At 38.7% G+C, this 121,896-nt stretch overlaps 5 protein-coding genes across 13 annotated transcripts; all 5 read left to right on the top strand.

Moving 5' to 3' along the window:
• The first annotated feature begins 1,311 nt into the window (after positions 1-1,311).
• LOC139982558 (uncharacterized) lies at positions 1,312-26,049 on the top strand. Of its 4 annotated transcripts, none has more exons than XM_071995454.1 (8): positions 1,312-1,878; positions 3,689-3,825; positions 9,000-9,111; positions 13,334-13,416; positions 14,972-15,076; positions 17,558-17,656; positions 21,942-22,003; positions 23,058-26,049. In XM_071995454.1, the coding sequence occupies exons 1-7, from the start codon at positions 1,613-1,615 to the stop codon at positions 21,962-21,964; spliced, it is 825 nt and encodes a 274-aa protein (XP_071851555.1). In that variant the 5' UTR covers positions 1,312-1,612; the 3' UTR covers positions 21,965-22,003; positions 23,058-26,049. The 4 variants fall into 4 exon arrangements, with proteins under 4 accessions (XP_071851555.1, XP_071851553.1, XP_071851554.1 ...); XM_071995452.1 differs by having other exon boundaries at positions 21,939-22,003; XM_071995453.1 differs by having other exon boundaries at positions 1,313-1,878; positions 21,942-22,008.
• Positions 26,050-28,505: 2,456 nt separating this feature from the next.
• LOC139983593 (uncharacterized) lies at positions 28,506-33,653 on the top strand. The gene is made up of 2 exons (XM_071997248.1): positions 28,506-29,531; positions 30,946-33,653. Exons 1-2 carry the CDS (start codon positions 29,291-29,293, stop codon positions 32,862-32,864), a joined length of 2,160 nt encoding a protein of 719 aa, XP_071853349.1. The 5' UTR covers positions 28,506-29,290; the 3' UTR covers positions 32,865-33,653.
• An 8,878-nt stretch (positions 33,654-42,531) lies between these two features.
• Positions 42,532-51,453, top strand: LOC139982593 (carbohydrate sulfotransferase 11-like). Of its 2 annotated transcripts, none has more exons than XM_071995517.1 (4): positions 42,532-42,775; positions 46,975-47,089; positions 48,066-48,178; positions 48,972-51,453. In XM_071995517.1, exons 1-4 carry the CDS (start codon positions 42,737-42,739, stop codon positions 50,001-50,003), a joined length of 1,299 nt encoding a protein of 432 aa, XP_071851618.1. In that variant the 5' UTR covers positions 42,532-42,736; the 3' UTR covers positions 50,004-51,453. The 2 variants fall into 2 exon arrangements, with proteins under 2 accessions (XP_071851618.1, XP_071851619.1); XM_071995518.1 differs by having other exon boundaries at positions 42,535-43,076; positions 48,972-51,451.
• A 3,085-nt stretch (positions 51,454-54,538) lies between these two features.
• LOC139982594 (uncharacterized) lies at positions 54,539-60,796 on the top strand. Of its 2 annotated transcripts, XM_071995520.1 has the most exons (3): positions 54,539-55,322; positions 57,047-57,200; positions 59,031-60,796. In XM_071995520.1, exons 2-3 carry the CDS (start codon positions 57,053-57,055, stop codon positions 59,939-59,941), a joined length of 1,059 nt encoding a protein of 352 aa, XP_071851621.1. In that variant the 5' UTR covers positions 54,539-55,322; positions 57,047-57,052; the 3' UTR covers positions 59,942-60,796. The 2 variants fall into 2 exon arrangements, with proteins under 2 accessions (XP_071851621.1, XP_071851620.1); XM_071995519.1 differs by lacking the exon at positions 54,539-55,322 and having other exon boundaries at positions 56,900-57,200.
• Positions 60,797-62,612: 1,816 nt separating this feature from the next.
• On the top strand, positions 62,613-90,752 carry LOC139982591 (uncharacterized). 4 transcript variants are annotated; one of them, XM_071995514.1, is made up of 3 exons: positions 80,323-80,497; positions 81,190-81,270; positions 82,428-90,752. In XM_071995514.1, the coding sequence occupies exon 3, from the start codon at positions 82,612-82,614 to the stop codon at positions 84,472-84,474; it is 1,863 nt and encodes a 620-aa protein (XP_071851615.1). In that variant the 5' UTR covers positions 80,323-80,497; positions 81,190-81,270; positions 82,428-82,611; the 3' UTR covers positions 84,475-90,752. The 4 variants fall into 4 exon arrangements, with proteins under 4 accessions (XP_071851616.1, XP_071851617.1, XP_071851615.1 ...); XM_071995515.1 differs by lacking the exons at positions 80,323-80,497; positions 81,190-81,270 and adding an exon at positions 62,613-62,832; XM_071995516.1 differs by lacking the exons at positions 80,323-80,497; positions 81,190-81,270; positions 82,428-90,752 and adding exons at positions 62,613-62,832; positions 65,497-67,540.
• Positions 90,753-121,896: the final 31,144 nt, after the last annotated feature.

The raw sequence follows: 121,896 nt of genomic DNA, 5'->3' as shown, positions 1-121,896 counted from the left end.
ATTGGGTGCAAATATGGTATTGACCTGAAAATGTTCAGTGTAAGTTGCATCACCATAGCTGGCATGAGTAGTAACAAGAAAACGTATAAATCCCAAGAATGGTACCCAACCACCACCCATCTGTGCAGGCAAATATACTGACCCAGTACCATAATGTCATATCTTCTTTCATTTTTTTCTTGTTTCGGGGGGGGGGGCGGGGTGTCAGACAACTGAAAATGAATGAAACATCCTCCTTGTTCTTGGAGCAATCGCGAGTGAAGGTTCGAAAAGGGATGCTAGATCAGTGAATGCAAAAGGGGGGGGGGGATGGTTGGTGGGGACTGTTGGGCATCTTCATTATAATCGATGGGTTTGGTTTCCTCAATACAATACTTGATGGGTGAGTGGCCCACAATAAGTAGTGCCCTGTTGACTTTGATGCAATTATATAACATATATGAGGTCAATCTGCTTTAAATCTTCATAATTGAAAGTGTGGTAACCATTTGTCAGAATTCTTAATAAAAAAAAAGTATTGCAAGTATTATTGATAATGTATATAGACTGAAATGCGGTTGTGTATTTAGCAATTTGACATGATGATGCACTTATGATAGACCATGTGACCATTACATTAAATAAATTGAAAGCGGGCGAATGTTGCAAGTGGGAGGGCAATTCTCCCCCGATGGCTTCCAAAGCAAAGCAATGTTTGACATAAATTTTTTAGATGACATTACTGCTGAATGAGTGTTTCTCATCCAATAATATAATGAAAAATATTAAGAATTGGAATTAACTCCATGTGATTTTTACTACTGTGGCGAAAAATAAACCGAAATCACAAATTGCTCACAAACTGACAATCACTTCTAGAAACGGTGACACTGGCCTGCTTTGTCAGTCAACCCTAGCTTAGGGTTGAATCTTATGCGCCGATGGTCAAACAATTTAGTTCAGTGAGACCTTCAAAAGTAAGTAGATTTCGCAATGTCAAATGTAAATTGTCAATACTTTAGAGTTAGCATCCCAGTCGCTTTCTGTAATATCCGACTATCAAAAGTCTCCTTGAATGGTTTGTAAGGGTCCACGATAGTTATCGTGAAATTCATAACATGTGTGATGAAGTTATAACACAGCACGATAACTATCGTGGGTCACCATTAGCAAGAACCACGTTATATCGTGACGACAAGGACAATCGGGTGCGACTGTGCATGTCGCTCGGCGAATAATGCATGACGTCACAACATTGCCTGTGTGCATCAAACCATTCCAATAGCCAAATAATGTCATACGTTGTACGACGGGTAGCTGCAGCTAACCGTGCTGTACTTGTAGAAAATTAGAAATACAATATGTATAATGTGGGCCTAACGTTAGTTGGAAGCCATGTACAGTAGCCTACAATCCACACCAATACTTGAAGTTGAAGGAATATTGCGGTTAAGTAACCTTTGTCCCAGTTATCAGACTGATATCCTTTGCCGTAAAATTAGTGTGACCAGCCATATTCGTACACCTGTGTATGGTACAAAGTTCTTCGGCGCTAGATTTAATTTCAACACAGTACGTACAGTAAATGTACATTTACGCAATAGAAAATCCGCGGTCAAGCTGAGGACTGAAAATGTCAGGAATGGTAGGAGAAAATTCAAGAAAGTCCGCTCCCCAGAAAGGTAGAACAACCAGCAAACGGGAGGGAGATTCAACGAGGATATCTCTGATGACTGCATATAGTGAGTGGACCGAACAGAAGAAGAAAATCGAGGCCTTCCTTTGCCATACAAGGATCGTTACTGGTGCAAATAAGAAAGACTTTAGAACAACGATGTCACATTCACAGTTTGCTTGGCATCTTCTGAGCAGCCATAAAGCCATGTGTGCTTCCTGCAGGTAGTAAAACATCGCCAATGTTATTACTCCTTAAATCGGGTTCATTCATTATTCAGGTGTATTTGTAAGTCAGGCCTACTGTAATTAATCCTTGTGCTACTACAGCTAGTCTCTAGCCTAGGTTGCTTTGTTTACAAGGGCTAGTCCTAGTCTACACACGGTGTGCGTACATACAGCTCATCATAACGGAAATCGCCGTACGCCTAAGCTGTGTGAAGTTTCGGCTGAAAGGGAATCCTGCATTACAGCGTACAACCACGACACAAAATGGATGGTATACGTTATAATTGGATATTCAGTGTTAAGGTCGACCTTATCGTTCCGCATCATTCACATGGCTAGTATGAGTCAGAAGGTAGGCTGCCTGTCCTAGGAACAGGCTTCACTTTCTGTGCCATTTGGCCATGCTAACCTGATGGCGGTAAAGCACTTTTGTATGGCGGTAAAGCACTTTTGTATGGCGGAAATAGTACATTATTGTGGGGGCAATGTAGGCATATATGCACTATAAATATTGCTTCGCTTCACACGTAGTATAGGCCTGCAAAATCCACAAAATCAGTCCATTAAATCGACAATCAGAATCGACCATTTAAATAAACAATCAACCTCAATTAATGTGATTTATTCAACCAACTATAATATATTTAGAAACAGTGTATCGACTCAAGATAAAGATTAATAACTTACAATTAAAAACTATTCAATCAACTTGTAAATTAAAGACTGTGTATCTATTCCCCAATCTTGTCTTAACTACAATTCAGTCGGTGTGCCTATCTCTCCATGTGAATCAAAGAAAGTTTCACCGATACATTACTACAGTAGGTTAAATCCATTCCTAAAATGTACCTTTCCGCAAAAGGTTTCGAGCCTTTCCGCCATGGCTGAAAGGTTCAAAACCTATGTCGAAAAGCTATGGCAGTATTTACTGTACTTATGGCTGAATTGCACTTGAACCACTTAAGCCTATTCCTTGCTATACTAAATATAGCCAATACTACAGTTTTGAACTGGCAAAGCAAAAGTCATTGTTTTCTACATGTATATCTTGCCATTGCAGTATGTTAACAACTTGCAAGTCTACAATTTTCATAAATGACAACATTTTGTTGTACTTCTCGCACACAGGCTACTTAAAAAGAGCGGAATGCGTCTGAAATGCTCATGAATTATGCATTTGATCTCGAAGAGATCTGGCTAATGAAAAAATCAAACAATACGGTCCCTGTTTGTGTACTATTTGAAACGTTCATTTGGCACATACTGTGCATAGGCAAACGTGTTGACCACAATATGTGTTATTCAAAAGTAATGTAGCCTACTGTACACAGTGAACAATTTAGCTAGCCTAGCTATGGTACCACACAAGCAACAAATGTCACAGGGGTTAGAATTACGACACTACTAACGGCTGTACACAAACATGCAACAGAGAATAAGCAATTCGGCTCTAGCACATGTGGTGATATACAAACAAATTGCAAACTTATTGTTGGAAAATTGCACACTTGTTGTCATGTAGAACAGATGATATATAATGTACTGTAAGTAAGTACTGTACTGCATATATCATTAAATGGCAAACCAATGCTACTATCTTCATACTGACATAAAACCGGCCAAATTTGATCAAAACTGCTAAAGCTGCACCAGAATTTAGAAACTGTATAGTTTACACCTGTAGCTTTCACCAATTAATATCTGTTACGCTTTATTGTAAGTTGTCTCATTGTGGAAGTCAAAGCAACATGAAGTTATAATTATAAATGTAGAAAAGAACAAATTTAAATCATTTTTTTACTCGCAGAAGTTTCGTCTATCATGGAGAAACTCTAAATCAAGAGACTGTGCTCGATACTTCCAGCTTTGTCGCGGTGAAAGCAGTCTGCAACGCATCTTGTCAAACCGAAGAATCTTCAACATCATTGAATATATCTTGGTCAGGTTAGTAGCAGACTGAGATAACAATAGGGAAGGGTAGGGAGTTGGTACTTGCTTTATTTCATACCAGTACTGTTATTTGATATATAATATACATAGTCAAGTGGGGTAAAAAAAAAACAATTTACCTAAAGTTTGCTCTAAAAATTGATGAGTAAGAGGTATTGTTTCGGTTCCAATGTTCAAATGTGTGGAGTGGGATTCTCTTAAAGAGAATCTAACAAAAATAACTCTTTTGTAAATGGAAAGTGGCGTTTTTTGCGGAAAATGTTTTATTTTTTTTACCCCCAAAATGTGCTTAATTCGGGGTAAAAAAAAAACAATGCCAGGGTAAAAAAAAACAATGCTAGAAAACAGCTATTTTCTTCATGAATGTATCTTAAAATCATTTTTGCATAGAATTACATCTAAGTATGAGCTACTACCTTTACATAAAAAAGGAAAAAATTGTGAAATTGTCTTAATTCGTAATTATGGATGGCTTGTGTCATATGTCATGCTCAGCCATATTCATACTGTACAGTGTGTATATGATGCTACACAAATGTGGTGTAATGTAGTAGAAACATTAGAGTTGAGCCAATTTCAGTTACTTCTGCCCAATTATTTAACATTTTTGACACATGACAGACATGAAAACTATTTGCCTAACCTCTAAAATCAACATTATGGAAAAATTTATCCATTCGGGCAAAATAGGGAACTTACATTGGAGCCAGAAAGTACTTGTTTTTTTTTACCCCATTGGCATAACTTTTTTGGGGTAAAAAAAAAACAAGGCCCCCTCATGAAGCGTGAATGAAGTTGGAGTAATTCTACCATGGGGGAGTGTAATATCACTAACTGCTATGCTGTAACTGCTGGAATAATCTCCACATCATATAAGCTGGGTATGCAGGAGAAAGTTTCGGATATGTGGTACAAACTTCAAATTTTGCTATTTTAGCATTCGCTTGATTCGATGAAGTGGTGATTGGCAGCGAAGTGACATAGAGTCCCAGAAATTATATAATAATAAACTAGACATATAGGACTATCACCCAAAATAAATTGGAACTTTGGCTAAATATTCCCCTTCTATAAAAAGGGGTTGTTTCTTTTTACCCCAACTACCCCCTTGTTTTTTGACTGACTAAATACAGTGGAAGGCATTTTGTGGTTTTATTGTGAATGAGTTTTTTTTTTTTTTGGGGGGGGGGGGCCATGGGTACTCTTCTCTTTTTCCTTTTTGGTTCCTTGCTTTAGCAAAAGGAACCTATGCAGTCAGGTTGGCGTGTGTGTGTATGTATGTATGTATGTATGTATGTATGTATGTATGTGTGTATGTGCGTGTGTGTGTCTGTGACACTTGCTTGGGTACGCTCTATCTCAATAAGGGAATGTTGGATTGAGGCCAAACTTGGACTATAGATCCGCCATATGGAGAAGGTGTGCCCTATTGTTTTTGGTGCCCACAAAGGTCACCAAAGGTCAGTTATGGTCCAAAAACCGAAAATATTAAAACTGCAATAACTCCCAGTGCCAATGTGCGACAAGATTGATATTTTGGGACAAGTTGTGAACTGGTTAGGGGAGCATTTTCAAACTTAACGGTCATGTGATCCGAGGTCACCAAAGGTCAATTAATGATAAAAAACTAGTATTTTTGCGATAACTTGAGAACGAAATGTCTGTTAGGGTTGGGAGTTGCCTCAATGTAATCCAATTGTCGACCCGCATCTGGGTGACCTTTGACCTCAATTTGACCTCTGGTGACCTTTTCGTGTTTTTGGGATTTTTACAGTTTCGATGCTATTTTCAGATGTCAAAGGTACCTTCTGATCATAAATGTCAATAGGTTGACCCCGTGTGACCTTTATGTGCGAAGTTATATGGGGTCAAAGTTTTTCGGTCGGAGTTAGGATGGTTGTACAGACTTTTCGTTTTGTTTTTTGGAATCAGGAGATTAAACTACATCTAAAACCAAGGTCAAAAGGTCAAAGGTCACATTAGAAAAAATGTGCTTATTTTGGGAGGAAACGAGCAAAAAAGAAAATGTTTGGTTTTGATGCTAGATTTGGATATCAAAGGTACCTTCCGATCAAAAATGTCAATTGGTTGACACCCGTGTGACCTTCGTGTGCGAAGTTATACGAGGTCAAAGTTAATTTTCACACATTTAATGCAACAACTCCCAGTTCCAAGGTGTGACATGGTTGATATTTTTGGACAAGTTGCAAATGGTATAGGGGAATATTTTCAAACTTACCGGTCATGTGATCCGAGGTCACCAAAGGTCAATTAATGTCAAAAAACTAGTATTTTGGGGGTAGAAAATGGGCAAAGAAAAAAATGTTTGAATTTTTATAGTTTGATGCTCTAATTTAGGTCTCATCAATCAAAAATGTCAATAAGTTGACCCAAGGTGACCTTTGTATGTTAAGTTATATGAGGTCAAAGTTAATTTTCAGACATTTAGTGGAGTAACTCCCAGTGCCAAGGTGTTACCCAGTTGATATTTTGAGACAAGTTGCAAATGGTATAGGGGAATATTTTCAAACTTAACGGTCATGTGATCCGAGGTCACCAAAGGTCAATTAATGATAAAAAACTAGTATTTTTTACGATAACTTGAGAACGAATTGTCCGTTAGGGTTGGGAGTTGCTTCAATGTAATCCAATTGTCGACCTGCATCTGGGTGACCCTTGACCTCAATTTGACCTCTGGTGACCTTTTTAGTGTTTTGTGGATTTTTACAGTTACGATGCTATTTTCAGATGTTAAAGGTAACTTCTGATCATAAATGTCAATAGGTTGACCCCCGTGTGACCTTCGTGTGCGAAGTTATATGAGGTCAAAGTTAATTTTCAGACATTTAATGCAATAACTCCCAGTTCCAAGGTGTGACAAGGTTGATATTTTTGGAGTAGTTGCAAATGGTATAGGGGGATATTTTCAAACTTAACGGTTATGTGATACGAGGTCACCAAAGGTCAATTAATGATAAAAAACTAGTATTTTGCGATAACTTGAGAACAAATTGTCCGTTAGAGTTGGGAGTTGCTTCAATGAAGTCCAATTGTCGACCCGCATCTGGGTGACCCTTGACCTCAATTTGACCTCTGGTGACCTTTTCGTGTTTTGTGGATTTTTTACAGTTTCGATGCTATTTTCAGATGTCAAAGGTACCTTCTGATCATAAATGTCAATGGGTTGACCCCCATTTGACCTTCGTGTGCGAAGTTATTTGAGGTCAAAGTTAATTTTCACACATTTAATGCAATAACTCCCAGTGCGAAGGTGTGACAAGGTTGATTTTTTTGGACAAGTTGCAAATGGTATAGGGGAATATTTTCAAACTTAACGGTCATGTGATCCAAGGTCACCAAAGGTCAGCTAATGTTAAAAAAGTAGTATTATGGGGGGAGAAAATGCGCAAAGAAAAAATGTTTGAATTTTTACAGTCATGCTCTATTTAGGTCTCACCGATCAAAAATGTCAATTGGTTGACCTCCGGGTGACCTTTGTGTGTGAAGTTACATACAAGTTCAAAAGTTAATTTTTTGACATTTAATGCAATTAAATCTCAATGCCAAGGTGTGACATGGTTGATATTTTGGGACAAGTTGTGAATGGGGTGGTGGAACATTTTGAAATTTCAAGGTCATGTCATCTGAGGTCACCATTGTTATCATATCTGTTGACACGCTTGTAGGTCTCTTATATTTCTTACATTTTCGACGCCATATTTAGATCTCAAAAGTGCCTTTTGATAAAAAATCCGATCACATTTTGTGATCACAAAAGTGTTGGCTATAGTGTTGGTTACTTTATGGGAACATGTAGGACAATTACTTGGACTATTTCAGCCCAATCTTGCTTGATAATATGATGTGTATTGTCATACTGTATACCCCAAGCAAGGAACCACAGTGCCCTTGGGCTCTTGTTTTTTTCTTTTGTTTCCCTTATTTTTTCTTTTTCCTTTTTTTTTTTTCCTATTTTTTTTTTAAGGATGACACTGAAATTATCCCATTAATGGCAAGGGTAACATGAATAGAAACTGATGGGCCGTTATACAAGGCAGAGGATGCAAGGGGTGTGTGTAGGGAAGATTGGTACATTGTAAAGCAACCATGTATAAGTGGAGGTTAAAAGTTATCTGCAGAAAGTGCACATCTTGCATCAATTGGGGAAAGGGGTGTTAAGGGGGGGGGGGGTGGATTCTGTTTGAAAGAAGTTACATTTAAGTGCATCTTCGTGTAAATATGTATACAGTAGTCTGGAGGTTATATAAAGAAAATGACATTGATTAAGGCCATCATGGGTAACTCATCCATATAAGAGGACACCCTACTGTAGGAATAGCTCCAATAGCCTTAGCATCCCCTTAATGGCACAGGTAGCATGTATTACATACATATATACCTAGAATTTTTAGGTTATACAAAGCCCTATGGGGTTGATTTGGGGGTGGGTAGGGGATTGGGGGAAACAAAAGGTGAACCAACTATGAATCAGTGGGGGGGGGGGAGCGGCAGGGTGGGTGGTATCTGGTAGTGATCCATTTAAGTATCAACATATATGTTTATGTATGGGTATACAGGTAGTCCATAGTTCTAATTCAGCTGGGCTGATCATAAGAAAACTGCCATGTACTGTAGCTGTCATAATCTTTACTAGATTAAACCAATTGTGTCAAAATGTTAAACTTGTTCATTATGTGTAGCATTCAGATTGATGCAGTATTAGTAAGCTGAAACTTTGCAGGCAAGACAGGAATGGGTTGGATTGAAAGTGATTAAGGTGGTTCATCAGTTCATATTTTTCATCCTTATTTTGTTTGTTTTTGAATTTTAATCCAGTTCAATGTTGTCTGCATTCACAAGTGAACAGAGAAGTTGCTCAGTGCAGGTGTTGGGAGCAGCTACATTAAAATTCACCTGACCAATTCATTACATGGTGTGCCATCCATGTTTCCTGCCAGGGGGTGGTGGAGGGAGTAGGATGCATTTTGTAATACAAAACAAAGGTCATGTTTCTTCTGGTGTTACTAAAGTAATTTTAGGGTTGCAAGTGTTGGGACAGTGGGGGGGGGGGGGGTTCAGAGAGGAAATCTGCATCCTCTTGGAGCTAGATATGAAGTGTGTTCCTTTTGCTTGTTTTGATTCAATGCTTCTCTTTTGATTTAACACAGTGCCATCTGATCCTGGAGCAAGACGTGTAGAGGCGCCAATGAAGGCCAGTCTGACAGAGGAGGACACTGGTTCATTACATTTATCAGCACACAATGACTGTACAGTACATTGGTTAGTATTATACACAGTAGGATGGGACACAATGACTAAATTGTGGATTGGTTGGTATGGGACACAATGTCCTGATTGTGGATTGGTGAGTATGTGACACAATGACTTAATTGTGGATTTGTTGGTATGGGACACAATGACTTAATAGAGGATCACTTAGTATGGGACACAATGACTTGATTGTGGATTGGTTACTATAGGACAAAATGACATGAGGGTGAATTGGTTAGTATGGTACACAATGACTTGATAATGAATTCGTCAGTATGGGACACAATGACATGAGGGTGAATCGGTTAGTATGGGACAAAATGACTTGATTGTGGATTAGAAACTATTGGATATGATTACTTGAGTTTGGATCAGTTAGTATGGGACAAAATGACTTGATTGTGGATTGCTTAACATGGGACACAATGACCTGTAGGTGAATTGGTTAGTTTGGGACAAAATGACTTGATTGTGAATTAGTAACTATGGGATATGATTTCTTGATTTCTTGATTTTTTTCTTGATCTTGATTTCATTGAGGATTGGTTAGTATGGGACACAGTAACTTTTAGGTGAATTGTTTACTATGGGATATAATTACTTGATTGTGGATTGGTAAGTATGGGACACAGTGAATTGATTGTGGATTGGTTAGTATGGGACAAAATTACTTGATTGAGGATCAGTTAGTATAGGACAAAATGACATGATTGTACATTGGTTAATATGGGACACAATGACTAGAGAGTGAATTTGCAAGTATGGGACAAAATTACTTCATTGAGGATTGGTTACTATGGGATGTAATTACTTGATTGTGGATTGGTTAGTATGTGGTCAAGTGGTTAAGGCAGTGGACTTGTGATGTAAGTATTACAGGTTCAAGCCCTGGCCAGATCATTGCATTGTGTCCTTGGGCAAGGGGCTTGATCTCCATCGCCTCTCTTCACCCAGGTGTATAAATGGGGACTTGCGCGGTAACTTGTAAATATAGTTGTTTGCGCCGGTTTGTGGTTGCACCCATATGATTACTTGAATGTGGATTAGTTAGTTTGGGACAAAATGACTTGATTGTGGATTGCTTAACATGGGACACAATAACTTGAGTGTGAATTGGTTAGTATGGGACAAAATGATTTCATTGAGCATTGGTTAGTATGGGACACAATGACATGATTGTGCATTGGTTAGTATGGGACACAGTGACTTGAAAAAGGATTGGTTAATATGTGACACAGTGACTTGATAGAGAATTGGTAAGTATGGGACAAAATGACTTGATTGTGGATTGCTTAACATGGCACACAATGGCCTGTAGGTGAATTGTTTACTATGGGATATAATTACTTTATTGTGAATTGGTTTGTATGGGACCAGGGAGTTGTTATGGAACATAACAACTCCCTGATGGGACACAGTGACTTGATAGTGAATTGACTAGTATGGGACAAAATGACTTGATTGTGGATTGCTTAACATGGCACACAATGGCCTGTAGGTGAATTGTTTACTATGGGATATAATTACTTTATTGTGAATTGGTTTGTATGGGACCAGGGAGTTGTTATGGAACATAACAACTCCCTGATGGGACACAGTGACTTGATAGTGAATTGACTAGTATGGGACAAAATGACTTGATTGTGGATTGCTTAACATGGGACACAATGACTTAGGTGTGAATTGGTTAGTATGGGACAAAATGATTTCATTGTGGATTGGTTAGTATGGGACACAATGACATGATTGTGCATTGGCTAGCATGGGACACAGTGACTTGAAAAAGGATTGGTTAATATGGGACACAGTGACTTGATAGAGAATTGGTAAGTATGGGACAAAATGACTTGATTGTGGATTGATTAATATGGGACACAATGACCTGTAGGTGAATTGTTTACTATGGGATATAATTACTTTATTGTGAATTGGTTTGTATGGGACCAGGGAGTTGTTATGGAACATAACAACTCCCTGATGGGACACAGTGACTTAATAGAGAATTGATTAGTATGGGACAAAATGGCTTGTTTGTGGAGTTGTGACTGGGAGTTTATTTAGTGAGTGTCAGACAGAGTGACTGAGCAATGTCTAGCAAGTGATGCTAAGAGAGGACAGTAAGGAAAGATTGTGAGGCAGATCAGGCAGTTGTTATGGAAACAACTCCCTGGGCAGATCAGTTAGTACTGACGCTGTAGTAATAGATGCAATGACTGTTCAGTGGATTGTGATTAGTGTTAGGAAACAACTAGGGAGTGAAATAGTTACTTTCTACATGAAGGACACAATCAAGTTTCTACATGAAGGGCGCAATCGACAATAGCTACTATGGGACACAATGGCAGGGTGGTGCAATGATTACTACTGGACACAAAGACTAGACAGGGCATTGTCTAGTAAGAATAAGAGTAAGAACTTGATTGATCCGTTAAAGGAAACTACAGTGCTTGTAAGGCAATAAAAAAGATAATAGAATTAGAATTAAACTAAAAAGAAAGAAAACATGCAAAAAGCTGCAGGCTGTACAGAGAGAAAATCTAATGTTTACAATTAATATTATGAATTTGAATAGCCTGGGGAATGAAAGATAAAGGATAGCGGGTTTGGGTAACAGAAGAAAGTTGCCTGAGCCTAACACTGGGGGGGGGGGGGTTGGGGATTATTTGTCTCATAAGCTGGACATGGAGGGGGTAATTACTGTCAGTCCAACAGGACTCCAGCTTGCTATGTACAAGGTGGTAAACACAGTGTACAGTATGTACACAGAAGTACTAGACACAATGACTGGGCAGTGAATTTGCTATTATGAGACACAACTAAGGATTGCATCAGAATGTTAGGGTGATCCTTTTCATCTCCTTTACTCGGGACACAATGGACACAATTGATAGGTAGTGCATTGATTAGTATAGGACACAGTGTCCCGACAGTGCTTCAGTTATTACTGTATGCAAAGATAGGGCTATGCTTGGTTAGTTGCATTGTAGTATTGGACACAATGACAGGTCAGTGGATTGGTTAGTGTGGGACACAATTGATAGGTAGTGCATTGATTAGTTTAGGACACAGTGTCCTGACATTGCTTCAGTTATTACTGTATGCAAAGATAGGGCTATGCTTGGTTATTTGCATTGTAGGACACAATAACAGGTCAGTGGATTGGTTAGTGTGGGACACAATTGATGTTTGGATTTGTTTACTTCATGAAGGACACAATTGACTTCTGTGGTGCATTGGTTAGTATGGGATGCAGTGTCTTGCTGGTCAGTGGATTGGTTTGTATGGGACACAATGATTACTGACCACAATTCCTGAGCAGTATTGAACCTTGAAGGGCAACTACATAGTAAAATACTGGTGGTCCTTACCATAGAAGTATGATAGCAGCTGGATGGGTTTTTTGCTTTATAGGTATTTATATTCCATGCACTATTTTTCTTTCTAGGACTACAAGATTCCATTTATGATCAGTTTTTGTAAACTGTTGACCATAACATGGAACAAGAAATGTTCCACTGTGAATATTTTATGTTATTTTGAGATATCAACACAAGTCTTACAATTTTGTGATTCTTTTATCATGTTTTGACCCAATTGCTCCATACTTCCAGAAATTGCCCAAAATATCAAGACATTTCAAATTGTAAACGTTTGATACATTCTATGTTTTAGGCTTGCATGACATGAGTGTGTACTTCTTGGAGGGAAGAAACAGGAATCAAAGCCATTTTAAGTCTTAAGAAAACAAAAAAGAAATTGACAAGCAATGGCCTTTAATGTCCTCTGTACAGTTCCTACCAAGGTTAAAAGTTGAATGTTTACAGTCTTGTGTGAGGCTAAGGCTCCTTCATACGACTTTACAACTTATCCCCTGATCATTGGTAACTTGTCACACCCACACACCAAAGTGTGTACAACTCAAACAATCCCTACAAGGGCACCACAGTGCACCACATCAACGTGTCACCTGGAGGACTTCCCATAGGGTGCATCCACAAATTGGGTGCACACAACTATATTCATAAGTTACCTCACAAGTCCCCATTTATACACCTGGGTGAAGAGAGGCAATAGAGATAAAGTGTCTTGCCCAGGGACACACCGCAATGATGCAGCCATGACTCAAACCTGTCATCCTTAGATCACAAGTCCATTGCTTTAGTCACTTTGACCGCAATGCTCTACAAAGGTTGTTAAGCTTAGTAACATTCTGCTGCTCTCTGTTTCACAGTATTGGAGGTTTAGAGGTAGAAGAGGATGACAGTGACTCTATACAGGTAGTTTCTGTTCAGAGAGGAAGTCAAATGGATCCAGGTTAGTTGTTATCTATGAAGAATGAAGATAAAACTTACCAAGTGATGTATATTGCAGTGAGAGATACCACAACCCTGCATTACCAGATTAGGCCGTCAAAGGGAAATTACCTAGAAAATTACCTAGCAGCACGAAATGTTACTTTCAGTTTATAACTAAAAACGCTTGATTAAATGGAGCTGTAAAAGCATTTATGGTATAAACTGGGAAAGTATTGAAGATTAACTCAACGATAAATCATTTCCCTTAAATTTGTGAGCCACAAAGTTCTTGGAATAAGTTTTTTTTTGTGGTTTCTTTTAAGGAAGTCTTAGAATTTTCAGGACTTGGTGGCTTACCCCTCAGAAGGTTATTTTCAGGAATGTGGACAATTAGGCAAATTATCATGAACCAGTATGATGCAGTAGTCTATGTAGTGTGGATTATGTATGTACATATATATGAGAAGGATCAGAAATACAAGGAACTGAGGAAGGTCTGGTTAAGATGTTTAATTAGTGATCTTGTTAATTGGTCACAGGTCCTTATATAGAGCTCTATCTGTGCACATATATCCTTACTATGCAATGCTTACTATATTGACAGCATAGTTATGAAGAGGCCGCAATCATCTGTCTGCATTCCGAGACATTTAAACTATTTCAAAGGGCATATGTGTTGGTGCAGTGGTTGGGGGAAAGGGGGTGGCAGCTTTTCATCACCAAAAAAAAAAAGGGAAGAATTATTTGAGATAACTGTTAGTGAGTTAATCACTCCCCTTAGAAACACTGATATTTGGAATTAGTGATAGTAAAACAAGATTAAAATATTTTCTTTTATTTAGAGCCTGTTATTAAATATATTGTTAACTAATTATTTACAAAACGCACCGGTTTTACACCGTCAGCCCAGCATGCGAAGGGTTACTGAATTTGTTAAAATAATTATTTTCATGATTGTGATTTTGGTATACCGTACATGCTTCCTTTTAACGGTCAGCCGTGCCTTACTGGTACCTCTTCATGAAAAACTAATCACCAACAGCACACTTCATTTCTAGTTGTGCTGAATGTCTTAGTCTCATATCTGTGATGCCAATCTCCAGTGGTGGATATTAAAGTACAGTGACTATCCTTCTGGGACCTGTAATGTAGATTGCTTAAAACCATGTCACAGAAATACAGCCTTCATCACTCGAAGTACCACAATCATCACTGGGCTGCCTTTTATTTTCAAAATTGTCAGTAGGTAGCTCTCTAGCAGATTCTGTTTGCAGCCATGAGCTTTTTTCCGTGAATTCGCGGAATATCCGTGATTTCTGTTCTACCTCGGGGACAAAAACTATTATCCTAACACACTGTAGCATACGCAAATTGGAGACTATACCGCAATTTTTGCAAAGTTCTGTAATATTTTGTTTACCCCAGGCTCATGTTTTTCATAACTACACAATTTCAAAAAACACCACTACAGCATGCTGTGTTTAATAATAGTGTATTGTCTCTACTTTGTTAAATATAATGTCTAGGTATTTTCAAGTTTTGGTTAGTGTTCTCCTTTTCTTTCATTTTTTAAGAGTTTGTTGCTCAGGATAATTCAATGCAAGAATCAAGGATAGAAGGAGTCACTGGTGTTGATCGTTGGATAAAGCAAGAGGAAGAGGATGACCCAGGGGAAGAAGGTAAAAGTTATATTGTATTCATGTAAGATGACTAGTAAACGGATGCTTGGTTTCATCCCTTGGTGCTCTGTTCCGGATGTTTATCTGAAACTGTATGCATCATGGACAAGTTATTACTTGGTTTCATTCCTTGGTGCTCTGTTTTCGATGTTAATCTGAACTGTATATGCATCATGGACAACTGGATACTTGGTTTCATCCTCAGTGCTCTGTTCCAAATGTTAATCTGAAACTGTATATGCATCATGGACAAGTGGATACTTGGTTTCATCCCTTGGTGCTCTGTTCTGGATGTTAATCTGAAATTGTATATATGCATCATGGACAAGCGGATACTTGGTTTCATCCTCGGTGCTCTGTTCTGGATGTTAATCTGAAAAAAGTATAAGCATCATGGACAAGTGGATGCTTGGTTTCATCCTCAGTGCTCTGTCCCAGATGTTAATCTGAAACTGTACATGCATCATGGACAAGTGGATACTTGGGTTCATGCCTTGGTGCTCTGTTCCGGATTTTAATCTGAAACTGTATATATGCATCTTGGACAAGTTGATACTTGGTTTAAGCCCTTGGTGCTCTGTTCTGAATGTTAATCTGAAACTGTATATGCATCATGGACAATTGGATTCTTGGGTTAATGCCTTGGTGCTCTGTTCCAAATGTTAATCTGAAACTGTATATGCATCATGGACAAGTGGATACTTGGTTTCATCCCTTGGTGCTCTGTTCTGGATGTTAATATGAAATTGTATATATTCATCATGGACAAGTTGATACTTGGTTTCATCCCTTTGTGCTCTGTTCCTGATATTTATCTGAAACTGTATATTCATCATGGACAAGTTGATACTTGGTTTCATCCTTTGGTGCTCTGTTATAGATTTTAATCTGAAACTGTATACGCATCATGGACAAGTGGATGCTTGGTTTCATCCCTTGGTACTCTGTTCCAGATATTAATCCGAGACTGTATATGCATCATGGACAAGTGGATACTTGGTTTCATCCCTTGGTGCTCTGTTCTGGATGTTAATCTGAAACTGTACAAGCATCATGGACAAATGGATACTTGGTTTCATCCACAATGCTCTGTTCCAGATGTTAATCTGAAACTGTATATGCATCATAGACAAGTGGATGCTTGGTTTCATCCCTTGGTGCTCTGTTCTGGATTTTAATCTGAGACTGTATATGCATCATGGACAAGTGGATACTTGGTTTCATCCCTTGGTGCTCTGTTCTGGATGTTAATCTGAAAGTGTATATATGCATCATGGACAAGTTGATACTTGGTTTCATCCCTTGGTGCTCTGTTATGAATTTTAATCTGAAATTGTATAAGCATCATGGACAAGTGGATACTTGGTTCATCCCTTGGTGCTCTGTTCCGGATGTTTATCTGAAACTGTATGCATCATGGACAAGTTCATACTTGGTTTCATTCATTGGTGCTCTGTTCCAGATGTTAATCTGAAACTGTTTATATGCATCATGGACAAATGGATGCTTGGTTTCATTCCTTGGTGCTCTGTTCCGGATGTTAATCTGAAACTGTATATGCATCATGGACAATTGCTGTTGGGTTTTATTCTGTGTTGTGTGCCATTCTGGATTAACCTGAAACAGTACAGCATATATCATTTGTGTGAAAATGGTGTTTGATTTCAATTTTTGTCACTCGGTCCCAGATATGAATCTGAATCATACATCATTGGTAATTGTTGCTGGCTTTATTCTGATTGCTCTGTTTTTGCTCTATGCTTGCAGATATTAATTCAAAACATAATCTGCGTCATTTGCAAATGTAGCCACCATAGATAGCCAATCATGTCAAAATATGAATAGAGAAAAGTATCGTAAAATAACTACTTAAAGTAGAATTTTAAAAGTTTACTAAACCATCTGTCAGAAAAGTTGTTTGTTAGCAGACGTCACACAGAGTATAAAGATCCACGATTTGTCACAAAGGTGAAAATGACCCTGACCAATAATAGAATCCTGCCACCTAGGTGTCTGCTAAAGGGTTAAAAGAATCTTGATACTGTATGGGTTTTTTGTCTTTTGGAGGGCACAATATATGTTTGCTAGCAAGCAATAATTCATGAAAATATTAATTACTAAATAATGAAAATATTTAATTGCTGCAACTGATAAAATTCTTCACTGTTTGTGAAAGATGCGTGGCAAGTTTTATGCCGTACAATTTGTAAAAAGACACCAAAAATGTTTTCTTGAGAATGCAAAAGCCTGGCGTATCAGAAATACCATCAGGTTCATAATAGTTCAGTCAATCTAAAGGTTCTAGAGGAAATAAGTAGGCTTACTTGTTTTGAAAACGGAAAGCCTTTTAAATTATTCCATCATATATAATTCTGAGAACCTCTACCCCCCCCTAATTCTCTCATGGAGTATAGGAATTAAAAAAAAAAACAATATGTGGAATCTCACATCAATTTATTTCTGATTCTTGTTTCTATAAAGTCTGTCAAGATGTATTAATAACACTTCAAGTGGAGAGTGTGGAAGGTGCCACGGCTGGAGAAATGATGGATGAAGAAGGCATCACAGATACAGAAATAGGTAAAGCACGGTTTGTGTCTACAATAGGCACAGGCTACAGTATTATTAAGAAATTACAATGAACACAGGCTACAGTATTATACTGAAATTATATTGGGCACAGGCTAGTAGGCTACAGTATTATACTGATATTACAATGAGCACGGGCTACAGTATTATACTGAAATTACAATGAACACAGGCTACAGTATCATACTGAAATTACAATAAGCACAGGCTACAGTGTTATACTGATATTACAATGAACACATGCTACATTATCAAATGAATTTCAACCAGTACATACATATGTATGTACAGTGTGTACAGAACATACACTGTACTGGGTGTATATGTACGGAGTACCATGAGTGCCAGAAGACTATGTTCAAACCTAACACTAATATACACCCTGTATATATACAATTGGTTGAATTAGAAGACTTTACTATCAAATGAATTTCAACCAGTACATACATGTATGTACAGTGTGTACAGTACATACACTGTACTGGGTGTATATGTACAGTGTGTATATTAGTGATAGGTTTAAACATAGTCTTCTGGCACTTATGGTAGTCAGTACTTGTACACACTGTACATACGTATGTATGTGCTGGTTGAAATTCATTTTAAAGTCTTCTAATTAAATGAATTCAACCAGGAGCAGATAAGTACAGTACAAATAGTATTTGTTTATATGAAATTAAAAATTGCACAGTACAATTGAATCACCTTGAAGTACAGTACAATACTCAGGCTCAAAACACATGGAACATCAAAACAGACAAAAACGTTTTTTTTTTGTAAAAATCCCAAACTTTTGGGATTTTTCATTTCAAAATAAGTCAAAACACCCTCCTGAAATTTTTTGTACAAACAGGGTGGTACTATATCTCTTCCAGAAAAAATTATCAGATTTTTTCAACGTGACGCATTTTGAGTTATTTGCCGTCAAAGACGACCTCTTTTGTACATCGGAGCAACTTAACAACTTCATAAATTAATATTGAGAAGAGCTAGGACCCTGAAATTTGTTAAGGTGTAAGAACTTTATACTTATAATTAAAGTATAAAACCCTGACAGCTCAACATGGTTACTTTGGTAAAAAATTGGCATCAAAACCCCTACCTCATGCTGAATCGCAGCATGAAATAGCAACTTTAGAGTTGCACAACTTGCAAACGTATTATAGGAAAGCAGTGTCATCATTATTTTGTAATGTTTGTACTAGAGATAATAACCTCTGAAAGAATCAAGTACCCTGAAGCAATGGTTTAGGAGCAATTCATCACTAAAAATAGCACATTTTTTAGTAAAAAGTACAAAAATGTAATATTTTGACACTTTTAAGATGACCTAACTCCACCAGACAATATTTTTGTAGCCTATTTTTTTCTTTCCCTGTTCTATGGGATAGACTCTATGGCATATGTGATAGAAAGGTAGTAGAATGTTTAATTGCTGAGAAATGAGACCTCAAAAGTCAAGAAAATGCCAAAATGCCATGGCGGCGACAAATTGTGGAATTTCAAAGTGTGATAAATCGGCCAATTATGAAGCAATGCAACTGAAATTTTCAGAATATGCTTATGTCATGGTGGTCCAATCATACAAAAAATTGGGGAATTTTTGGAGAGGGTGCAGCAACAGCCATCCGTGATTTGACACGGAATGACCCAATTACATTAATATCTTTCAACAGTTGGCAATACCACATTGTGGTAATATGAAGATACTTCTTTATAAATGATACACATGGTTTAGTTACATACAGCTGATGATGCACTAGCTCGTCTGTGACTGAGTTTGGTTACTTACCTTAGGCAGGCAAGTTACCTATGCTGTCAATGTGGCATGTGTGTGTATGGACGTACTGTATGTGTATGTGACTGCCCTTGATTGTAAACACCATATACTGTATATCCAGATAGGTTACCTCTGTAGTTCTATTTTTCATGTGCTTCTCTATAATTAGTACAAGAAACTTCCTGTTTTTGGTGAAGGTCAAAGGTCATTTGGGGTCATGAAAGGTTGCACCCAGTAAAGCCTTATAAACGCAAACCTTGTAAACATATGATAACCCAAAGATAGGTTACATCACATATTTGGCATGTGTCTATCCTATAGAAACCTATGAATTTGGATGGAGATCAAAGGTGTCATATTGGGTCAGCAGAGGTCCAAATTTCAAAATATCAAATTGATCTCATCTGGTTAACTATTACATATGCAAAGCCAGCTATTTGTTGTTAAAGTGAGGATGCAAAATAAATTACCAACAACAGTACCCCTCTCTTTCATGGTTGTGGTATTATGTCACATGATTCCATATCATCAACCATGTAAGCACTGACTCTGTTTAGATTTACACTGCTTTCCTACTGTATTATGAACTTCAGTCAGGGTTGGTTGGCAAACTACTCTTGTGTTGCATATGTTAAGTATTTGAAGACAAGTAAACACTGGGAAGGGTTTCTTTCTAATGGCATTACCTTTGGTTAGGTGATGTTTTACCAACAAGTCCTTGATAATGTTACTGTATGTGTCATGTGATTACCTTACCAGGGATGAAAGTATGTTGTTCATAAGGGCCACTATGCCTTGAATATTGGTTCCTGGTATACTGGTATATTTGTCCATTCCTGATCTGTCCTTTACTTTTCTCTTGATTTGGAAAACAAGTCACATGGTTGAACAACGATTTGAGCAAACTTGTGTAAACCTATACAAGATACGAAAAAGTCACAGGGTCTTGAATTCTACTTTATTATTATTATTATTATTATTATTATTATAATTATTATTATTATGATTATTATGATTATGATTATTATTATTAGTAGTAGTAGTAGTATTAGTATTAGTTTTATAAGTATTATTACTTTTATGATAAATATTGGTATTATACTGTAATTGTTATTATTACTACTATGTATACTAATTTTATTAATTTTTAGTATCAGTATTGTAATTTTGTTGTTGAAATGTTGTTAACTTTGTTTCTAGAGTTGCAATTCTGAAAAACAGTTGCTATAATATCAAAGGTTTAATTCTTGTCGTTTATTTACAGCGTAGTGTTTAAAATGAGAAAAACTAAATGATTAAAACTTAACAATTAACCTACCTTCAAAGTACATGAGCCTCATCTAGGATACTGCCAAATTGCTCAAAGAACCTTGGTTTCCTCTTCTTCCTCTTCTTGTTCGACACCCCTTTGTTTCCTATGATGTACTGTACCTACCACTGAATGTCATAGACGCAGTTCTGTTAGAAATTTGGGCTAAGGCTTCATCGATCTGGACATGACATCAAAAACAATATCGCTGCTGGCATATTTTATCAGGGATGAAAATTGTTTAATGTGATTGTGATTATAACTAAGTGTCAGATAATATTGGCACTTATGGGAATGACAAATTATTCTTAGTACTGTGCTTGTTGAATCCTTCTTCTCAATATCTGGGTCTAAACTCTTACGATTTGGTATTTTGAATGCCACATATTATATGTATATATATTGTTTTTTAGCTAAACTCTACCCAATGTATGCCATAGTTGGCTCTCTATGATATCATTGTAGCTGTGGCTCATTTAGGTCAACTGTGTTGTCAGTTAAACGTTAATAGTTTACCTCAGTTAGATATGAACTATTCCAACTACATCTTAACCTCTATGGTTCATCCAAAGTTCCACAAAAGTGAAACTTATAAGAAAAGAAGCTTTGTTTTGAATTTCTAAGGAAAGAAGCTTCAGCCTGTGGATCAGTCATTTTGCTGATTTTTTTTAAACATTTTTTAAATTTTGTGTGCTCTGTAGTTTTTTCATTTTAGTATTTTTTAATACTAGTTAATACTGATAAAGTATCCATATAAAACAAATGCCCAACACATTAAGACTGATTTTTTTTCTTTTGTTTGTATTTTATGTATCCTTTAGTTTTTTTTTATATTAGAAAATTGTTTATACTATTTAATACTAATCAAAGTTCCATATAAAACTAGCAAATGCCAAACACATTAAGACTGATTTTGTGTGTGTAGACACAATCAAATTCTGCCTGTGGACCTTAACTCTTGAAAGTTAAGGCTCCTCAAGACAGATTCAGTGATTCCAGGGAAGGGAATTTTTAACTTTCTAATTCTGTTTAATTGTTATTGACATTCAACGCAAGTGATCATTTGTTCCTCTGTTTTATTCCGTATGATTGGAACAATCTGCTAACTTCAATGGAAATCTGCCACAATCTTCTCCATCTAGGCCCTTTTTCCTTTGTACTTCACGTCTTACTTTTTACCCCAGCAGGTTATCGGAGCAAATTAAAATGACACTTGCCAGGTTCCAATTGCGTCCATGCTTCTCTATGTGTAAGGTCAGTAAAGATTTCTACACTATTAACACAAACATATCATTGGGTGAAAGTACTTCTGAAAGATATGTACTAATATTTACTTAACCTACTTTACCTACTATTATTATATTTCTATTGGTTTCACACATAGACACACTCAATGAAAGGTATGAATGACAGGTGACAGATATGTACTAATATTTTCTTAACACCTACTTTGATGTTTCTTTTCTATTGGTTTCACACATAGACACACTCAATGAATGATAAGAGTGGCAGGTTTAGGGCTAACAATGGTTTGCTTCTCAAAATAATGGGTCACAGCCTCAAAATAGGGTTGCAAAGCCTTTAACAGTCTGTTGCATTCCAGGTAGTGTAAAAACCAATTGACCTCACGAACAGAACAATGGTCGGTAAACAATGTTCCTTGTGGATTCTGACAGTAAATGTCTCCCCTGTGATGTGGTGATTTGTCTGTCAAGTTTTGATTCATTTAGCTGCTATTTAATTAATTAATTAATTGACAGTGAGTGTGTGTAAAACAAATAAGTCAATGTGTAGCTTAATAATCAATCACTGTTTAACAGATTGGATACCTTTGTGTCATTAGAAAGTAATTAGTAGCTAGCTAGCCTAGCAAATTCAGAATATCGGTCACCCAGGAAGATATTTTGGTGTAGAAGCCACAGCTCATGGTGAAATACATTACTGTTAATGTAGTTCAAAACATATATTTTACTCTGCTGCTCAATGATGTAATTAGCTATTGTTTTGATGATTAGTTATATAAATGTTTCTCTGCCCGCCAAGTGTTGTAATGTATTCTCCCCGTGCCTGTACAGGCTTATCATAGAGTAGTTATGGTACTTTAATCGCTAAAACTTGAATGCGCACCGTGAAACGCTTCGGCAGTATGCTCGTAAATAAACATGTGAGCAGGGTAGGCAGAGAACATCACCCAGCTTGAATTTTTTTGGGGGCGGGGGGGGGGGGGGATTATGTAAATGCTACAATGTGAAACGATTCACTCACCATTTCTATAAACTGGTACTTTGATTGTTTTAAATTAGGGATTTGAAACAGCAGTGCAGATGATGACCAATGTTGACAGGAAGTGAAACATACAACCAAACTGTTTACTCCATCTCTAACCCTGTGAGCTGAGTGTATCTAATGATCCCAGCAGTGCAGATGGTGACCAATGTTGACAGGAAGTGAAACATACAACCAAACTGTTTACTCCATCTCTAACCCTGTGAGCTGAGTGTATCTAATGATCCCAGCAGTGCAGATGGTGACCAATGTTGACAGGAAGAGAAACATACAACCAAGCTGTTTACTCCATCTCTAACCCTGTGAGCTGAGTGTATCTAATGATCCCAGCAGTGCGGATGGTGTCCAATATTGACAGGAAGAGCAATATAGAACCAAGCTCAAGCTGTTTACTCAATTCCTAACCATGTGCTCTGAGTGTATCTAATGATCCCAGCAGTGCAGATATTGTCCAATATTGACAGGAAGAGAAATATAGAACCAAGCTGTTTACGCCATCTCTAACCCTGTGAGCTGAGTGTATCTAATGATCCCAGCAGTGCAGATGGTGTCCAATGTTGACAGGAAGAGAAATATAGAACCAAGCTGTTTACGCCATCTCTAACCCTGTGAGCTGAGTGTATCTAATGATCCCAGCAGTGCAGATATTGTCCAATATTGACAGGAAGAGCAATATAGAACCAAGCTCAAGCTGTTTACTCAATTCCTAACCATGTGCTCTGAGTGTATCTAATGATCCCAGCAGTGCAGATATTGTCCAATATTGACAGGAAGAGAAATATAGAACCAAGCTGTTTACGCCATCTCTAACCCTGTGAGCTGAGTGTATCTAATGATCCCAGCAGTGCGGATGGTGTCCAATGTTGACAGGAAGAGAAATATAGAACCAAGCTGTTTACTCCATCTCTAAACATGTGAGCTGAGTGTAACTAATGATCCATGAAGGATGGCTGACCAAAGATATACATGAGATGAACACTGCTCCTGCTGTGAGTAGAGCAGGAAGAGAGACTAAAGCAGGATTGTTTTTCTGCTCCATAAGTATCCTTGGTGCAAATTAGACCATATTTGTCATACTGGCCATACAGTCTATGGCTATTGAGTACCGAGTTTGATAATGCTGCCTGTGAGAGTAGAGATATTACAGCAGAACTGTACTAATGTTCCACTGATGTCCAGGGAGCCAATTTGAGAGCTTTTTGTTAGACCACACTGGTGCAAAGTATATGGCTATTGAGTAAAGAGTTTGATAATGCTGCCTCATCTGTAACCAGTGAGTTAAGAGATATTTAAGCTGGACTGTACTAATGTTCCATCAGTGTCCATATAACAAATTTGAGAGCTTTGTGGTAGACCACACTGGTGCTCATTCCATTATTATAGAGTAAACAGTTTGCAGCCTCATCTGTTACCAGTGAGTTAAGAGATATTTAAGCTGGACTGTACTAATGTTCCATCAGTGTCCATATAACAAATTTGAGAGCTTTGTGGTAGACCACACTGGTGCTCATTCCATTATTATAGAGTAAACAGTTTGCAGCCTCATCTGTTACCAGTGAGTTAAGAGATATTTAAGCTGGACTGTACTAATGTTCCATCAGTGTCCATATAACAAATTTGAGAGCTTTGTGGTAGACCACACTGGTGCTCATTCCATTATTATAGAGTAAACAGTTTGCAGCCTCATCTGTTACCAGTGAGTTAAGAGATATTTAAGCAGGACTGTACTAATGTTCCACTGGTGTCCCGGGAGCCAATTTGAGAGCTTTGTGTTAGAACATACTGGTGCACAGTCTATGGCTATTGGGTAAACAGAACTTTATTAGTCTCATGTGTGACCAGTGACCCAAAGCCTTGGAGCAACTCCTTTAGTTTTGAGATATGTAGTGTGCTTCCTTATCTGTGACCAGTGAGAGGAGAGAGCATTGAATCGAACCATACCGCTACCACAATGGTATTAATGAGCAAGAAGGTATAGTGCTGCTGTACTCAGTTACCACTTACCTATGTATATATAGAGTTAGTATATGAAAAGTTAACTTCACCTCTGCTCTGTGACTGATGCACCCAAAAATTATGTCTCTTGTCCCTTCAGTATGATGCAATCTAGCTTGTCAGCAGCTCTTGATTTAGCATTGTCAAGCAAATGAGGCACACTATTGTGGGGGACAGTGGGGGAATAGTAGGAGTAATGGTGGGGTCAGTGTGCATTCAGGTATGTCACAGCATTCCATAAGATCATGGAGGGTGTTGTGGTCAAGTGGTTATGACAGTGGACTTGTGATCTTAGGATTACAGGTTCGAGCCCTGGCCAGATCATTGCGTTGTGTGATTATAATAGGCAAGGCACTTTATCTCCAATGCCTTTCTTCACCCAGGTGTATAAATGGGAATTGCGAGGTGACTTGTAATTATAGTTGCGTGCGCCGGTTTGTGGCTGCACCTATGGGACGTCCCCCAGGGGACACGTCGCTGTAGTGCACTGCAGTGCCCCAGGAGAGATTGTTTGAATTGTGCACACTTTGGTGTGTAGGTGTGACAAGTTACCAATGACCAGGGTTAAGTACAGCGCGGCGAGACTTTATTGTAAGTTGCGCTATATAAGAACTATTATTATTATTATTCTCTCTTTTCCTAACTATATGGTTTGCTGTTAAATTCACTTCTTCAAATGTCCATGGGATGAACATTTGTCTAAGTTTTGGTGGATACTGAGGGGGGGGGGGGGAATAATTATAGGGGTGCACTGGGAGTTGCTAGGCGGACATGGTAGCCTATGTAGGCTACCAGCACTACAGGAGACATATGATTTTGTCATGACTGGTATTGTATACCATTAAGCCATGCCATGTATAGTGGGCATAACTGCTGTACTTCAGTTAGTTGAATTATATCAAATTTCTAATCAACAAGAAATGCTGCTTTTAATGGAAAAAGTCGTGGTTGAAATGCATTTGAAAAACAATAAACCTGGACCTTTTCAAGAAATAAATACTGGTTACTAATGTGTATTTATGTTTTTCATTTATTAATGACCTTCTGTGAAGCTTGTAACCATGTATGTGGGATTGGTCAAATGTGTTGCCATAGCTCACCAAAACCAAAAAAAAGATATTTTAGATTAATTTCAGAGGAAATTTTGTTTTAATCTATAATGCAGGAAATTAAGAAAGAAATTTGTGCTATTTTGCCATGTTTCAGGCATTACCGGTTGAAGTTGTCACATTTTGTGCTAAAAGGGGAACTTCAAGGAAGTTGGTGTTGTGTCGCACATGCGCATTGAAGAAAATATGTTTCAGCAGAACTGCTTATTTTGAATAATTATTGGACCGTGATATTCCAATTTTCCTATCACTCCCTTGTTGGACACCAAAGTTATTCTAATGATGGGTCCCAAAAGACCAACAGGTTGCTTTCTGTGCCCTACCCCTCCCCCCCTCACCACTTCATTTGACCTTTACACATATTACACAAACTGTGACGTCACATACAGAGTCTCTGTAAATCTTCAGATGTTAGGTTGTCCCCACAACAAATTATCCACACCTTTGCTTTAATTATTCATAGGAAAAGTTATAGTTTGTGAATGATTTATGCATGGTAAGTGATTTGTTGTTGTTGTCCATGTTCACATTCATTTTGGGCGTTTAAATGTCACAGACCAGGAGCTTAGGGCGATTTATAGCCAGTAGGTTGTACAGAAGCACTCATAAATAGCCTACATAAATTGTTTGAGGTTTAACGTATGATAAAAAAATATATAAATACGTATTCAACTGAACTAGCAGTACGATACTCAAAAGGCTAAAGAAGATTTGTCGGTTCAATTTCGATAATAGTCATCTTAAAATTAAGAGTGACAAATTAAAGGCGTTCTTTTAAAAGTGGATATTAATCGCTAAACGATGACGTTTGAAAATAATTTCAATTAGTGATGGGTTAGCCTTAAAGCAGCTTTGTGCATCCTATTCTGTGATTTTCTCAACCCCATTCACCCACGATGCCATAGCGAAACTAGCTTATCTATTCACATCTAATTTCACATGGTGGAATAAAAGTCGAAAATTTTATAACTTTGAACGTTGTTTTTAGAACATAGATATTTTCCGTTAGAATCGAAATAAACCCTGCCCATAACATGAATGTTTGAATTCTATAAACGTCATTGAATAATGAGATCAATAATGTTCACTTTGTCGGCATTGTAAGCAGCCCAGCAAACCAATATGTACTACAACACCATGCTTTATTTGGGTACATTGTGTATGGCTGTGATACCGACGCAACTTTTTTTCGGATTTTGCTGTGAATGAATCTATTTTAAGCAACGGCTCATAAATAAACATGTTAGCTATTCACTGAAAGGATGAATTCAAACTAATAAATTTGTGGAACTGCATGCGATTAATGTTAAATGAGGAATTTGTCGGAAGACCCTCTACTCATCAGTATCAAATGTTAGGTTGTCCCCAAAACAAATTATCCACACACTTGCTTTAAATATTCATAGGAAAAGTTATAGTTTGTGAATGATTTATGCGTAGTAAGTGTCTTTGTTTTTCCATGTTCACATTTATTTTGCTGCGTGTAATGTCATAGACCAGGAGCTTAGGGCGATTTATAGCAAGTAGGTTGTACAGAAGCACTCATAAATAGCCTACATAAATTGTTTGAGGTTTAACGTATGATAAAAATATATATATAGGCTATGTTCAAAAGGTTTAACGTATGATAATATATATATATATATATATATACATACATATATATATATATATATACATACATATATATATATATATGTATATATATACATATATATTATATTTATATGTATATAATATATATATATATATATATATATATATATATATATGTTCAATTTCGATAATAGTCATCTTAAAATTAACAGTGACAAATTAACGCGTTCTTTTAAAAATGGATATGAATCGCTAAACGATGACGTTTGAAAATAATTTCAATTAGTGATGGGTTAGCCTTAAAGCAGCTTTGTGCATCCTATTCTGTGATTTTCTCAACCTCATTCACCCACGATGCCATAGCGACATATCAAACTATCAAACTTATCTAGTCACATCTAATTTCACATGGTGGAATAAAAGCCGAAAATTGTATAACTTTGAACGTTGTTTTTTTCCAAAGATGTTTTCGTTAAGATCGCAATGAATCCCGCACATAATATGAATATTTAAATGCTATGAACGTCATTGAATAATGAGATCAATAATGTTAACTTTGCTGGCGTCGTAAGCAGCCCAGCACACCAATATGTACTACAACACCATGCTTTATTTGTGTACACTATGTATGGCTGTGATACCGACGCACCTTTTTTTTTTGGGGGGGGGGGGATTTTGTTGTAAATGAAACTTTTAAGCAACGGCTCCTAAATAAACATGTTAGCTATTCACTGATAGGTTAATTTCAAACTAATAAGTTTATAGAACTGCATGCGATTAATTTTAAATGAGGAATTTGTCGGAAGACCCTCTTCTCATCATTATCTGCAGCAGTCCTTATTTACTCGCCAAGTAATGCTCTTTCAGGAAAGAAAAACACTTGTCTAACATCTTAGTTTGCTGTTTTGTGATGAATACATGTAAAACACTCGATGAACATGTCAAAAGGGTGGGAAAACTTTTACAGAACACAACAAAGGCTGCTTCATCGTCGTAGACCTTTATACGAGAATTTGAATACAAAATAGAAAAGATATCCTTTCTTCTGAGACTCGACCGCAACACTTCTACAATAATATTTAGACAAAGACAATAATACAGTATAAGGCTCGCTACGATCATTACCCTTTCGACCTTTATTTGTACAATTGAACAGCATCGCCTCAACTGAACCTCTTGTACCATTTCGAAAGAAGATTAACGTGACAAAATATCACATATTTGTATCTATTGATTAAAGACTGACCGCTATTGTGCACTCCACATCATCAATTAGAGTTGTTTCTTTTGAATCCTGCATAGATGACTGCACCCGTAACCCTAGAACGACCCATCGGTTGACTGCACACGAATTAACTAACGAAACAGATATACAGTAAATATATAGATATGACTCGAATGATACTACTGTGTGAGGTGTCATTTGTGTACCAGTGTTACCCTATAGCTTATACCCATAGTCTCGTCTTAACCGTCAACCCTATACTTTACAAGAAACAAAAATTACAAAAATAGTCATAATAAATAAATTAAACGTGGACGGGATTATTATGGCGATACGGAAGCAAGTATGTCATGGTCTCATCGATTTATTCAAACGGCACCGTTTAAATGTATTCATGTTATTGATGGAAAGCATTTTCACGAGCGGGATTATATTATTTCTGTTATACAAAGATGTCAGCGTAGTACGCAACTCTTCACCAGCTACATTTTGTAGTCGAAAAGTAGACGGAAACGGTTATTCTGTGAGTACTCGCATCATAGCATCCGAGGTTACTCAATCCGACAGTAAGTATCATAGTTACGTAACACTTCTAGATATTAGTCAGTGTTGCATTAGTCGACATTATAGCATGTTAAGATTTGGTTACGTAATATTGAGGGGAGCTGGGGATGGGGGGGGGGGGTTAACTGACAATGGTGAAGGTGACAGTTTTCTGTATGTTCCTTTTCACAATTATGTTGGACTAGTCAAAAAAGTTGAATACCAACGTCCTCAAAACAATGAGGGTACAATTTTTTTTATATTATTTTTATAAGGTAGAAATAATCGTCGATCTTGTGGAAAATTATAGATAATTGAATAGATCAGTATACTTTAAAACGAAAAGAGAAATATTTAGTGCTGAAATTACGCAACATATGGGACGAGAACTAACATACTATTTACTGAAACATTGGGACCATTCCCTCTTAAACTAAACTCTATTCTACACCCATCATATACCGTCATTCCATAGCCGAACCAATTTCCTTCCCACTACCCTACAACCCTCCCCCCTCCTCCCCCAAAACGTACCGCGATCGCATCTGCAGGCCTTCATTCCTCATAACCTATCCGATACCTACGGTATCCTCCATGAATTCCCATATCCAATAACCCCATTCCATAACCCCATCCAGTGGCGTTCTAATTAGAGCGGGGGTTGGGCGGTCTGTGCGTGGTACCAGCATGGGTACACCATGCCATAGTCCCGAATAATATAAGAGAAAAGAAGAAATGAGAATGAAAATTCCTAAACGTATAATCAGGTCAAAGCTTTGCCAAAGACAGTCCTCTTTGCACCCGGTCTAAGCCGCCTTACTTGAACAAAGTTCCCTCAAAGGGAAGGGAAACCACTACTCTTAGACCCCTCCCCCAGGACGGGTTACCATGCACTGGGTGGCAAAGGAAAGATTCGCCCCTGTTTGCCACCTACCACCACAGACCCCCTCCTATACCCCCAATTCGAAACCCTATTCCACTCCCATACAATCAAATTATACTCCATCCGACATACCTCACTTTTAATTTCATATTCATAAATATATATAGGCAAAGCATGATAAATAAAAAAGAGAATACCAGAAGATTGGTCGTGATATGAATATTAATTCGATGAGGAAGTTAAAGTATAGCAGTAGTAGCATATAGAAATGACTAGAAGTTACCAACAGTACATTCCTTGTAGTACTGATTCTGCCAATTATTACCGGACCCACATCCATCATATTAAAAAATTAAATACCCCTATTAGGAATGATAACCCCTGTCAAAAGTTAGAATAGTAAAAATACGTGTTGAAGTTTGAGAATGAGTGGCCATTATTAGACTTTGTAGCATATTTGTCGTTAATATTAAGTGAACTTTAATCGTGTAATATGTATACATACTATTGAAAACAGTCGTACCATTCTAGTTGTACTATTTTCATTTCTTCAGAAAACTTGCACGAATCTAGCAAACAAAACGATGATGTTGACTACATGAGCAACTGTCCAATTGGCTGGTTTTTAAGCGTTTCAAATCAAACTGCCGTCGGTAATCCACCCTCACAGAGATGCCAAAATGATAACGACGTAAATGATTGGATCTGTGCCCCCGGCTGGGTGAAGCTCCAACATGATCCATTTTGTCAGAGAGAGGAACAGCTCGCCGAATTAAGAAGAAATTTCGCCCCAGTTGGACCTGACTTTAGTCAAGTGTCTGAAAAATTCAAACTGTTATTTATCCATATTCCACAAACCGGTGGATTACTTATCGAACGTTCTTTTCTCTTCGACGATAAGAGGGAATTGTTAAATGGTCATTATCTTGGTGGTCATTACAGTATCAACGATTTCGACAGCGAACTGGGCAAATCTTACCATAAGTTCTGCGTAGTGCGTCATCCGTGCTCTAGACTCTTCTCTGTTTGGAAGTATCTGAGCCAACGTCAAGGGAATGAAAACGATGATCAATGGGTCGATGAACATTTCGACGAGACGACGAGTTTTTCATTCAACGCGTTTATAAAGAAGACGTTGCAACCCGAAGGCGACGTTGACGTAGAGACCGAGACGCATCTTAAATCTCAAATCAATTTGCTTTTCGACGACCAAAGTCATTTCGGACTCGATCAAGTGTTAGTTTTTGAACGATGGAACGAAAGTATGAATGCTCTTGGTGAACGTCTTAAGGTGGACACATCTATTTTGAAAGATGACACGTACATTCGTGAAGAGGATGTGAATTGTAAGGACGTGTACAATGAAGAGACCTGGGAGAAGATGACGAGGTTGTATGAGATGGATATATGCGTCCTAGGCTATTCAAATGATATCAATCATGCGAACGATGTGCCGTCTATAACAACGGCTGTTGAAAGTCTAACAGATCGTTATCAATCTTGTAAGAAACAGTTATCTTCGCATCATTCAAAAGAGGAAGTAGGTGATGCTCCTTTTGTTGAATTAGTTGATAGTGATCAGAACGTAGCAATGCCGATGAAAGTGCAAAATATGAAGGGAAAGATTGTGGAAAATGCAGAAGCAGAGATGGAGGATTTTAATACTTCATGCGTAGTGTACACGTACTTTCAACAGCTAGCAGATAAAGCCGAGGCATATGATACTGAAAACAACGAGATACTGATGGTGTGGAAAAAGGCCTGGGCTGAGGCTGGCTGGTTCCCTCAGATACTTACCGAAGAAGATGCAAAAGCACATCCCGAATATCAACAATTGCGAGAGAAGTTCATGTCCTTACCAACAGTCAACTCGAAAGATTACGAAGTATCGTGTTTCATGAGGTACGTCGCCATGGCAGCGGCCGGAGGTGGTTGGATGACGGACTACGATGTCCTGCCGATCCGGCTTCCAGGATGCACTGCGCCATTCAACGACGGCAAGCTTACCATACACGAACGGTTTGTACCTGCATTGGTGTCGGGTTCTCAGGCAGAGTACATCAGAATCGCAAGGGAGATGTCCGACATCGACTGGCGTGCCGACAGGGATATCTTTAACTACAATGGTGATATTCCGCATGTATCGGACATGTTGTGTCTCGTCAAGTTCGTTGACGATAAACGGGTAGAGAGCGAGTGGACGGTGAACAGTGCTAACGAGGTATTTGGGTCGCCGTTTAACTGCGACCAAAGTCGAGCGGAACCAAAATATAGAGAACGATTGGCCGCTCTTGGTCTGCCTCGTCTACCTGTTGCCGTCCACTATTCTCATAGCAGTCTGAGTAGTCTAAGAGTAAATGACTCTCCGTTAGCAGAAACTTGGGATGTCATTGTTACAAGGTCACAGTTCATGACCTCTAGGGCAAGTGTTATGAAAGCCGGAAATGATTTCTTTCGAAGACATTGTAAATGATGGATTTTGCTTGCAGTATAAATACCGTGGATGTGGCAGACAATATTGAAATTCGCTGTAGTGATGCAAAGCCCATCTATCGCAATTTGGCAAAGTCCGTTGATTATATATAGTTACAGCCGCCAAAATGATGTTCCTGGAATCAATTATGTCCTACGGTCAACTGTAGTTATCAGTCGTAGGAGTCAGTCTTCTGAGACCATCATAAGATTTCATAGCGAGGGAAGCCTGGAGGGGTTGGTGGGGTGGGGTGGGGGATGCGGTAACCGAAAACGGTCTAAAAATAGCTATTCGTAGCATATTCGTTTCAGGCGAAGTTAGTCATATTGAGATATGTCGAACGAGCACTTTCTGTACATACAAACAGCCCACTGTCCATCGCTTCTCTTGAGGTTGACCGGAAGTAAGAACATATATAGAAAAGGGATCCGGTCGGCTTTAACTGATTATTTATAGGAACGTTTATGAAAGGCTTCTGCGTCTTTCGGTCAAAACGATTCGCAAAGATAGAGACTAGGATATAGTTTGTTGTCAGTCTTTAAAATAATAATAATAATAATAATAACAACAATAATAAATAGTAATTTAATGTGTGATAGTTTATAAATAATGTATCTGGTAGCAGAACAATGACCGATTTCCATGTAGTGATTTTTTTTTTGCTGACACTTCATTGTAAGACAATGATTGAACATTCAGCTCAAGAGAGATAGCCTACTACTTTAGATTATTGGATGTATGACTGAGGAGCGTAAAGCATTGTAACAATATATATATATATATATATATATATATATATATATATATATATATATATATATATATAAATATATATATAAATATATATATATATATATATATATATGAATATATATATATATATATATATATATATATATTTATATCTATTTCTAACACTCTGTTTACACCTGACGAAGGACCAGGGTGTCCGAAAATGTGTGCGTGAAGTTATATCTATTATAGCGTGAAGTTATATCTATCATACATATTATCTTGGATTTATGTCGTAACCCTTTATCTATATTGTATCACCAACATCCCCCTTCAAAACCTTCGCACATCATGAATTAATGCGACAGAGGCCTTGGAATTTACCCCCCCCCCTCCCCTCTTCCCCAACCGCCCAACCCCACCTCCTTACCCTCTCTTAAAATTCCAAAGGCAATCACTTAGTATCACATAAAACTAGTTATTTGCCGAATGTTACACCCCAAAGAGCATTTTGAGAACAACTCCGTTTTGCAAACAAAATCGCTATTGTGTGTAAAAAATAGAAGACTTAAGGGGATCACGTAGATCAAGGTGACAAATTGAACCTTTATAGTGCATTCACTCACCTGTATCATGTGTATTCTGTCACGGCGGTGTTTTGTCCATTATTCAAGTAGCAATAGAAAAGTATGAAGTCATATGAGTTTTTTTTTCTTTTTTTTTCTTTTAGGACATTTTAGCTTCGTCTCCATATTTTATGCATAATGAGTAAACTCTAATTCACAATAATGAATGAATATGCATTAATATATCTGATAATATAACAATTGGAAAAGTACAAGTTATTGTTTGAATAGGATGCGATTCGAACCAGTGAACTCGAGGTTATAAACCCTGCGGTCTCGCAATTGGGTCATTCAGCTCTTATATAGTCGATTGCCATTTATTTGAGCTATTCATAAACCAGTATCTTAAATACCGAATTTGTAACCTTTTTGTCACGGGTTCGAATCTTGGTTAAGCCAAATATTGATTTGCTCGTTTCCGTGTCAGTGTTGCTTTGCCCATTAACTAATATAATAACATAATTGGTATTTAAGTCTTGTCGGTGGTGAAAACTCTCAAATTATCTCCACATACAGTAGTAAAAACCAAATTAACTAAAGTCTTTCAATGCTTCAAGAGATGCCGAATCTTGGTGAAAACTAAATACCATTTTGATAGCATTTAATAAATTACTTAGCGTAATTGTAGCAATCTCGTTTTTGTTTTGCTCTTTGTAACATGAACCAAATAGCAGGGTGAGAGTCCTCTATAAAGTATCGTAGGACATTTATCCTAAACTTATTGTTTTTAAAGAAACACTTCGGGTCTTCGGAATCTATCATCGTGTAAAGAAATAAGAAGCCATTTGCTAATCACCTGCATAAAAGGAACATCACATATAAGAAACAGCAGTTCTTTGTTTACAATAGTCATTTTACCATCAACATCTTTATATAATTGTTTTAAGAGAAACGACTGGGAGTCTGCGTCTAGTACATCTCTGTGTCCAAAATTTCGCTTCAACATGGTGAGCATGCATGGGTGTATCACATCTGTAATACCACACTAGCAGTTGTAATGCCAAAGGAATGGTTACGATCAAACACATCAAACAGTTTTGGACAAAAGTTACATCTAATTTTCTACTCCACTATTGGATGCATTATAATGTGAATGTACCATAGGTATTGGTATTTTAAAAACGTTACATCCCCTTTAGACAAACTAGTAACCTATCCAATCCAAGGTCAAATCAGTAGACTGGAAAAAAAAAAACATTATTTGTCAGTGTGCAACTATGACATCACACCTGTTTGCTTCAAGTTCACATTTGGTAGAGTATCAGATAATTTAAACTGTCAATATCTCAACAACGGTACATAGGAATTGAGCGAAAATTTCACCAGCATGATTAGATTTATTCCTCTTTAACATATATAAAAGAAATTTGACCTGGACTATTCTGTTTAGCCTCAGAGAAGTTTCTAAAGCCAATTGTAATAAATAATGCTGTTATCGTAAACGTACTAATTTTGCCCCATTCGTTAATGTCTGAGTTTGCCCGGTACGGCATCTCCGTATTCATCATATATTGCCTTTAATATTCGAGACAAATCGATACACAGTGACAGTATTCCCCATAGCGGCTTCCCTGAAAAGAATAGTCCAGGTCAAAGTTAGAGGTCAAAATTAAAGGTACATTTGAAGGAAAACAAAACACTATTATTAATGTGCAAGTATGACGTCACACCTGTTTGTTCCAAGTCCACTGTTGGTTAAGAAAGGCGGTAAATTCAACTGTCAATATCTCAAAAACTGTAAACATGAATGCAAATATCACCAGAATGCTTAGCTAATGTTCTTCATTAACATATCAAAACGAAATTTTGACCTCGAATATTCTTTTAATTTGAGACAAAAGAAACACACGAAACACAAAGAGAGAGAGACGGGCCCGCTCATAGGTCTATATTTCTGCAAATTTGGTAACTTTATCGGCTTGTCATTTAGTACACTTTAAGTAAAGCTAGCACTTTCTCATTCTACCAAATAGGATTATTCCAGATGTGTAAGCCGTGGATGTCACATCTGTAAATGAACTCCTCATCTTCAGTTTTGTTTCTTGCCAAAATATGTGGGATATTTAGATGGCTTTACATGATTATTTCAAAGCATGCAGTAAATCTCCAGACAATATTATGATTATCTTGTATTTTTTTACAATTTATTCGATATAATAATGATGGTGATTATAATGGAATATAATTGATAATTTGTCACCTTAAAATATTGGAAAATTTATCTATGAAAGTATATAAAAAAAATTGCAATTTTAGTATGAGTGACTCTGTGTGTAAACTAAATTGGCAAAAATCTGTTTTTATCAAATCGCCAGACTGTTCTACTATATTGATAGAAGGGTATTATCGTCAGTGTCTTGTATATGCGAAAAGGCACCCAACCACCCAGCCACCCCCCCCCCACACACACACAAAAACCCACATACACACACAAGCGCGAACAATTTTGTTACTACGCCATATATGCGCACTTGCGTTGTCATAATATATAACTCGAGTCATGCTGAATATGACAAGTTCACAACTTAACATAAACTTAACATATACATCGAAATAGCAGAGTTGTTAATCTTGACAACTGAAACGTGTGAAAAATGTCAGGCAACGCAGATGAAAAGAAAGAAAAAGTCGAAATTAAACATTGGTAAAAGGTGTATTAACCATTTTCTTTGTTTCTCTGTGTACATAGTGTTTTGTTGTCATATCTAGGGCATTGGCAGCAATGATTATAAGTACAATAGATGTATATATGTAAGAATACAAAATTAATATGCCTTAATCAGGTTCGTGTAACAGGGGACGGTTGAACTTTTTGAAATGTCACTCATGAGGTGTCATAGATTGTCTTAGCCCAAATAAAACTAGAAATACGCACGTTGTGTAAACCGTAGTTGACCTGCATTTGTATCAGATAACCCAGATAATTTAGGCACTCGGCTTGGGTTCATAAAGACCGAAATTCATACATAATTGTAATATGTTTCAGAAAATCATAACCGGCTACCCGGGCCCCCTATAGGAGAGCGTTAGGCCCCCTAAAACTGAAGCCTAGCTATACGCCCCCTGCGGTCTTTATGTCTGACTGAACGCGGCCCGACTCGCGGATACTCGGGCAGTCAGATGTATGCATTAAGAGGGAGAACTCAGCGAGGAATGAATTTGATTAGTCGACTCAACAAAAATTATTGGAAAGGTCTGCATCTTTAGGCCATGGTAGCATTTGGTAGGGTAAAAAAATGTACCACTTTTGTAATTTACAGACATTTTGCGAAATGCATCTAAAAATGTCAGAGTAAATGATGTCTTTATCGTAATTGAACGGAAAATATCTTTGATCTATTTTTTCTTTTCCTTTTTTATAACAGTCAAATCCTTAAGCCAGACAAGAAAATAGTATTTAAAAAAAGGGAGTATTCTGCTTAAAGTTAATTGAACATTCATATCGAAGCAACAACTTCAAAGTTCACCAAAGTAGGATAATAATCAGGGGCGTATCCATGATTTTCTTACCGGGGGGGGGGGGGGCGCTAATTACTATCTAAGCGGAGCGCCACTATCGGTTGGCGCGGAGCGTACAAGAAAATTTCTAGTTTTGATACCCCCAGATCACCGGAAATGGCACCTCTCGGGCTTGAAAATGAACAACTATAGATATACACTTTTTGCCTGAGAACCAAGTATTTCCCAATGTTTGTTTTTTCCATCCAAAAACTTTTTGAAGATTGTCACCAGTCACACATCATGTTCGACCTCATCGCATGGCCTGTGGATCATTGCTTTTGTAGGTGATTCTACGTCGCGGCCCACAATACCCGAAAGCCCCATTTTCAAGGTTTTAAGCCCATTATTTGTTCAGAATTTAAAAATTCACATTTCTCGTGAATAAAATCACTTCAAAACATACCAATCATGTTGCACAAAATTTAATCTATGGACAACCAATATAGAAAAACCTCCTTCAACACCTAACAGACAGTTCAAAATTGTACGAGTGGAGCAAAGTATGATGAAGAATGTTGGTCAGGAATTTTTAGAAAATTCAGACACAGTTAATTAATTGGTGTAAAAATATTAATAAATTAATATTAATATTATATACTTATAACAGCTATTATAAAACTTGGTTGAAGGAAATGAAAAATACCAGATATTTCCGATATCAGGTATCAGATATTTCGAAACCGAACACTACACATATAGGCGTAGGAGGCGGGGGTTGCATCCCCCCCCCAACCAATTTTTTCGCCCTGAAAATTCGAGCAGTAAGCTGAGAAATTTTCGGGCACCTACTGAAAGAAAAATACATTGCAACGATGTAGGAAATGAATAGTTTAAAAATGATCTCCTTGGTAATTAAAATAATGTTCTAAGCTTGGCCGACTAATTCACCATTACTAATGTAAAAGAGAGTTTTGACATAATTGTACCTCCATGCTTTTTCTCCATCTACATAAGACATTTCGTTGTTCCATCCGGCGGTATACTGTGCAATTTTCACCAACCGTATGGTACACGATGGCATGCGATGTAATAACAGATGCTTACTTATATGATATTGACCTTAACATGTTGAGCGCGCGCGAAGCGCGCGAAAAATTTTGGTTATATTTTTCGGGCAAGTCGTTACAGCCCCAAAATCCAATTGGGCTCCTACGTCTTTGACTACACACATAGAAAGTTTTGATGCTGATATAATGTTATATCTGCTCTTTGCTTTACCAATTTGAATTGGCGTGTAGCTAGTAATTTGCCAAGGGAGGGGCGAAGCCTGTAGGCAACTAAGCGTAGCGCCACCATGAGTTGGCGCGAAGCGTACAAGAAAATTTTGCCCGAAAATGTCTCCCAGATCGCTGGAAATGACACTTCCCAGGCCTTGTAAGTTGCATCTAAGTATTTTCTATTTTGAAATTACTAGCGATAGTAAAGAAAATTTGCTCGGGGGGGGGGTGGTCGCCCCCTTCCCGAAATGCGTCATGTTCCCCGACGACTCGGTCGAGTTCAAGACCAGCCACAGTTGGTTATAATAGATTATATATAGTATACATATAGATACATTAGTGAGAGAGGAAAAATGGAAACGTCAAAAATGGAGTTGTCGGTGTAAGGGGTAGGGTGAGGTGCACGTCCCCTCCATAACTTGTCCTCGCTACGTCACTGGCTACCCTGTGTATATAATATGGATCAGGCTGTAATTATGTCACTGTTCCTCTTTCTCTACCAGGTGTCCGGGTTTATGTTCTACTCCCTCCCTTTCTCCTTTTTCTCTCTTTCTTCTTTTTCTTTTCCCTTCCTTCCCCTCCTCCTTTTCTTCCCCCCCTCTTTTTCCCTTTTTTCTTCTCTTTTTTTCTCTCCTCTTTTTCTTACCCGGGGGGCTCGCGCCCCCAACGTCCCCCCCCTGGATACGGGCCTGATAATAGTGTAAATGCTTATTCAGTAAAATATCCCGGGCGCCTAAACATTCCCTACTGGGACTGATGGGGGTATGAATACAAATTCGGCCTGAATAGTTGGGTGTTAGCACCCAGTTGAAAAAAAAAAGAACTATCCTACAGTGTCATGTCCCGCTTCAGAGCACTCGTAGTGTCAGTACGAGCAGTATGAATATCTTTTTTTTTTCTAACAGATCAGGGTTAGGAACTGTTTGTACTGTCAATATCAATGCTTTGAGAGCATGATATTAGAGTACAGTTAAGAGCGGTATTAGCATTAGGAAATTGTCCCAACTGGCTGGTGCTAGTAACGACGAGGCTTGAATCTCACTATTACATATACTGAACAAAAGAACATAACACACAGCGCGCTGCGTAGATCTCGCAATGTATCATTACAATCAGCCACGGTATACAAACAAAACAGTTGCATAATGCCGCCCTCAATAATAAATGGAAAGACGCGAGGCACGATAAAAGGTATGCTGTATTGGCCCCAAATATGTTACATATTTCAATATGGTCACATTTTGTCAAAATTCTTAAACAATTTTCATTACAACCTTCAAGGAAAATCTTCCTCACTGGATCATTCAATAATCGTATTTGTTTCTTAAGGATGTCTGAGAACAATTTGGGGAGTAAAGACCCCAAGGAAAGTACTTCATGACAACTTACAGCAGATATAGCGTGCTATCATTGGGGCCTATACTGACTAACTTTAAAACTATAACGAAAAGGGTATATTAGAGACGAATACCAAACATATACAAATAAGACACCAATGGTCAAGGCCAGGGTGACCACCAAACTAAGCCATTCAGAAAGGGAGAGAAGATATCTGATTCAGTTGAGCAGACATCACGTGACCTTTACTACTTACGTCACTATCTACTACCTTAGTTATACAACTTAGCATTACGGCTACCTTAGCTATATATTCAACACATCGGCTACCTTAGTTATGCATTAAAGCGTTACGGCTTCGTTAGTCACACATTGAGCTTTTCGGCTTCCTTAGTCATGCATTAAAGCGTTACGGCTTCCTTAGCCTTGCATTAAACGTTACGGCTACCTTAGTTATACAATTTAGCATTAGGGCTACCTTAGTTATACATTAAGTGTCACGGCTAACTTAGTTATACATTGATCATTACGGCTACCTTAGTTAAAGAATTTAGCATACGGCTCTTCCTAAGTTATACATTAAGCATCACAGCATCCTTAGTTATATAATTTAGCATCATGGCTACCTAAGCTATACATTTAGCATTACGGCTACCTTAGGTATACATTAAGCGTTACGGATATCTCAAGGCTACCTTAATTATACATTGATCAAACGCTTGGAAACTGTCAATAACCTTATAAATTGAAAGAGCGATATAAAATTCATGCAGATTCTAATCCGGAATCAATTGAATGTATTCATGTACCACGTGTCATACATTTACCAGAACTGATAACATTGTTGGACGGGGCTGCTTAGGTATATGATAAGCCCATTAAACTATATTGTAAGCTTCAAGTCAACAGCGTTATATCCCACTCCGAATAGTTTACTACTATGTGCCTTTAACCTGTTGATCTGTACGATTAACTTCAAACCTGCACCCGTACTGCACCTTAAACTCATTGAAATGTCTGGTTAGCTCAAAGTCAATACACCGGTATATCCTTATCTTATTGCTTACTATTATAATGACTACCACAACAGCCTCTAAGAAAAATGCTTGTTTGAATATTAATTATGATACATATAAAATTGGGCGTACTGTAACGAAATCTTTTAAAATGAGGGCGCGCTTCCACTTCTTCGGTTCTTAGATTATATGACAATGTACTGCTGTGTCACTAGTTGGGAACGATTGAATCCATGCATATCGTGCTTTTGAAAGAGAGAAAGCATGTTGACGTATTCACTTGAGACTGGGCGGCTTGTTCGATAATAATCGGCGATCTAATGTTATTGTTCACACACTAGGGACATCAACATGTGCTTTAGGCGTCAATTAGGTAAACCGGAAGTTTATATCCCGGTTTAGCGGGGCGTACTGACATATAGCGGCACACCGGCATATACATGAATGTTGTCGTGTTTACTGATTTTTTTTTTGGAAGTTGAACTGTCAGTATGCACTACACAAGCAGCTACAAATATTTATTTACATCAAATTGCATCTTTTTACACTGTTTTGTAAATAAAACAGCGAAAATGTTCGTTGGTACATTTGGTCAATTTGGTGTTAGAACTGTAAAATCGAATTTATTCGTTGAAGCTAATAAGTTAATATTTAAATTCCTTCAGAACTGGACCAATTCCCCGTGATAGGAATACAAAAGGAAGATTTCCTGGTAGCACGGACTGATTATGATAACTTGAAGAAAGCCTCATAACAAGTTCAAACCAACAGTGGAATAGTATCGATTTATCGATTATTACAGCGAGTAGCATACTGAATGTATATTTAAATTACGTGACCTTCCTCGGGATGTGCACAGCGGGATAACGTCAAGCTGGGACAAACTTAATGGTAAAAAAGAAAAAAAAAAAGTAAAGTTTACAGTAATCATCAACATGTAACATAGGTTTCACGTTTATTAACAAATTTGTTTATAAAAGTATGCATAATTGGGTACTCAAAAACAGAAAAAAAAAAACAAGCTCTGATAGTTGTACAATGGAGCTATGAAGCTATTTCGTTCATCGCTCTATGGTTGTACTATTGTAATCGCATCATCAAAACTTCCTCTGTAAGTGTCCCGCTCTCTCAATATATCTATTTATCCTTGTACAACCATTCCCCCAAGGTTTGCTAATCTCTCGTAGAACAATAATTCCCTGCAGCTGTATACAGATATATACTTAGCGTACGTGTACAAGGGTTGTACTGTTTCAAGTCATTCAGTGTATACATTTGTTTAGTCAAGTAAGTCTTGATCGAATAGTCTCAGTCTTCGTTACTATGTACATCGTATTCGCTCGATGATGTTTACCCTGTCAATAATTGAAGTGGGTTGATGGGGAAAATGAAGAGAGCATAATTCTACTTTCTCTAATTACGTCATGGAGCAGTCTTAGTATATGGCCTGCATAGCTACGGTTTGTGTGCACGAGCTAAAGGTAATTTCAGTGTAGTGATAGTAGCTTATGTATAGTAACGTAGCGTATCGCGCGTCAAATAGCGTCAACGGCAACGGATATCGCACGTAGAGCCTTTACACATTGCACAGCTTCCGATACGGCGAGCACTGAATGGGATTCTGTGATTAACGCGTGTTAGGCTTTGGTGCCCAGGCGTGATAAACACGTGTTAGGCTGTGGTGCTTAGGCTAGTTTTCAAAGGCGCACGTTGGTATATATTACTATACGGAGGAGACAGGAAGAGAGGTGACCTAATTTCCATTGTTTCGTTGGTATAAAGGTGAGTTTGAGAAGTTCAAAATTCGAAATAATTTGCAGGAAAAAAAATGTAAAAGAAAATATAATAACAATACAGTGAAAGTGAAATCAAACTCCAGTCATTTGTCTACTATGTAAAGTTGGTGTATTTGTTTTTCGTACGCATGTTGTTAGCACAAAATGCTTCGGGCACATTAATTTTGCTAATAACATATGGTCAATCCATGCCAAATCAACAGTGTCCTCTGCATCGACCATCTCAGAATCGCCTGAAATTGATATAGTGTCTTGCCATATGTCTCAAAGGATGAAATTGGGCCAAACAAATTTGAAAACCTTTTGGTTACTAGGATACGGCCCCGTCTAGCAACCAAATCCGGATAAACAATTTTAAGAGCCCTAAATTTATGTTAAGTTTTGAGGAATCGTTTGCATAAATGTAAAGTATTTTATGTCTGATATTGCTGATGGTGGAAGACATGTGACCAGTCTTCAATTGAGCTAATTTTGAGGATTTTTCATTACAAGTAATTAAAATGCCCCCCCCCCCCAAAAAAAAAATGAGATAGGGGCCTTTTCTGGCCCTACTTTGAGTGGGCTATATATTCACTAGCAAAGACAAATTTGAGTTTAATTTGCATAGGCTCCTTGTCTAGTGGTAGTTGTACGGGAAAAGTGCCAAAGAAGAGTCAAGCGGGTCTTACGTTTTGCGAACAGCGCCCTCAAACTTAAGAAATCTCACCTCTGGCCGTAAGTGGCGGTCCAATTTGGGCCTGTGGGTAAATTTCACTTTTTCTTTAATTAAACACCATTTTTTAGAAGTGTATTAACCCCTTTTTTTTATAAACTCAAGGGGAAAAACAACACTAAGGAACACAAAGGAAGCATTTTGAAGTTATTCGGTCACGAAAAAGCAAGTTCGACGTTTAGGCCTTTGACGTAGACTAAAGCTAGGCTATATTGTGTAATGATTATAAACAGTACTCTAGCTAGCATGTGCCTGAAATATAAACGAAGAAATGATTACTAAAACCATCAGAACTATGCTGTCAATCACGAACCTGCTTTCGAACGTGACAGAGAATACATAAAGTCCTGGATACTGATTGGTCAAATTGAAGAACATGTTAACGTTACTGTATATTCGCCTAGTTCGCGAAATTTTACGAACATACGGATCATCAGAAGGCCTAATGAACGATTAATCTAACGAATACACGAAGGTCTATAGTCTATCATTGCAAATGTAACACACTCCGGTCTACTTCCTGGCACTCGTTTATCATCATCCAAAACACGTAATATATGCCATACACGTACGGCAATTGTAACGTTTCTAGTGCCTATGTTGTACGAGCTGAAGTAGTGCAGATAACACCGAGACGTTGCGGATAAATAAGATTTACATTTGTAGCTTGCAACTCTTTGGCAGGATGTTGTAAATTTAATGCGTTCAAACATTACCTTTCTTGTTCAATTCGAGAGTAACGATCAAGTAGATAATTTTAGGTATTATTTTTAAGAAGAATGCTACTCAAGGAGATCTATTTTATTGACGTGTGCAGAATTAACTGTTCGCCGCCACAATGCTTTGCAAATCTGAGTCTGATTATTTTTTTCCTGCGTAGCCATTCTGTGTATTTGAGATTGCTATGAAGAGTGTATGTTTAGCTGGCATTCACCAGCCAGCAATGCAGATTATGGAGCGGGCTAGTAATCACATTATTGTAGCGCGCATGCGCACTACAATAACTACAAGCTGTTTGAGCATCACAAACAACGTCCACCCTCTATTAGGAGATATTTTAATACCGAGACAGATACAGATAGAAACTTCATTGTCCATTTCAGAAAGCGGAAATAATTTCCCGTCGACAGTAAACATAAAACAGAAGTGAATACAATAATCATACAATAAACAAACTATAAGTGAACAACCACGAGAATAAAACTAAATAAGCAGAACCAGAACAGTAACAGAGGCAGCACAGAGGTCTGCAAGTGACAGATCACTGTGGCCAAATCGCTTGGCACGCGAGTTAAACAAGTGTATTGCATACCTCAGGTAAAAAAAAAAAGAATTACGGAACCTGGACGTTTCAGTATTGGGCACCTGAAAAAAAAAGAAAAAAAAAACAGACAACTTCGGAGTCTCAGTTTATTCATGTTATATTTATTCATTTATCTGTGTTTGAACATTGACAAAATGGGATTTAATGTATCTGGAGCTCAAATGCAATCATCATCGCATATTCCATATGGAGTAACGTGTGTGCCGTACAGACGACTGTGATCTATCACTATAACAGAAATTACGCATGCGTGGAATGCTGTACTATTGTACGGAGACCAGTGCATGCTAGCGAGTTACACGGAGTTCCATTTAATACGGAAATTTATGACTTGGCCAAAGTCATTTCGCAAATGGGATTAATACCGTTCCATCAGCATTTTTTTTTTTAACATTTGGCATTGAATGTGATTCCTTTTCCGACAACTTAATTACCTATGCACGGTTTATGTCAGAAACCCTTCCTGTGTCCTTATCATTATTTCTTTTCCCCCCTTCGTTTTTTTTCCATTTATTTCTTAGCATTAAGCTTTCTAGCCCCTTTAAGCTAATATGATATAACCTTTTCCACCTGTAATGCCAGTTCCGCTACAACAATAACAAAAACATTGATTAAAGGGGTGGGATTACCAACTGTCAAAATATGAGCCTTCCCAGGAAGTTAACCTTAATGGATATTGATGTTTGGTATTGCCAATTGGTCTAGTGAGTCAACCCCCGGTGGGTGATTACACATAATTAGATAGCCAAGGTTTATTTTACTGGCCTAATTGAATCCGAACGTTTTAATGAGACCTTGTTTTAACGCGTGTTATTATTTTAACTGTCAATGCTGAAGGCTTGTCATTTCTGATTGATTCTGCAACGGTAATTCACGTCGTTAAGAATACAGCGAGGATGGCTCATTAGGCCTATATAGCAATGTAAGGACATCGACTAGTCTGTTAAGCTTATTTTCACGTCTGTCACTTCAATGTGTTGTACTGTTTATAGAACAAAATACATCATAACATACACTACATATTATAAGTAACGATAAATACGCATGCTACTTAGTCCAGTCGAATCCATTAATTAGTGACGATAGCCTGCATTAATTAGTGACGGTAGCCTGTATTAATTAGTGGGATAGCTTGCATTAATTAGTCGGTAGCCTGTTTTTATGAGCCTAGCCAGTATTACTTAGTCGGTAGCCTGCATTAATTAGCTTTATAGTCTGCATTCATTAGTCGGTAGCCTGCATTAATTAGTCGGTAGCCTGCATTAATTAGTTCGGTAGCCTGCATTAATTAGTCGGTAGCCTGCATTAATTAGTTCGGTAGCCTGCATTAATTAGTTTGGTTGTCTGCATTAAATAGTCTGGTAATCTGTAGTTCTTAGAGCGGTAGCATGCAGGTGTGTACAGAATGACCTGTGTTCGACTAGACGTTTACAACCACCGATTTATAAATTAAAATAATTGACGAACATCAACAAGTGGCGTCTTTCATGAGTGAAGGCTTTATTTCGCAGTCCAAGGTTAAAGGTAACAGCAGTATCGGACCACCGACTAGCAGAACTAATACACACACCTTTGATTTTAACAACGGACGTTGTAATGGAAAGCTGGAAAAGGGGGAAAGTTGGGTTGCATAACACAAAAATGAAATGAGAACGCTATTTTCTACTGTTTATTAGCCTATCAGTAAGCGGGGACTTAAGTCAAGAATGTTCTTTCTGAATGACAAATATTAATATTAGACTATAACTTTATAATTTTAAATGATGTCCTTAAACAATATTCCTAATCTTTATATGGATAATAATCAAGAACATTTCCACAGATAACACTGCTTCTTGAATCTTCCAGGTTGCAATAATGAGGCATATATTATCCTTTCGACAACTCTTCAAGTGCATGTTCTTGGTCGTTGCTTTATCTGTGGCTTCCGTCCTTCTCACAACGAAAACCCTAATAACATTCCGTGAGTATGGGTGTGTATGAAGACGCCGTTGAATTCATCTCAACTGTCTTACTTTGTTTGCGTCTTGTTTCGTTTACGTAGTATGCGAGTTATATTATTGGTCCTGAAAAATTAGAAACAAAGCATATGACAAACGCAAAGAAATTTTAAGCGAACAAAATGAAATTGAAATGTATACTGTAATCTGATGTTTCTCAAATATCTCTTCTTTTAACGTGTTTCATTATATTGTTGACAGTGCGGCGACAACGGGTTTGAACCTTGCGACAATATTTTGATTATGTAGAATTCCTTTGATTTCATCCATTTTTCCTAAGAATATTATACAATGGATATTATATTCGCTATGACATATTTCTGCATGATCCTGGTTGAATAAGGTCCAGGGGTTTTAGCCCCTTTGATTTTCCTTTCCTTTCAACAAGACTAGATATCGCACCCTGCGTGCTTCCTTCATGCTGTTTCTAATACAAACTGTATATAGATACATAACAATTGTATCTCTACATATGAGCATATTACATATAAGAATATTACATGGTAAGAATATTACATGGTAAGAATATTACATGGTAAGAATATTACATGGTAATATTTCATGGTGTGACTATTACATGTGTTATATTTACAACATAATAAGTTATTCTTGTCATATTATGTTAACAGTCCATGTCAATAGGGCCAGTGTTAAAAGCTCATTAGTCATTTAGAGTCGTTTACTGCAAACACGTGACATGTTAATCACCTTTGGAACCGTAAGACAATGTATCTTCGCCATACATATTTATTAATCATTGTGGACATTATCAGAATTAAGACACTTCATTTGTCTTGCCTTAAAGTATTCACAGTGGTGCTTTGACACTGCAGTCACATTGACAATACAGGGCCTCTATAAGCAAGTACCTTATATGTCTATTGAGTAATCCTACATTTAAATATGTAACTTCCTCCTATGTTTCACTTGTATATATAGAACACTATCATTTCAAGTCAGTGCGTAGAGAGTACTTCACCAGACGACAGCATTTCGAGAGTTTGCCAATAAACGAAGACCGACTAATTGCGATAGGAGATACGATATCAGAGGTAATGTGGATACTATCATTCAATCATTCGATTAGCTGAAAGTAAGCGCTTATATCTAATTTAAACTGATCATGCGCAGTACTATTAACAGGTAGGATTTTTAGCTTGTCGACAGTTGTCGACTTGTTGTTTTGAAAAGTACATTGAGCCATTATTTTGGGCAAAATAATGTAGGATACATTAAAGAGCCTTCATTACGCTCCTTGCTTACCTGTGTCCGATGAACATTATGGCGGGCCATCTGTCTCAAATCGTAGGGAATCGACTTTTACCGATTTAAATCGACATATACCAATTTCCTTCAACTTATACCAGTTTCCAGCAGCTTCAATTGACTTCTACCGATATAAATCGACATATACCAGTTTAATTCGACATTATCATCGATGGAAATCGACATATACAAATTGAAATCGACATATAACAATTGAAATCGACATAAAACAGTTTAAATCGATGATGTGTCAATTCAAAATCGGTATATGTCAAATTAAATCTACATATACCAGTTTAAATCGATGATATGCCAAATTAAATCAGAATATGTAATTTAAACTCGACATATACCAATTTAATTCGACTTATACTAGTTTAAACCGACATATTTTGTTAGTGTTAGGTATTGATAGTATTAGATGTGCAGATTAGTTAACAGTTATACCGGGCCAAAGCATATTGCGACGTAATAGACAAATAAAGACTATTGGCCGACATTTCTGTCATTTGGATATATCCGGTTGCCAAGGAAACACATGTTCTATTAGGCATATGTTTCCTTTTTATTTTCTTACAGATCTATCAAGATACGGAAGAGGAGGCTGGTGGTGACGCAGGTGAAACAGTTGGCGATGTCACCATGACTACAACAGAATTCCCGTTGACGTCATCATCGACGTCACCAGTCGAAGATATGAGTGAGACTAAACCTGCGTCTCAGGATGAGATGAAGACAAATGTCAGATTCGAATACATTTGCAACGACGATATCGAAAATGAACAAAAACGAAGAAAGACGTTAGTGAATAGGGTTTGTCAGCGCGAACCGGAATTACGGAGAAGTGAACTTTATGTGGACACGTACGCACATATATACGTTAATGATCGACATAAACTCTTGTTTTGTTACATTCCAAAAGTCGGCTGCTCGAACTGGAAACGGGTGCTCATGATTTTGGCGGGCAAAAATAAGACGCTTGAGGAAATCACTTCCCGGGAAGCTCACTCGCGAAACGGTCTGAAAGTGTTTCGACGTTTGAGCGTATGGGAACGTCAATACGCTCTAAAGACGTATAAGAAGATCATGTTCGTACGTGAACCATTCTCGAGAATATTGTCGGCGTATAAGAATAAATATGGAGATTTAAACGTTTACCGAAACGCTCCGAAGAATTTCCATTATTACGCTCAGAGGATTGTACGTAAATATCGGGAACGTCCTACCCAAGATGCATTGCGAACTGGCGAAAATATCACGTTCCACGAATTTGTGGATTATTTGACTGACGTTAGGGAAAGATCAAACTTTGATCGGCACTGGAAAGAAATGTACAAATTATGCTCACCTTGCAATATCAAATATGACTTTTTAGGGAAATTGGAGAATCTAGGCAAGGAGGCGAATTACGTGTTAGGCTCTATACCTGGTGCCCGAGATATCGTTTCCTACCCAGAGAAAACGAACAGTCACCCTACCAACACATCGATGGATATAGTAACAGAGACACTTTCGGCGTTTTCGAATGAAACATTATCGAAATTATGGAATATATATAAATTAGACTTTGAACTTTTTGGTTATGAGAAACCAGACTTTATACCCACGTGATAGATAGCTAGGTAGATAGGGTGTAGATAGAGAGTATACGGTATTTTATATAGCCCAACCACCCCTCTCCCTCCTCTTACTCCATTACTCTTTCCATCTATGCCGAGGTGACGTAGACGCCCACAAGTGGGATGGTTATGGTTGTAGATAGAGAGCATACGGTATTTTCTATAGCCCCAACTACCCGCCTCCACCTCCCCACCCTCCGTCCTACTCCTTCTATCAATGCCGAGGTAACACGCCGCCGTTCACAAGTGGGACGGTTATAGAAAGCAAGCAACATTTAGGAACAAGACACAAAACTTACATATTGAACCTTTTATATAAAATCCAACGCTTTTAGAAAAGAACCTGTGCTCTACCTGACACAATTGAGCCTTACTGTTCAACCTACATACACAACCGAACACAAAATAAACTGAAAAAAAACTTGGGGCAGTAAAATAGATTAACTTAAAAGGGCGAGTGTAGTCCTGTGTACTTTGGAGCCGACTGTTATGTTGGGGTGTTGTTGGCGTCTTTCTCCCAGAAAAAAAAATAGAATACATTTTTGGACTTAAAATGTTGTATTTTGATGTTCTAGTCTATAACTCGGTTTTCACGCACGGTTTTGCTAATAAATGTTTTTGTGTTCTTACTTGGAGGACGAATGTGCACCTCAACCCGAACACACACAGCACCATAACCCACCCATGAGTCCGCGCTTGTCAATATTTTGTTGATAGGAAGCGTTTTCATAAAATTACTGATTGCCCCTTAAAAAAAGGAAAATTATATAAAGTGGAAATTGAAAACATAGAAATTAATTGAAAATCAATATTTGATATCAACTTTTACATTTAATTGGTATCGAGTAAAATCGCAAAAAAAATGGTATCAAAGTGTATTTTGTGATGAATTTCATTACATATATGAACCCATTATTTAACATTATTAACCAAAGAGCACAAATTTAAGATGTGTTTGCTTTGAAAAGCTTAAATTCATTTCCTTTGACGACTATTATGAAGTAAAAAACTAAATAATACAACTTATGGAAAGAGGTCTCAGTTTGATAGATTTATGGTACCGGTATGGTATATATGTAAAGTTATATCCAATTGTTTAAGTATTACATTCATTGCACCGCTGTGTTTTTGGTTTATGGAGTTTGAACAAAGGTCACCAATCTCAATACTCCAACCCACACCTTGTATTTCTGTAGAGAACCGAGGATTGATCCGTACATGTACATTATGCTCTGTCTTGTAATACTTCTGTGCCAAAACAGATTTAATTACTTATTAATTTATTGCTTTATGTAATTCGATGTTATAGAAAGAAGAAAGCAAATGTTTACTTTTATATGAAAGAATTAATGGCAGTAGGTATGGGGAGTTTAATTTTTTCTTGTAACGAGGTTTTTGATATACTATGGACGATGGTAATAATTCAGTGAGTCACTAGAAATAAAATTACAGAAAAAAAAGTAGAAAAATCATTGTATTACGTTTTGAACTTGATTTCCCATAGCTAGATTCAGATAAAGACATCGAAGGAAAGTCACACATCGAAATTAACTCCCCATTTTAATAAGATACAAAAGATCAGTAGAACTCAACCACTCAAAATATGATCACAGCTTATGGGAGATCGTTGTGGTCAAGTGGTTAAGGCAGTGGGCTTGTGATCTAAGGATTGCAGTTACGATTTCTGGCCAGATCATGGCGGTGTATCCTTGGGCAATGCACTTGAGCTCCATTGCATCTCTTCACCAAGGTGTATATATGCGGACCTGTGAGATAAAATGTGTGGGCGCTGTCCGTAAACTCTAAAAAGAAAATGAAAAGATTTCGCTGAGATTACGTTGTTGACATTGGGTATCAGAAGAGAACAATGTTGGTTGTACATCTTGACGGAAACCAAAGATCGGTCGTACTCAACGATTCATATAATGACGCATCCTTATCGTTGAGTTTGCGTGATTTTTATTTCTACAAGGGCGGCCTGCAGGTTACTGGAGAGAGAGTGGAAACACACATGGCATGGGGTGGGTGCGTTGATGGGAGGGCGCTGTCCATAAACGTTCGTGAAAATGAAAAGATTTCGCTGAGATTACCCTTGTAGAAATTTGATAGCAGAAGGGAACAATACGGTTTCTAGGCTACGTCTTGAGTGGATCCTGCACCAATTACATATCAATATATTTGTTTATCTGAACCACTCAAAATATGACCACTTCCTCTCGTTGGGTTTTATGTGATATCTTTCCTTCGGGAGCGGCGTAGTAGAGGAGACACACTTGGGTAGCGGTTGTGTCAGTAAACTTCAGAGAACCAAAACTTAAAAGGATTGTCTGGTGGCCCAAAGAAGTTACCTTAAAAAATAGTAAATAATTTTCGAAACATGTTGTCAAAGTATGAGAACGCCAATGTTGCGTTTGACAGAGAAACGATTTTTTAATCGTTATGGATAGACATTTCAAATATGATTTGAACAGTATAATACGTGACGTCAGCTCTGCCATAGCAATTGCGTCATAACCCGCCCTCCGCACAGTACCTATACGGTAATCACAACAAAAACAGCGTTTGTATACAGATATATTTCTTCCTTAATTTCCGGTGAAATTTCTTAAAAATAAGATATGTTTTCAAAAACTCCTTAAGCCGCCATGTACTTGATTAGTGGTTCCGTGGTCTTTGTGTAACACAAGGTAAATTTTAACAGCAGACCCTGAGTTGTTCAGGCTATACATCGCGCTATCCAGCTCCAACGCGAAAAATGTTCGCATGTAGGCTATACTCAAACGTTGACAATCGGACAGTTCTGCGAAGCCTAAGCTTCTCATTGCTACATTCTGCTCTGACAACGATTCGATCAATTTCTTCAATAATTTCCGGTGAAATTTCTTATAAATTAGATATGATTTAAAAAACTCCTTAGGCTGCCATATATGTAGTAGTTCGGTGGTTTCGTGGTCTTTGTGTAACACAAGATAAGTTTTAACAGCAGGCTCTTCGTTGTTTATACATCGCGGTATCCAGCTCCAGCGCGAAGAATGTTCGCGTGTAAAGGCTCCTATAACGTTTACATTTGGACAGTTCTGCGATGACATCGATTCCGCCAAGTTTCATCTTTCGGTTTAACGAATACTTTACAAGTTTCCTTTTACTATTAATTTGATCCGTGAAGTTTATTTCAGCGATTTCGAAGAACAGTTAATGAACTATGGTTTGAGTGTGAGTGTACTATGTGTAACGCTATACAAGTACACCAACTGAGCATCGTAGTATATACGTTCGCGAGTATGTACGTTATATATATGAGGCAATCCAATGTGCTTACACGTGAGTTTATTTGCTGCGGAATTGGGAGTGCTAACTTCAAGTCGCCTGTTTTGCCTATCTGCAAGCACTACGTCAATCACCATATTGAAGCGTTCGAACAAACGGTACTTTTGGTGAGAAACTGGTGAATTTGAAAACCAGATTTCTACAAGAAGAAAACGTCGAATGGGGACAATTTTTACATGGTTAGAAAGAGAAAAATAATTACTACAAGGACAATGTATCAAAATCTTGCACCAGACAATTCCTTTAAAAAGGTGTCGATAAGTTTCATGAATTATCTCTCATCTGTTTTCATAAATCATCTTGTTCACCCCCTCCCTCCCCCTACGACTAATATTTAAAAGTTCTCTTCTTTGTAAATGACATGTTGTCTGTTTTCGTTTGGCTTCTATTTCTTTATTTCACTCTTTCTCTTTTTATTTTCTTCTTGTAATGTTTGTTTCAGTCTAAAAGTGGTCTCAGTGGAATTCAGGTACGAAATACACAGTGCATGATTTACTTCGGTGTTAGGATGTTAAGAGTAACTTTTTACGTTTTGCTACCTCACATGTGACACTCGCATGTGATAACACCTTCCCTAGATAAGTTGTTCCCCCATCCCCCTCCCTCTTCCCTCCCCCTCCCAAATTCCACCAGCTATTTTACATAGGCTTCATATGGCAGGGCCAACTCATATCTCTGCGAGTAGAGAGGTACGCAGGGCCAAACGTTCCATACATGTCGAAAATGAAAGTGAAGCGCCAAAGTTAATTAATATTTGTCCAATCTGATATAAACATGTTACAATTCCATATCAATATGTAAGGTTATGTTGAATTTGACATGTTGATGGACGTAATGACATATTGTATTTTGTTTCGACATGTTCATAATGGAATTGTAACATGTTTATATCAAGTTGGATATTTATATATATATATATATATATATATATATATATATATATATATATATATATATATATATATATATATATATATATATATTTTTTTTTTTTTTTTTCTTTTCTTTTAACTTTGACACTTAACTTTCTTTTCGACATTTACGGAACGTTTGGCTCTCCGTAGAGCAAGGTAGACGATACCCATGGCTAGTATATAGTGACTATACAAGCCATGAGTATCGGGTGGGTACACGCACCACTTTCACTAGCCGTATACGGTTGTCAATAACTTACCACATGCTTAAATCCTTGCATGTTGTCTAGTGACTGACTGTATATCTTAAACTGACAATGCGGGAAAGCGGTCATAAAGTGGACTCAGTCAACAAGCAATCTCCTCTTTTCTTTTCTTCTGTCATTTGTTTACCAGCTCTATGTTAATATGCAAATGAAAGTAAATACTTAGCTACAAGGTTGGAAAAGTAAATATTGTGTAATACACCACCACACAGGAAAACGAGTCACTGTCTATATTATTAGCAGAACCTTCAACAGCGTAGAGCAAAGACTTGGACGTCTTATAGTGAAGTAGCCCGATCGATAATCGGTGCCTAGTAACCTATTGATACTAAGTATGCAGACGACAGATAGCATTTTGTAACTTTGTAACGCTATGATGACATCTTGTCAATGAGCAGTGAATTTTAATTTCCTTTCTCTGTTTTGGTATTTTGTTGGATTGAATATTGGATAATCGCAAAGAAATCATTGGCCTGTTCAAAAACTGATCGATCTCTTAATTGAGACAACGGGTAGGAGTTCGTACTATGGACAAGTTCAACGTGTGCATGTAGGACAACACATTGGAAGTGAACAGTTGATAACACTTGTTAGGCTACTGGAGTTAGTTATATACATATCTCGTTCATGTATTACTGTGCAAGTTGGACGAACAACAAATAGTCGCGGTACCTGTATTCAGTTCAGCGCGGAGAAATAGGCGTTTTATTAAGACGAAAAGACTTAATGATTTGTGTCACGTGCATCACCATAGACACCAACGAATGATTTTTAAAATCAGACCGAGGCTCTACACAAACTTATGTAAGTTTCCACAGGTATATATGTATCATTGTTGAACATGTGTGTTTGGAAACTGTACTGGAGACGAAACTAAATGAACTGTGGCTCATTGTATATCAAGCTTACTCGAGTAATTGTAGGTGTACGTAAGTACTCGATTAGTGGGCTTTAATATATGCAGCTTTCGCAGTCGGGTTGGGGAGGTGGGGAAGGGGCGCGTCGACTTATGGAAGGGAAAACTATTTGCGTCCTGAAACTTGCAGTTAAGCATAACAATTTGGCTGTATGAATCATAGCCTACAGTTACTAATAGCCTATCGCAAATGTTAATTTGCTTCGTATTAGTTTGTACGGACAGTTCTGTAGCTGTAGGCCTACATACAATCGTTAAAATACAACGTCGGGAGGCATAACTATAATTTGGTAGTTTTATCTAACATGCAGGGAATTAGTCTATAGACTGCAGTAGTAGAAGACAGACGGGCACGTTTACCGTTAGCCGATGTTTACCGTTTGCCGATAGTTTAAAAAAAAAAAAAAAACGTCATAACAAACCACAACAACAAAACGAAATTACTGTTATCATGACATCATTGTCAACTTCTATTGTGGACCGTGAGTTATGGATACACACGTGACTTAAATTCCCAAAAATGGGTAAATTTTATATAATTTCTATGACATACCGTACAACACTTAACCTAAGATTATTCTTTTTTTTAGTGTGTAAGACTACACAAATTTACTTTTTTGTTGAGATAGCAGAAGGCTTAGCGTAAATGTATTGATAGCCGGTAAAGTGTAACTTTAGGCCAAAATATGGCCTATAACTTATTCTTGCCGGCCATAGTGAAATAATAACTATTCCATCGGCATCGTCACTTTAGGATGTTCTGATAATTTGGTGACCCAAATAAAATAGAAAATAAAATATGAGGGAAGTAACACGCTTTATATCAATTTTGTATATCATGTATGTTGTACATGATATCAAAATTTAAGCCCTTAACATACTAATAAATCCTTAAAATGTGCACATGTCCACTCATTTTAGCCTTCAATTAGTGATTTATAGCTAATACGAAAGCCACACAAAGCGTTGTGCCCAATAAGTGCGGCAGAAACCGTGGAAGTATATTGTGGATGAGAAATCGCAAGGCAATATCATGTTAAGATATGTTATCACGTGAACTAATGTAGGGATAACTGCATAGATGCGATTCAATCACCAAGATCCCCTCGCCGACTATCTATTTCCTGTCTTCTTCTCCGACTCACTCCCCTCCCCTTCCCCTCCGATTCCCTTCCCTCCCCGCTCTCCTCTCTTCGTTCCCCATCTTCCCCTTCCATCTTCTCTGTGAGTGCAGCAATCTGTTCACCTCTAAAGGATAACGTCGGCTATAATCTGGATCAGTACTCGAAAGACAATGACAGAATGTTACCATGTGTAGAAATAGATTGAGAAATGCATAAACGATCCTCTCCACAGCTTCCGTCGACTAATATCCTTCTTCTCGACCCTCTCAAAATCTTTTCGTTCTCCCCTCCTCTTGTCCCCTCTCCCTCTCCATCTTTGCTCACCTCCCATGTCCCTTTCCCTTCCTCATCCGGCTAACAATTTAACTGGTTGATTAAAATATTTATATTCTTGTTCACGAAAGTAAAGCACGTTAACACAATTCGATGGAACGTTCCTTTTACTATATTTGATTATTACTTGCAATGTATAAATGTTTCTTTTACAGGCAATCATGACTGTGGCGGCCACAACCAGACTTATCTTTTACCTTGCATTTCTTCAAGCACTTTTGCTGGTTGCTATAATTGCTTCTACCTACGTCATTAGAACGAAACCGACACCTGGAGACAAACGGGTAGACATCTTAAAAGAGGATAAAGGTAATGAATGATGGTGTCAGATGCATTCAATCTTCATTAAGTGAAAATTGTGACGTGTATTCTTGGTACTCTCCGAATTGGGATCACTGTTTTATAGTTGTAAAATAGGTATTGCACCCTCTACTTGTGTGTGTTTATTACGATATATATATATATATATATATATATATATATATATATATATACATATATACAATCAGCGGCAGTTAACGGTCTCTAAAATTAACTTCGATGGAAAGCCATACCCGTTCCTATGAATGGGACAATGCTCAAGTGAGCGGGGTGTTACCGTGTGGTGGGGTGGACTTGGGTCGGTTCGTCAAGAGCTGGGTAGGGATGGAGGTATTGTACTGCTTCTCTATTAAAGCAGCATTTTGCGTTGGGTCGCTTTTTTCCACTTTTTTAACATGTGCATCGATTTTTTTACATGTATCAATCATAAAACAGCAATCTAAGATACCATCCAAGTTTCACCCTGCCAAGAGCGTTAATTAGCGAGTAATTAACGATTTATGTCGATAAATGAGAAGAGTGTCCTCGACAAATTTCACAGTTAAAATTAATCGCATACAATTCCGCCAAACCCACTAGTTTGAATTCAACCAATCAGAGATGCAGGTTTAGTTATGAGCCGTTGCTAAAAATAGATTCAAGACTTCGCGTTGGTTGTACCAGGGAGTTGTTATGCAACTCCCTGGTACAACTGCCATATAGACTGTACACAAATCAAGCGTGGTGTTATATTACGTATCTGTCAATGACGTTCGTAGTGTTTAAATATTCATATAATGGGCGAGGTTTATTGGGTTCCCAACGGAAAATATCTTGGAGAACAACAAAGTTGAAAGTTGCAAATTTTTCGACTTTTATCCCACCATTTGAAGTAAAATATAAATAGATTAGCTAGTTATGTATGTCGTTATGGCAAAGTGGAATCAGTGAGGTTGAGGAAAATCATAGAAAAGGACGCAAAATGCTGCTATAAAGGACTCATTGTGTTCACAACTTGCCTTGTACGTTTTGCGTAGTTTTCCGACAGTATCGTCTTCACTTTAGAGAATAAGTATGACGGAGGAGATATAGGGGTAGTACCTTTCGAATACTGCATGAGTAGCATAATCATCTACTATATCTTGGCCTGAAAACATTTAAACAGTAACGGTATAAGTTCCGAGTATAGAAATGGCCAAAGGTCCACGGTCCACCGGGCCTTCGATCGAGTTTGTTTTGTGGTCGATGAAAATATATCTAACTCAATTAATGCGGTCATCGAAGCCTTGCGGCTTTTTTCACTTTGTGGACTTTATCTAGAGGCTTGGCGCAAAACCTGAATATCCTTAGCTTTTTCCTGCTTATATTGTTAGGATATTTCAACTGAGCAGCTACTTTAAACTCTTTCTGTGATCTTTGGTAATATACCCCGAATTATGCCATATTCCAATTTCACAGGATCCTCATAAAGTGTTGCGGCCCGCGCATAGCGCGCAGATATAACGTGTGGCCGGTATTGCGTACCAATCGAATTATGTAGAGTTTACTGCGATGCGATGCGTATTTTTCCCCACATGATTGCGGATGTGGATGTTATCCAATGTTCAACGCAGGCCCCTAACGTCTGTACATCAATAGGAAATCGTTGATGTGAAACTTGGACAAGTTTAATTTTCACTGTTCCCTCAGGACCATCCTCTTTCATATGAACGCTCTTGACTCCAAAATTGACAGTTATGAAAAATAAACACAACCTCCATGTTAAAAGTAACTCCTCGAATACAGTATTCCCTTCCTATTTCATTGTTTTCTTTTTGATTTTTCTTTTGCGGCCGTCAGAATTACTCCAAGTCAGACCGGAAGTAAAACGATCCTGTCCAGGACCAGAATGTTCAGTTAACTTTCCCACAACTCTTGCCAAATTGAAACAGAATTCGATCAGTATCAATTCGCTAAAGAAGATGTTAGATCAAAATATAGAAAGATCGTTTGCTTTACCTGTGGTTAAAAGAACTGGTCTTACGCCACCAACTTTCGTCATCCTAACTACGACCAACTCGAATTTCGCGTCAATAATGGATAATTGGTTAGAGAGTCTGCGACGACTCAGAGTCCGTTATAACATCACGCTAATGTCAGAAGACAATGAAACGTTCTCGTATTTTGCAAGACGTTCCAATTCTGAATTTAGGGTTATTTTGTCCTCCGACTTGATCACACCGGGAAGACTAGGGAGGAACATACCGACATATCAACAGATCATACGGAAGAGAACCGTGTACATTTATACCTTACTGAAAAACGGGCGCGATGTTCTACTATCGGATGTCGATACCGTGTGGATAAAAGACCCATTACCTTTAATATTTAAGAATTATCAACATTTTGACATTTGGATAGCGCAAGGTCGAGAACCAAATTTTCCCTGTCCGTGTTTCTTCTACTTGAAGTCGATCCCGCGTGTCATCGAGTTGGTGCTACGGTGGATTCAAGTGTTAGCCTACTCCGAGAAAGTGTATACCGACCAGAACGCTCTTGCTATGTTATTGAGATCACCGGAAGTGAAGGTTAAAGTTGATTATTTAGGATATGAATTATTTCCGCTGGGGTCACAGTATTTCAATGATACTTGGCATACAGACCACGCTAACAAGGTTTATATAGTACACGGGAACCATTTAGGCAGAGGTGAGGAAAAGATTGCGATGTTCAGGAAACATGGGATATGGTATTTAGATCGTGGGCAGTAATACGTGTTTATGCATCACGTGACAACTACTAATTTACCGACACACCGGTGCTCATGATTCATTAATTTGGTGCTTAATTCTTCATTGAACCATAATTGATTCCTTTTAATTTTAAAGGATGGGAGTAACCTATCAAAAATTAAAAAGAAGAAAGGGATCATATACAGCAAAGCATCAATCGAAATGAAGATATCCATACAGTGACTTTAAATCATTTGTATCATTTTTAATTTGTTAGTTTGTTAGTCAATCGTAGCTTACATTACCAGAAAAGAAGAAGATTAAAGAACGAAATTAAATCCCTACCAAAAACTCATTTTTATTTGAAAAGACGCATTTTATCAAGAACAGTATATTTGCATGTAAAAACATCGATTTGCAAAATTCCTTAAGAAATTTATTTGTCAATATTCAATTTTTGAGCAATAGTTTATAAAGCTCTTAGGTATGGACCGTCTGCTTTATAATTCAAAGAATTAGCTAATATTTTATTACATTTCTCCGTCACGTCATTAATGACGTAATCAAATTGCTAGATAATTGCTCTCATTGGTGGAGGGGATATAACAGCGTAATGACGTCATTACGAATTCACCTACAGTGGAATTACGACTTTCCTTACCGGTTTCGAACCTCTGGACATACAATCAGCGTCCATAGCCTAGTGGTTAGGGTGTCCGCATATAAAGCGGGAGGCCGGGGTTCGAATCCCGGTAGAGGTTGGAAGTTCTTTACTGTTATGGATGTTTCCAACTCACTACGATTTCTATTAAACATATAAATACATATACATATATCTATATATGTATATTTTGTAGAAATTTATTGCGGACGACTGAATTGGTGTAGACTATAAACACCGTGTTGGCAATGACTTTCAATCTTTGTTATTGTTCAGACTGTATGGATGACTGATGCCATTACATGTTATCCAGTCAACCCTCCCCTACCCCATATACCGATGCATTTACCCTGTTCGTCACCCAACTCCTCAGCAAAGAAAATAAATAACAGTGAAAATCTCAAATAATTGGTCTAAACTAAGAGTCGGTGATTCCGACTTAGCAAGTTGTTAATAGTTGTAAATTCCATACTTTTTTATTGCTAAAATTTTAAGTAGAATAAACAATATGACATATAGCGAGTGTAACCATTCAACCATGGCTGCAAATGATCACACTATTACGTGAAACCCTAAAATTAATACATCTTCTATATTCTATCGAAAGTTGCGAAAATGCCTGACCTAAGAAAAGGACTTAGTAGTTTTGAATATGTCGCCTTGTACCTATATGAAATAAACAAAGTAGGATGTTTAATTCCTCAATATTTAACATAACTTGCGACGTAAAACTTCGTTCGTCCTTCAGTATCAGAATCATCTGGCTTCACATGGTATTGTTGTGTTGCTAACAACATTCTCCTCATAGTTATTGTAGTGTGCATGCGCGCTACACTATTATAATTACTAGCCCGCTCCATCGTCTACATGGCTGGCTGGGGAATGCCAGCTGAACATACACTCTTCGTAGCGATCTTAAATTCACAGGTTGGCTTAGCAGGACAAATATACAGACCCAGATTTGCAAAGAGCCGTGGCAACGAACAGTTAAGTATGTGCCCGTACAGAAAATATATCTCATTGTGAAGCATACTTCTTCAAAAAATACGTAAAATTCTGTATTTTGGTTCATTATTCTCCAATTAAACAAGACAGGTAACATTTGAACGCATTTCACCTAAATTCATCTTGCAGAAAAAGTTGCAACGACTTGGTGTTAATTGGTGATCTCGGGAAAGAACAGCTAGCCCGTAATGACATGTCACTATATTTATACTACACGGTCATTGTTAGTTTCCAAAGTCAGCTGCTCCGTACGTATATGGCGTATAGTAAGATTTGAATGTTGATTAACCAGGGCCAGGAAATCGACCAAGCAGTTTTTAACACACCAGGGGATGTTACATTTGTGCAATGGTAGACGAACATTGTATTCGTTAGATTAATCGTGCCTTCGTAATCTACCGTATGTTCGTAAAATTTCACTAGCTAGGTGAGGATACAGTAACGTTGACATGTTCAATTTTAACCAATCAATGACTCTGTGTATTCTCTGTCACGTCCGGAACAGACGTGAGTCGTGATTGACAATCGGGTAATCTCTGATGGTTTTAGTCTCAATTTCTTCGTTTATATTACAGGCGCATGCTAGCTAGTAGCTAGAATACTGTTTATAAATGTAGCCTAGCTTCGGTTTACGTAAAAGGACCAAACGCAGAACTGGCTTCCTCACGATCGTGACTGAAATATCTTCAAAAGAGTTGCGGTAACAAAGAACTTCTCCACACCACACACCACAAAGACACGTAGGTGTATGCAAATACAGTTGTTCTAGTTCACAACAGTTAAGCCGGGCCTCTGATTAGGGAGTCATTATGAACAACTCCCTGCCGTGACCCACTCAATATACCCCGTGGCTACAGTGTTGAACTCTAACAACGACGGGTTTTCGAGATACAGTACTTTGCTCAATTGTAATCCTCGCTTGAATGGGCAAGTGTATGTCCATTCACACCTTATATGCCATGAACAAGGTGTTAAATTTTCAGTGGTCTGTTTGCCAAGCATCTTTTGGCAAGCATATATATATATATATATATATATATATATATATATATATATATATATATATATATATATATATATGTACACATTGTGTAATATCACAAGATCAGAAAGACGTTCCTAAATCCTGGGACTTCGTTTTGTTGATAAAGGCAAATAAACCTACGATTTTCAGAGACATTTTACAGCAAAGGGGAATTACCAGGGAGAATAACCAGCCCGTAATATTATAAAGCATTTACTACGTACACAGCCATACTTGAAGGTAAGTATTTTCTTAAGCATTACGTGTAGTGCAAAGTTTTACGTTATTAGTTCCGACTTCCAAAAATTGGTAGAGACAGCGGGACGCGTCCCCACCAATGTTTGGTGGGGACGTTATATACCGTGTCCCCACCAATTTGTCTTAACCAAACGCTGCATTATATTTCCCCTATATTGCACTTTGGTGCAGTTTGATCCAGCATTGTGCAAATGACATGCAGCAGTTCTCATTTAATTTTATATCTGAAGTTTTTAATATAAGGACGGAAATCGCATTTGCGGCAGTCTATACTTGTTCTGGGAGACCCATCGTAAACAAAACTCTTCTTGGATTATTTGTCCCTTTATATTTTTTCTGCAGACGCCCTTGTATTTCCCCAAACTAAATTTCTAAGCAACGATATCTAAATTTACTTAAGGAGGGAGCATCATTGGGTCAGAGAAGTGTTATTTCCGTCGATCTGGGAGTTATATTTGTTACGCGCGAACCCATCGTCGCGCTCCGCTTAGATAGTATAAGAGAACAGACATGCGTCCCCACCATTATCCAAGACTGATCTGCGCCAATGTTCTACACTGTCATTGTAAGACATCATATTATATAACAGTGTTCTTATTTTCTTCACACATGACACATGTAGGCTAGGCCATACGAAATCGACGAAAATTCTGAGGAAATGCAATGTTTGAAGTGTCATGCGTCATACTAAAATATAAAAAAACAAACATCCTAACCTATTAAAAGTTCCTTCCTTGCCCATAACCCCATCCCACGTCATTCACAAATTTTCAAACATCCATTTCTTATGTTTTTTTACTAAAAGTAACATATAGCATTTCAGCGATTTCGACTTCAGCGGCGGTAGCTGGGCGTGTGTGTTTACTATGTAGCATACAGCGTCGTTCATACAGCACAGGTTACAGATCATATGCACACAACGTATGTCGTACTGTTCGTCCTTCGTATGAAAAGGGTGCGGTACCCGGAATTTCTCCGGCAATTAATATAGTGTGGTTGATGGCGCCATTCAAGGGAGTGACGGAAGAATGGAAATATACCCACGCAGTGTCTTTACATACACAAACGGTACCATACAGATACTACTGATACTACTGATACTATTTAAAATGTACTGTGGCGTTATGGAAAAACAATATACACAATATGAACACCGGGATAAGACTGGGCGGTTATGAGAGTAGTCACAGATTGTCAGTGGGGTTACAAGGGTGTTGCGTTGAAGGTTTTCGTGACTGTTATAAAACACTCTGAGGATCACGACTTTGTCTGAGGATGGGATAGTATGCCGCCTTTGATTTATTTTTGGATTAAGATGCTGCAAAAAGTTGTTCTTTAAGGGCATCACGAGAGGCTAAGCCAGAGAGACAAATATTGGCCATCATAATGCAAGATTCAACATGTATTATATCACCTTTCAAAGCGTTCACCCCCCTGCCCACCTCCCCCCCCCCACTAAAAGCACACACGCTATATTCCAAAAGCTTTTGGATAGGATTTGCAACATTGCATGGTAATTACGCCACAGACCGGGTAACTAAATTTTAACGCGTTTTTTACCTTGACCTCAGCTGACAATTAATTTCCCGAATGAACTGCATATGGAATTTCAAGTTATTTATCCAGGTCTCCTTCTTACTTTACTCATTGTCTTGAACATATGTAGAAACTCATCAACTTCAAGTGACATAATTAAGATAACGCTATCGTTCAGTTTGTATAAAAGCATACCTTAATACTTCCGAGGAATATCCGAGGTAGTACTCGGGAACCTTAGATTGGGTCATGCCCAAGTACTTGCTTGTTCTTGTGGAACTTACTACTTGAAGTGTGTGACAAACTAGTCCACTTATTTTTTACTGATGAGCCACGCCCAGTCACGAATGCCTTCGCAGTTCTTGTTATTTTTAAGTTAGAACTATAAATATTACTGAAACGTAATTACCATGCTATTAAATGTTCTTCAAGGACTGAAATGGCGTTTGTGTGCGCAGTTGTGTTTGCGACGCCTTCTTTGTAAACACGATGTTTCCAGAAGGGCAACTTGGGGTGTTCTCATACTTTGCATACGGATGTATCATATTGATTGCAGAAGCTTGATGTTTTTTGGTAGAGTTAATAGGTCATCTTAGAGGTCAAATGTCATCCGATGTCAAAATTATACAACCTTGTAACACACTTTATATAGGAAGGAACCTTGGGCAGGTAGCATACTTGCATGTGGATGTAACATGATAGGAAGAAAAACATACTCTCTTTGCGAAGGTTAAATCTCATTTGAGGTCACCATACGTAATATTTTGAAAAATCCTTGTACACGTGATCTCCAAACATTATTAATATATGGCATGTATTTACATAATTTGTACACTCCATCCTCCCTTCTGTTAACTAAAAGGAATGCTATTGGTATGTAAGCTCAAATAAAAGTTTCCAAGAAATAATAATTTGATGACAAATGTCCTTGAATGTAACTTGATTTAGCATACCGATTAATGTTCTCATGATCACCAGTGGCTTCTAGTAATTTCTGTCAAAGCAACCCTGTGTTGTAACTTTTAAACAAAAACTGGAAACAGACTATTTAACAATGGTATTAATATTTGGAGTATGTTTATTATTTCATCATATCTTTCTTACTTCCAGGTATCTTTGTGTTGTCGTTACAAATGCAATCATACGTTACTCGCTTCAGTAACCTACTCATTGCATTGACCCACTTCTGCATCAGCCTTGGAAAATTTACGATAATAACTGTGCTTTACTTTGCAACTTAGGTGGTCCAAATATTGTAGAAGTAGAGTCTATCAATCGGTATCCACTGCAAATATGGAAAACACCGGTGGACTCTCTGATATGGCTTTATGCGCAGTCTGCTGTGAGGAAATTAAAATCCCCAAAATATTGAACTGCGGACACAGCTTTTGTCTCGAACCTTGCTTGAAGGAATTAATGAAAATGCAAACTTTCGCCTGTCCAATTTGTAAAAGAGAAATCCAGCAGCCAACCTCTGGCCTTGCAGACGACTTCCCGACTAATTACGGTTTACAATCTTTCGTACAGTGTGGTGCAGTGCCCAAGCGATCTTTAACAATTCCGCTGTTGTCAAATGAGAAAAGAACCGAGGAAAAAGATTCGGGAAGATGCTCCCTGCACGACAACACAATAACACATTTTTGTGACACCTGTCTTGAAGCGCTCTGTCATGGTTGTGTGGAAAGTTCCCATGATGGCAGCCACGATATAGTTAAACATTCTGAAGCATTGCAGAGAGGTATCAATGACTTGCAACCCATTTTGGAAGAGGTCAGTAAGTTAGGAGCCCAGCTTAAAGACCTGTCTAAGGCTGCCCAAGAGGCAAAGGGACGATACGAAGCCCAAGCTAATGAAATTAAACAATCTATCGGTGAAGCCAAAACAATGGTTCATGATCTCTTAGAGAAGAAAGCGAAAGATCTATGTAAAAAAGTTGATGTTGGAAAATTGGTTACACTCGAGAAAGTGAAGGAAATAGAATTAAAAACCACAGATCTGTCATTGTTTAGTGATTACGTTAAAGGTATCAGCGAATCATTAATGGCAGATTTCACAAAAGAAGATTTAAGGAGAAAAGGAGTGATACGGGGATTGGTTGCAAAGAAAGAGAAACTAAGACACGACATTAAAAAACTTCAAAATGAAACTTTCCGTGACAAAATTGGTGTTTCTTTCATTTCAAGGAAGCCTACTGATATCGACTTTGGGAATGTTGATAAAGGACATGTCATTGCAGACGAAAAAGTTGTTGCTCATAAACAAGTAAGCAGAGTAAATGCTATTGAACTGCAAGAATTTACTGATCCCCAATGGGGCTACAGTAGTTATGTAGGACATGTATGGATATCTTTGGATATGTGTATTGTTATAAAAAAAGCGTGCAGCGACGACAATAACTTAACGTTTGAAATTCTCAATAACACAAAAAGGTGGTTTCTACCCAGTGTGTCAACTAACAAAAGTTTCAGACTTATGTCACATGTGCTAGGTGCTGATGGGAGAAGCATTTTGATAAATGACCCAAAGACAGTTCACAAAGTAACGTTTGATATAGAGCATAGCAAGACAAATGTCCAGAACAAATTCCTACATAACAGATTGTTGCATAAAATCCAAGCAATATCTTGGGATGAAAACAAAATAGGATGTTATGTATTACTTCATGACGGAATAACAATTAAAAGATTTGACTTCTCTAAAGCAACACATTCGGAAGAAGAGTGGGAAATTAAGCTGAGAGATGCCATTAAATGCAGTGGACTAATGCATTTCCACGTTAGTGAGTCCGGAAGTATGGCAATTATTGATGGAGAAAGTGTAAAATACTTTCAGACAATTCAGTCACACGTTACGCGAACCATCAAAGGACCAACTACACAAAGAGGGTGGAGACCAGCTTTTGTCACTTCACGAAAGGTTCCTCAACAATGGGTTGTTGGATGGGAAAACAACAGTAACGGTTTTCACCGTGATACAGCTATTTACCAATATTCAAGAGATTTTGAGCTCGAACACTCAGTGTTAAGTTACCAAAAAACACGTGACAGTATACACACTTTCTCTTTCGTAGATGAACACCATGTAGCTTTAGACATAAGATGTAGCAATACAAATAGTTTCAAGATTTCCATATTTTACCTCCATCAACGTTAATTGCCTGACGTGTTGATGTTCTGGACATAAGTACCAAAAGGACTAAGCATATGACTTCGTTACATATGATAATGATGTTATAACATACAGCAATGAAATTATAACGTATACGATGATGATTTTATGATGATGATGAGGCATTTACAATTTCTCAAATAGAAACGTTTTTGTTTAAATAAAGTTTCAAAAAATCTTTTCACCTTGCCTTAAAGCTCCTCAAATGTTTCCGAGAAATATGTAATACCCGATCCACCTAGAACCTTATCAAGACCACCAGGGCATAAAATGACATCGAACACCAAATTCCACATCGTATTACAGCTTATATTGTACGGTGAATTCCAACTTGTGTGTATCTACTAGGGAGATGGATACACACACACACTCACACACCCACCCACACACACACACACGCACGCACACACACACACACACATATATATATATATATATATATATATATATATATATATATATATATATATATATATATATATATATAAATGTAGTCTGGAAGTCAGTACGTTGCTACCAGAGCTTTGTGCGTTGTGGAGGGAATTAACAATTGTAATTATATTCTATAAACGGTCTCTCTATAATGTATTGTATGTACATATATTATGATAAACTGTTTGCTTAGACAATATAATTGCACATAGTATAAGTTTAAAATACATCCGCCAATGGCATGATTATCTTAATAAGAAAATCAATTGCGTCACATAACGTACATTTATATAGCAACTTTCTATTATTAAACAATGTTAATTATCAAACGTTCTTCATAGCCAACATACACATAACAACCTAAATATTTGCTTTGCGAATATCGTGTCTACTTGGCAAGCTTTTGTAAAGGATAATTTAAAACTATTTCATATCAAATGAAATGCAGTGTACAAACAAACACATTTCATGCACGTTTTCATTCCACTTAACTTAAACAATGGCGTCTGGATCATGTTTTACAATTTTACAAGTTACCGATGGGTACAATTGCACGTTGGAGAAATGTTTTATTTCCCATTCGACCAGTGGACGCGTTGGTTTATCTGCAACTTAGAAATCCTTTCCTTAATCTTCCAACTCTTATACGTTAGACCAATATATCATACGAGTGGAAACAGAGGTCTCATCTGTAAATATAGACAAACAAATGTTCGCTGTCATTATTAAAGACATCTTTCATACAAAATTGAGTACATTTTGCTGATTTAGTAATATCAGTTATATTTGATATTTCTGTATATTTACTGCTCCTATAAATACTACTTTTATATTATTCACAAACTTAATCAATTATGTAAATAAATTCTGCCGCATGTCATCGGTTTTGTGAGAAAAACACTTCGTTTTCCTTTTACGCTCTTTTACTTTCTTCTTGTGATCACTGTCAGTAAGTAGTCCTTGTTTGGTTATTGTTATAACATTTTACTTGGCAATGCATAGTTCGTTTGACATATTAGTTAATTAATTATTTTATGAAAATTTGTAAATCAGTTCGTGCACAACACACGTATTTTACATCAGGTTAGCAGCCTGTTGGTAAGAATTTGCAGGGTATAGCAATGTTGCCCTTTCATATAGCAGATTATTTACAACATACATACACACACCATCAAACATCTTAATTAATAGTTCACAATGAACAGCTTCTTAATGAATATGCGTAATGTATTTACAGCTATTTAAAGCGTGGTGCATGACTTGGTGTAAACAGTGTTTAAAATTTGCAAAACGGGAAACAAATTGCCTGGTAACAAGACTTTATTTAATAGATTATGGAAAATGATAGTGAGCGAAATCTTGCTTTGTAAACATAATTCCTGAGGATAACATAAACAGTGGGGAAAACTGTAAATAGCTGTCAAACACAAATATCACCACTAAAAGGAGGTTAATTCGTCCTCCGACTGGCTCACAAAGGGAAGACTCGGGAGAGACATACCGACATATCAACAAATCATACGGAAGAGAACCGTCTGCATTTAAAACTTACTGAGAAACGGGTGCGATGTTCTTCTATTGGATGTCGATACCGTGTGGATGAAAGACCCATTACCTTTAATATTTAAGAATTATCAACATTTTGATATTTGGAAAGCGCAAGGTGGAGCACCAAATATCCCCTGTCCGTGTTTCTTCTACTTGAAGTCGATCCCGCGTATCATCGAGTTAGTGCTACGGTTGATGTAAGTATTAGCCTACTTCGAAAAAGTTTATACCGATCAGAACGCTGTTGCTGTGCTATGTTATTGAGATCACCGGAACTGAAGGTTAAAGTTGATTATTCAGGATATGAATCATTTCCGCTAGAGTAACAGTATTTCAATGATACTTGGCACACATACCACGCTAACAAGGTATATTGTACACGGGAACCATTCAGGGAGAAGTGCGGAAAAAATGAGATGTTCAGGAAACATGGAATATGGTATTTAGATCAAGGGCAGTAATACGTATCTATGCATCACGTTACTTCTATTGATTTACCTACACTTCGGTACACCTGATGAATTAATTTAGTGCTTAATTATATTCAAACATAATAAGTTCCCTTTAATTTTAAAACTTACATTTGGGGTCTATTTTAGAGGAAGGGAAAAACCTTTCCCCAATAAATGGATAATATACAGCAAAGCATCAAAAGCCTTCAAGATCCGATTCAAAAGAGTATAAAATTCCAGGAATTATGGAGAAATCAAAACATGTTGCTAAAATATGATACATAGTAGAATGTTATGTCTTGCAATGTGTGTAGTAGGTTTGTCAAGTCCAATAAGCGTAACTTACTATGATACAGTGGATGTTTTGTCATTTCGTTTAAGCAATGATGAGTAACACAAAAAAGTGATTTGCACAAACTTGTCGTACAGGCTGAACAAATAATACAAAGTTGAAATGAAGGTAAGGCCGATTGAGAAGAAAGTAACAAAATTAACCGAGCATCAGCTTGGAAAAAAATAAAAAAATAATTCCAAACCAACTTTGACATTGAAAAATATGGTAATCCCTACACAGTTATTTAAGCTATGTATGCATGACAAATGCATAGTGTTGGTAATGATGATAATGGTAAAACATACACATCATATTGAAGTGACAAGAAGTGTAAAGAACGTATTGACTGTATTTTATAGAAATATGTCACCGCAAAGCTAGACGATGACTGTTGTATATGTATTCTTGCAGGTGGAAACACAGATAAGTCGAACACTGAGCTAGAAATTATGTTTATATTAATGTCCAATAACAATAGGGCAGTCACACAGTTTGTGAGACTGTCCTCAATTCCAAAAGCAAATGTAGAGAACATTGTAAAGAAATTACAAGAAACTCTAACCAACAAAGATCGGAGGAATAACTTAGTGTCGTGTTTTGTTGATATTGGCTTAGTTAACTTGAGTTGAAAATCTAGAGTACGTTTGTCTGAGGAAGCACCTCATATCATATTAGTACACTGCTGCTTACATTGTCTTGAGCTTGTTATAAAACTTGAAAAAAAAGTTTATTGCCCTTGTGGACATGTGCAAATTGTTATTCTTTTTGTATTTGGTATGTGTTAAACTCGACTGATATACAGAGGTTTAGAAACTTACTAAACATTAGTGTAATAAGACATATAATATGATTGGGGTAACTTGGTTAACCCATGCCTAGAGAGCCATACAAGCTGTTAGATTTAACTGGACAATATTGGTAATACAACGCAAGGTTGTCATCATATGCAAACATAACCATATGTAATAGGCGTCGTTCAAATGACAAAAAAAGGTGAGAAACCTGGAATTTCCATACTTATTTTAGTTGAAAATTGAGCCTTCATGAGAATATGCGTGTCAGATTGTTACCACACAAAGGTATCGTCAATCCCAATTGATAAGTGGGGGACATACATGACTGACCATGGATAAAACTAAAAGAGTGTGGGCGTAGAGCACACAACGAGTGCCTTGGCGCACCTTTATCGCGGTTAAAAAAAATACGTGTAGTAATCAAAGCATTCAATCACTTCCTCCTTTCAGTTGAAACTAACTGTTATAATAACCGTAAGTAAGCTGTCTTTGCTCCGAAACGTGATTGCAAAGCGCATGCCCCAAAAATGAATGTGACGTAATGGTGATCACGTCATTTCCTTTGTGTTAACATATATATTTGTACAGACTGATTACGATCACCAGACATAATAAACGTTTGTGTTTGGTTGGATTTTTTTATAAACCAAATATTTTTATAAATATATTTCAGAGATATTGTTCATCGAAGAAGAATAATTAGTATTATGAAGAATATATACTGTTAAAACACACAGAATTCAAGTTAGTATATATTGTTGTATAAGTAATTTGAGTATTTCGTCTTAAAGGTCTTGGTACACCTGTAAATAACATTGTCCTAATCAATCCAAAAGGCATTATAAATCTTGACAATAGCTGCAACTCACATCAACATCCATCAAAGATTGACCATTTTGCAAACCTTTTTATCATACTAGTTTTATTTATTAATAAACATTAGCGGATGATAAACACTAATGATGTAAAGGGAGTGACTGCCTAATTTTCAGTTATGCTATACCTTTGTTCTTACAACCAGAGTTCAAGGACACTGAACAAAGACTTTTAGCCTAATACGACTTTTTTTTTAAGATAATTTATGTGTCTCCTTTATAAAAGAAAACATGACATTGCTTAAAAAATATATGTGGGGTTGTTATTAGGGGTCAACTTATGAAGACCTGACATAATAAATGTTGATGAGCGCAACCATCAACAGTATATTATGCACACTTACTTGGTTCCTATTTTGATTAAAACTTCAAATGTGTTTATCTTAGAAACCGTGGAGAGTGTCGCTACGCTTTGAGAAGTTACAGTTTTTACGATAAAAATCCTACCATGTTAACAAGCTCCCTACCCTGATCCTAGCTTCTCCTCACCCGCCCCATCCGCGCCCATCCCTGCCCCATCCGTCCTTTACCCGATCCTACCCTGCCACCTCGTCTGCAATCAGTTAGTGGATAATACTTCAGCGGGGGAATTTCCGTCGTTCTTAATGGATCTATGTGTCTGTTCCAATATAATTCACACATCTGCAAATAATTATCTTCTTAAGTTGTCTGCCAGAAGAACACTGCAGCAAACAACGCTCTCAAATTAGTGTATATATCTACAAGGCAACTTGCATACAGCACAGGTCTTGAATCATATGCAAAACACACCATATGTAGCAGGCCTACAATTCGTCGTTCAAATAAAAAAAATGGCCAGAAACCTGGAATTTCCCCGGCCTTAACATAGTTGAAAATACCTCCACGCAGTGTCTGTCCATACACACACGATACTACCCAGTGGCTCCGATAATATTTACAATTGACTAACAAGGTGTTAGAGAAAAATTGATCACACAAACTCCAGGAAAAAAATGAGTTCTCATGAGAGTACACGTGTCACATTGTTACTACACAAGGGTGTTGTCAATCTCAGTTGAAAAGTGGGGACATAAATGACTGACCGTGGATACAAATGAAGAGGTGCCTTGGCGCAAATTCTTTGTCAGGTGAGGGCCAAGGGCCCGCCTTAGAGTCCCTGGTAGGACCCCAGGCGAAGCCTCGGCGGGGGCTCAGGGGCGCACTCACATCTGACAAGTGGTTGAACTGATATCAATACTGAACATTAAACATCCAGTTGTAACATTGTGCCTTCATCATGATTTATTCAATTAAAAAAAAAACATACTTAAGCTTTACACACAAGAATAAAATCGTCTTGTTTTTCACAATGCACAAATATGGTAATATGCGTTCATTAAGAAAACCATGTTGGGTATCTTAACATGTTGAACTTTACCCTCCTAACTGCAATCCTTCTGCATTCTGAATTACTGATGAATCTGCATTCTGAATTACTGATGCATTCTGAATTACTGATGGATTTCTCTTTTATATCTTCGGTGCTTATATGTGACAAACGCTCACGATGAATGCTAAAAACATCAAATGGTTTAGCTTGTCTTAATTTACGGTGCTTCAAGTCATGTCTTTATTCTGCTGATGATGCTAAAAGACCCCTGCTTCTCTGGAGCTGGCCGGAGAGACAAGGATCCAAATATATCTAACGCCGTGGCAAATTGTTCTCCTTGATATGGCAAATAGTCTGTTTTGGACTACATGTGTTAAACCTAACACAGGAAAGTGTATACGATTTAAACAATAATGTCTAGTTATTGAAACTCTGACAATTAACGGTACTTCTGTGACACACATGACATCACTGCATGCAAAAAAGAAAAAAAAAACTACAATGGCAGAGGAATTACCAATAAAATAAGAGCAGCAAAATTTATTTTGAATATGAAATACATATTCTGCTAATTTCCATAGGTTGCTCTATTTTCCATTATTTTGTGTGTGATGGATGCACCTTCTGTAGTGTTACATCTTAAAATAACATTAAAATGTTGTACTTGATATACCTGCCTTGTGGAGCAGTTATAATGTGATGCTACAAGTGCCATTTTTTATTATTGTATTAAACCAGCAATACATTCGAGAAATAAGATGATTAAGTCATATCACTTAACGAGGCGGCGATATAAAAAAGCTGTCTATTATCTGAAATATGTATGAACTGTTGTTGAATCCAACATGCAAAATAATAAATATAGGTTGATACAAGAATCCTTGTGACTTTACAAAAACAATTTTTAACAATATCAGTCACACGAATTAAACATTTAAAGAATATTACTGGTTGATGCAGTGTTCTAGTTGAGAATATCATGGTCAGTCACAACATCTAAGATTGTGACAAACAAGTGTTTTACAGACTCATCATGTTAGCTACTAGATTAGTCACAACTCCTGTAGGCTTCACTGAAGGTATCTTTAGAAAAAAAAAAGTTTTTTATGGAGAATATAAAGTGTTTTGATCCATTTGTGTGTGACATGTTATACATCAAAATCAAAGCGACCAGTTTAGTCGGATCAGCTACAAGAGCCATTGTTCTTCCCCAGCTTGTATTTAGTAAGATTTGACAGAACACATATTATCAGCTTCCCAGACAAGAAGTGGTGAAGCGGTGTGTCTATTATGTCAATAAACATAAACAAATAATGTCACCAGGTTTTAAACATGTCATTGAACTATTGACTAAAAACAGCTGATCTAGTTTTTCTGACTCTTATCTTATCACTGATTCGATTCACTGTGTCTTTTTACCGAGGAGCATTTCCTTGATGTCGATAGGGTTTGTTACATAGCAACCCAGGTTTATACTGTATAATACCTACTTCAAACAGAATGCAAAACAACCTCTACTGTTGACTTTGATCAAATACTCCAAAGAAAAATTAAAGAAAATAAATTGTATAAAGAGACCAGAACACCGTTTTCTGTGAGGTTCCTAGCGTATTAAAAGATGTTGGTCTTTACTATTTCATATGAACAGAAACATCAATAGGGTTTATCTACCCCTTAAGCATGATGAATATCCATCATTCAGTGATCATGTACATTGTAAACTGTTGCTCATATAATAATGTTAAGCCCGGCCCTTCACAGATACACAACATGTAGATTTACCACAAATGAAAATAAACCGCTCATCAACATATATAACAATATATTAGTTTGAAACCAAAACGACTTCAGTTGCAAAATTCCAGTTGCAAAACCGGCAACCAATTACAACAAGTGCAACTTTCAGTTGCAAATTTATTACAAGACTTTTACTTTTTACCCCATAACCTCACTAATATTCATGAAATGAGCAACATAGACATAACATAACAATGATCCACCATTTCCTTATCGAATTGAAATGTATACAAGAGACATCGTCACACAGGCAAACACTGACATCTATAGCGTCAACCCTCCACACACAACAGCAGGGGTGATTACATATGTTCCATTGCTGAGAACAAGGAACCAAACATGATTCAAGGCAAGGGCAACTTTCTGCATTTACATTAATCAATCTCTCAGGACTCATGTTTATCTTGGGGGGGGGGGGGGGACGGAGAGCAATTTCAGATGTGATATCTCCATTAACATTTAATTTGTACCAGTACTTACTGGTTTAAGATTTCTTCAGATCAATACTTGACTGCATGGTTTTTCGAATGTTTTCTTAGGTAGTAACTGTAAACAGTATGCTTATAAGATTTCTTGATGACATTCTTAATTTGATGTCTAAAATGTTCCATTAATTGCAACACTGACAAGGGATATAAGAGTTGATCCACTCTGCAATACATATTCTTAAAGCATCCTGTTACTTATGTTTTACAACTTAATTTCAAAGAATATTACCAAGCCCCTTCCATTTTCTTTGTAAATCATGTCCTCCCTTAATAGCATTTTAATCAGGATATTTATGTCACAAACCCTGTTGGACTCTAGAAGAATTATACAGAATAATAACAAGGTGTAAAGTTACACTGAGTGTAGTTTTTATTATGGCTTACACAAAGAACATCAATATGGTTGGGTGGTAACAATACATTTTGGTAGTGGTCATTTTGAAAACCAATAAACACAATTTACCGGTACTTGAAAGATGCCCCTATTAAGTTGTAAGTCATACATAAAACATCACACAGTTTCTTATGATAGTATTTTGTAGTACAAGGTTGTAGTACAGATTGCATTCATGTAAAATAAATGACAATCACAATGTGATCTTTTTAAATAAACAACCTAACAACTAAAGCCATTAATTGATCACTAAACCTAACTGTGTAGTTTATCTGACAGACCAACACACTGTTAATCTTGGATATAAGGTTATGTGACTCCAGATTAATTGGAGCCGAGAACTTGCGATTGTAAGATTCATATCCCTGAGTGGTGTCGCAACTACAATTAACATTGTAAGCAATGACGTCACAGAAAAAAAATGGTGTAAACAAATATGATTTCAACATCACAGAATAATACATATTTAAAAGCATTGTAAGAAATTGGTTTAAAGGTCATTTTAATTGCAGCAAGTTTGAAGTTTCTGTCTTCAAAGTTTTGTTATGAAGACTTTTAAAAGAAGTTTTATAGTTATCAACCTACCAATTCAACAGTACCACTTTCATTTTTACAACCCGATAGATCTACATAACACAATATGTGAACTTTGCATGAGTGCAGCAAAACGAAGAAACAACTGTTGCCTACTTCTAAACAAAATTTATTCGCAGGAATCACACACCATAACCATCAATCGTTTGTTAAATTGAATATCGTCAATCGAACAGATACCGCAGTTCATATAGAGTTCACTTGATTGTATTGTTATTAGTCTTTGGCAGAAAATTTCCTACAGCCACACATTGCATGCAATTTTCTTCATTGTTACTGCATACTTCGATCGAACGCATCAGTGCACAGTTGAAACGTAGGACGTCTGATTTAATATGTATGACCATGGAGGTACCTCCATGGTATGACTTAGGCTAATATTCTCCACCGTAGCGACATGTCGTGAAAAGCAAGATGCACCTTCTGATTGGTAATTCAAAATAACCCTACAAGAAACGGTCTTCTGGAGCATCACCCACTTCATCACTCTAATCAACCTAATGTAGCCTACAAATCTATTTCCAACCTCTCATCAACTGTGGTTAAAATCAATAATCAGTTCTACTTGGAGTGACAGACTAAATTTTGTATCTATCCCAAATAGGCATTTGGTATTTATCCAACTTGCCATTCACAAAATTACAAGATTCAGTGTTGGATTTCTGTTGACCTATCATAATCATGGCCAAAACTATAATAACTAGGCTATATCTACTCATTTTGACAAAGGGACATAAAAAACACAGTGTCAATATATCCCTGCATTATAATTATTCAATATTTGAACGACTTTGGCCTTTCACCGTCCCTACAGTTCATATCATTTTTGAGAACGATTGGTTACAAGCTAATATTGTGTGTCTTTGTTGACCTTTAAATTTGAAAGAACAAGTCCTAAGAAATAGCATATGATTATAATACCACCAGCTGACACACGTCATCTCAAGCAACATCATAGAAGAACTCATATACTGTTCAACTATAATGTTCACCTGTTACGCTATAAAAGTGAATGGATATTACCAGAAATGTTACCTTATTTGTCCAACAGTAATTTTAAAATAGGTGTAATCTTTAAAGCTATGTAATGATTACAAACGACCAGTAAATGAAGCAACAAATCAAACCTTGACTTGTTTCCTCATCAACTGCTAATTCCTGCAATATGTCCAGGTTTAAATTCTTTATAAAGACTCATGTAGTCGCTATTTACCCTCTGTAAACTCCTTGACTCTTTTAACTACCGTACAAAGTTTGTCATGAAGTGATGAAATGTCCTTTCTTGATACTCTCTTAAACGATATATGTAAGTGAGCTTAAATAGGACAATGAAATTGGCTCATGTATCTTAATTGAGAAATGTGGCGCACACAAACACCGAATAATACGCAACAAACAAGAGCCCAACGGGCACTTTTGTACCTTGCTATGTGGACTTTTAAAGTGTTGCAATTGATGTGGAAATAACATTTGTCTCCACTCACCCAAAATGTGCCCAACAAAGTTTGATGTCTAATAGACCTAAAATAATTAAGCGCGCATGTACCAGTTACTATTCAACAGCTACATTCCGAATTTAGATATAATACGATTTAGAGTTACTGCAATTTTAAAATGTTAGCCCCTCCCCTAAAAATTGGGCTTCATAAAATTTTGCGTCTGATTGGTCCCAAAAATATGTAGCCCAAACAAACTGTGTCAAAATATATTTGCCCCCTAAAAATTGGAGCCAAAAAGATGAGGGTTACAATGGTCCCCAATATAAAGGTTTCCAACCTTTCGGGCTAAAAGAATGTGTCCCAAAATGTCTTAGCCTTTACATAGAAAGACGTGACAGAAAAACATATCATCAGCTTCCTAGAATGCCTCTGATGTTGGCTTTGAATACCCCAACTTTTACAATGCAACATTTCATATGTTTTGACCTGAACTGACTTTTGATTTATTTTTAAACCAAGAGTGTTTGTTTTCAAACCAAGAATGTTTTCTATTCATTTTAGAACAGTGCCAAATATGATGTTCATACCAGTTATGATAACGTTGTCAGTGTTTGACCTCTGATGAACTGAAATGATTATGGCTTCTGCTTTAATCAGCAGACATGGTCATTGTCATCGTCATTATCTCAAAGAATTGCATAATTGCTTTAAAGAAAAGTCGGTGATTCTGACTCTACGTAATAAGTCGTAGTACTATTCCTTTTTAATTTTATTCTTCTTTATTCCTACAAGTGCAGATACAAAAAATATATATTACACTTAAAGAGTGTTACCAGTAAAAATGGCTACAAATGATCACACTATAATTCGATACCATTTATTAATACATCCCCTATATGTCAAACGAAAATAACTTCAAACTGCAAATATATGAAAATACAAAAAACACTTGGTAATTTTGAATATGTCGACTGTTACCTCGTTATTTGAATAAACATTGGCGACTTAAGTACTTCCAAATTTGCTCAGAGTGGTATTTTTGCATTGATCTTCGCAAAAACAAAATAAGAATATTATGTAAAAAGCGCTTAAAATTGATTTGCGTTCACATGTCTGTAGCTACAGTGTTGAATTCCAGCATCGACAGTTTTTCGAGATACCTTACTTTGCTTCAATGGTATTGCTGGATTGCCTGGGCAACTGCATGACCTTTCAAACCGTATTCAACGTACACAGAGTTCATTTTCCAGTGGTGTTGTTTTGTTTGCCAACTTCAATGGGTGATCCTGATGATTCACGAAATTTCCACTTTCTTTGTACAAACATTTATTCACACAGAGTGTATTAGATCACGAGGAATTTGAGTTTGCTGGGATTTTTGTTTTTGTTGGTAAAAACAAATATACCGACGATTTTCAGAGATATAATTCATCAGAGGAGAATTATCAGCTCTTATCATTATACGGCATATGTACTGCTAATACAGACAACATTCATGGACACTACTTTACTACCTCAAATAAAGCTTCATGTCTGCTTTACCTTCAAGCTTACATGGTAATGTATAATCAAAGAGCATCATAAATATTGTGGCAAAGCTTTCTTGAAATGAAAGTAGTAGTCAAAAATTACGTCACACGGCAGCATCGGACAAGCGTTCTTACAAACTCTAAACGCCCACCTCACCCCTTACCTCCTCAATGCATTCCCCTCGTTCAATCTCAATTTCGAACCCTGGCTCATAAAGATTATGTATTATGGCATAATATTATGTTCCTGCTTGCGGGAAGATCACATATACATGCGCACATACACACATACATTATCAAAATATTTCGGAAGATCTGTCGAACTTATTTAAGCAAAGAATTCTTGAAAATAACACTTAATCTTAACTTACGTCATACGACAGCCCCGGAGAAGCATTTGTAACTGTAACCAAATCCCCTCCCCGCCTTCCCCACCCCAACCCCACCTGACTCAGCTTTTACCTCCTAAATGCCTAGGCGTTCCTCGTGGTTATCCCGCGGATTGGATAAGAAAGGGGAAACTAATACTTTCCTGCTTTGCGCTTGCCCAAATTATCCAAATATCTGCAGTAAATCAAAGCATACAATGTGAATTACTACCTCAGGCTGAAACTAACTGCAGTAATGGAAATGTTAATTGCTTTCTTGTCTGAGAGTATTATTCTTTCGTCTGTAATACTCTGCGCATGTTTCAAACTACGGATATAACGTAATTATGATCACGCCAATTTCATATTCTTTGTGCTAACATAATATTCACACAGACTGTTTAAGATCATGAGACCTGATAGACGTTTGCCTTTTTTTAGGGAAAGCAGACATACCGACGATTTTTAGAGATATTTTTCATCAAAGGGGAATTATCAGTTCGTAACATTATAAAGCAGTTATACTGAGTGCTCACACATACTTCAAGGTAAGTATTTTTAAACCTCATGTGTATTATAGGCTATGATTTTACGTTACTCGTTTCTATATCCTTGTACAAGAGTACGTATCTTGCTCTCTTTGCTGGTATTTACAGATCCGCGTTTAAAACGATCATTTTAATCCTAACCTTTTCTGCAACACTGCCGTTTATCACCTTATTCTTAATTTATTTCACACATGTACACATATAGGGTAGGCCATACGAAATATTGGTTATCTTTTGATAGAACGGGGAGGGGGAGTCGGTTTGTACATTGTACTTTCTATGTTACAAATTTAGAGACCATACCAGAAAAGTAACTACTTATTTCTGGTTCCTCTACTTCCATCTCACATGTAATATTTCAATACTCTATGTTGACTTTTTACTGAAGTTGATACAATCTTTATTTATCATATCATGATTAAAATGTTAAAAAAAAGAACTTGAACTTAAATTTAACTTAGATCGACGAACATTCTGAGGAAATGCAATATTTGAGGTGTCATGCGTCACACTGATGTGTGTTATCTAAATCATTAAATTCAACATTTTTTAGCTACGCATTAGTCCACTCAGTAACAGTTTTCTACGAAAAAAAAAACTCATTCTAACCTGTGAACAAGTTCCATACTTTGCGTACTCCTACATTATTCATACGTCTGCAAACATCATGTTCTTATGTTGTTTACTCACAGTAAAATACAGCCTGCAGCGATTTCGACTTCAGCTACGTGCATGTTTACTATGTAACTTACAGCGCCGTACATTCAGCACAGGTTGCAAATCATAAGCACACAACAACGTATGTCGTGCTGTTCGTCATTCAAATGAAAAGGGTGCGGCACCCGGAATTTCCCAGGCCTTTATTATAGCGCTGAGATGGCGCTGTTGAGTTTTAGGAGAGTGAAGGAAGAACGAAAATCCCTCCACGTAGTGTTTGTGCATACACACACTGCACCATAAAGTGCCGTTGATATTATTTAAAATGGAATAAGGATGTGATATAGAAAAACAAAATAAAACATGAATACCAGGATACGCTTGCGCTGTATTGAGAATAGTCTCAGATTGAGGGTTACAATGGTGTTGCGTTGAAGGCATTTGTGACCAAATAATAAATATAATGAGCATCAAAGACTTTGTCTGATGAGGGCCGTTGGAGGGCCGAGCCCAGCCTCGAATGCCTCTGCGTGTTTTATTTATCACTATACGTGTTACTGAAACGTTATTACCTGACTGTTAAATGTTTTGAAAGACTGAAGTCCAGGCATAGATTCAGTTTTTAATTCGATGATGATCGTTACTTATGCATTGATGTTGGTGTTTGGGCGCGTACCTTGTTCTTGCGACGTCTTCTTTGTAAGCATGATATCTCCAGAAGGTATCATATTGTTTAAAGATACAGATAACATGTCATCTTGGAGGTCTAATGTCATCAGACGTCTAAATTCTAACACCTTCTAATACGATATCTTTAGGAAGAAGTCTCGGGCATAGAACATACTTTGCATGTAGATATGGATGTGGATGTGGATGTGGATGTGGATGTTTCATGATGAGAGGAACAAAATCTTCGTTAAGGTTAAATCTCAGTTGAGGTCACCAGGCTTTATGTTGTAAAAAAATTGAACACACTATTTCCAAAGATTACGAATATACGGCATGTAGTAACTCGGTACACTCCACACGCCCTTCTGTTCACTAAAGGTAAAATGTTCTTGGTAAACTCAAATAAATGTTTCTCAGAAATACTATTTTAATGTCAGAAGTCCTTGAATGTTACTTCATTCTGCGTACCGGTTATGGTTCTCATGGCTACTACTGCCCTCTATAAGTACTGTCAAAGCAGTTATTTTTAAACAACAAGTGGAATATGTAACGATGATAATATTATTTGGCGTATGATTATTTAAATTATTCTTCTCACTTGCAGGGATCTATGCTGTCGTTGGAAATGCAATCACGAGGTTTTCTTAGCATTCAGTAATGCAATCATAGCATTGACCCACTTCTGCTTTCGACTTGAAAACTAACGATGTTAGCTGTGCCTTAATTCGTAACTTAAGTGTTGAAAATATTGTAGAAGTTGGGTACATCGATCGATATCCACTGCAAATATGGAAAACACCGGTGGACTCTCTGATCTGGCGTTATGCGCAGTATGCTGTGAGGACATTAAAATCCCCAAAATGTTGAACTGCGGACACAGCTTCTGTCTCGAACCTTGCTTGAAGGAATTAATGAAAATGCAAACTTTCGTCTGTCCAATCTGTAAAAGAGAAATCCCGCTGCCAACCTCTGGACTTGCAGACGACTTCCCGACTAACTTCGCTCTACAATCTTTAGTACAGTGTGGTGCTATCTCGAAGCGAATTTCACATATTCCGCCGGTGTCAAATGAGCGAAGAACCGTGGAAAACCGTTCGGCAAGATGCTCCCTGCACGAGAACATTGTAACACATTTTTGTGAAACCTGTCTTGAAGCGCTCTGTCATGGTTGTGTGGAAAGTTCTCATGATGGCAACCACGATATAGTTAAGCATTCGGAAGCTTTGCAAAAAGGTATCAATGACTTGCAACCCATTTTGGAAGAGGTCTGTAAGTTAGGAGTCCAGCTTAAAGACCTGTCTAAAGCTGTTCAAGAAGCAAAGGGACGATACGAAGCCGAAGCTAATGAAATTAAGAATACTATCGGTGAAGCCAAAGCAATGGTTTATGATCTCGTAGAGAAGAAATCGGCAGATCTATGTACTGAAGTTGACGTTGAAAAATTATTAACACTAAAGAAAGTGAAGGAAATAGAAATGAAAACAGCAGATCTGTCATTGTTTAGTGATTACGTTAGAGGTATAAGCGAATCATTACAGGCAGATTTCACAAATGAAGATTTAAGGAGAAAGGGAGTGATAAGCGGATTGGTTGCCAAAAAAGAGAAACTGAGATGTGACATAAAAGCACTTCAAAATGAAACATTCAGTGACAAAATTGGTGTATCGTTCACTTCGAGAAAGCCTTCTGATATCGATTTTGGGAAAGTTAATAAAGGACATGTAAATGCAGACGACAAAGGTGTTGCTGTTAAGCAAGTAAGCAAAATAAATGCTATCAAACTGCAAGGATATACTGATCCTGAATGGACATCTGGTAGATATGAAGGGCATGTATGGATTTCATTGCATAAGTGTATTATTATTACCAAGGATTTAGATGACCAAACCTATTTAAAGCTTACAGCTTTCAAAGACGATCAAAGTTGGTTTCTAAACAATGTTAGAAGTAAAGAAAGTGTCACACTGGTGTCACCTGTCCTCGGTTCTGATGGAAGAAGCATTTTGATAAATGACTCAAAAACAGTTCACAAAATAACGTTTGATATAGAGCTTAGCAAGACAAAAGTCCAGAAAAAAATCCTACAGAACAGATTGCTGCATGATATCCAAGCAATGTCTTGGGATGAAACCAAAAAAGGATGTTATGTTTTACTTCAAGACGGACTAACAATTAAAAGATTTGACTTCTCCAATACAAAACGTTCAGAAGAACCATGGTCATTTATGCTTAGAGATGCCATTAAATGCAGTGGACCAATGCAATTCCACGTAAGTGAGTCCGGAAGTATGGCAATTATTGATGGAAAAGGTGTAAAATACTTTCAGACAATTCAGTCACACGTAACGCAAACCATTAAAGGACCAACTACACAAGGGCAGTGGAAACCATTTCTTGTCACTTCAAGAAAGGTTCCTCAAAAATGGGTTGTTGGATGGAAAAACACCTTTGACATTTTTTACCATAATTTAGCCATTTACCAATATTCAAGAGATTTTGTGCTCGAACACTTACTGTTAAGTTACAAATATAATATAAGTGACACTATAAACACTTTCTCTTTCGTAGATGAACACCACGTAGCTTTTGATATGAAATGTTACAATACAAATAGCTTCGAGTTGTTCATATTTTACCTCCAACAGCTTTAATTGCCTGACGTGTTGATGCTCTGGGCATAAGCACCAGCAGGTTTTATTTACAAGTTCTCTGTAGAGCAGATTTTAATTAAACAATCGATGCACTTGGTAGAATTTAATGTAATTTAATTGTATCCAAAATGAATCACGGAAGGTAGGATACAGTTTTTGGCAAAATGAAGCAAACTTTTGCGAAGGATATCTTAAAACAATTTCATATCAAGATGAAGTGCAGTGTACACACACATAGAACAAGCAGGTTTTTATTCCACTTAACGTAAGCAATGGCGTCTGGATCATGTTTTACAATTTTACAAGTTACCGATGGTTACAATTGCGCGTTGGCGAAGTGTTTTATTTCCCATTTGACCAGTAGACGCGTTGGTTTATCAGCAACTTAGATATCATTTCCGTGAACTTCCAACGCGTATACGTTAGACCAATGTATCGGATGAGTGGAAGCAGAAACCTCACCTGTAAATATAGACAAACAAACGTTCGCTGTCATTATTAAATGCATCTTTTATACAGAATTGAGTACATTGTGTTGATTTAAATCAGTTATATTTGATTTTTTGCATATTTCTTGCTACCTACTAACAAACTTAAGCAATTAATTAAATAAATCCTGACGTCATCGGTATTATGAAAAAAAACGCTTCGTTTTCTTTTTACGGTCTTTTACTTTCTTCTTGTGACCACTGTTAGTAAGTAGTCCTTGTACGGTTATTCTTAACATTTTACTTGATAATATATAGTTCGTTGGACATGTTAGTTAAGGTATAATTGTATGATAATTTGTTAGTCAGTTCGTGCATAAAACACGTATTTCACATTAGGTTAGCAGCCTGTGGGTCAGAATTTACAGGGTGTGACAATAATGTCCTTTTATAAATCATAATATTTACAACACACACATACCATCAAGCATCTTAATTAATAGTTCACCATGTAAAGTTTCTTAATTAGCAGCGTAATTTATTAACAGTTATTTAAAGCGTAGTGTATGACTTGGCAATGAACAGTGTTTAAAATTTGCAAAACGGGAAACAAATTGCCTGTCTACAAGACTTTATTTGATAGATTATAGAAAATAATATTGAGCGAAATGTTGCTTTATAAACATAATGCCTGAGGTTAACATAAACAAGTGGGGAAAACTGTAAATAGCTGCCAAACACAAATTTCACCACTAAAAGGAGGTTAATTCGTCCTCCGACCTACTCACACCGGGAAGACTCGGGAGAAACATACCGACATATCAACACATCATACGGAAAAGAACCGTCTACATTTAAAACTTACTGAGAAACCGGCGCGATGTTCTTCTATCAGAAGAACATCGCCTTTAATATTTTAGAATTGTCAACATTTTGACATTTGGATAGCGCAAGGTCGAGAACCAAATTTCCCCTGTCCGCGTTTTTTCTACTTGAAGTCTATCCCGCGTATCACCGACCTAGTGCTACGGTTGGTGGAAGTGTTAGCCTACTTCGAGAAAGTTCATACCGATCATGACGCTCTTGCTGTGCTATGTTATTGAGATCACCGGAACTGAAGGTCTCCTTCCAGACAGACTGTACAAATTCGAACATTCAAAACCCCATGTGTTTAAAAAATCATTACTCGAGATAGGAATACACTAGGGAGCTTCCTATAGCTTTATTTTGCACATAAGACAGCCTGCATCAATAAACAACATTTTTCCGAGGGGGTCACATGGACCTTTTTTTTTTTTGTCTTCAAAGATTTGTTTACATTAAAAAAAACGGTCGTTTCGACATTTTTTTCAAAAAAATGTGGAGAACAGTGAAAAATGTCAAGTCAACTGACCCTATCTCATACAACTAGCTAATACATACAAGGAATCAAATCAGGAGCCTCACAGGCATATGTAGAGAGATGGCTCTATATTTGGGTATAATATGTCAAAAATGACATTTTTTGGTCTAAGTTTAGGCCAAAACACTGTCAGGTTCCGAAATTTTTTCTCCAGAATGCCTCACCCTACAGAGTAGATTTTTAGATCTCCAGAAGCGCCGCACTGAAACGCCTGTCTACATAAAAACGATTTAGCAATAGCGCTTCCACTTTGTGAGTAATCCCTAGCAATTCCACTCGAGCATTTCTACGGTATAGAATTTCGGTCAACCCCAGTTGTTATGCTTAGCGTCGTTAGGGTCAATGCAATCACTCACGTAATTGAAACCGTAACTATTTAGCCCATATTATCATGGCTAAATGCTTCTAAGAGGCGTTAGACCTTCTTTTTATGGGCAATTTGACCATCCAGCCGTTGGAGAAGAAGAGTGTTAGCTCGGAGTGTTAGCTCAGTGGTTAACACCGGTGCCTTTCAATCATAAGGTCCCCGGTTCGAGTCACTCCCAGATTAATGTATGTCGTCCAGTTACAGAGTTGTTGACAATTAACAATTCATAATCATGGACGTTAAATATGAATGTGAGAGACTGACTTCGGTCAGCTTGCGGCTTTGATAAGCCAATTAGGCTTCTTCGCGAGTTCCTGCTTGCAGGAGGATCTAATATACATACATACATACAAGATTCTGACGATAAAATTCTGAAATTCTGATATGGTTAGCCGCACAGTTGAACGCTGTATGTACTATGTATTGTGTATGTAGCGCAATTGGTATATATAGACTTACCTTAACGCGTGGCTACCATTGTATTACAGAATACATTTGTTTGTTTGGAGGGGGAAAAATCAGTCATATTCCTCACATTCAAACATCAAATTATAGTTTACTTATGAAATAACATGTCTTGAACTCATCAAACTATCAAAAGTCCAGCAGATTTCATCAAAATAGTTTCAAATGGGCAAAAAAAGTACGTTGTTTGTATCATAACCTCATTTGCATATTTGCATATCTAATTAGCTTAATTATAAAAAAATATAAAAATTAAAACCTCATTTCAATACCTATCTGTCAATACTGTCCCTATTGACAAAAATGAACAGATTTTAAGTAATTACAATGTGTAAATAGTTTCCCTAAGGGACAATGATATGATAGGAAAATTGTCTATAAGGAGAGTTGATTATTCAGGATATAAACTATTTTCGCAAGGGGAAGAGTCTTTCAAGATACTTTGCACACAGATCATGGTAACGAGGTATATTATACATGGGAATCATTTAGGGAGAGGTGTGGAGAATTTGAGATGTTCAGGAAACATGGAATATAGTACTTAGATCGTGGGCAGCAATACGTGTCTATGCATCACGTGACAAGTATCAAGTATTAATTTAATACTTAATTATTTATTTAAACAGCATAAGTTAAGTTTTATTTTTGAAACTTACATCTGGGGTCTATTTTAGAGGATGGGATAAACCTATCCCCAATATATGGATAATATACAGCAAAGCATCAAAAGCCTTCAAGATCCGATTCAAAATAGTATACATTCCAGGAATTATAGAGAAAGCAAATTATGTTGCTAAAATATGATGCATAGAAGAATGGTATGCCTTGCAATGTGTGTAGTAGTTTTGACAAGTCCAATAAGCGTAACTCATAAAGGTTCAGTGGGTGCTTGTCATTTCGTTTAAGCAATGTAGAGTCACACAGAACAAGTGAATTACACAAACTGGTCGTACAGGCTAAACAATATCCAAAGTTAAAATGAAGGAAAGGCCGATTGAGAAGCAAGTAACACAAATTACCGAGCAGCACCTTGACACAATTAAGAAATATTTTCAACTAACTTTGACATTGCAAATATGGAAACCCTACACAGTTATTTAAGCCACGTATGCATTGACTGTTGCACAATGTTGTTAAAATATACACATCGTATTCAAATGACAAGAAGTGAGAAGAATGTATTGACTGTATCGCTGCAATATTTTAAAGAAATAATTCACAGCAAGCTAGACAATGACTGTTGTATATGTATCCTTGCAGGTGGAAGTATAGATAAGTCAAACACTGAACAAGACATTATGTTCATATCAGTGTTGAATAACAATAGGGCAGTCACACAGTTAATGAGATTGTCTTCAATTCAAAAAGCAAATGCAGAGAACATTGTAAAGAAATTAAAAGAAACTGTAACCAGTGGAAAAACGTAGTGTCGTGTTGTGTATATAATGGCTTAGTTAACTTGAGTTGAAAATCTAGAGTACGTTTGTCTGATGAAGCACCTCCTATCATACCAGTATATTGCTGCTTGCATCGTCATGGGCTTGTTATAACACTTAAAGAAAAACACATTGATGATCTATTTCTATCCCCTGTGGACATGTGCAACACGTTATCCTTTCTATATATGTTATGTATTAACTACATATGTTTAGAAACTTGCTAAACATCCGTTGAAGTGAAATGTATATTGTGTGTTTCCGTATTGTTGTCTGTTACATAATATTTGGTGTAACTTGGTTTGACCATACTTCAAATTGTTCAGACTCAGCTGCATAATTATTCGCACATGTTTGAAAGAGGTTGGCTTGTTGAACCCTCGTGGTTTGTGTTACGTAATTAGTCCATTTCAATGTCCATTGGTATATATACATATATTGGGCGGACACCTAAAAAGGATTACTGGCGTTGGTTGCATCTAGCCAGTATACAGAATTGTACATATATCTGAGATTACTTGCGAAACGGTTGGAAAGTAATGCCACGTAATATAATGCTGTGTGTAATAGGGACCAGTGGTTTCTTGATGTTCTCGATGTTAAAGGGCTAAAAAGGTATTTTGGTGTTTATATATTATAATTTAAATGCTTTCTTCGTGTGTTTTTTGCTGGTTGATGTTTGTGTGCATTAGTGAAATATATCTAGTTTTATTTGTGCCAAAGACAAAAAATAAAATGATTAAATGTTATATTATGTACTGTAAGTTTTCTATTTTTGTATTACGATAGTTTTACGGAGCCATGGAATCTATGTGTGACTGCGAGTATAATACATTGCGGTGACTCCAACTTTTGTACAAAACCGTCCTTATTTTCGTATTGCCACGACGTTACATCAGTGTTAAAGGGACATATAACATTATGAGAATAAGATCATCTCAAGAGAACCATACCTGCTGTTAATTTTAACTGGACAACTTTGGTAACACATTTGAATAATGAAGCTAGTAATTGTTCACCTGATGTTTAAGTGTAGAAGAGAGAGCAGCTAAAGAAGTGCTAGATATGATTCTAGTCCTTCTTTTTGTATCCTTGGACATTTTCTGTGCTCATATTTGGCTAATATGAAAGACATTCCTTGACACAACATGTCTACGGGACAACGTACATGCAGCACAGGTTGTAACTCATATGCACACAAAACCATATATAAAAGGGATACAGTTCGTCGTTCAATTGAAAGAGGTGAGAAACCTGGAATTTTCCCGGCATAAATATAGTTGAAAATACCTCCACGTAGAGTCTGTACATACACAGTGCCAAGCAGTGCCGCGCCTTCTATTGACAATGGACTAACGAGGTGTTACGGATCAATTAAACACAACAACATCAGGATACAATTGAGCAATAATGAGAGTATACGTGCCAGGTTGAAAAGAGGGGGACATAAATGACTGACCATGGATAAAACTGAAGGATTATGTGCGTAGCACAAACAACGACTGCCTTGGTGCAAAGCCTTTATCGCGGATCGAAAACAATATCCAAATACGTGTAGAAATAAAAGCATTCAATGTTCTACTTTCTGCTTGCACCTGAAACTAACTGTAATACATACCCTTTAATCTCTCCTTTTTCTGGAAAGTGATAGCTTGGCGCATGCCCCAAAATATGAATATGACGTCATGATAAACACGTCATTTTTATAAGTGTAAACATATATTTATACAGTGTAAGATTATGAGAACAGATAGACGGTTGCGTTTGTTGGGATTTTTTTGGAAACCAAATATATTTGTAAATATATTTCCTGAATCTTTTTCATCGAAGAAGAATAATCAGTTTGTAATCATAACCGATATATACTGCAAACACAGACATAATTTAAGTATTTAGTCTTAAAGATCTTGAGACATCTATGAACAACTGTGTCCTAATCACTAAAAAAAGGCATTACAAATCTTGACAACAGCTGCAGTTCCCATCAAAATTCATCAAAGATTGGCCATTTTCAAAATAGTTTGTTAATTCTAGCTTTATTAATTACTAAACTTCCTAACTATGCACACTGATGATGAAAGGAAAGTGACTGCGCAATGTTCTGTCATGGTATTTCTTTGTTTTTACTCAACTTCGTTTCAAGGACAATGAACACAAAACTGTAGCCTAATCCGAAGTTTTTTTTTAAATATTTTGTTTTCTTCTTTAAATAAATGAGCATGACATTATTATAATATATATAGATAGGTATGTAATTAGGATTTAACTTATTGAGACCTAAAATATGAATTATTGATGAGCGCAGCACTCGAATTTATTGTATGCACATATTTCCTTCGTTTCCTAGTTTGTTTAAAACTTCAAATGTGTATGTCTTGGTAATGGGAAGATCGTGTCGCTACGCAGGAACTCACATAAGTTACAGTTTCAAGCTCCCACCATGCCCCCACCTTCTCCCTTCCCCCGTCCCAACCCCCATTTTCCCATACCCTACTCCTACCCTGCCTCGTCGTCTGCATTTAGTTAGTGTAATGAAGACATTTCAACGGGTAACTTCCGTCGTTGGGCTTGTTCAAAGGCACGAGTCCATGGGACGGAAAAAAAATTGAATTGAATTTCTTGTCCACAATCGGACGCTACAACCACTTGTCATACTCTGACAGTCGCTAGTATACAGGGAAAAACAGGGGGAGAGGACACAACCCTAAAGAGCACTTACACTTTAAGTCATTTCCCCTATAGGTATATTTCTAGGAAGTCATGAATACATAGGGTAATTCGGGGAGATACACCGTATGCGATTAATTTAGCTGTAAGTAAGTGTAGGACAACTGTGTGGCATACACTAGAAAAGTCTTTAAACGTAGATCTCGCATACTATCCATCTTTATCCAAATGAGAGTAAACTTTGTGCAGATATATCAACACCGCATCATCAACCCCTCCCTGTCATGTAAAAACCAACATCGACCTCTGAGCATTCTCCAGCTTAGTTCACGCATTTAGAAATGATCCTCTTCTTAAGTTGCCTAATGACAGTACACTGCAGCAGGCAAAGTTTTCGATTTTAGCGATATGTCTACAAGGCAACTTAAACGCAGCACAGGTTGTGAATTATATACACATACCACCATATGTAGTATACCGACAGTTGATCGTTCTAATGAAAAAGGTGGGAAACCTGGAATTTCCCTCGCCTTAATATAGTCGAAACTACCTCTACGTATTGTCTGTTCATACACACCCACTCATACTATTTACAAAGGGTTAACGAGGTGTTATGGAAAAGTTAAATACACGAATACCAGGATACAATTGAGCAATCAGGAGAGTATACGTGTCATTTTGTTACTACACAAGGGTATCGTCCATCAGATCGGGGCCAGTGGCAAGTGGCAGTTTACTCTACTTTAGCTGAATCAAAACTAGGAATATTAACCTACATCTCCTAGATCCAGAAGGATGTAAATATGAACATTGTAGCAATATTCAATGTCCCGCCATTTGTCTACTTTAACTAAATCAAAACTGGGAAATAGACACCCAGGAAAGCATATGATCTGGCAAAAATGGTGTATCTGAGAGTGTATAGCTTAACTAACATATTTGCACCATATTTGTGCCCACCGATTCGGACACCCCCCCCCCCCTCCAATAAAAAAAAAATGAAGTTCGTTGAGAGTCCCATTAATGTCCATACGGTGGATGGTCACATCACACAAAAAGAACTATGGTATTTGCTCACTAAGTTACAACTCAATAAGCAGGTGCCAAGACTGATAGTAGTACCCGTGATTGTTGTATTGGTATGTAGCCGTATACAAACAAACTGGTCCTTGAAATAGTACTCAGCAGAAGGCACATTGCTGTATATATTTTGTTCATTGTGTAATGCAAACCAACATGAATTTGGCTATGTACTGTAGCTGTATTGTGATGTCGTGCCGACACATAAGAAATCCAGCACTCATCAATAAAGTATATACGTCTTTTCTATAGAATTCCATGAGTAATGGTTTTCAGAGCACAACAGCAGCCCCATAGCCTTACTTATATTTCCAATACATTTTCAAATGCAATAATCATAAAGATAAATTATGAAATTTACCATATACACCCGTTGCTGCAAGGAGCATTTGTCACTTCATAGTTGCTGTGAACATGGTAAACCACTGCAGGCATCTTTCACTTGGTTGTACAGATTAAACACAACTCGCTGCAGTTAATGCAACGGTGAGTCTGTACCGGTTTTTAATTGAGTTGGTAAATATGTTCAACTTACTATACGCCTTTAACTACAGCTCAGTGTTTAAACACCTCAGTATATCATACCATATTTCCTTCAAGGATACACTAGTTGCTTGAATTTACCAGAATTAAATATAGATAGTAAATTGTGTTTTATAATATGGTAAAATGAACAACGCACGCTAATACTTGTATATATTCCATGTATATATGCCTAAATAACGTTGTTCTTTTGATTGTTCGTTATGTGATATGATGTATAACTATGCCTTCCTGTAAACTGTCTACGAAAAGAACGGGATTATTACACTTTACAGTTGACTGAAAATAGTGTATGGTTTATATGTATGAACAGTTAGTGTCAATGAACAAACGTTTCGCTGAAGATTTAGAGCTGAAAGCTTGAGTGACTGAATTGAATTATCTGATGATTGTATAATGGTGGGTTTTGCTCGATACATGTCCTGTCAATGTTTATTGTCTATTTGCTACACAATGTATATGTTTATAAAATTCATGACACCGTCAACGTCGTTATTTGTTACAGCATTTCCCAAAACACGGGTAAAATGATGGTGAAAAATATTGCAAAAGGAGCTTAAAACTGTGCACCTTGTCAACTGCTCTAATCAGCTATTGATCTCTGTCCTTTCTTGAACATTTGTAAGTAAAATTCTTGTTTTTTTAATCTCAGATATTATATTTCTATAATTTTTGTTCTCGTTTCTTTTCACATTCTACTATGTTACTATGTTATCATTACATTATGGGTCGAATTGATCTATTATGTATCTGTTATCTAGCTACTTGAAAACAAATTCCTCGTTTATAGTTCCTAACATGTTAAGTGATTCTTCCCCTTTAAGGTTTTCTGGTGATTAAGAGATTGCGACCGGAGGAAACTATGAACCAACTAAATGGCTGAAGTAAGTGTAACGAAAACACTTTGTTCTTAAAAAAAAAAAAAAAAATGCAAGTCTTCGTAGTTCTTACAAGCAATTATCATTACGTTAGAGTCTCTTCAAACGTGGCTAATGTAAAAAAAAAAAAAAAAAAAACATTTTCCATTACAGTGAAATCGCTTTGTGAGAGTAAAGAAGTTAAGTATCAACACTAGTTCATGAGCGCGATCACGAATAGAAACAAACTACAAATCTACGTTTCTGATATCTCACAAATGGAATAAAACGTTGTCATTTAAAAAAGTTGTATCTTTGTCTCTTGTCATGGTAGTAAGATTATAACTGTCAATCTATACGTTCAGAACAACGCCAAAATTTCGTCGCCGGTGTGCCCTAACTGTGAACGACGACTTTCACCTTATCGATTTCCCGATAATGCAAGCAAAAGAGTGTTGGGTTTTACGTGTATCAATTGTAGTGTTGAATGGTTCATTAAAAACTATGTTCTTCAAACACATGATGAACATACAATTAACCACATTGGAATGGTTTATTACGAGGCTAACTTAATTGTTTGTGGTTATTATGCAATTCTTTGGTTTGATGGCTGTGCTGATCGATGCATCAATGTGTATTTTACATTTGTATTTGTATATTTATTTGTTTCATCACATTTTACAGTGTGAAGGGAAGTCTCCTATAAAGCCTGCAATGCTTAACAAAGTAGGAGACTCCCCAAAAAGAAAAAAAAAAGTGAGAGATAAAACTTAAGAATAGAAAAAGAAAAGTTTAGGAGTTTAAAATAGTAGCATCTAAAATGATGAAATAATAGAATTGACGCTAATTGAAATTAATATTCTTAATAAACAATTCTAACAATCTTTATCATGATCTTAATTACAAACACACACAAGAATAAATCCATCAATAGTGAGAAATAATATCAGTTTGGAGATTCCTTTTGAATACAGAGTATGATGGCTTATTCTTAACATTGTCTTGGAGATTATGCCACGTTTTTATGGCACGAATACGAGGGCTTAAAGAACCCATAGTACTTCGATGGGATAAAACATGTGCGTTATTACAATGGCGTGTTTGATGGTTGTGGATTAGTCCATTACTATAAATAAAATCTTTAAAAGCCTCGGGTAGCAATCCGTTCCATGCTTTATGCAAATGTTGCAAGCTGTACTCTTATAATATCATTTAGTTTTAATAAATTTAATCTTTTGAATAGTGGGCTAGTATGATCACGTGTTACAGCATGTGAAATATGGCGGATAGCTTTCTTCTGGAGGACGCATAGGTGATTAAGATATATAGAATAGGTTCCTGACCAAATAGTCGTGCAGTAATTTAATTTTGGTAAAATCAGAGTTATATACAGTGTTCTGAGAATATTTGGAGGTAAATAATGTTTTAATTTGCATATAATACCAGTATTTCTAGCCACTCACAGTTACAGACTGCTGATATATGATAACGCCAAGAAAGTTTATGGTATATGTGTACACCCAAGAACTTAGTAGTGTTAACCCTATTCATAATTTTATCATTCATGGTAATATTGTGATCCCATCTGAATGCGTGACTAGCATTAAACACCATATAATTAGTTTTTTCTATGTTAAGAGATAATTTGTTTGCTGCAAACCAGCTGGAAAATTTAGTTAGCTCAGTAGAAACAGTTTTATGTGATGAGAGTAGATTTTGGGAATCGAAGAAAATATTTGTGTCGTCGGCAAATAATATTGTTTTAGCAATATCGGAGACATTGACGATATCATTGACATAAATTATAATTAGTAGTGGACCTAGTATAGAATCCTGAGGAACTCCGCAAACGATTTTAGCAAGTTCAGATTCAGATTTTTTATATAAAGTGTATTGGTATCTAATTGAAAGATAACTATCTAGCCAATTTAGGGTTGTTCCTCTGACCCCCCCCCAAAAAAAAAATATATATTTACTTAGTAATATTTTGTGATCTATGGTGTCAAAAGCATTGGATAGGTCGAGAAATACGCCTACAGAGGTATTATTCTTATCAAGACTATATAAATATTGTTGACTGCATCTGCTAAAGCTAATTGTGTAGAATGGTCAGGACGAAATCCGTACTGCTCGTTATTAAGAATATTATATTTACATAAAAACTGTATATACGATTAAACATTAGTCGTTCAATAATTTTTGAAAAGACTGACAATAAATATATAGGGCGGTAATTCTCAAAATGACTGGGGTCTCCTTTTTTAAAGATTGGTTTTACCTTTGCTATTTTAAGCTTATCCGCAAAAATGCCAGGTGTTAAAAGAAATATTGTAGAGATGAGTTAAAGGCTTTACAATGTATGGGATAACTTGTTTGATAATACCTGGCTTAAAGTCATCATAGCCTGCTGCTTTGTTTGGTTTCACATTTGTGTGAGTAACTTTTAAAACTTCTTCTACTGTTACTGGATATGTAAATATGGAATGGCATACCTTGTCATTATTTTGTAAAAAATGTTCCGCTTTTAGTTTAATATTATTCTTACTAGCGAGATTATAACCAAGATTTACAAAGTAATTGTTAAAGTTGCTAGCGATGTCATTATCATTGCTAATTTTGCAATCATCATTTTTATATGTTGCTGGATATGATGAGTCTTTACCGTTTATATTGAGAATTTCATTAATTGTACTCCAAGTACTGTTTACGTTGTTTCTACTCTGCTTGAATTTATCATAAAAGTATAATCGTTTGGAATATCGTTTAACATGGTTTAATTTATTACGGTACATTTTGTAAATAGACTTAGTATGTTCAGTAGGACTCTTTAAATAACGTCTAAATAATATGTTCATGAAGAAAAATAAAATATTGGCATGTGATAAGAAGCCATTTGGCTACTGATGTAGACATATTAGACCAGCATGTGCTGTGACTGTTTTCCTGTAACGTAGAAAGCCACTTTTGTATACCACCAAGCCCTCCGCTGGAAAGATGAGAATGAAACCATTCAAATAACAATTAACAATGCTTCATAAAGTACATTGGCTAACCATTTTGCAAGTTGAAAAGCCCTATATTGCCAACTGAAATAATTTAATTCAAATCACAATGTTTTAAATTGATATAAGTAAACAATTTCAGCCTACCATACCTTGTTAATTGAATCAAAATGTTTGAAACTAACTTTCCAATGGAATCCAAAAAAGGGAGTAAAGAGTTGAACAATGTAAAAAAATGTTTAGGTCATAAGCATGCATTACAGGTATGTGACGTCAAGGGCGTAGGAACCGGGGGGTGGGGTAGGGGGTGGCGGTGGGGGGCTTGCCCCAAGTGAAAAATGTGGAGAGGCGGAAGTATCATTCCGCCCCCCCCCCCGCTTCGCAAGTCAGAAAACCCCTTTTTCATTTCCAAATGAGAAAGAAAATCTCATTTGGAGCACCAAATTGCATCTGAGGCCACCTGGAAATGCAAAAAATTCCAAAGAGGAGGGGGACACCCCATTTCAAGTTAGTAACGTTTTGTTTGTGTCGCTACAAAATTCAGACAGTAATGAAACGTGATACCTTGTTATCTTTAGCTGGACATGAGATGTCCATCCCTGTATCATTTATACACTGTGCTGTGGGTATTGACCGCAGCTGTACGTACTGACTGTACAATAGTGTCCATTTACGGACATTAGTAAGCTGTGTGTGTATTTCTGGGATCGAAGGTGATGTCTTACACCTCATTCAAAACTAGGTCAGATTACCGGCATTATAGACTTTTCTTTTTGCGCGAATCTTCACACCCTTTTAATGTGAGCAACAAGAGGAACACTTCGTCAATATTACAACAAAATAAGCTTTACAGTGCATGGAGTCTTGGATATAGCAACTTGATCCCCGCTTTGAGTCAAAAACATGCATGCATGACCAACTTATATTTTCATTTGTGAAATTTTCTGACTACCTCTGCAACACGTACTTGGTAACCTCAGATGACATAATATGCTATCCATGTTCAACTGAAAAATATATGATTTGAGACTTGTAAAAATGCTACTTTCAAAAGGATGGAACTAACCTACCTCCGATCAAGGTGGCTATACCAAGCCTAATGTACATGCTGATTGCACACGATTAAATAATAACAATGGACCAAGTGTCTGCATTCTTATTAAGTACATGTCTTGCATTTCATATGACAAATTACAGTTACAACCTAGCCAAGTAAATTAGCATATTTAAGGCTATGCCTGCATGTTAGTGTTAGCCTGTGGTAGGTATATGTAAGCTAACAAATAACAGTTATGATGGCATACAACAACTTTGCCGCGTTAAAGGTCTTTTTCTTCCAACAAAATCATTTGATCAAGCTACCCTTACTCAAATTCCATATCTGGTTTTATATCTGGCTATATCTGGATAGATGAATTTTGATATAGCCATATAAAGCTAGATATATCTTGTAAGTCAGATATCCATATCAAGTTTGATATGGCCATATAAAGGTAGATATCTTGATATAATTGTAATCCAGATACGCATATAAAGTTTTATCTGGCCATATAAAGACAGAAATATCTTGGTATAATCGTAATCCAGATATCCATATCAAGTTTGATATGGCCATATGAAGCCAAAGATCTTGATATACGTGTAAGCCAGATATGCATATCAAGTTTGATATGGCCATATAAAGCCAGATATAACTAGATATAGAGTCAATCCAGATAGGCATATCAAGTTTTATCTGGCCTATTAAAGATATAAAGCCAGATATAACTGGATACAGAGTCTATCCAGATATGCAGATAAAGTTTTATCTGGCCATATAAAGACAGAAATATCTTGGTATAATCGTAATCCAGATATCCATATCAAGTTTGATATGGCCATATAAAGCCAGAGATCTTGATATACGTGTAAGCCAGATATGCATATCAAGTTTGATATGGCCATATAAAGCCAGATATAACTAGATATAGAGTCAATCCAGATAGGCATATCAAGTTTTATCTGGCCTAATAAAGATATAAAGCCAGATATAACTGGATACAGAGTCTATCCAGATATGCAGATAAAGTTTTATCTGGCCATATTAAGCCAGATATAACTAGATATACATGTAAGACTGCATGCTCTTACTTAGTGTATTTTCATAGAGATTTACATTGCCCTATACAGTATATTGTGGAATTTGTGGTACTGCACATATTTCAATGGCAAAGCACTAACAGTGCACACTAAGTCAAAGAGGGTATACATTGGACACTTGATCTATCTGGTTTGCTAGGTAACCACAGAGTCATTGATGGAAACAAGATGACTCAGAGGGTAATTAAGTGTGAACATGGAGGTAAAAACAGACCTCCATGATGTGAGACCTGCTTTTGAACAAAGGATATATTTGTAACGGTTACTCTGTGAGTGAGATAGGAAAGGCAGCTAGTGTACACATGATAGGAGTAGAGAGCATAAGGAAATTCAATAGAAAGGATAAGAAAAGGTGATGGAGATTCGAAAAATAAAACCTATCGATGTCAGGTCATTGGCAAAGAATTCTATAGTGAACTGAACAGTCAGAAGTAAGAAAGACATTTTTAGAACGGATGGAAACAACATATTTTGGGACTGAACTTCGACACTGAATGGAACATATATCGCCCTCCAGAAACTTATTTACTAAAGCAAATATATAAAATAAAGGAATAGCACAATGCAATTTAGTATCAACCTCTACAGGACCACAGAAGAAGAAAGAACTCTACCTTCAAGTATTATTTCTAAGTGCACTAGTGGTACCGCGCGATGCCAGTTTAAAGTAAGTATACTTTTACAATACAGTGTATACACAAAGACTCGTACAAGTAAACTATCTGTCAGAGCGTGCAGCTGTATTTTTTGAACAGCTGTCATTTTATGACCATAGCAGTCGGATCAGGTAACAGCAAGGAGCTTTTTGAGTGGTATGCTTGAGGCCAATACTGCAGATTCTTAAGTCCAGGATAAGTAGATCTTCACCTCCAATTTTGCCTTGCCTTTTAGGTCTAATTGACTGGAGATGGGTTTGTTTCAGACACAATTTGAAACGATTTTGAAATCTTTTTCAAGTTGGAAGCATTGTGAGGCACAAATAAAACTGTGTCACAAAATGTTATATACACAATTGGGTTTGGAATGTGCTGGAAATAAAGTAAGTCCCAACTTTACATGTCTATCTTCGTCATTATTTTGAGAATTGTGTCGATGAAAGGACTTGCAGACCTTGCAGAGACTGAAGACAGCTGCCTAGAGACGGCAGAGTGAAGGGCATTTTGTCATGAAGCAGACTTTCAAGTGCCAATTTATTTGTGGAACATTTTATCATGCCAGGATATTTTACTCTCTTTACCATGTATTTTTGTTCTGACAATCATATTGCCTCGTTTGAACAGAAATCCCTCTTTTAGTATTTGCTTTTTTTTTTATTTGTAAAGGCTTGGACATACTGTGGTATGTTGAAACAAGAAAAAAACAAAATACCTGCTGATGGATCAAACATGAAATGTAATCAATGGCCATGATAATTAAGCAGTAAATAAAGAGTTGCTTTATCTGCGCCATATATTGCCTTTATTTGGTTTCAAAATATATTTCTTTACATCGCCAGATGAAGTTCTGGCACAGATGTGTTTTTTTGTTAACTAGTTCAATCTGGATTTATCATAATATGGGGCAGTATATGGATTTCTAAGTAATGGGCCAGATATGGATTTGACATATATGGGCCAGATATGGATTTCTAAATAATGAGCCAGATATGGTTGTACCATATATAGGCCAGATATTGATTTGCCATATAATGAGCCAAATATTGGTTTCTCAGATATGGATCTGCAATATATGGGCCAGATATGGATTTGCCATATATTAGCCGTATAGGATCTGCTATATATGGGCCAGATATGGATTTGCCATATATGGGACAGATATGGATTTGCCATATATGGGCAAGATATGGATTTGCCATATGTAAGCCATATATGGATCTGCTATATATGGACCATATCTGGTCCAGATAAAAAGTGACCCATATAAAGTTTTATCTGAGGCAGATATGGCCTTTACCTTATATGAATTAAGTTATATCTGCCCAATTCTTGTTATGGCCAGATATAAATTCCATATATGGCACAGATATATGGGCCATGATACAAATTGCCATAATTGGGCCATACCCTATATGCATATGGATTTTGAGTAAGGGTAGTCTTTCTGTTTCTTGTAAATTATTTTATATAGGGCTAGCCTAGGCCCATTGAATCATATGCATTTATTGACAATTTAAATAGGACACACCGGGGTAGCCTATAGTATTAATAATATGTAGTATGGATTTCTTTGGGCTACAGTTCTTACAATGCCTAGAGCTTTATTGATCCTTTTGGGTTGGTCTTAAGACCATTTCAATTCATGACATTGACAAAAAACCACCGATGCAAAAGAGAATCTCGCTCATCAGCTCGTACAGTGCGCCAAGCCATCGCGCCACTGTATGGACTGAGATATTAGGCCGATTAACTAATACTTACAGCTCCCCATGTAGGCACCCGCTGTAAAAGAAACGCGAAAGACGTCACCACCGGGGTTCGAACCACCGATGCAAAAGAGAGTCTCGCTAATCAACTCGTACAGTGCGCCAAGCCATCGCGCCACTGTATGGACTGCGACATTAGGCCGATTAACTAATACTTACAGCTCCAAATGTAGGTACCCGCTGTAAAAGATCGGCAAAAGACGTCACCACCGGAGTTCGAACCACCGATGCAAAAGAGAATCTCGCTCATCAGCTCGTACAGTGCGCCAAGCCATCGCGCCACTGTATGGACTGAGATATTAGGCCGATTAACTAATACTTACAGCTCCAAATGTAGGTACCCGCTGTAAAAGATCGGCAAAAGACGTCACCACCGGGGTTCGAACCACCGATGCAAAAGAGAGTCTCGCTCATCAGCTCGTAGAGACATTGACAAAAAACGTATATATGCGGGCACAGTATACCGTAAAGTTGTTTCACACGGCTAGCCTATTTCATAACTAACGCTAAAACTAACTTAGGTCTGAGCATGGCTTTGAAAGTTAATACGTGATAAAACAAATAAATCAAATCAAATCAAATACTTGAGCATAGCTCAGTCTAGGCCTCAAAAAGGTTAGCCTATATAGGCTAACCTAACGCAATATTTGCCTTTTGACAGATGACAGTGCCGTGGGATCTAGCCTTATGCCTATATTATCTCGGTTTATTAAACATGAAAGGCCTTAAAAGATACCCTTCATGATATTAGAACATACAGGGCACAATGTTACGTTTCTAAAAATGTACTTTGCGAACTTTACCCTTAGTTAGACTAAGACATCTTCGTTACGCAGGAGCGTTTCTCGCGTTTTCTCATTAGGTAGGTAACAGTAATACGTTGTTTGCATACTTAAAGGTGGAATACTCCTATATCCTAATACTCTTATATCAATCCGCTCGATTGTTCTCCCTCAGGAAAAGTGCCAAAGAGCAGCAGGAGAACATGTTTCTTGACCTGTTATCAATCATTATCTAGCTTTTCGTGGCTATCATGTTAAAAAGCACGAATTGAAGTACACGTGGTGGTAAAATTAGCTCAATTGAAGCAATTTTAAGCTCCTTTAGGCCTCCCAGGGGCAGTGTAGGAAATTGTTTATACTGAGTCAAGGGGTTTGTTTACAAGTGACAAAAACTTCATACTGGGATAGCAAAAAAATCTACGCGGTCATGATACGGATAATTGATAGTGCCATGAAAGGCAAACGGGGCTTTTAATGGGCGTATGGTACCTTGCTATGTATGCTACACAGATTGTGCATAGCGCCAGCTCACTTTTAATATCTACTCGTATTCACATCAGCTCGTACAGTGCGCCAAGCCATCGCGCCACTGTCTGGACTGAGATATAAGGCCGATTAACTAATACTTACAGCTCTCCATGTAAAAGATCCCGCTGTAAAAGACCCGCTGTAAAAGATCGGCAAAAGACGTCACCACCGGGGTTCGAACCACCGATGCAAAGAGAGTCTCGCTAATCAGCTCGTACAATGCGCCAAGCCATCGCGCCACTGTCTGGACTGAGATATTAGGCCGATTAACTAATACTTACAGCTCCCCATGTAGGCACCCGCTGTAAAAGATCGACAAAAGACGTCAGCACCGAGGTTCGAACCACCGATGCAAAAGAGAGTATCGCTCATCAGCTCGTAGAGTGCGCCAAGCCATTGCGCCACTGTATGGACTGAGATATTAGGCCGATTAACTAATACTTATAGCTCCCAATGTAGGCACCCGCTGTAAAAGATCGGCAAAAGACGTCACCACCGGGGTTCGAACCACCGATGCAAAAGAGAGTCTCGCTCAACAGCTCGTACAGTGCGCCAAGCCATCGCGCCACTGTATGGACTGAGATATTAGGCCGATTAACTAATACTTACAGCTCCCCATGTAGGCATCCGCTGTAAAAGATCGGCAAAAGACGTCACCACCGGGGTTCGAACCACCGATGCAAAAGAGAGTCTCGCTCATCAGCTCGTACATTGCGCCAAGCCATCGCGCCACTGTATGGACTGAGATATTAGGCCGATTAACTAATACTTACAGCTCCCCATGTAGGCACCCGCTGTAAAAGATCGGCAAAAGACGTCACCACCGGGGTTCGAACCACCGATGCAAAAGAGAGTCTCGCTCATCAGCTCGTAGAGTGCGCCAAGCCATCGCGCCACTGTATGGACTGAGATATTAGGCCGATTAACTAATACTTACAGCTCCCCATGTAGGCACCCGCTGTAAAAGATCGGCAAAAGACGTCACCACCGGGGTTCGAACCACCGATGCAAAAGAGAGTCTCGCTCATCAGCTCGTAGAGTGCGCCAAGCCATCGCGCCACTGTATGGACTGAGATATTAGGCCGATTAACTAATACTTACAGCTCCCCATGTAGGCACCCGCCGTAAAAGATCGGCAAAAGACGTCACCACCGGGGTTCGAACCACCGATGCAAAAGAGAGTCTCGCTCATCAGCTCGTTCAGTGCGCCAAGCCTTCACGACACTGTATGGACTGAGATATTAGGCCGATTAACTAATACTTACAGCTCCAAATGTAGGTACCCGCTGTAAAAGATCGGCAAAAGACGTCACCACCGGGGTTCGAACCACCGATGCAAAAGAGAGTCTCGCTCATCAGCTCGTAGAGACATTGACAAAAAACGTATATATGCGGGCACAGTATACCGTAAAGTTGTTTCACACGGCTAGCCTATGTCATAACTAACGCTAAAACTAACTTAGGTCTGAGCATGGCTTTGAAAGTTAATACGTGATAAAACAAATAAATCAAATCAAATCAAATACTTGAGCATAGCTCAGTCTAGGCCTCAAAAAGGTTAGCCTATATAGGCTAACCTAACGCAATATTTGCCTTTTGACAGATGACAGTGCCGTGGGATCTAGCCTTATGCCTATATTATCTCGGTTTATTAAACATGAAAGGCCTTAAAAGATACCCTTCATGATATTAGAACATACAGGGCACAATGTTACGTTTCTAAAAATGTACTTTGCGAACTTTACCCTTAGTTAGACTAAGACATCTTCGTTACGCAGGAGCGTTTCTCGCGTTTTCTCATTAGGTAGGTAACAGTAATACGTTGTTTGCATACTTAAAGGTGGAATACTCCTATATCCTAATACTCTTATATCAATCCGCTCGATTGTTCTCCCTCAGGAAAAGTGCCAAAGAGCAGCAGGAGAACATGTTTCTTGACCTGTTATCAATCATTATCTAGCTTTTCGTGGCTATCATGTTAAAAAGCACGAATTGAAGTACACGTGGTGGTAAAATTAGCTCAATTGAAGCAATTTTAAGCTCCTTTAGGCCTCCCAGGGGCAGTGTAGGAAATTGTTTATACTGAGTCAAGGGGTTTGTTTACAAGTGACAAAAACTTCATACTGGGATAGCAAAAAAATCTACGCGGTCATGATACGGATAATTGATAGTGCAATGAAAGGCAAACGGGGCTTTTAATGGGCGTATGGTACCTTGCTATGTATGCTACACAGATTGTGCATAGCGCCAGCTCACTTTTAATATCTACTCGTATTCACATCAGCTCGTACAGTGCGCCAAGCCATCGCGCCACTGTCTGGACTGAGATATAAGGCCGATTAACTAATACTTACAGCTCTCCATGTAAAAGATCCCGCTGTAAAAGACCCGCTGTAAAAGATCGGCAAAAGACGTCACCACCGGGGTTCGAACCACCGATGCAAAGAGAGTCTCGCTAATCAGCTCGTACAATGCGCCAAGCCATCGCGCCACTGTCTGGACTGAGATATTAGGCCGATTAACTAATACTTACAGCTCCCCATGTAGGCACCCGCTGTAAAAGATCGGCAAAAGACGTCAGCACCGAGGTTCGAACCACCGATGCAAAAGAGAGTATCGCTCATCAGCTCGTAGAGTGCGCCAAGCCATTGCGCCACTGTATGGACTGAGATATTAGGCCGATTAACTAATACTTATAGCTCCCAATGTAGGCACCCGCTGTAAAAGATCGGCAAAAGACGTCACCACCGGGGTTCGAACCACCGATGCAAAAGAGAGTCTCGCTCAACAGCTCGTACAGTGCGCCAAGCCATCGCGCCACTGTATGGACTGAGATATTAGGCCGATTAACTAATACTTACAGCTCCCCATGTAGGCATCCGCTGTAAAAGATCGGCAAAAGACGTCACCACCGGGGTTCGAACCACCGATGCAAAAGAGAGTCTCGCTCATCAGCTCGTACAGTGCGCCAAGCCTTCGCGCAACTGTATGGACTGAGATATTAGGCCGATTAACTAATACTAACAGCTCCCCATGTAGGCACCCGCTGTAAAAGATCGGCAAAAGACGTCACCACCGGGGTTCGAACCACCGATGCAAAAGAGAGTCTCGCTCATCAGCTCGTAGAGTGCGCCAAGCCATCGCGCCACTGTATGGACTGAGATATTAGGCCGATTAACTAATACTTACAGCTCCCCATGTAGGCATCCGCTGTAAAAGATCGGCAAAAGACGTCACCACCGGGGTTCGAACCACCGATGCAAAAGAGAGTCTCGCTCATCAGCTCGTACATTGAGCCAAGCCATCGCGCCACTGTATGGACTGAGATATTAGGCCGTTTAACTAATACTTACAGCTCCCCATGTAGGCACCCGCTGTAAAAGATCGGCAAAAGACGTCACCACCGGGGTTCGAACCACCGATGCAAAAGAGAGTCTCGCTCATCAGCTCGTACATTGCGCCAAGCCATCGCGCCACTGTATGGACTGAGATATTAGGCCGATTAACTAATACTTACAGCTCCCCATGTAGGCACCCGCTGTAAAAGATCGGCAAAAGACGTCACCACCGGGGTTCGAACCACCGATGCAAAAGAGAGTCTCGCTCATCAGCTCGTAGAGTGCGCCAAGCCATCGCGCCACTGTATGGACTGAGATATTAGGCCGATTAACTAATACTTACAGCTCCCCATGTAGGCACCCGCTGTAAAAGATCGGCAAAAGACGTCACCACCGGGGTTCGAACCACCGATGCAAAAGAGAGTCTCGCTCATCAGCTCGTAGAGTGCGCCAAGCCATCGCGCCACTGTATGGACTGAGATATTAGGCCGATTAACTAATACTTACAGCTCCCCATGTAGGCACCCGCCGTAAAAGATCGGCAAAAGACGTCACCACCGGGGTTCGAACCACCGATGCAAAAGAGAGTCTCGCTCATCAGCTCGTTCAGTGCGCCAAGCCTTCACGACACTGTATGGACTGAGATATTAGGCCGATTAACTAATACTTACAGCTCCCCATGTAGGCACCCGCTGTAAAAGATCGGCAAAAGACGTCACCACCGGGGTTCGAACCACCGATGCAAAAGAGAGTCTCGCTCATCAGCTCGTAGAGTGCGCCAAGCCATCGCGCCACTGTATGGACTGAGATATTAGGCCGATTAACTAATACTTACAGCTCCCCATGTAGGCACCCGCTGTAAAAGATCGGCAAAAGACGTCACCACCGGGGTTCGAACCACCGATGCAAAAGAGAGTCTCGCTCATCAGCTCGTACATTGAGCCAAGCCATCGCGCCACTGTATGGACTGAGATATTAGGCCGTTTAACTAATACTTACAGCTCCCCATGTAGGCACCCGCTGTAAAAGATCGGCAAAAGACGTCACCACCGTGGTTCGAACCACCGATGCAAAAGAGAGTCTCGCTCATCAGCTCGTACATTGCGCCAAGCCATCGCGCCACTGTATGGACTGAGATATTAGGCCGATTAACTAATACTTACAGCTCCCCATGTAGGCACCCGCTGTAAAGGATCGGCAAAAGACGTCACCACCGGGGTTCGAACCACCGATGCAAAAGAGAGTCTCGCTCATCAGCTCGTAGAGTGCGCCAAGCCATCGCGCCACTGTATGGACTGAGATATTAGGCCGATTAACTAATACTTACAGCTCCCCATGTAGGCACCCGCTGTAAAAGATCGGCAAAAGACGTCACCACCGGGGTTCGAACCACCGATGCAAAAGAGAGTCTCGCTCATCAGCTCGTAGAGTGCGCCAAGCCATCGCGCCACTGTATGGACTGAGATATTAGGCCGATTAACTAATACTTACAGCTCCCCATGTAGGCACCCGCCGTAAAAGATCGGCAAAAGACGTCACCACCGTGGTTCGAACCACCGATGCAAAAGAGAGTCTCGCTCATCAGCTCGTTCAGTGCGCCAAGCCTTCACGACACTGTATGGACTGAGATATTACGCCGATTAACTAATACTTACAGCTCCCCATGTAGGCACCCGCTGTAAAAGATCGGCAAAAGACGTCACCACCGGGGTTCGAACCACCGATGCAAAAGAGAGTCTCGCTCATCAGCTCGTAGAGTGCGCCAAGCCATTGCGCCACTGTATGGACTGAGATATTAGGCCGATTAACTAATACTTATAGCTCCCCATGTAGGCACCCGCTGTAAAAGATCGGCAAAAGACGTCACCACCGGGGTTCGAACCATCGATTTAAAAGAGAGTCTCGCTCAACAGCTCGTACAGTGCGCCAAGCCATCGCGCCACTGTATGGACTGAGATATTAGGCCGATTAACTAATACTTACAGCTCCCCATGTAGGCATCCGCTGTAAAAGATCGGCAAAAGACGTCACCACCGGGGTTCGAACCACCGATGCAAAAGAGAGTCTCGCTCATCAGCTCGTACAGTGCGCCCAGCCTTCGCGCAACTGTATGGACTGAGATATTAGGCCGATTAACTAATACTTACAGCTCCCCATGTAGGCACCCGCTGTAAAAGATCGGCAAAAGACGTCACCACCGGGGTTCGAACCACCGATGCAAAAGAGAGTCTCGCTCATCAGCTCGTAGAGTGCGCCAAGCCATCGCGCCACTGTATGGACTGAGATATTAGGCCGATTAACTAATACTTACAGCTCCCCATGTAGGCACCCGCTGTAAAAGATCGGTAAAAGACGTCACCACCGGGGTTCGAATCATCGATTTAAAAGAGAGTCTCGCTCATCAGCTCGTACATTGCGCCAAGCCATCGCGCCACTGTATGGACTGAGATATTAGGCCGATTAACTAATACTTACAGCTCCCCATGTAGGCACCCGCTGTAAAAGATCGGCAAAAGACGTCACCACCGGGGTTCGAACCACCGATGCAAAAGAGAGTCTCGCTCATCAGTTCGTAGAGTGCGCCAAGCCATCGCGCCACTGTATGGACTGAGATATTAGGCCGATTAACTAATACTTACAGCTCCCCATGTAGGCACCCGCTGTAAAAGATCGGCAAAAGACGTCACCACCGGGGTTCGAACCACCGATGCAAAAGAGAGTCTCGCTCATCAGCTCGTAGAGTGCGCCAAGCCATCGCGCCACTGTATGGACTGAGATATTAGGCCGATTAACTAATACTTACAGCTCCCCATGTAGGCACCCGCCGTAAAAGATCGGCAAAAGACGTCACCACCGTGGTTCGAACCACCGATGCAAAAGAGAGTCTCGCTCATCAGCTCGTTCAGTGCGCCAAGCCTTCACGACACTGTATGGACTGAGATATTACGCCGATTAAGTAATACTTACAGCTCCCCATGTAGGCACCCGCTGTAAAAGATCGGCAAAAGACGTCACCACCGGGGTTCGAACCACCGATGCAAAAGAGAGTCTCGCTCATCAGCTCGTAGAGTGCGCCAAGCCATTGCGCCACTGTATGGACTGAGATATTAGGCCGATTAACTAATACTTATAGCTCCCCATGTAGGCACCCGCTGTAAAAGATCGGCAAAAGACGTCACCACCGGGGTTCGAACCATCGATTTAAAAGAGAGTCTCGCTCAACAGCTCGTACAGTGCGCCAAGCCATCGCGCCACTGTATGGACTGAGATATTAGGCCGATTAACTAATACTTACAGCTCCCCATGTAGGCATCCGCTGTAAAAGATCGGCAAAAGACGTCACCACCGGGGTTCGAACCACCGATGCAAAAGAGAGTCTCGCTCATCAGCTCGTACAGTGCGCCCAGCCTTCGCGCAACTGTATGGACTGAGATATTAGGCCGATTAACTAATACTTACAGCTCCCCATGTAGGCACCCGCTGTAAAAGATCGGCAAAAGACGTCACCACCGGGGTTCGAACCACCGATGCAAAAGAGAGTCTCGCTCATCAGCTCGTAGAGTGCGCCAAGCCATCGCGCCACTGTATGGACTGAGATATTAGGCCGATTAACTAATACTTACAGCTCCCCATGTAGGCACCCGCTGTAAAAGATCGGTAAAAGACGTCACCACCGGGGTTCGAATCATCGATTTAAAAGAGAGTCTCGCTCATCAGCTCGTACATTGCGCCAAGCCATCGCGCCACTGTATGGACTGAGATATTAGGCCGATTAACTAATACTTACAGCTCCCCATGTAGGCACCCGCTGTAAAAGATCGGCAAAAGACGTCACCACCGGGGTTCGAACCACCGATGCAAAAGAGAGTCTCGCTCATCAGTTCGTAGAGTGCGCCAAGCCATCGCGCCACTGTATGGACTGAGATATTAGGCCGATTAACTAATACTTACAGCTCCCCATGTAGGCACCCGCTGTAAAAGATCGGCAAAAGACGTCACCACCGAGGTTCGAACCACCGATGCAAAAGAGAGTCTCGCTCATCAGCTCGTACAGTGCGCCAAGCCATTGCGCCACTGTATGGACTGAGATATTAGGCCGATTAACTAATACTTATAGCTCCCAATGTAGGCACCCGCTGTAAAAGATCGGCAAAAGACGTCACCACCGGGGTTCGAACCATCGATTTAAAAGAGAGTCTCGCTCAACAGCTCGTACAGTGCGCCAAGCCATCGCGCCACCGATGCAAAAGAGAGTCTCGCTCATCAGCTCGTAGAGTGCGCCAAGCCATCGCGCCACTGTATGGACTGAGATATTAGGCCGATTAACTAATACCTACAGCTCCCCATGTAGGCACCCGCTGTAAAAGATCGGCAAAAGACGTCACCACCGGGGTTCGAACCACCGATGCAAAAGAGAGTCTCGCTCATCAGCTCGTAGAGTGCGCCAAGCCTTCACGACACTGTATGGACTGAGATATTACGCCGATTAACTAATACTTACAGCTCCCCATGTAGGCACCCGCTGTAAAAGATCGGCAAAAGACGTCACCACCGGGGTTCGAACCACCGATGCAAAAGAGAGTCTCGCTCATCAGCTCGTAGAGTGCGCCAAGCCATCGCGCCACTGTATGGACTGAGATATTAGGCCGATTAACTAATACTTACAGCTCCCCATGTAGGCACCCGCTGTAAAAGATCGGCAAAAGACGTCACCACCGGGGTTCGAACCACCGATGCAAAAGAGAGTCTCGCTCATCAGCTCGTAGAGTGCGCCAAGCCATCGCGCCACTGTCTGGACTGAGATATTAGGCCGATTAACTAATACTTACAGCTCCCCATGTAGGCACCCGCTGTAACAGATCGGCAAAAGACGTCACCACGGGGGTTCGAACCACCGATTCAAAAGAGAGTCTCGCTCATCAGCTCGTACAGTGCGCCAAGCCTTCGCGCCACTGTATGGACTGAGATATTAGGCCGATTAACTAATACTTACAGCTCCCCATGTAGGCACCCGCTGTAAAAGATCGGCAAAAGCCGTCACCACGGGGGTTCGAACCACCGATGCAAAAGAGAGTCTCGCTCATCAGCTCCTAGAGTGCGCCAAGCCATCGCGCCACTGTATGGACTGAGATATTAGGCCGATTAACTAATACTTACAGCTCCCCATGTAGGCACCCGCTGTAAAAGATCGGCAAAAGACGTCACCACCGGGGTTCGAACCACCGATGCAAAAGAGAGTCTCGCTCATCAGCTCGTACAGTGCGCCAAGCCATCGCGCCACTGTATGGACTGAGATATTAGGCCGATTACCTAATACTTACAGCTCCCCATGTAGGCACCCGCTGTAAAAGATCGGCGAAAGACGTCACCACCGGGGCTCGAAACCACCGATGCAAAAGAGAGTCTCGCTCATCAGCTCGTACAGTGCGCCAAGCCATCGCGCCACTGTATGGACTGAGATATAAGGCCGATTAACTAATACTTACAGCTCCCATGTAGGCACCCGCTGTAAAAGATCGGCAAAAGACGTCACCACCGGGGTTCGAACCACCGATGCAAAAGAGAGTCTCGCTCATCAGCTCGTAGAGTGCGCCAAGCCATCGCGCCACTGTATGGACTGAGATATTAGGCCGATTAACTAATACTTACAGCTCCCCATGTAGGCACCCGCTGTAAAAGATCGGCAAAAGACGTCACCACCGGGGTTCGAACCACCGCTGCAAAAGAGAGTCTCGCTCATCAGCTCGTAGAGTGCGCCAAGCCATCGCGGCACTGTATGGACTGAGATATTAGGCCGATTAACTAATACTTACAGCTCCCCATGTAGGCACCCGCTGTAAAAGATCGGCAAAAGACGTCACCACCGGGGCTCGAAACCACCGATGCAAAAGAGAGTCTCGCTCATCAGCTCGTACAGTGCGCCAAGCCATCGCGCCACTGTATGGACTGAGATATAAGGCCGATTAACTAATACTAAAGCTCCCAATGTAGGCACCCGCTGTAAAAGATCGGCAAAAGACGTCACCACCGGGGTTCGAACCATCGATGCAAAAGAGAGTCTCGCTCATCAGCTCGTAGAGTGCGCCAAGCCATCGCGCCACTATATGGACTGAGATATTAGGCCGATTAACTAATACTTACAGCTCCCCATGTAGGCACCCGCTGTAAAAGATCGGCAAAAGACGTCACCACGGGGGTTCGAACCACCGATGCAAAAGAGACTCTCGCTCATCAGCTCGTACAGTGCGCCAAGCCTTCGCGCCACTATATGGACTGAGATATTAGGCCGATTAACTAATACTTACAGCTCCCCATGTAGGCACCCGCTGTAAAAGATCGGCAAAAGACGTCACCACCGGGGTTCGAACCACCGATGCAAAAGAGAGTCTCGCTCATCAGCTCGTACAGTGCGCCAAGCAATCGCGCCACTGTATGGACTGATATATTATGCCGATTAACTAATACTTACATCTCCCAATGTAGGCACCCGCTGTAAAAGATCGGCAAAAGACGTCACCACCGGGGTTCGAACCACCGATGCAAAAGAGAGTCTCGCTCATCAGCTCGTACAGTGCGCCAAGCCATCGCGCCACTGTATGGACTGAGATATAAGGCCGATTAACTAATACTTACAGCTCCCATGTAGGCACCCGCTGTAAAAGATCGGCAAAAGACGTCACCACCGGGGTTCGAACCATCGATGCAAAAGAGAGTCTCGCTCATCAGCTCGTACATTGCGCCAAGCCATCGCGCCACTATATGGACTGAGATATTAGGCCGATTAACTAATACTTACAGCTCCCCATGTAGGAACCCGCTGTAAAAGATCGGCAAAAGACGTCACCACCGGGGTTCGAACCATCGATGCAAAAGAGAGCCTCGCTCAACAGCTCGTAGAGTGCGCCAATTTTTTTTTTTTTTTTTCTCTTTTATTGGTAGGCGAGCCCACTGGCTCACCCATCTCAAAACACTACATATAATGAAATTTTACAGAAAATGTGAAAATAATAAAAAATTAATTGTAATAACTCGCAAATGTTGCTTTTTAAGCGACACTTCAAAATTGAATTCTGTAAATACGGTTACTGAGTTTCCGAGACGTGTTTTACGTCCTTTACAACTTTGCTTTAGGTCCCAGTGAACTTATGTAGAAGATGAGAATGTGATAAAATGAATAAATTAGGAGATAAAGAACGCAATTACCTTGAAACATTAAGGCAGAGTAAAAAACTATTTCCAATAAAATCTAACTAAATGGACACTAACATCTGTCGAAATTGTACGTATAGGTCGTGAAGTTGCTTTTAGAGAGCACCACTTCACTTTGAGCAAATAGATCGAAAAAGGTTTCAATTTTATTGTTTCTGTTATACACATTATAAAGGAGGTATATTTTTTTCTTTACACTGTTATGAAAGAAACGTTCGATATTAATATGGTAATTATTGTTAAGACATATGGCTCGGCTTTTCCAGATTGTACGCTTATAAGTATTTAGCAGAAAGTCGCAAAGAATTCCTTCCCTGCGTTTATTGCTAAGCCCCAGTCCGAGAAGAGTAGAGGCTCTCCATTGATTGACGTCGTCAATGTTATAAATACAGTTAAGTTTCTTTATCACGGTATTCCACAACGGGAAAATAAGTGGGCAGTCAATGAATAGATGGATGACCGTTTCAATAGATTTACCACAAAACGTACAATCTGGAGTATCAACAATGTTAAACTTGCAGAGTTTATCGCTCGTATAGAGAATATTGTGCATAATTTTAAAGTCGATATCAGCATCGTGAAAACACTTCGGATTCCTATAGATGTTTTTCCAGCGATTATCAAAGTCGATACCTCTAAACTGGTTATTCCAATGGTTTTCTCCTTTAGGGGGTTTGCCAGCACTGTTACGTAACAGACTAGTCGTCTGTTTGCACGTAAGCTTAGAAGGGTCTATAACCTTAGAACCACTCGTGAATGTGACCACGATATCAATGTCTAACTGACAAGAAACAATTATATCTGAAGAATAGATTTCTGTCATCCATTCTTCGGGGATTGCCTTAGAAATTATTTCAATGTACTCCCGAACTTCTTCTATTGAGAGGGGGTTATTTGGATTAGTTGTATGAATGCAATCATGAACCGCCTCAGCTGGTAAGCGAGAAGGGATTATCTCATACATGAGGTCACTAACCCTGATAATTCCACCATCAATAAAATGACTATTGAAAAGAGTGGAATCTTTGCTATTACGAATGAAAGGATTGTGAAAAATTGGCTGGTGGAGAATCTCTTCTCTTGTTTGTGGAGGTCTTACTTGACCTCTACTTAGCCTTTTCCACGCTAACAACATTTCACGATAAAATGGGCTGAGCAGTCGAATAGATTTGTCGTCGGGAACGATTTGGAAAATACTTAGTCCTAGCTGCATGTTTTCGTAATGATTAAGAAAATACATAATTAACTTATTCAATTTCAAATTAATATTTTTACTTAAAATCTTACTGATATACTTGATTCTTAATGCATCACGAGTAACTCCAATATCACTCAGATTAAGGCCCCCTTTGTTACATGGTAAAAGTAGAGTTGTATACTGAATAGATGGCTTCTTGCCATTCCAGATAAAATCGGTAACACTCCGCCGCAGGGCTGTTATAACCCATTCGGGAATGGGGGAAACAGTTGCTAGATAAACCAAGCGAGAAATTACCAGTGAATTAATGATGCAAGATTTGCCTTTAAAAGACAGATTCCGTCCTTTCCACCGATTCAGGAGGACTTGGCAAACCTTAACTCTTTGCTCCCAATTTTCAATTTCAGCTTTTTCCCGATTATTACCTATGTCTACTCCTAGTATGGTAATGTAGTCTTCCCTTATAGGAAATTTGAAATCGTGCACATCTATGTGGCTTTTACCAATTACGAGCAGTTCAGTTTTGTCCATATTGCACTTTGACCCGGAGGCTCTTTCGTAAATTTTGATGACATTTAGAATAGAAAAAATACTGGCAATGTTAGAAACGAAGAAAGTAGTATCGTCGGCATGTTGAAACATCTTTGCTTCAACGTCACAAAAATTGATACCAGTGATCTGGGAATTATTAACAATAGCCTCATGAAAGGGTTCGGCACTAAGAACATATAAAATTGCCGAAATTGGGCAACCCTGACGTACCCCTCTACTAATAGGAAACACATCGGAGATAAAACCATTGTGTTTGATGCAACTCTGAATATTACTGTAAAGAATTCTGATCCATTTCTGAAAATTGGGACCGAAGCCCATCCTATTAATTACTTCATAAAGGTACTTATGTTCGACACGGTCAAAAGCTTTGTACTGGTCGACTTTGAGGGCAATGCCTTTCCCGTTGTTAATGTTTACATAATCAATAATATTTTGCATCATTATAACATTTTCAGTTATGTCTCTACCCGGAATACTACAAGTCTGGTCCTCAGAAATTAAAGAACCTACTACAGTGGAAATACGTTTTGTCAGTGTTTTACTTATAATTTTGTAGTCCGTATTAAGAATACTAATAGGTCTCCAATTTGTGAGACGCCGCAAATCTCCTTTCTTAGGAATAAGAGTTAAAACGCCTGTTCTCATCGAAGTACATAATTCATTAGCATAAAATATTTCTTTAGTAAGTTTCTCAAAAATGTCCATAAAGTCGGACCAAAAGGTTTTAAAGAACAGCGGTGTCAAGCCATCCAGTCCTGGACTCTTGTTTGGCTCCATGGAAAAAAAGGCGTTCTTCATCTCTTCCACGGTTATTTCGTTTTCGCAAAAATTTGCGTCCATTGGTGATAAATTTCTTGTTATTTCGTTTAACAGAAGATCGAGACAGCTTTCGTCGGTTTTCTCCGATTTGTATAATTTTGAATAAAAACGTATTTGTTCCGAAATAATTTCCTTGGGATTTTGGATAATATTGCCTGTGTCGGTTAAGAGTGTTTTCATGACTTTCTTTTTCTGTCGGCTTTTCTCCAGATTGAGAAAAAAATTAGTGGATTTCTCGCCCTCTTCAAACCATTGAATTTTGGATCTAATAGCACTGGCTTCGATCTCCTTTGTTATTAAAATAGTAAGTTCCTCCTCTATGGACACCAACCTGCTGGTGTCATAGTTGCTAAATCGTTGGGCCTTTTGTCTTTCGTAGTGTGCTTGTTTTTCTAAATTTCTCTTTCTTCGTCGTAGACTTCGTTGATTTTTCTTACCATATTTAATTGATGCATCTTTAATCTTAAATTTCAGGCTGTCATACCACTGGAGGAAGTTCGTGTGGTAGTCGGGTTGTACTTTCTCGTGTTTAATTAATTCCTCTATTTTTGTGATAAAAATGTCGTCTTTGAGTAGCGAATTATTGAAAATCCAGTAACCTTTACCTCTCGGAGTAAGTGAGAGGTCTAGGGTCAAATCGACAAAGTCGTGATCTGAACGGGGATAAATATTAATTTTACAATCAGTCGTATTGTACTTTAAGCTCTTTGATATAAGAATCCTGTCAATTCTAGATGACGTGCGCCCATCAATGGCGTTACGAATACAGGTAAAAGAAGCTTTCTTTGGGTTTCTGTCCCTCCAAATATCTATAATATCATTTTCTGTAATGATTTCCTTCAATAATTTCCGAGTAACGTCGGGATATGATTTGATAGGGTATTTATCTAAGTATATATTAAGTATATTGTTATAATCGCCTGCTACAATCACTGGTTTCGTAATTTCTCGTAGTCGTTTTTGTAAATCCATAAAAAATAATTTTCTTTCGGTGGTGGCGTTTGGAGCGTAAATTCCAAAAAGCGTTATTGAGTGATCGTCTACGTTTAGATCTAATTGAAGGATTCGACCGTTATCGTCCGTAATACTTTGATCAACAGTAATATCACTGTCTTTCTTGATCAGGCACGTGACTCCTCGACGGTTGTTATCCTTGTAGTTGGATGAAAAAATTTCCCCTCCCCATTCTTGCCTGGCGTTTTCGTGACACTTTGCGTCCCAAAAGGTTTCTTGTAAAATTATTATATCATATTTCTTTTGGCGGACTAAGCTGAAAAGTTCACTTCTCTTGTCTACATTGCGCAGACCGTTACAGTTCAGTGATGTCAACAGTAGCATAGTTAAAATATGTGTCAAGTTGAATTTTGCTTTTCTTTGGGTGTAAAAGTCCTCGCTGATGACAGGTTCGGCGTTGTGTCGTTTCTACGTTGCGTGTCTTTCGCCCGAACTGTTTTTCTTGGTTTTATGAATTCCTCGTCACTTGAGGCGGTTCTTTTGGTTCCGGTAGGGTCGGTCGAGGAGGTTTATCTGAGAGATGTGGTGTTGGTTTTGGTATATTTGGGTTGTCGGTCTCCATATCGTGGTTCACTGTTTCTGTTTCCCGGTTTCCTTGTCGTTCAGTTTGTTTCGCATTGTTACTTTCTTCCGTTTCGTTTAACTCGTTGCTTTCGTTTCGTGGTTGTTCATTTTCGTTATGTTTTGGTACGTCCATTCCCTCCTCTTGGTTCGATTCTTGGGTGTTCTCCTGTTGGCCATCGCGTTGATTCTCAGGGCACAAGAAACTTTTGTGGCCATATTCGTGGCATCGATAGCATTGCACGTTTGGACATCTGCTTTCTGAGTGTCCTTGGGCGTGGCAGACTTTACATGAGTATTTGGGACAGTTACGCATTAGGTGATCTTCACTGAGGCATCTGTTGCAAACACGTGTCTGTCCATTGTGCTTTATGCGGAGATGAATGTCCCCAAATGTAAGGGCATATGGGAGACTCCTTGTTTTGTTAGGAAGCTCTACTCTAACAAAGCGAATTCCATTCTCGATACTTGGGTAATCTTCATAGTGTTTACGAGTCCAATTGGACTTTACTTTACAACCCAGTTCAATCAACTTGTTTGTGAGTTCATTATCCTCAATGTAATAGGGTACTCCGAAGAAGCTTACCGTCGTTATGATCTTCGATACTCCCGTTACAACACACTGATCGTTTTTTATTGTAAGTCCAATCTCTTGTAACAGTTCAACATCTTGACTCTTCTTCAAAGTGGCGATCCATTGACCACCGGTCTTAACAACTCCCATAATGTTTTCCTTCCCAATATCGTTCGAAATTGCTTTGAGAACATCGCTGGCATTGTAGGAGCTGTCGATGATACGAACACTGTTATCCTTCAGAATGTTTGAGTTTGGATTCTCGGAACCCATTCCTGCACTAAAGGTAGCCATCGCGCCCAAGGACGCCGTGGCTGTCGCAACAAGCAACTAGGAAATAACAGGATTTCTCTAATTACTGGAAGGAAAAGAAGTAAAAATTCGGCTCAACAATACCCGAACAGTGTTTGCCAGGATAAAAAACAATCAAGCACGATGTCAAACTTCTGATGAAGCAAAATAAGGCATAAATCAGGAGCTCAACAAAACGTAAACCGCACCTCTAAGAGTCTCAGAGTACAGAGTCTCAGTGTACAGAGTACAGTACAGAGAGAGTGCGCCAAGCCATCGCGCCACTGTATGGACTGAGATATTAGGCCGATTAACTAATACTTACAGCTCCCAATGTAGGCACCCGCTGTAAAAGATCGGCAAAAGACGTCACGACCGGGGTTCGAACCACCGATGCAAAAGAGAGTCTCGCTCATCAGCTCCTAGAGTGCGCCAAGCCATCGCGCCACTGTATGGACTGAGATATTAGGCCGATTAACTAATACTTACAGCTCCCCATGTAGGCACCCGCTGTAAAAGATCGGCAAAAGACGTCACCACCGGGGTTCGAACCACCGATGCAAAAGAGAGTCTCGCTCATCAGCTCGTACAGTGCGCCAAGCCATCGCGCCACTGTATGGACTGAGATATTAGGCCGATTAACTAATACTTACAGCACCCCATGTAGGCACCCGCTGTAAAAGATCGGCAAAAGACGTCACCACCGGGGTTCGAACCATCGATGCAAAAGAGAGTCTCGCTCAACAGCTCGTACAGTGCGCCAAGCCATCGCGCCACTGTATGGACTGAGATATTAGGCCGATTAACTAATACTTACAGCTCCCAATGTAGGCACCCGCTGTAAAAGATCGGCAAAAGACGTCACCACCGGGGTTTGAACCACCGATGCAAAAGAGAGTCTCGCTCATCAGCTCGTAGAGTGCGCCAAGCCATCGCGCCACTGTATGGACTGAGATATTAGGCCGATTAACTAATACTTACAGCTCCCCATGTAGGCACCCGCTGTAAAAGATCGGCAAAAGACGTCACCACCGGGGTTCGAACCACCGATGCAAAAGAGAGTCTCGCTCATCAGCTCGTACATTGCGCCAAGCCATCGCGCCACTGTATGGACTGAGATATTACGCCGATTAACTAATACTTACAGCTCCCCATGTAGGCACCCGCTGTAAAAGATCGGCAAAAGACGTCACCACCGGGGTTCGAACCACCGATGCAAAAGAGAGTCTCGCTCAACAGCTCGTACAGTGCGCCAAGCCATCGCGCCACTGTATGGACTGAGATATTAGGCCGATTAACTAATACTTACAGCTCCCAATGTAGGCACCCGCTGTAAAAGATCGGCAAAAGACGTCACCACCGGGGCTCGAAACCACCGATGCAAAAGAGAGTCTCGCTCATCAGCTCGTACAGTGCGCCAAGCCATCGCGGAACTGTATGGACTGAGATATTACGCCGATTAACTAATACTTACAGCTCCCATGTAGGCACCCGCTGTAAAAGATCGGCAAAAGACGTCACCAGCGGGGTTCGAACCATCGATGCAAAAGAGAGTCTCGCTCATCAGCTCGTAGAGTGCGCCAAGCCATCGCGCCACTGTATGGACTGAGATATTAGGCCGATTAACTAATACTTACAGCTCCCCATGTAGGCACCCGCTGTAAAAGATCGGCAAAAGACGTCACCACGGGGGTTCGAACCACCGATGCAAAAGAGACTCTCGCTCATCAGCTCGTACAGTGCGCCAAGCCATCGCGCCACTGTATGGACTGATATATTAGGCCGATTAACTAATACTTACAGCTCCCAATGTAGGCACCCGCTGTAAAAGATCGGCAAAAGACGTCACCACCGGGGTTCGAACCACCGATGCAAAAGAGAGTCTCGCTCATCAGCTCGTACAGTGCGCCAAGCCATCGCGGAACTGTATGGACTGAGATATTAGGCCGATTAACTAATACTTACAGCTCCCCATGTAGGCACCCGCTGTAAAAGATCGGCAAAAGACGTCACGACCGGGGTTCGAACCACCGATGCAAAAGAGAGTTTCGCTCATCAGCTCGTACAGTGCGCCAAGCCATCGCGCCACTGTATGGACTGAGATATTACGCCGATTAACTAATACTTACAGCTCCCATGTAGGCACCCGCTGTAAAAGATAGGCAAAAGACGTCACCACCGGGGTTCGAACCATCGATGCAAAAGAGAGTCTAGCTCATCAGCTCGTAGAGTGCGCCAAGCCATCGCGCCACTATATGGACTGAGATATTAGGCCGATTAACTAATACTTACAGCTCCCCATGTAGGCACCCGCTGTAAAAGATCGGCAAAAGACGTCACCACGGGGGTTCGAACCACCGATGCAAAAGAGACTCTCGCTCATCAGCTCGTACAGTGCGCCAAGCCATCGCGCCACTGTATGGACTGATATATTAGGCCGATTAACTAATACTTACAGCTCCCAATGTAGGCACCCGCTGTAAAAGATCGGCAAAAGACGTCACCACCGGGGTTCGAACCAGCGATGCAAAAGAGAGTCTCGCTCATCAGCTCGTACAGTGCGCCAAGCCATCGCGGAACTGTATGGACTGAGATATTACGCCGATTAACTAATACTTACAGCTCCCCATGTAGGCACCCGCTGTAAAAGATCGGCAAAAGACGTCACCACCGGGGTTCGAACCACCGATGCAAAAGAGAGTCTCGCTCATCAGCTCGTAGAGTGCGCCAAGCCATCGCGTCACTGCATGGACTGAGATATTAGGCCGATTAACTAATACTTACAGCTCCCAATGTAGGCACCCGCTGTAAAAGATCGGCAAAAGACGTCACGACCGGGGTTCGAACCACCGATGCAAAAGAGAGTCTCGCTCATCAGCTCGTACAGTGCGCCAAGCCATCGCGCCACTGTATGGACTGAGATATTAGGCCGATTAACTAATACTTACAGCTCCCCACGTAGGCACCCGCTGTAAAAGATCGGCAAAAGACGTCACCACCGGGGTTCGAACCACCGATGCAAAAGAGAGTCTCGCTCATCAACTCGTACAGTGCGCCAAGCCATCGCGCCACTGTATGGACTGAGATATAAGGCCGATTAACTAATACTTACAGCTCCCCATGTAGGCACCCGCTGTAAAAAAAACGCGAAAGACGTCACCACCGGGGATCGAACCACCGATGCAAAAGAGAGTCTCGCTCATCAACTCGTACAGTGCGCCAAGCCATCGCGCCACTGTATGGACTGAGATATTATGCCGATTAACTAATACTTACAGCTCCCCATGTAGGCACCCGCTGTAAAAGATCGGCGAAAGACGTCACCACCTGGGATCGAACCACCGATGCAAAAGAGAGTCTCGCTCATCAGCTCGTACAGTGCGCCGAGCCATCGCGCCACTGTATGGACTGAGACATTAGGCCGATTAACTAATACTTACAGCTCCCAATGTAGGCACCCGCTGTAAAAGATCGGCAAAAGACGTCACCACCGGGGTTCGAACCACCGATGCAAAAGAGAGTCTCGCTCATCAACTCGTACAGTGCGCCAAGCCATCGCGCCACTGTATGGACTGAGATATTAGGCCGATTAACTAATACTTACAGCTCCAAATGTAGGTACCCGCTGTAAAAGATCGGCAAAAGACGTCACCACCGGGGTTCGAACCAGCGATGCAAAAGAGAGTCTCGCTCATCAGCTCGTAGAGTGCGCCAAGCCATCGCGCCACTGTATGGACTGAGATAT

The sequence above is a fragment of the Apostichopus japonicus genome, chromosome 16 (assembly GCF_037975245.1).
Source record: "Apostichopus japonicus isolate 1M-3 chromosome 16, ASM3797524v1, whole genome shotgun sequence".
NCBI lineage: Eukaryota > Metazoa > Echinodermata > Holothuroidea > Aspidochirotida > Stichopodidae > Apostichopus > Apostichopus japonicus.
This window is presented reverse-complemented; position numbering and strand designations above follow the sequence as displayed.

Coding starts and splice junctions, on each gene's coding strand:
- LOC139982594 (XM_071995519.1), top strand. CDS start 57,032: ATGTTTCTTTTACAGGCAATCATGACTGTGGCGGCCACAACCAGACTT. Junction 57,201..59,030: donor CATCTTAAAAGAGGATAAAG/GTAATGAATGAT, acceptor TGCGGCCGTCAG/AATTACTCCAAGTCAGACCG.
- LOC139982591 (XM_071995515.1), top strand. CDS start 82,612: ATGGAAAACACCGGTGGACTCTCTGATCTGGCGTTATGCGCAGTATGC.
- LOC139982558 (XM_071995452.1), top strand. CDS start 1,613: ATGTCAGGAATGGTAGGAGAAAATTCAAGAAAGTCCGCTCCCCAGAAA. Junction 3,826..8,999: donor ATTGAATATATCTTGGTCAG/GTTAGTAGCAGA, acceptor GATTTAACACAG/TGCCATCTGATCCTGGAGCA. Junction 17,657..21,938: donor CATCACAGATACAGAAATAG/GTAAAGCACGGT, acceptor TTTTTACCCCAG/CAGGTTATCGGAGCAAATTA.
- LOC139982593 (XM_071995517.1), top strand. CDS start 42,737: ATGGCCTGCATAGCTACGGTTTGTGTGCACGAGCTAAAG. Junction 47,090..48,065: donor GAAAACCCTAATAACATTCC/GTGAGTATGGGT, acceptor TTGTATATATAG/AACACTATCATTTCAAGTCA. Junction 48,179..48,971: donor TAGGAGATACGATATCAGAG/GTAATGTGGATA, acceptor ATTTTCTTACAG/ATCTATCAAGATACGGAAGA.
- LOC139983593 (XM_071997248.1), top strand. CDS start 29,291: ATGGCGATACGGAAGCAAGTATGTCATGGTCTCATCGATTTATTCAAA. Junction 29,532..30,945: donor CGAGGTTACTCAATCCGACA/GTAAGTATCATA, acceptor TCATTTCTTCAG/AAAACTTGCACGAATCTAGC.